The sequence below is a fragment of the Rhinopithecus roxellana genome, chromosome 19 (assembly GCF_007565055.1).
Source record: "Rhinopithecus roxellana isolate Shanxi Qingling chromosome 19, ASM756505v1, whole genome shotgun sequence".
In the NCBI taxonomy this organism is placed as follows: Eukaryota; Metazoa; Chordata; class Mammalia; order Primates; family Cercopithecidae; genus Rhinopithecus; species Rhinopithecus roxellana.
The window spans coordinates 61,068,870-61,190,765 of record NC_044567.1 but is presented as its reverse complement, the minus strand read 5'-3'; the positions used below and the strand labels follow the sequence as shown (position 1 = coordinate 61,190,765).

Genomic DNA, 121,896 nt, shown 5'->3' with positions numbered 1-121,896 from the left:
CTGGAGCAACTCAACCTCAACCAGACTGTTGCAGAAAGTGGTTTTTGGTTTTTTGTTTGTTTGTTTTTGAGATGGAGTCTCACTCTGTTGTCCAGACTGAAGTGCAGTGGCCTGATCTAGGCTCACTGCAACCTCCGTCTCCCGGGTTCAAGCGATTCTCCTGCCTCAGCCTCCCATAGCTGGAATTATAGGTGCATGCCACCATTCCTGGCTAATTTTTGTATCTGTAGTAGAGACAGGGTTTCACCATGTTGACCAGGCTGGTCTCAAACTCCTGACCTCAAGTGGTCCACCCGCCTCGGCCTCACAAAGTGCTGGGATTGCAGGCGTGAGCCACCGCACCCGGCCCGTTTTCTTCCCTTTCTTGTAGTTTGGAAATTCTCTTTCCTGGGTGGAAGCAATGGCTTAGAGGGCACAGGGTGGGATGAGAAGCCCAGATTGTAGCGGGGGTGCCCCAATGTGTTTATCCCACGTGGACAAGCTAGGGCCTTGTGAAAAAGCCTGGGAATCCCGTGGCATCCTCCCCTTTGCCAACACAGTGTGAAGCACCTGTGCCTCCCACATGGGGCTGCAGGACTCAAGCAATTAGGGCTGCCTGTCTCTGTCTTTTCAAAGACAATTGCTGCAAGCCAGCTGGCTCCTAGAGGACACAAGGAGGCTGAAGAGAATGATGAAACTCCAGGAAGACAGAAATAGCCTCTTCAGCCCGGATCAGACTTTTAACAGCTTTGCTTTCCTTCTTGGTGCTTCCCAAGGCCAAGTCCCGAGCGAGAACAGAAGCATTGTCTTGTGTCTGGAGGCAGACAGAGGGGACATTTAAAGACTGGCCCGGTGACGGGAAGACAACTCATTCAAGGACCCAGAGCAAGCTCTTTCTCATAAGCTAGCAGGGTACACAGATGAATAGCGAGGTCAGCAGAGGGCGTCTCAGGAGGTCTCCCCCAGCCTCTTGTGAGACAAGTGCTAGAGGGTGGGATTCCCCAAGCAAGGCCTGAGTAGGGGTGTCTGCATGGGGGGACAGAGCGGGGACGGGAGCAGTGTCACTGCCCTCTGGGAGTTTTGGGGGCAGATCCTCCCCCCATGGGAACCTAGAGTCTCGGAGGCATGCAGAACACCACCGTGCGTCTCAAACACAGGAACACGCAGAATCAGGGACGCTGTGGTCCAGACATCAAAGATTCAGGCGTCTCCCGCATCCCCAGGGAGGCAGTCAGATGGGAACCTTCGCTGACTATGAAAACAAAACTTGTCTTGTGCAGTGAGAATGAGCAAAGCAATTCCTGGAGAGAACCTCCGGTGGCTTAAGGGAAAGTGTGTTTTCCAAGCTGGGAGGGAGGCCAAGGGAGGGATGGGGAGGAGGAGTGTCAGCGTGGGAGACTGGGAAGGAGGCAAGCTGGAAGGTCAGCCCTCTGCATTGAATTCCCTAGTGGAATAAGGAGATGAGAACATTTTCCTCTTCTTCTTGGTCCCTGACACAGCCCCTACTGGGTTCCCGCGACTGGTGGTCCTGCATGGCACCTGGCAGGAGAGGGCTTCCTTCCCTCTTTCTTTGTTGTTGTTTTTGAGACAGTCTTGCTCTGTCACCCAGGCTGGAGTGCAATGGTGTGATCTTGGCTCACTCCAACCTCTGCCTCCCAAGTTCAAGTGATTCTTGTGCCTCAGTCTCCCGAGTAGCTGAGATTACTGGTGAGTGCCATCACACCCGGCTAATTTTTTTTTTTTTTTTTTTGAGATGGAGTCTCACTCTGTCACCCAGGCTGGAGTGCAGTGGCCTGATCTCAGCTCACTGCAACCTCCGCCTCCTGGGTTCAAGCAATTCTCCTGCCTCCACCTGCCACGTAGCTGGGACTATAGGCGTAAGCCACTGCACCTGGCCAGAATTTTTATATTTTTAGTAGAGATGGGGTTTCACCATGTTGGTCAGGCTGGTCTCAAACTCCTGACCTCAAGTGATCCATCTGCCTGGGCCTCTCAAAGCACTGAGATTACAGGCGTGAAAACCGCACCCGGCTTTCCTTCCCTTTCTTATGGACTTGTGCACTTTCTGGAATTCCAGGGTCCTGAGGGACTCACTGTACCCTCAAAAGAGGCAGACCTCCCTAGAAAGCCCCCATTTGTTTTCTCCCAGGGTAACACTAAGCATGGCTGAGCACCCCAAGGAAGGTGAAGGTTGAGGGCAGGACGAGGTGGGAAGAGGTCCCCAGAATTGGAGAGCGATGGGGGTCAGTGTCTACCTGCCCTCACCTCTACCTTGTGGTCTCCTTGACGGAAAGACTGTGGTCTTTTATTTACTCCAGTCCCCAGGGCCTGGCACACAGAAGGGGCCCAAGACTCCTGTCACCTTCTGCGTTAGTGACTGTGATACCAGCGCCTACCAGGCTTCTCTCTGCAGCTCTCTCCCCTGTTCCTTCTCTGCTGACCGTGACAGACAAGCAAAGGATTTGAAACCAAGGATTCGAGAGGAAAACACGTAGGGTCTGAAAGCCGAGAGAAGACGCACTTCTGTGGTTCAAGAGAATGTGGTAAACCTTGACCTTGAACAGAAAGGAGGAACCGCACACGCTCCGGAGGAACTCCCCGACTGTGTGACCTGGATCACATGAGAACGCCAGCTCCAAGGTTGAGGAAGAAATGAAAGAAAGCACTTAAAACACCTGCCACCTAGCAGGTGTGCGATAGCGTTAATTTACATCCCCTATATCCTGAGCAGAAAGCTCTCCTCTTAAAGGGCCCATCTTCCCATCACCTTAGCCCAAGGCTGTTTTTTTTTTCCGTCCATTCAGCTGTAAATCCTTCAGAGGTCTCCAGTCCACTCCAGGATACGAACTGTATCAGGACCTGGGCGGGTAGGAGGGTATGAGGCAGGGTGTTCAGAGGCTGCAGGGTCCTGCGACTTGGGGCGGATCCAGGGCAGCGAGGATTAAGGGGACAGAGAGCACTAGGAGCGCTAGTCCTGACAGCCACCATCCGGCAGAGCTATCCCAGAAGGAAGCCCCCCAAGAGGAATTTTTGGCACTCTTGGTGATTATTACCCTAGAAGTCTCCCCCCGTCACTCTCCACTCTAGTCTTTAGCCTCCGACGTCCTCCTGGCGCCCGCCCCTTACCCTGGGTCCGCTCCTCCTGCTTCTGGGTCTCTGGGAAAGCGCCCAATCCACGGTCCCGGCTCCAGTGCTCCGCAAACGGCGGCGTTTACCGGTTGCTTGGCAACCCGGCCTGGCTCTGGCCGCGCGGGGCAACGCGGAAGGACCCCGGAGCACGTGACTCCCGTTCTGCCACGTTGGAAGCGCAGCACGTCCGTCTTCTTTTTGGAGGTCTCCGGAGTTAGGAGAAGAATTAACCAATAAGTTGGTAACATACCAGTAATGATCATCAACATTTGTAGGGGCGTTGCCAAGGCGCTTATCCAAACCTACGTTTGTATGCATTTGCATCGAGCAAGGTACCCAGAAAATGCAAGTAAGAATAGTCAGTGCTTGGGAAGCCCTGGTCCCTGGGTGGTTATGGCGGGCTCTGCTTACGATCTTGGCCGAGCGTGTTGTCATGCCTTCCTTCAGTTTCCGCATCCATTCAGTGGGAAGTATAACCCCACCCTCCCCTCTGCTACCATCCTTCCTACACTTTATGTAACAAACACACCTTCCTGCACCACCAGAATGGAAACTCCTTGGGAGTAGAAGCTGGGGATTTTTACAGCTTAGCTGGGTGGTTGGCACGAAATGTACTGTGTTCATTGAATGAATGGATAGATGAATGAATGAATGAAACGAGTCATGTTTCTCAGGGAGTTAAGGCAATTGAGATCATGTAAATTAAAACAAGGGAATTTGGGGCTAGAAAAAAATAAATTTGAATCCCAGTTTGGCTACATACTAATCTCATGACCCCGGGCAAATTCCTTTCCTTTTCTAAGACTCAGCTATCCTCATCTGCAAAGTGGCAGGACAGTGGCGGTGCTTATTAGATAATGGAGAGGATTAAGTGAGAGACAACACAGGGGCGTGTCCAGCCCCGTCCAGAGCTACTGGTGCCTGAATGAAGGCAGCTCGGGGAATGAGGTTATCCGGAGTTCAGACGCTGACATTGGAAATTTGGACTGGGACAGAAGAGGAGTGCGCCATCCAATAAGTGGGATTGGGGTTGGAACTGGGCCTTGAAAAATGGTTATGAGTTGCAGGGAAGAGGAGTGGGGAGGGCGTTCCAGATTGGGGGAGGGCATGGCTTGAGCAAGGAAGGAAGGGGCAGCCGTCATGGAAGAAAGGCATTTTGCGAGGATGGTGGGTGGATCAGTCTGGCTGGGGTTGAGAGTCCCTGCAGGGGAAAAATGAGAGAGGAATTTGCAAAGGTCAGCCGGGGCCAGTCTGTGGGGGGTCCCAAGAGAGGCAGGCTGAGGGGCCCAGACAGCTTTCCATGGGAAGCCCTCAGTGGGTTTGGGATCTGTGAAAGAACAGGCAGGAAGCAAACATTTCTCTCCCACTTCCCAACTTCTCCATAAATGTGTTGTCACCACTACCCATCTGCCTTTAGTGGGGCAGGTACAAGGAAATTCCCAACAAGACAGCACCTTTCGAGGCCACACTAACGAAAGACAAGCCCCTAAATGACTGCTGCCACCAACCTCTCCTGATCCATTCTGGCTCCCACCAGTTTCTCGGGACAAAGAACTCTTAGGGGTGGGTGCTGAGGGTCCTGACGGGGGCTGGGTGGAGGAGCTCCTAAAAGCCCCACTGAAATGACTTTGTGTGGTCAGAGGTGAATCGGACCCAAAGTCTCCAAGAGTAGGAAACGATCCACTCCATGATGAAGCAGTGGCTGGCTGGGGTTGCAGTCCTAATGCAACCCTTTCCACTCCACCTCCAGCCCTGGAGAGTCGAGGGCTTTCTGAAGACCCATTATTTTGTGGGTGGGAAAATAGGTTAGAAGGGGAAATAGGAAAAGTTGAACGGAAACTGCAGCCACCTTTACCGTATTATCCAACAATTTAGTATAGGCTCCCCACCCCCACCCTCACCCAGAAGGCTGCAGGCCGCCGACCACAGAGGGCAGCTCTGTTCACTGGCCAAACAGTCACCCCTTGGCAGGCCTGCCTCAGCATGAGGTCATATAATTAGGAGTATTCACAAGGACCTGGTTTGAAAACAACTGCGATGTCTCTCAGATCTTCACCCAATCACAGCATAATTGGCAACAGAAATTCTTTGCTGAGAGCCACCTCTGGCCCTGGACATCCCCAGGCACTGCCACAACCCATTGCACTGCTGTGTCCCCCTTTAGTCCCACCAATCTCTCCTGATCCGTTCTGGCTCCCATCAGTTCCTCGGTGTGTGTGGTGAACTACACATAAAATTTTGTGTGTGTGGTGAACTACACATAAAATTTACCATCTTAACCATTTTTTAGTGTATAGTTCAGTGGTATTAAGTTCATTCACATTGTTTTTGGTCTCGCTCTGTCATCCAGGCTGGGGTACAGTGGTATAATCATGGCTCACTGCAGCCTTGACCTCCAGGACTCAAGAGAGCCTCCCTCCTCAGCCTCCCACGTAGCTGGCAACACAGCTGCACATACCCATGCTCGGCTAACTTTTTTCATTTTTTGTAGCCACAGTTCAGAGGCAGGACTTGATTCTGGAGGCAGGGCTCAGACACGAGACCAGACTGAGGACTAGCTAAAACAAGAAACAGGCAGAAGCAGCTCTCCATAAGACACATACACCAGTGTGCCATGTCAGTTTACCATTGCCATGGCAACACCCGGACGTTATCCATTCCTTCCATGGCAATGACCCAATGACCTGAAAGTTACCACCCTTTTTCTAGAAATGTCTGCATGATCCACCTCTTAATTTGCATGTAATTAAAAATGGGCATAAATATGACTGCAAAACTGCTTCTGAGCTGCTAGTCTCTGCACACTGCCTACGGGTAGCCCTGCTCTCCAGGAGCAGTCATGAGCTGTAGCACTGTCACCTCAGTCAAGCAGTTTTCCTGTACCACCGGCTCACCCTTGAATTCTTTCCTGGGCAAAGCCAAGAACCCTCCTGGGCCAAGCCTCAATTTGGGCCTTGCCTGCCCTGCGTCATTCCTATGTTGCCCAAGCTAATCTCCAACTCCTAGGCTCAAGCGATCCTCCTGCCTTGGCCTCCCAAAGTGCTGGGATTACAGGTGTGAGCCATTGCACCCAGCCTATGTTTTACCTTTCTTTTCTTTTCTTTTCTTTATTTTTTTTTGAGACACGGTCTCCCTCTGTCACCCAGGCTAGAGTGCAGTGGTGCAATCTCACCTCACTGCAACTTCCGCCCCACCCCAGCTCAAGTGATCCTTTCACCTCAGCCCCCCGAATAGCTGGGACCACAGGTGTACATCACCACACCTGGCTATTTTTTTGTACTTTTTGTAGAGACAGGGTCTTGCCATGTTGCTCAGGCTGGTCTCAAACTCCTGAGCTCAAGCGATTTGCCCACCTTGGCCTCCCAAAGTGCTGGTATTACAGGTGTGAGCCAACACACCCAGCCCTATGCTACTTTCTTGAAGGCAGAGTATCTACATAAATTATTTGGAATCCTGCATGAGAGATTCGTTAGTCACTTTTTTAGACTTAACTTTGCTTGGCTTATAATGTGCAATACAATAACATTTGGTAGGAACCATCTGCTCTTCCCACCAATGCTGAAAACAAGCTGCACGTGGTTTGCCGGAGTGAGGTGCAGGCAGCACATTCTGCCGGCTCGCTGCTGTGGCACCCCTTCCCAAAGCGTCTGCCTGCCTCACCAGCTTCCTTCCAGGACTGCGAGTGCTTAGAAAGTGGAGACCTCATTCTATTCATCTTCATAGTCACAGTTCTTGTGGGAGGGCCTTGTTTGTAAAAGCTTCCCAGGATGGAATTCATCACATCAGTGGCAAGCCCACCAAGCCCTCACGTTGCTAGCAGTTAAGTAACACTACTTGCACTTTTGCTAACACAGACCAAATCTCTCTCTGCCATTCTGCCACCCCAGGGCAAGTCTTCCTTGTATTCTTGTTTTTTTGTTTTGTTTTGTTTTGAGATGGAGTTTTGCTCTGTCGCCCAGGCTGGGGAGTGCAGTGGCATGAACTCGGCTCACTGCAACCTCCGCCTCCCTGGTTCAAGTGATTATCCTGCCTCAGCCTCCTGGGTAACTGGGATTACAGGCATGCGCCACCACGCCTGGCTAATTTTTGTACTTTTAGTAGAGATGGGGTTTCACCATGTTGGCCAGGCTGGTATTGAACTCCTGACCTCAGGTGATCCACCCACCTTGGCCTCCCCAAGTGCTGGATTACAGGCGTGATCCAAACTCCCTTGCATTCTTTCTGGAACTGTAGTCCTAGCGTCAGTCCTGCTGAGCCCTCCTCAAGGCCCCTTGCCCTCTGTTTTTCTAAAACTCTGAGCAATATTTGACTAACCAGAGGCAGCTGTACTTGCCAAGGGACATGCTCCACTCATGCAGGTGTGACTTTTCTTGGGAAATAGGGGGCACCAGAATGAAAAAAAGTCATTCATAATCCATGTCCAAAGAAAGCAAAATAGGAGAGTGGAAGACAGAGCAGGAGCCATATCTGAGTGCATTTCTGGGGTCAACTGGAAAAGGAGACTTTGGAAAGATTGAAATTCTTTTTTTTCTGAGACAAGAGTCTCACTCTGTCCCCCAGGTTGGAGTGCAGTGGTGCGACCTTGGCTTCCTACAACCTCCATCTCCAAGGTTCAAGCAATTCTCATGCCTCAGCCTCCTACTGAGCTGGAACTACAGATGCCCGCCACCATGCTCATCTTATTTTTGTATTTTTAGTAAAGATGGGGTTTCACCATGTTGGCCAGGCTGGTCTCGAATTTCTGGCCTCCAGTGATTCACCTGCCTTGGCCTCCCGAAGGGCTGGGATTACAGGTTTGAGCCACGACACCCGACCCCCGCCTTTTTTTTTTTTTTTTTAATATTTTATTTATTTTTTGAGACAGAGTCTCACTCTGTCCCTCAGGCTGGAGTGCAGTGGTACAATCACTGCGGCCTCGACCTCCTAGCTCAATTGATCCTCCCACCTCAGCCTCCCAAGTAGCCAGGACCACAGGTGCATGCCACCCTGCTCAGCTAATTTTTGTATCTTTAGTAGAGACAGGGTTTCACCATCTTTTCTGGTCTGGTCCCGAATTCCCGGGCTCAAGTGATCCTCCTTCTCTGGACCCCCAAAATGCTAGGATTACAGGCATGAGCCACCGCGCCTGGCCAGAAGCTCTTTTAAGGCATTTTGGGAAGACCCCACATCCTTGTAAGCCCTGGGTGACTAGCACCTTCTGCTTCTCTGACAAGGCACCTCTATCCTGCCTGAAAAGCCCCCACTGCACAGCACATCTGCTGGGAACGGTGGAGATGGGAATGCTGGAGAGGGATGGGGCAACTGCCAGGAATCGCAGGGGAGGTGGAATCCGATTGCTCTCCTCCCAGTCTGGCTGAGACCTGGGAGACTGTGGAGTCAGGGTGTGGGGCTCTGGGTCACCACAGGGCATCCAGAGTTTGAGGGAGTCCTGGAAGAGGCTGTGCCAGGCTGTCAACCACAAACTTCAAACATTTCTCCCTGGTCAGCTTTTCTTTCCCTCCTCCACAGGAGAATGAATCTTTCCCTTGAGAGCCAGGCAAAGGCTAAGACCTTTCGCCCAGTCGCTTGTGCTCTCTAGCCCTAGTTCTACCTGGGGTGGTTTGCTGGTGTGGACCACCCCATGCCCCTCTGTGAGGCCTCCCCTCATCACTTCCTCTATGCCAGCTCTCCGGTTTCCCTCCTGCTTCTTTGTTCTTTCTCAGCTCTTTCTTCTGCCTGCTCCTTATTTTTTTTTTTTTTTGAGATGGCGTCTGGCTCTGTCGCCCAGGCTGGAGTGCAGTGGCGTGATCTTGGCTCACTGCAACCTCAACCTCCCAAGTTCAAGTGATTCTCAAGCCTCAGCCTGCTAAGTAGGTGGGACTACAGGCAAGTGCCACCACGCCTGGCTAATTTTTGTATTTTTTTTAGTAGAGATGGGGTTTCGCCATGTTGGCCCAGCTGGTCTCAAATTTCACCACGTTGGCCCGGCTGGCCTCAGTCTCCCAAAGTGCTGGGATTATAGGCTCAGCCACCACACCCGGCCTGCTCCTCAATTGTTGGGGTCCCAAACTGGACTCTGCCCACTCTTTCTGAGCTCCTCCACTCTCTCCTTAGCATTAGTGACGGTATCTATGTGTTGCCTCCCAGATCCAGGCCTCATCAGTCCAGACTTTGAGTTGCCTGCCTGATGTTGCCCTCTGATGTTACAAAAACCCTCTCAAACCTATCAGCAATGAGGTCCGCTTCTCCCCATTAGCTCCTCCCCGGTGTTTGATGGGTTACTAGCACCCATTTGTCTACCTGATCACCTAGGACTTAACAGCTCTTGATGGGTTCCTATGAAACAGGGTGACAGACTCGTGTACAACTACCATGACCATGGGCACTGACTTGCATTCACCTGTTCAAAGACAAACATGAATGCTGCTTCATGCGCATGAGCCTCAGGAAGGCATTTGCATTGTGCTTTCAGAAAGCACCCATCAAATCGACAAATCGTTGGCAGGTGGGAAGAATGTTTTTTCTGTTGTTTTTTTTTTTTTTGAGATGGAGTCTTACTCAGTCGCCCAGGTTGGAGTGCAGTGGCGGACCTTCGTGGTGAGTGTTACAGCTCTTAAAGATGGCACGGACCCAAAGAGTGAGCAGCAGCAAGACTTACTGTGCAGAGAGAAAGAACAAAGCTTCCATGGTGTGGAAGGGGATCTGAGTGAGTTGCCACTGTTGGGTGGGGGGTGGCCAGCTTTTATTCCCTTATTTGTCCCCTCCCACATTCCATTTTTGTCCTATCAGAGTGCCTTTTTTTCAATCCTCCCTGTGATTGGCTTTTAGACTTCTGCTGATTGGTGCATTTTACAATCCTCTTGCTAGCTACAGAGCGCTGATTGGTGCATTTTTACAGAGCACTGATTGGCGCATTTTACAATCCCCTTGCTAGCTACAGAACACTGATTGGTACGTTTTACGATCCTAGCTACAGAGTGCTAACTGGCACATTTTACAATCCACTTGTAAGACAGAAAAGTTCTCCAAGTCCCCACTCGACCCAGGAAGTCCAGCTGGCTTCACCTCTCACTGCAACCATGCCCAGCTAATGTTTGTATTTTCAGTAGAGATGGGGTTTCACCATCTTGGCCAGGGTGGTCTTGAACTCTTGACATTAGGTGATCCACCCGCCTCAGCCTCCCAAAAAGCTGGGGTTACAGGTGTGAGCCACTGCGCCCAGCCAGTGTTTTTTCTCAATGGGATTCTGGTGCTGACATAGTCTGTGCTCTTCTCTGTACTCCTGCATTGGTGGTTGAAAGTGGAACACATTGTTGTTGTTGTTGTTCTGTCAGACCAGCTACTTTTGGGTGATGGGTATGTGGGGTAACCATTGGCTTCCAGGGCATGAGCCCATTGCTTTATTTCTTTTATTTTTATTTTTTGAGATAGGGCCCTTGCTCTGTCACCAGGCTGGAGTGCAGTGGCACGATCACAGCTCACTGTAGACCTGCCAGGGCTCAGGCGATCCTCACACCTCAGCCTCCCACATAGCTGGGACCACACACAGGTGCACACCACTACGTCTGGGTAATTTTTGTATTTTTTTTTTTTGAAGAGACGAGTTCTCACTATGTTGCCCAGGCTGGTCTCGGCTTCCCAAAGTGCTGGGATTATAGATATGAGCCACTGTGCCTGGCCCCAAAAGTGGAGCAAAGTTTTAAAGAATGACAAGAAGATGTCCAAAATAAAGCATGAGGTAGAAAAAGCAATTGCAGAACAATATGTATAGTGTGACTATATTTCTGCACACACAATTAGGACAAAACATGGAGAATGTGAACCAAACTGGTCCTGGTATTTTGCTCTGGGTTGATGGATTATAGGGGATTTTCACTTTCTCACACATTTTTGTCAAGTTTGAAATGTTTGTACCACAAACATTCTTTTGTAATCAGGAAAGACGATGACGGGCTGGGTATGGTGGTTCATGCCTGTATTCTGAGCATTTTGGGAGGCTGAGGCAGACAGATTGCTTGAGTCCAGGAATTCAAGACCCAGCCTAGGCAACATGGTGAAACCGCATCTCTACAAAAAAAAAAAAAAAAAAAAAAAAAACAAAAATTAGCCGGGCGTGGTGGTGTGCCTGTAGTCCTGGCTACTGGGGAGGCTGAGATGGGAGTATGGCTTGAGCCCAGGAAGTGGAGGCTGCAGTGAGCCGAGATCGCACCACTGCACTCCAGTCTGGGCGACAGAGCAAGACCCTGTGAAGAAAGAAAAGAAAAAAGAAAAAAAGGAGAGAAGAGGAGGGAAAGAAAAGGAAGGAAGGAAGGAAGAAAAGCAAGAAAAAAAGAAAGGAAGAAAGAGGATGACAATTAAAACAGACAAGCCGAAACAGGAGGCCCAAGATTCCAGGAGTTTAACCAGATGTCCAGATGAGACCCTGAATTTGCATGTAAAGCAAGTCAGTGTTGATAACGTTCCTTGTCTTCCTTGCTAATTTGTAAATTACATGAAGTCAAGGACCCTGATTGCCTTAGATACCTCTGTAGTCCCGGAATTTAGACAACGTGGTGTTGTGCTTAGCCAGGGGCCAGCAAATTTAAACTACTGGAAAATAGAATAAATATTTTAGGTTGTTTGGGCCAAGAGGTAAAATGAAAGATATCATGTAAGTACTTACTTTTTAAATGTTTATTTTATTTTAAGACGGGGCCCTGCTATGTTGCCCAGGATGGTCTTGAACTCCAGGACTCAAGCAATCCTCCTGCCTCAGCCTCCCAAAGTGTTGGGAATACAGGTGTAAGTCACCATACCTGTCATAGGTACCTATATGACAAGAAAGGAAACCAATTTCCACAGATTGATTTATTTATTTATTTATTTATTTATTTATTTATTTATTTATTTATTTATTTATTTTGAGACGGAGTCTTGCTCTGTTGCCCAGGCTGGAGTGCAGTGGTGTGGTCTCAGCTCACTGCAACCTCTGCCTCCTGGGTTCAAGCGATTGTCCTGCCTCAGTTTCCCGAATAGCTGGGATTACAGGCACCCATTACCATGCCTGGATAAATTTTGAATTTTTAGTAGAGACAGGGTTTCACCATGTTGGCCAGGTTGGTCTTGAACTCCTGACCTCAACTGATCCATCTGCCTCGGTCTCCCAAAGTGCTGAGATTACAGGTGTGAGCCACAGCACCCGGCCGATTTCCACAGTTTTGTAATTGATGAAAGAAAAATGTTATAATAATTAAGTACAATTTTTTGGTAATACAGGTCTATTAATGAGAAGAACGGAATCTTTGGGGAGGGAGATAACATTTTGCCTAATTGAGAGGTTCACAGTTAGTGTTCTCAACCATCAAAATTAGTTGCAGGCTGGGCTCGGTGGCTCATGCCTGCAATCCCAGCACTTTTGGGAGGCCAAGGCAGGTGGATCACTTGAGGGCAGGAGTTTGACACCAGCCTGGACAACATGGTGAAACCCCGTCTCTACTAAAAATACAAAAATTAGCCAGGCGTGGTGGTGCATGCCTGTAATCCCAGCTACTTGGGAGGCTGAGGCATGAGAATTGCTTGAACTCGGGAGACAGAGATTGCAGGGAGCAAAGATTGTGCCACTACATTCCAGCCTGGGCGACAGAGCAAGTCTCTGTCTCAAGACAAGGCCTCAGCCAAAGATCCTGAGTCACTGTCCCAGAAGAAAAAGGTAGAAAGAAGACAGCAAAGCAGACTGTATGCTGGGCACCAGCACCAGGCACAGGGATTTCCTAGCCAAGTGGTGGCCATCTCCATGCCTCTGACCTCTGCTGACCTCTGCCCACCATGGGTGGGAACTAAACTGTTACCTTCCCTCGCTCTACAGAAGACAACAGCCAGCTGCAGGGGTCCCTGTGCTGGCCAAGCCCGTGAGCCTGCGGGGAGGCTGGTCCGAGGAGAAAGTGGACCAGCTCCCATGACCTTGCCCCACTCCCCCAACATGGGACACTTCGTATAGATGTGTAGAGTATATGTACTTTTTTTTTTTTTTTTTTTTTTTTTTTGAGACAGAGTCTCGCTCAGTTGCCCAGGCTGGAGTGCAGTGGCCAGATCTCAGCTCACTGCAAGCTCCGCCTCCTGGGTTGACGCCATTCTCCTGCCTCAGCCTCCCGAGTAGCTGGGACTATAGGCGCCCGCCACCTCGCCCGGCTAGGTTTTTTGTATTTTTTTTAGTAGAGACGGGGTTTCACCGTGTTAGCCAGGATGGTCTTGATCTCCTGACCTCGTGATCCGCCCGTCTCGGCCTCCCAAAGTGCTGGGATTACAGGCTTGAGCCACCGAGCCCGGCGAGTATGTGTACTTTGTAAGTGACCTCATCTCCTTCCGCAGACCCCACATGCCCAAAGGGCCTCAGGACTTCCCACCACCTTGCTCCACAGACCCAACTAGGCCTGACCTGTGCCTTATCCCACATGCCGCTCGGTCTCTAGCTGATCCCGACGCTTTGTCTTCCTCTCGTCAGTTCTTTTGGTTGTATGTGTGTGTGTGTGTGTTTGTTTTAATAACTCAAAAAAAAAAAGAAAAGACTTCGAGGAAGAAAAAAAAAAAACCAAAAAGTAGTTGAGAATGTCTGAGTTTTTTGTTAACCATTTAAAAATATAAAAACTGGCCGGGCACGGTGGCTCAAGCCTGTAATCCCAGCATTTTGGGAGGCCGAGGCGGGCGGATCACGAGGTCAGGAGATCGAGACCATCCTGGCTAACACGGTGAAACCCCGTCTCTACTAAAAAAATACAAAAAACTAGCCGGGCGAGGTGGCGGGCGCCTGTAGTCCCAGCTACTCGGGAGGCTGAGGCAGGAGAATGGCGTAAATCCGGGAGGCGGAGTTTGCAGTGAGCTGAGATCTGGCCACTGCACTCCAGCCTGGGTGACAGAGCGAGACTCCTTCTCAAAAAAAAGAAAAAAAAAAAAATATATATATATATATATAAACTATTTTATACTCACAGGCCTTCCAGGGCAGCTGGCCAAGCTGGGCTCACTGGCTCTAGTTATTGGCTCCTGTGTTAAGCAATCAATCCATTATTTATTTATTTATGTATTTGTTTTTTGAGACAGGGTCTCACTGTCACCCAGACTGGAGTGTGGTGGTGCGATCTTGGCTCACTGCAACCTCCACCTCCTAGGCTCAAGTGATTCTCCTGTCTCAGCCTCCCAAGTAGCTGGGATTACAGGCGTGCGCCACTACCACCCGGATAATTTTTATATTTTTAGTGGAGATGGGGGGTTTCACTATGTTGGCCAGGCTGGTCTCGAACTCCTGACCTCAAATAATCCAACCGTCTCAGCCTCCCAAAGTGCTGGGATTAGAGGCATGAGCCACTGCACCCTGCAGTATTTATTTTTAAAGATGGGGTCTCACTATATTACCCAGGCTGGCCTTGAACTCCTGGGTTTAAGAGATCTTCCCGCCTTTGACCCCCACCTTGGACCCCCAAAGTGCTGAGATTACACGAGCCAGCACGCCTGGTGGCAATCCATTTTTAAATGAATGAAAAGGAGAAGAAAGGAAGGTAAATTTTAGACACACCAGGCTTCCTGACTGATCTGCAATATGCAGTTAAGAGACTGTGGAAACACCCCAGCTGCTCCTAAATTGAAGACTGTACAGCTTTGGAGGGGAGAAAGCTTGCTGGGAGATGAATTAGCTTTGGAGAAGAAATCACTCTGTTGGCTGCTCCCTGTGGGTAAGTTGTGGGCTCCAAATGACAGCCTGGGACACTCGCCTGTTCCTGGCAAAAGCTCCACCCGCTGTTCCCGGCAAAAGGGGTCTGGTGGAGTTTGCTGCTGTCTCTCTTCAGGAGCAGGTTAAGTTCCAGTCCTTCCTCCTAAGCTGGCTGTTCTGGGTCTGCAGTCAGGTTGCTGTTCAGAGGATGTTTAGGAGGGTAAAGGTGGGCCTGCCTGCAGGCTGGCAGGCAAAACGGGGGCTCAGGACCCACTTCCCCACCCCACTCCTTTACCTTGTGGGAGAGACTAATGTAGCTGAGATGGGAAAGGCAGATGACACGCATAGTGATCAGACTCCGGCTTGTGCATTCCCAAGGCTTCCTTTCTAGTTCATGCAGGGCCAGCCTACAAGTCAGGTCCCACTCCAGCTTCGAGACAATGGAGGCCCCCAAAACCAATCTCATTTGGGTACTGAGATGCAGTTACCAGCTGAGTGAGGTGGCTCACGCCTGTAATCCCAGCACTTTGGGAGGCCGAGGCAGGCGGATCAGCTGAGGTCGAGTTCGAGATCAGCCTGGCCAATATGGTGAAACCCCGTCTCTACTAAAAATACAACAATTAGCTGAGTGTGGTGGTGCGTACCTGTAATCCCAGCTCCTCAGGAGGCTGAGGCAGGAAAATTGCTTGAATCCCAAAGGTGGAGGTTGCAGTGAGCCGAGATGGCGCCACTGCACTCCAGCCTGGGTGACAGAGTGAGACTCCGTCTCAAAAAAAAAAAAAAAAAAAAAAAAAAACAACAACAACAACAACAACAAAAAAACAGTGACACAGTGACCCTTAGGGGGAGTTCTGGAGACAGATCAGGGCAGAAATAAATCCTGTCCCTGGTCCTGTAAGAGCAGTTGGAAGCCACGCAAGAGCCCCATGACATTCATTCAAGCCCCTCTTTCAGTCCTGGCATGGAAATTGCAACTGGAATCTGCTTCTAAGCCTCCCACCACATGACCCTGCTGGAGGGGACCGCTCCATCTTTCAATACCCTCGTAATTCCCTGCAGCTGAGGAAGTCAGAGACGGAACGCACGTTTTAGTACAAGTGCTTTATTTCTCTTCCAGGTGAGGCTGCACATATAGAAGCAAAGGTTGGCCCACCTGGTTCCTTCAGGAACTCCCTGAGGAATTTGTTTAGTTTCCATGCATTAAAAACAACCCTCTAGTTGCCAATAATGAAACTTTAAGAAGCAACACTTTGACGTCGCAGAGTTCCTCTCTGCATGTGACGCGGACATACCGAAGTGAGTTTATGGCATACAGTATGCATGGGTTAATGCAGGTGAGACAGGGAGTCCCGGCTGCCCTGCGGCCCCATTCCGTTGTGGAGGCTTCGCTGGGAGCTGAGAACACCCTGCTGTCCGTGTTGTGATGACAGGTGGTTCTTCCAAAACAGAAGCACCAAGTCACCCCACACCCCTGCTTCAGTGTGCGAGGCCGTGGGGCTCTGGTGTTGTGAACTCCAGGTTGGCAGGAGGTTGGAAGCACCAAACACCCCAACTCTGGTCCCTCAACAGGCAGGATTGGGGGACATTATTCCCTCCTGGCCAATAAGCTCCTGTGGCCTGGCAGGCCAGGGGCCCAGGACACTGGGTGGGGACAGGTGGTGGGGGGAGTGGGGCAGGGCAGAGGCCTACCCTCCCATAAAGACACAGTTGTATCACTTTGCTAAAACCTTTTCTGGCAAACTTACTTGGAGACAACAAGGAGGGGACAGCTGCTGTGGGCATTCGGCGAGTCCCCTAGAATAGGGAACTCTGACTTTCCCTCTTGGCTTTTTTCTCCTCTTAAAGATCCTCCCTCCGTGGGTGAGATGAACCCAGATCCCCATCAAACAGCAGCTCGGGCAGGATGTCTCACTGATCCTTATTTAAGAATCAGCTCCTTCCCCTCTCCTCCAGATCTGTAGAACTGGCCAGATTTGTTGCAGATGCCAACAAAATCTGCAAAAGTAGTGACCTAACCAGGGTGAAGAATGAGCTGCAAATCTACGGTAAAAACTGGATGTGCTAGGAGTTTCAATTCTTTGGATAATCAACATGTTTAAAACACTGGAGAAAAGAAAGACTTAAAGTCATTTCAAAATGTCTGTTCATACCTGAGACCGCGCCTATCTGCAGCTAACGTATCTGCAGCATTGATTCTGGAATAGAGGTGAGGCAATGGAGGCTTAGGGAGACAGGCAGAATGTGGCAGGCTTTCACCTCTGTTCCCACCGGGGTCTGCCAGGCTGTGATCCCCCAGCCCTGGAGCCACCAGCCCCCCACTGCAGAGCTCTCCTGACGCCTCCCCTCTGTGGCCCAGGAAGAGCATGTTTGGCCCTGGGAACTCTGATTTGGGTTGTTCTGGTGTCATCAAGGGTGTGACCTTCTTAAAGAGCATCTCCTCATCAGCCCTTCTCACGTTACCTGCAGGGAACGGAGGACAGAGGTGACTCCGAGAGGGGCCGTCTGGGCTCTTGGCCAGGCTGACAAGAGGCAGAGTCATGGTTGTGGGACCAGAGAGAACACACAGCACCTGACCTGGTCCCTTCCTCACTGCCACTCCCCTCCTGGCGAGGGCGAGGCATAGGGGTGAGCACGGCCAGGCAACCAGCTCAGGGATGGTACCTCTGAGGCAGCCAAGCACCTGGGGGCATTTCTGGTGTGGAGAGCAGGGCGGAAGAGAGAGGCTGGCCCACGTGGTGAGTCTTCTGCCCCCCCTGGGGCTTTGGTCGGGAATCCCAGCTGCTCCTCTGCCACAGCAGGAGGCCTCTCAGGCTCCAGATGCCTTTGGTTTCTATTAAAGAAACGCAGCTTGTATTTGCACTAATTAAAAACCAAAATGGAAAAAGGAGGCAGGAACCCCCGAAAGTCTGTTAGGCTGGAAACTGATTCCCGTAGTGCCTCAGGTGCTCATCCGCCACAGACAGGTAGGTTGCTCTCATGCTGGGAGAATACTGCCAAGAGAGAAGAGAGGGGATGGTCAGAGCTGGATCAGCCAGGCACTGCACCAGCAAAGGTACCGGGGACTTCTCAGAGTGGAACTGGGCCGGGTGTCTTAGGGAATGAGGGAAACCCGGCCATGCCGGGCCATCATCTGGCTCTCAGCCTCAAATAAAAAATACACACACAGACCAGCTGTCCTCCAATGTCCACTCCGCCCCAGCACCCAACCTGTCCCCTCACACTGAGGGCAGCATCAGGGTCCACCAACTCATGGAGGAACAGTCAGCAGCCAGCAGGCTGGGGGCAGAGGCCCAGAGACTCAGAGAGGCAGGTTCAAATCCCAGTTGTGCATCTTACCCCCTGACCTTGGCTTAGGTTCTCCAGCCTTTTCTAACCTCAGTTTCCCTACCTGCAAAATGGACATAAGAGCACCCAGCTCTTACATTGAAAGGGTGAAATTATGAGGCCGGGCGCGGTGGCTCATGCCTGTAATCCCAGTACTTTGGAGGCCGAGGCAGGCGGATCACAAGGTCAGGAGATCGAGACCATCCTGGCTAACACGGTGAAACCCCGTCTCCACTAGAAATACAAAAAATTAGCTGGGCATGGTGGCGGGCGCCTATAGTCCCAGCTACTTGGAAGGCTGAGGCAGGAGAATGGCGTGAACCTGGGAGGCGGAGTTTGCAGTGAGCCAAGATTGCGCCACTGCACTCCAGCCTAGGCTATAGAGTGAGACTCTGTCTCAAAAAAAAAGAAAGGGTGAAATGATATGGAGCAGGGAAGAGCCTTAACACAGCTGCTCTCAAACTGGGCTGCTCGCCAGAAACACCTGGGGAGCCTAAAAACATCCCGATGCCCAGGCCACACCCGCTAGTATATAGATATGTATATTTTTGTTGATGCAAAATGCACATAACGGTGGTGACTCATACCTGTAATCCCAGCACTTTAGAAGACAGAGGCAGGAGGATCGTTTGAGCCCAGGAGTTCGAGACCAGCTTGGGCAACATGGCAAAATCCTGTCTCTATCAAAAATACAAAAAATTAGCTGGACATGGTGGCATGCACCTGTAGTCCCAGCCACTCGGGAGGCTGAGGCAGGAGCAGAAGGTACTTGAACTCAGGAGGTGGAGGTTGCAGCAAGCTAAGATCACACCACTGCACTTCATCCCGGGCAATGGAGCGAGATCCTATCTCTTAAAAAAAAAAAAAAAAAAAGCACGTAACATAAAACTAAGCTTTTTTTTTTTTTTTTTTTTTTTTTTTTTTTTTTTTTTTTTTTTGAGGCAGAGTCTCACTCTGTCGCCGGGGCTGGAGTGCAGTGGCCGGATCTCAGCTCACTGCAAGCTCCGCCTCCCGGGTTTACGCCATTCTCCTGCCTCAGCCTCCCGAGTAGCTGGGACTACAGGCGCCCGCCACTTCGCCCGGCTAGTTTTTTTGTATTTTTAGTAGAGACGGGGTTTCACCGTGTTAGCCAGGATGGTCTCGATCTCCTGACCTCGTGATCCGCCCGTCTCGGCCTCCCAAAGTGCTGGGATTACAGGCTTGAGCCACCGCGCCCGGCCAGAACTAAGCATTTTAAAGAGCTATCAGTGTTTTTAGAGCTCTTTAAGCAACTCCAGTGTGCATTCAGGTTGGAGAAGCAGTGACCCAGTACAGAGTAGGTGCTCGACAGACCTTAGTTACTCGTCCTTGGCAGTGGAGAGGGCCTTTCACTCGATACCCTGCACACAGGCTACCTGGGGATCTTGTCCACAGGACCTGAGATTCTGCACTTCTAACAAGCTTCCCGAAGCTGCCACTCTCCTGACCCAGGGAAGTTTCAGGGGTCCAGGCCATTCACATCAGGGAGAATGAAATGCTTCCACTTGGGCTGGGGTCGGGGAGGAGGGAGCATGAGGCTCTTCGACCCAGTGGGTCTCAACCAGGGGTGTTTTTGCCTTCCAGGGCATTAGGCAATGTCTGGAGACATTCTGGTTGTCACAACTGGGGACTGGAGTGCCACTGGCATGTAGCAAGTAGAGGCCAGGGACGCTGCTAGACATCCTACAACGCACAGGAACCATCCACCAAGAATGACCCTGCCCATCAATAGCACTGAGGTTGAAGAAGCCCGCCTCAGAGCAGTGGTTCTCCAAGCGCAATTTCCAGGGCAGCAGCATCAGCTTTACCTAGGAGTATGTCAGACACGCACATCTCCGGCCAGGCGCGGTGGCTCACGCCTATAATCCCAGCACTTTGGGAGGCGGGGGCAGGTGGATCACCTGAGGTCAGGAGTTCGAGACCAGCCATGTCAACATGGTGAAACCCTGTCTCTACTAAAAATACAAAAAATCAGTTGGGCGTGGTGGTGGGGGCCTGTAATCTCAGCTACTCGGGAGGTTGAGGCAGGAGAACCGCTTGATCTTGGGGGGTGGAGGTTGCAGTGAGCTGAGATCATGCCACTGCACTCTAGCCTGGGCAACAAGAGTGAAACTCAGTCTCAAAAAAACAAAAAAGGCACATCTCCAGGCTCCAACTCAGATTTTCTGAATCAGAAACAGGGTGGGTCCCTCAGGCGATTCTGATGCATATGCAAGTATGAGACCCTCCTTCTTTTTTTTTTATTTTCTTTGAGACAGAAACTCACTCTGTCACCCAGGCTGGAGTGCTGTGTTGCACTCTTGGCTCACTACAACCTCTGCCTCCTGGGTTCAAGTGATTCTCCCTGCCTCAGCCTCCCGAATAGGTGGGATTACAGGCACCCGTCACCACGCCCAGCTAATTTTTGTATTTTTAGTAGAGATGGGGTTTCACCATGTTGACCAGGCTGGTCTCGAGCTCCTGGCCTCAAGTGATCCACCTGCCTTGACCTCCCAAAGTGCTGGGATTACAGGCATGAGCCATTGTGCTGGCCAAGACCCTCCTTCTTAAAGCAGTATTTCCCAACTTGAATGATAATAAGTTTGCTAAACTTAGAATCTCCCAGGCTCTTTCCCCAAGATATTCTGTTTCTATAAGTCTGAAGAGAAGTCTCAATATCAGTATTTTTAACTGCCCTGGGTCATTTTTGTTCACTCAATTTTAATTGCCCTGGGTCATTTTTGTTCATCAAGTCCAGGAAACAGGGCCTAAAAGGATAGGAGAGATTATTCCTTGAAGGTAGAGCTGGGCGAAGAAACATTGCCAGCAAGGGACAGGCTGTATATCCCGATCACCAGGCGTGACATCACCCACCCAGTGAGATCCCCGGACTGTCCTAGAGAGGCCGCTCGGCAGAGGGAGGAGTTTATCCACTTCTCGAACTTGCTCAATCCTAAGGAGTGTTTAGAGCAGGCACCCCGGGGAGGGTGGGGCGCAGCCAGCTATGCTGTCTTTACTGGGGCAGACACCCACATCCTCCACGCTGTGGGGTTCCTTGGTCTGCAGCATCATTAGGTGTCTCTCTAGGTCCCTTACCAGGCATGGAGGTGGAAGGGTCTTCCCAGGGCAGGCTGAGCTAGGTGGGACTGGGCAGTCAACTTGGCCAAAGCAGTAAGTGTTTCTGGGCAGGTCTTAAATCTAGGGAGGAAGGGTTTTCTGTCCTTGAGCTTTGCAAATAAGGTCAGTTGCTGATTATCTCTGCTAACAGCAGGACGAGTGGCCTGGATCTTTCAAACAGAAGGTAATCCGAAAATCATTTTTATTTGGCATCACAATGCATAGAGTAATTCTTTTTTCACAGCAGATTCCCCCTAATTACGTTGTGCTTAGATTAATATTAAAGTCAATCTGCATTCCTGGGGCCATAGCAGCTGGTGGTTAGAAAAAGGAACCCGGGAGGCTTCTGATTAGTGAGAGAAGCTAGGCTGGGATTTAAAAGGTGCTGACTTCTAGGCGGGGCATGGTGGCTCATGCCTGTAACCCCAGCACTTTGGAAGGCCGAGGCAGGTGGATCACTTGAGGCCAGGAGTTTGAGACTAGCCTGGTCAGCATGGCGAAATCCCATCTCTACTAAAAATGCAAAGATTAGCCGGGCGTGGTGGCACATGCCTGCAGTCCCAGGTACTTGGGAGGCTGAGGCATGAGAATTGCTTGAACTCAGGAGGTGGAGGATGCAATGAGCTGAGATTGCGCCACTGTACTCCAGCCTGGGTGACAGAGTGATACTCTGTCTTAAAAAAATAAGAATAAATAATAAATGGTGCTGACTTTGAATACAGGTTCAACCAGCCCACTTCCGAGGACTCCAGGAAGAAGAACAACATGAGGCCGGGGCTTGTGTTGGTAAAGCTGCGGGGACAACAGGTGAGGTGCTCCAGGCAAAAGCACCAAGGTGGTGGCGCAGGAGTGAATGACAGGGGCATTGGTTTCAGCAGGCTTGCTAGTGGGTCCAGACCAGGGACGCTGCTAAACATCCCACACGCAGAGGACAGGCCCCATTACCCATGGACATTTGGGGCTGCACCAGGCTTTGTGGTGGGGGCTCCACCCACTAATGTCAATAGCATCCAGCCCCCTTCCCCAGCCTCCAAGTGTGGTAATGAAAATGCCTCCAGACATTGCCACATGTCCCCAGGGGAGAAAACTGCCCCTGAGTGAGGCCCTGCTCTACACTGTGGCTCAAATGCCAACTATTAAATAGAACTTTCTGGAATCCCCTAGGGCGGCAGCAAAGACAGCTCCTTCTTTCTGGTCCCAAAGCACCTTGTAGCACTTTCTACAGGCAGCCTTCTTGAGTGCCCCTTCTATAGACTGGAACTTCCTGAAGACAGGGACTGGGTCCCACTTGCTCTTTGCTTGGGTCTGATGGTATGATTTTCACCAAGCGCCATGACCAGGAAGCTGACTCCCTGGGTGCCTGTGCGTGCACTTTCTGGGTCCTCAGGGCCCAGGTCTATCACGCTGGTCCCAGGTACTCGGGCTCCAGTGCTTCTGCTTTCCTGATGGATGTCCCCTTCCAAACTACCTGGGTGAGGGCAGTGAAATGCCTGGCCCGGCCAAATGAAGGGAGACGCCTGGCTCCAGAACCCTTCCGCCCACCCTGTGGCAGACTTCTGGCCTTTGATTCCCATTGTCCTTTCTTATAAATGCCACAGCTCTGGCCGGGTGCAGTGGCTCATGCCTGTAATCCCAGCACTTTGGGAGGCCAAGGAGGGTGAATCACCTGAGGTTAGGAGTTCGAGACCAGCCTGGTGAAACCCTGTCTCTGCTAAAAATACAAAAATTAGCCAGGTGTGGTGGTGCATGCCGGTATATCCCAGCTAGCATGCTGGAGGCTGAGGGAGGAGAATCGCTTGAACCCAGGAGGTGTTGTAGTGAGCTGAGATCACACCACTGCACTCCAGCCTGGGCAGAAAAGTGAGACTCCGTCTCATAAAAAATAAATAAATAAATAAAATTAAATTAATAAATGCCACAGCTCTGTGGAGGTGGGGTGGAAGGAAATCACAAATAACAGCTCCTTGTGCTACGGCACTCACTGGATGCTTCACACGTATGCGCTGATAACAATCAGTTTCCCCAATGCACACACCACCGAGGAGGAATGTGCTAGTATTCCCACACCCATTCTATAGATGGGGAAACTGAGGCACAGAGCAGCAAAGTGCTTGTCCAAAGTCACAGAGGCCATAAGCAATGAGCTGGGATTTGAACCCAGGCATGTGGCACTGGGGTCTGTGTCCCTGAACCTCGGTGGTCACTTCACTGTCTGTTTGCAGCTCTTTGTCTCAGCCAGTATTTCTGAGTCCTTTGGATACTTCTCTGGGATGAGATAGCACGGTCTTTTGCTTCTCAACCTCCCACCCTGAGCTACTCCCCTGAGGCTGCATCTCAGGTACCCTGGCTGGAGGTGGTGGGGTGGACAAGAGGCACAGACCCCACTTGGGCACAGTCCTAGGGACATGGGGAGCTGAGACGGATTGAGGAAGGCTGTTCGGGTTCAGCCCTCCCAGACCCACCACCACAGCCCACCCACCCTCCAGCCCAAGAAAGACCAAGGATTAAGGTAAACAGAAATCTACAAAGAAAAACACTTCCTTAATTTTCTCTGGTGCACAAAGGGAACGAGACCCCCTCTCTTCTTGCAGTATTCCCTTTAGAAAACGTATCACTATAAATAATTTCTGTCTTTTGAGATGTCTGCAAACCTTCTTAAAGGCTGAATATGGCCCTTGCCAGTGTTACAATCCAGGGATGGTTTCTTACGGCCTGGGAGCCATCTCTTGGAAGTACAAACATCAGGAAGACAGCACCTCATCTCCTTCTCAGTGACAGTTCACTTAGGGGCCTGGCTCCAAGTTGTAACTATCTGATTGTTATGGAAATAGGAGTCTTATTTTTCCTCTGGATAAAGGCAATTAGCTGGCCAGTTGCGGTGGCTCATGCCTGTAATCCCAGCACTTTGGGACGTCGAGGCGGGCGGATCACCTGAGGTCAGAAGTTCAAGACCAGCCTGGCCAACATGGTGAAACCCCATCTCTACTAAAAATACAAAAATTAGCCAGGTGTTGCGGCACGCACCTGTAATCCCACTTACTTGGGAGGCTGAGGCAGGATAATTGCTTGAAACCTGGGTTGCAGCAAGCCGATATTGCACTACTGCACTCCAGCCTGGGCAACAAAGCGAGATTCCGTCTCAAAATAAATAAATAAATAAATTGGGCTGGGTGCGGTGGCTCAAGCCTGTAATCCCAGCACTTTGGGAGGCCGAGATGGGCGGATCACGAGGTCAGGAGATCAAGACCATCCTGGCTAACACGGTGAAACCCCGTCTCTACTAAAAAAAATACAAAAAACTAGCCGGGCGAGGTGGCGGGAGCCTGTAGTCCCAGCTACTCGGGAGGCTGAGGCAGGAGAATGGCGTGAACCCGGGAGGTGGAGCTTGCAGTGAGCTGAGATCCGGCCACTGCACTCCAGCCTGGGCAACAGAGCGAGACTCCGTCTCAAAATAAATAAATAAATAAATAAATAAATAAATAAATAAATAAATAAATAAAGGCAATTACTTAACCAGGACAGCCACCCCAATTAGCAAGTGTTAGATTAAGGTGGACTACTGTGACAGTGTCGTTAAGTCCTTTTGCTGGATGACAGGTATGCAGTGGGCTGTGTCTTGTTCCTGCCTGGTTAGGGGAAGGAGTGAGATTTCTTGTGTCTTTGCAATCTCCTTAGCAGACTGCCTGGGATACCCGTGACGGTCTGGTTTAGTGCGTATTCAATTACAGAACTGTTTCATTTTTTTCTGCCTTTGGGGACAGGATTCACTTGGGTTAGCAGGAGGTTTTGTCTTTACGTATTACCCCAACAAGGAAGGGCCAGAGCCCCAATTACCGTAGGCGGAGGGGAGGCTCTCCCGATGAGTGGCACGTTCTCGTAGCGTGGGTTCCTACCAAAGAGCATGGCTTGGTTCCTGTGGGGATGAGAGGAGAGCTCAGGAGGGGATGGTGTGGGAGTGGGGGTGTGTGCAGATTTCTACAGGAGAGTCCTATGGGTGAGCACATGGGAGGCAGGGGATGGACCTGAACCACAGATAGAGTGGAGGAGGTGTGGTGGGCAGATATGGAGAAGAGCACCTTGGGAAGCCTGGGGACAAGTGGCTGATGGGCAACGAAGGCTGAGAGCAGCATGGCCTGGAGAAATGCAGCTTCTCGGGCCTGGGACCTGTCCCATCAGCTTGTGGCAGAGGCTGCTGACATCGGTGGGTTCTTCCCCCAGCACATGTGGGTGTGAAGGGGTGACCAGATGCTCCCAGGGGGCTTTCCCTCCAGGCACCCTGTGGCTGTAGTGGGGACCACGGGTGGCCCTGGATGCCTTCCTCCCCGCACCTGGCGCTGTAGACCCCACCCAACATGCTGTCCAGGCAGTGCTACCCAGCCTGGGTGTGTGAGCAGGCCATACATGTACTCGGAGACAGGCGCGTTGGAGATGGTCTGAGCAGGGGGCTGCAGGCTGGTCTGACTGCCCAGGCCACTGCTGTAGCTGCAGAAGCTGTGAAGCTGTCCCCTCGGGGGATTGTGGGCCGCCATGCGCCAGGCTTGGGGGTTAAAGGGGTCATCATCATCAATGTCGTCGTAGTCTCTGTTTCTAGAACAACGGGTAGAAGATGGCCAGCTGTGAAGGGTGAAGGAGGCTCCGAGGCAGCCAGGTCCTGTCCTGCTTCCCTGCCTTTCCTGCCAGGACTCTCTGGCCATGTGTGTCTCCTTGAGACTCCTTTAAAACACGGTCCCTGGCCTGCCTCCTGCAGATCACTCTGGCCCATTCCTAGCTTCACGACCAGCTCTTCCAGGCTCCCCACCATGCTGACCGTGCGCATGTGGGTCCTCCCTACCCTGCGTCCTCTTGTCTAATCTGCTCATGAGGTGCCTATACACCTTCTGTCCCTTCCCATCTCCTCAAGAGGACTGCAGGCTCCCTGAAAACAGTGACCCCATGTATCCTTCTTGGTATTCCCAGGGCACCCCTCCCAGCACCGGGAACTCTCCTCATTCCAGATCACAAAGTCCTGGTGAGAAGAGAGGAGAAGGGAGGCGAGGCTGTGGCCTGAGGGCTGTCACCACCCTGGGCCCCAGCTCCGGCTCTGGGCCCCACCGAACTCCTTTGGAGCGTCTGTCTGGACTCTTGGGGAAGCTTCTGTAGAAGCCAGCCAGCCTGTTGGGCTGAATGCCCAGGCCCTCTGCTGCCCTCCTCAGTCCTGGGTTATCAGCTAAATCGTAGAGCAGAGGCCCCTGTCTGCTGCTCTCCCAGGAGACCCCCAGGCCGCGGGAGGCTTCCCTCCTCACTAGGCAGCCCACCTGCTGGTGAAGTGCTTCCAGGCCCTTGGCCCCGCACAGATCATGGTGGAGAAGGCGAGGGCGGCCAGGAGGGAGAAGAGGCCAAGGTACAGCAAGCCCTGGAGGCCGTCGTAGCAGGTGCCAGCAAGGGCATCCAGATAGTCCTGGAGGAAGAGGAGGGACATGCAGCTAGTGAAGGAGCAGGGGCAAAGCCTGGGGGCCAGGCTCTCCTCTGGAAGCCCCTCTCCCCTGAGACTGGACCCGGGGTCTCCCGGCTGCTCCCCATCCTGAGCACCTTGTAGCACTATTAAGGATCCACACTCTGGAGCCTAACACAATGGGGCTTCTTGGGTTCACTCTGCAAACATTTGCTGAGCACCTACTGAGCGCTAGGCACTAAGAAGCTGACTCTGAACAGGGCAGATGAGGTTGCAGGGTGGGGAACCAGAGACGGGGGCACTGAAGCTGAGGCCAGGATGGCAAGAAGCAGCACACTTTGAGAAGAGGGGGCAAAGGGGACAGGCTTGGCCTGTTCAGGAAAGAGAGAGAACACAGGCCAGCAGGAGATGGAACTGGAGGGGCCAGGTCATGCTGGGCCTTGCAGGGCAGGAGAGGAGTACGGACTTTTATAAGGGGTCAGAAAGACATCGGAGCGTGTGGGAATGGAAGGGATGTGATCCAATCTAGTTTGCAAAAGGACTGCTCTGGCAGAATGTGTGAAATGGGTGGTGAGGGGGCAAGAGAAAGTGGGAGGAGGCCACTGTCTGCTGGAGAAGCAGGACCGGGTCATGGTGGAAGCCGTGGAGAGAAAGAGAAATGGATGGATTCAGGGTACAGCTCAGAGGAGAGCTGCCAAGACTTGCTGGGGATTAGTGTAGAAGGGGAAGGAGAGAGGAGACAGGGGTGACTGCCATGTTCTTAGCTCTGACGTCAGACTACCAGGATCAAAACCCAAGCCCCCGATGTGCCAAGTCAGGACTCTTCAGTAGGCCACTTTACACACACACACACCACACACACACACCACACGCACCCCCCACATGCACACACACACCACACACGTGCGCACACACGTGTGCACAACACACATGCACACATACCACACGCACACATCAGACATGCACACACCACACACATGCACACACCACACACCCCCCACATTCATACAGGTACAGGCACACACACATGCACCACACACACGTGCATACCACACATGCGCACACACACGCACATACCACACACACATTCGTGCACACACAACAGCACAGACACACCATACACATGCACACAGACATACACATCACACAAGTGCACACACATGCACGTGCGCACACACAGATATAGCTATATCTATGTGTCTATCCATACATGCGCGTGCACACACACGCATGTGCACACACACACATGCGTGCGCACACATAGGTATATCTATGCGTCTATCCATACACACGCGCACACACACACGCACGTGCGCACACACAGATATATCGATGCGTCTATCCATACACACACACGCACACACACGCACTTGTGCACACACATAGCTATATCTATGCATCTATCCATACACACACACACGTGCACACACACATATCTATGCGTCTATCCATACACACACACGCGTGCAAAAACACACACACGTGCACACACACAGTGCTATATCTATGCGTCTATCCATACACACACACGCATGCCAATTTCCTAGGAAATAACATGTGTCTCACAATATAACTGTGAGAACTGGATGACATACTGGATATAAAATGCACAGAACAGGGCCAAGCATGGAGCTGACAGCTATGATGATGACAAAGACTGTCTGCACTAAATCCACCTGGGATGTGAAAGCTGTCCCCATACACTGGCTCACTGCTTGGGGTGGGGGGCTCTCATGTGCTCGCCATGTGTTCCCTGCATCATTGTGTCTGTCTGATATTCCAAGTTCCTGGAAGGAAGACTCTGGCAATGGGATTGGAACATCCATTTGCAACCCAGGGAGACAGATGTGTTGAGCAAATGGCCAGGAGTCTGGACAATGGGGAATAGCCTCCCTCGTATTGGTCAGGGTCCCCCAGTGACCCACAGCCAACCGGATACAACCCTCCCATCCCTGACCCCTGGTCCCCTGTACTGAGTCTCCCTGTCTCAGCCCTCGGAGAAAGGCCAGGCACACCCTCCCTTCCCACTGTCTGGCTTCAGCTCCATTCCTGGGCCTGAAGGGGGCCCAGGCCACCACTCTCCTCAGCCTCTACCGGCTTTTCTCTGGAAGGTGTGGCCTGCTGGGTGCCCTCACACTCTCCACATGCCCCCAGGGCCCCCATGCACCTTGTGGAGCCCTCGGCAGTCCACCATGGCGGTGAGTTGGTGAAGGCTGGACTCTGAGGAGTTCAGCAGGAGCTGGATTGCAAGCAGGTCTTCCTGAAGCAGGAAGAGAGACAGAGACACCGAGGGGCTGTGGAGGAGAGCTGGCGGAGAAAACCACCACAGCAGCTGTGCTCAGGGGCCTCTAGAGACAAGGGTGGGAGCACAGAGAGCCAGCAGCAAGCTGTGCACAGCCTGGCCCTGGGGCTGGGGTAGGGGAAAGGGCTGTCAGGATTCATCTGGGGCTCCCCTCTTCCTGCACAGCTGCCTTACCTCTGCGGTGGAGAAGAGGGGCACGGCAAACTGCAGCAGCCCCGCGACCTGGATCTGCATGGTGGTGAGCGCGCGCTGGAAGGTGGTCAGGGTCTGGGCCAGGAGAGACACAGCCCCACCGTGAGGCTCCATCTCCCAGGAGCCCCACAGCGGCCGAGGGGCCTATGTTCCTGCCCCTCCCACCTGGCTGCAGCTGCACAGGCCTTCCACTTGCAGGAAGTCTCCCCCTACTCCTCTGGCTTCTTGAAAGCTGCACAGTCTTCTCCCTGCTTGCAGCTCAGATGTGGTCTTTGGACCAGCAGCCCTGGCCTCACCTGGGAGCTTGTGAGACGTGCAGAATCTCGGCCCCACCCCAGAGCTGCTGCACAGCATCTACATGGAACCAGCTCCCCACTGAGCTGCACACGCGTTAACCACCGATCTAGAACCCATGACCAAAAGCAAGCTCCCCCCACTGCCCCCACAGTAGCTGCTAAGGAGAGGACCACGGTGAGGCAAGGAAGGCCCTGCCACCTCCGCCATCCTGGTCAGTGGTGGGGCTTAGGGTCAAGGGGGAATGGCTGTGGGCAGGGTGAGGGCAGGCCTCGGGGGGCCGTACCTGCTGGAAGGGGCTGCTTCCACTCTGGCTGCAATACAGGTAGTAGCGAGTCACCTCTGCAGGGCAACAGCATGGCATTAGGCAGCTCACAAATGACCAGATGAGATCTCTACCATCCTTGGTGACCAAGCCAGACCTCCCTCCCCGTCCCTGAGCTCCCAAAGGAGGCAGTTTCTAGGAAATGGCCTAGAGCAAGAGCTGGACTTGAAGTTCAGGGCTGAGGAGGGGTTGGATGGCTGCAGGGCTGAAAAGAGGTACGCAGGGGCACACAGTCTGGCCACCCATGCATCCACAGCAGTGGCCTGAGAGTGCGTTACCTGTGCTGATCTGGCTCTCCGTGATGTTCAGGATGAAGGTGTCAGGAGCCACACAGAAGTCACTGGTGGCCTGAGTGAGGGAGAGAGGGACGGGGTGGAGGAAAGTCAGATACCAGGACATCAGGCCCTGGGAGGAGCCAGGAGCTCATCACCCCAGCCCCTTGAGCTCCCTCCCAGGTGGCAAAAGACAGAGTCTGGAGCCAGCCTCCTGGGTTCAAACCTGGCTCTGCCCCTTCCTAGCGCTGTTACCTTGGACAAGTTACTTATTCTTCCTGTGCCCCGGTTGCCTCATCTATGACATGGAGATGATAATGCTATTCACCCAATGCATGTAAAGTGCTCAGAAAAGTGACTGGGGTGGAGGGCATGCTGTTACTCTTATTCCCAAATGCCTCTTCTGGGACAGACCCTTGGGGGCCAGCATCCTGGGCCCCAGGGCAGCTGCAGGCTGTGTGTGTAGGAGTTCATTACATCATGGCCTCATCGGCTCATGTCTGTTTTACATTTTGTCTTGCGGTGATCAAGTCCTACAGGGACGGGTGGACAATCTATGAAGGCTCCCCCAAACTTTTTCTAAAGAACGAGGTTGGTGCTGAAGCATCTGTGAGTCTTGGGGGTAGGTCCTCACCTGCCAAGACACGGGGTGGGAAGGGCATGGAGCTGAGAGGCGGCTGCCACGTACGAGCTGGAGGGCCTGGCCCCACAGCACAGCCTGGCTAGGTGATTGCTAAGGCCCATGCAGCAGGGTGGGAGCAGACATAGGCCCCAGGAGAGGCGTCAGCAAGTACATGGCCTCTAAGCCAGGCGCACCCCAGATCTGGCCTGGGGTGCTCTGGGGACTGGAAAAATGGGGGGCCTCTGCCTTCTAGAGTAGCCAGGGAGAGCTCAAGTCCTCTGGCCTGTTCCTAGGGGCGTCCCCCTCCTCTGGTGCATGCTCCCTGGGCAGGGGACCCCTCTGAGTGCCCTGCTCTGCCAGTGGCCCTGTCCTCCTTCAGGAACCACTGCCTCAGGGGTCACAATGGAGCATCACTCACTAACTTGCTAAGTTGATAGACATTTATGGAGTACTTCCTTGGTGCCGTGCAGGGTTCTAGCAACTACAGGTTAGTGCATCACAGCACTTACAGTCTAGGAAATGTGTGTATAGCGAGGGTGGGGAATAACATGCCCCTCTAGATACAGAGCTTCCTGAGAGCCCCATGTGCACACGCACACACACACACGCACGCACGCATGCACTTAAGACCCTGGGAGAAATGCTTTATACACAAACCACTAGCATTCATAATACATCAACCTGGCCTATTATTACCTATCAGAGCTGTGGCGCCAGCAGGCCTGGTGGTATGCCCCCACCCCCTGGCTGGAGTGGCAGAGAGTGCAGCCAGGCCCAAGTGGAGGATGGGGAAGTCTTGGGAAAATAAAGAGCGAGGCCACTATCTCAGTTTGGGTCACCCCCGAGAAGTTTGGGAACCAAGAAAGGAGAGGGACAGAGGCTCCAGTCCAAGGCTCCACAGTGACGTGGTCCTCCTGCCTCCCTCCTCCCCCTCCCAGGCCAGGCCTGCTCTTCACACCCCCTGGCCACCCTGGAGCCTCCATCTCCTGGGATAGGTGCATAGGATGGTTTGGGTTGTGGGACTCAGCGAGGAGTCAACTCTCCTATTAATGAAGACAAACACCTGTGTGCGTGTGCATGTACGTGTGTGATGCATATGCACTTGTGTGTATACGTGTTGATATGGTTTGGCTGTGTCCCCACCCGAATCTCATCTTGAATCCCCATGTGTTATGGAAGGGACCTGGTGGGAGGTAATTGAGTCATGGGGGCAAGTCTTTCTCATGTTGTTCTCGTGATAATGAGTAAGTCTCACAAGACCTGATTTTTTTTTTTTTTTTGAGACAGAGTCGCGCTCTGTTGCCCAAGCTGGAGTGCAGTGGCATGATCTCAGCTCACTGCAACCTCCGCCTCCCGGGTTCAAGCAATCCTCCTGCCTCAGTCTCCTGAATAGCTGAGATTACAGGCATGCACCACTATGTCTGGCTAATTTTGTGTTTTTACTAGAGATGGGGTTCTGGCATGTTGGTCAGGCTGGTTGTGAACTCCCGACCTCAGGTGATCCACCTGCCTCGGCCTCCCAAAGTGCTGGGATTAAAGGTGTGAGCCACCACACCTGGCAGATCTGATGGTTTTAAAAACGGGAGTTTCCCTGCATGAGGCCTCTTTGCCTGCTGCCATCCATGCAGGACGTGACTTGCTCCTCCTTGCCTTCCACCATGATTGTGAGGCTTCCCCAGCCATGTGGAACTGTGAGTCCAATTAAACCTCTTTCTTTTGTAAATTGCCCAGTCTTGGGTATGTCTTTATCAGCAGCATGAAAATGGACTAATACACGTGTGCATTACTCATGCCATGGTGCTGGGGATGGCAGGAGAGGGGACAGGAAGGAGGGCACTGAGCACAGTTGGGGCAGGTGGGAGAGGCTGCCCATTAACCCCCCCAGGCGATGGCTGAGCCTGCAGGCAGCTCCTGAGAATGGAGGTGTGGGTCTGAACGGGCGCCCCGTGACCCTAGCATGATGATGATGAATGCACAGGAAGCCAGCGGTGGCCACTGTTTATTGGACATTTTCTGTGTGCCTCCCAGGATTAACCCACTCATCTTTCCCTAGCAACAGCCCTTTGAGGTAAGTCCTGTTATTCTCCGTGTTCACCTAGGAGGAAACTGAGGCACAGAGAACCTCAGGAACCTTCCTGGGTTTCCACTGCTGGGAAGGGTTGAAGGGGGGATGTGGGCCTAGACAGGGTGGCTGCAGAGGCCACACTCCCACTCTCTGACTCAGGGGCAGGCCTGGCTGCCCCTTGGCTGGAGGAATTCCCCGGAGCGCTCTGTCCCTGGGCTTGGTGGCCAAAGCACTTGTGACAGCCCTTGCCTCCCTCCCTCACAGCTGAACCCATTTCCTCCCCCTTCCTTCTTCCAGGGCTTCCCAGACTCTCTGCCTGCTCTAGTCCCTCACCCTAGACACCTCCTGACTAGCAGTGCTGACCACAAGGGGTGGCCCCAGGGCCTGGAAGCTCAGAGCTCGGCTGCTCAAGTCCTGCCAGCCCTCCTCTCCCGCCTCACCCGGAGCAGATCTCCAGGGCAGCCCTCTGTCCTCATGGAGTCCTTTCTAGGGACAGAGAGGGGTAGGGGTGGGGGGCGGAGAGGGGAGGCTTTGTCAGTCCTCTGGCCCCATGGCTGTCAAAACAGGCCTCAGAGAGCAGGCTGGCATTGGGAGGCCACACAAAAGCTCTCCACAATAACCCCGGGACAGCCGGCCACCCTCCCCGCCCTCCTGGCTCCTCCTCACCCGGCTTCCTATTAAAATGCAGCAGCATCTCCAGCCCGTCAAAAGCCCATTCAGCTCCACCGCCTGCTCCCCCTCACACACACAAGGGCCTGACTAGAGGAATTAGGGAAATGGCCTTTCTCCCTAGCTCCCCGCATTCCAGGGCGCCCAGCTGGGAGATTAAATGGCCTCTGGTTTTCGTGAACACTGAAGCCTGGTGAGAGGGAGGAGCCCCCACTGGGAGGGGTGGCCACCACAGGGCAGCTCACAGCGGCAAGCTGGAAGCCACTGTTGCCTCCAGAAGGCAGAGGCTGCCCAGAAAGCGGGATGGGGCCCTGGAGGAGCTCGCCGTGTGCTCCCTGTGGCTTCCCTGTGCGTGCCCCTGGCCCCAGAGGAGAGGCTGCAGGCCAGGCAGCAGTGTGCGTCACCCTGGCCAGCAGTGGCACTGTTTACAGCCGTCCCAGCTCCTGCATGCTTTCAAACGTGACTTGGGCCTTTTCTCTACCAGTCCTTGGTCCGTGGTCACTGCACTGGGGTGGCGGGGAGCAAAGACAGGACATGCCCTCTCTTCTCGCTTCTGCATAAGCCTCTGCCTGAGGTGCTGTCAGGCAGTGCCAGAGTCCCTGAGGGCACTGTGTCCACACCCAGAGCTAGTGGCCAACCCCCAAGCCATTGGACAAGGTGTGAGTGTGGTTAGGGAGCTTCTGGTACAAGCCACGCCCATCTTATCCTATCAAGCCCCAGGTCACTAGGGCAGAATAGATGCATATCCCAGGGTTAGTCTGCGGCCTTTGAATCAGGGAGGAGTTCCTTGAATTTCCCTGGTAAACTGTGTTCTCTTCTATTACATGCATGTGCCTGAACACACACACACACAAGCACACACACACACAAACACACACACATACACACATACACGCACACACACACACACACCCCCACACACTGCACCTCCACTGTATCACAGTTATCTGCCTACAAGTCTTGCTTCCAAAGGCTGGAACTTTGTCAACAGCAACCATCACGTCCTCTTGGCTTCCACATCCCCAGGCGTCTTGTACCATCGAGTGCCACCCAGCAAACAATGTCAGCTGAGTGAATGAACAGCCTCATGCACACAGCTTAGTGCCAGCGTTAGGTCCATTAAAGATCATGTGGACCTGCACAGGAAACCCCCACTTTTTTGTTTTTTAAACCATTTTGAGGCATCACATCCAGAAACATACAGCACGTGTGCTTCAGACCGCGGGAGTCCTGGGACATTGGGATGGAAGGCAAGTCAGACACCGCAGTCTACAGTCCCAGGGCCCGGAGAGCTGGCAAAGCAGCAGCTTCTGATACGGGAGGGATTCCCTGGTCTGAGGCTCAGACCCCTACACATTCTCAGGAGACCCGGTCAGTTCTTCACACCTAGAGAGAAGCCCCTGGTCACCCAGGCACGCCTAAGCCTAAGCATGCGTAAGCCTAAGCATGCCTGGGCGGCTGGGGGCTTCTCTCTGGGTATGAAGCATGAGTGTCTTATCCTGGCTCTGACCCTGGGCAGGCCCCTTCCTTTCTCTCGGCCTGTTTCCCCATCTGTAACGAGAGGGGCCGGTTCAGATGATGCAAGTCCCTTTGGTTCTGAGATTCTGGGATTCTAGGTTAGGAGCTGGGACCGGAAGCTGGCCCTGCTTGGAGACACACTGGAGTATCCTGGCAGACCACGCACCACCCACCCCTCCCCCAACTCACCACTGCCGCAGCGGCATCAGCGGCCAGGGATGCCCAGCTGAGAAGCAGGGTCAGTGCCCCGCAGCACAGCATCCTAGGAGAGAGGCAGGTGACAAGGTTGGCAGGCAGGGTCCCCTTCCTCTCAGCCATCACTCCGCCCACCGTGCCCCCCAGACCCTTGCAGTGGATCCAAAGGCAGCCTCAGTCCCTGCCCTGACATGGGCCATGCTCACTACTAGGAAAGAATCATGGAGCCCAGGTCTTTGGGGCTAAAAAGACCCAGGCGTCAGAGCACAGGCTAAGGGGGCAGTGTTGGCTAAGATGGCCGGAGGCTTTCATGCGTGGGCCCACGTTTCTTAGCTGCTCAAGAGTCAGGCCCAGAGAAGGAGGAAAGCCTAGCGCTTGCTCGTTTGGTGACCAGATGGTGAGTTGGTGGCTGCTGTCTGTCTCCTCTGCTGAGTGCTGAGGACGGGGCAGAAGGTGGCCTCAGGCAGCCTGGCTGTTTCCCCCACACTCTGGAGCTGGCCAGGCCCTCGTCTCTCTCTGATGATGGCATCCTGCCCAGCTCTTTGTCCCAGGTCCACGGGTAGGGATACTCACGAGGCCAGGAGACACTTGGAGCGCTTGGCCAGTCCCAGGCAGGCCATGAGGCAGATGACCAGGTCCAGGATAAAGAGCAGGAGGTAGGAGAGCCACCTGGGTAGACAGGCAGGGATGGTCAGGAGCAATAGGGTGGACGTCCTGACCTGCTGGCCACCTGGGAGGCCTGCACAGCAGCCCCAGGACCCACTGGACCCTTTACTACAACACACTGCCCAGAGCCAGTGAGCACCCAGCATGTGTGGGCTGAAGGCTCGGGAGCTGCAACCCTACTGCTGCCTGGACAAAGCTGTCACTTCCCACCCCCTGCCTTCACCTCCAGGCTGAGTGTCAAAACCAGCACTGTGCACTAGAACTTTCCCCAGTAGAGGAACTGTTCTAAATCCCTGCTGTGCAGTCTCCTTTGCCACTACCCACAGGTAGCTACTGAGAACTTGAAACATGGCTTGTGCAACTGAAGAAATACATTTTAAACTTTACTTAATTTTAATTAATTAAAATAGCCACACATGGCTGGGGCTACCACCCTGGACAGCACAGCTCTGACGTGTCTTTCTGCAGCCTCCCAGCAGGCGTCTCCTAGGACCCTGCTTCCCTTTGCTTCTAGAACTCTCAGACAGTATCAGACCAGCCAAGGCCTGATGTTTACAGCCACAGATCTCACACAGCCCCTAAGGTGCCTGCCTCTCTGACAAACACTCAGTCTGGCTCCCCAAGGCCTCCCATCTTGCCCCCTTGCTGGATGGGATCCATAACTTAAGACTTTTAGGTTCAGGCCAGGCGCAGTGGCTCACGCCTGTAATCCCAGCACTTTGGGAGGCCAAGACGGGTGGATCACTTGAGGTCAGGAGTTCAAGACCAGCCAGACAACATGGTGAAATCCCATCTCTGGCTCACGCCTGTAATCCCAGCACTTTGGGAGGCCGAGGCGGGCAGATCACGAGGTCAGGAGATCGAGACCATCCTGGCTAACACGGTGAAACCCCGTCTCTACTAAAAATACAAAAAAAGTAGCCGGGCGTGGTCGCGGGCGCCTATAGTCCCAGCTACTCGGGAGGCTGAGGCAGGAGAATGGCGTGAACCCGGGAGGCGGAGCTTACAGTGAGCCGAGATCGCGCCACTGCACTCCAGCCTGGGTGACAGAGCCAGACTCCGTCTCAAAAAAAAAAAAGAAACCCCATCTCTACAAAATATACAAAAATTAGCCAGGTGTGGTGGTGGTGGGCGCCTGTAGTCCCAGCTACTCGGGAGGCTGAAGCAGGAGAATCACTTGAAACCAGGAGGCAGAGGTTGCAGTGAGCCGAGATCACGCCATTGCACTCCAGCCCGGGCAACAGAGTGAGACTCCATCTCAAAAATAACAACAACAAAAGACTTTAGGTTCTTTTTTTTTTTTTTTTTTTTTTGAGATGGAGTTTTGCTCTGTCGCCCAGGCTAGAGTGCAGTGGCTGGATCTCAGCTCACTGCAAGCTCCGCCTCCCGGGTTTACGCCATTCTTCTGCCTCAGCCTCCCGAGTAGCTGGGACTACAGGCGCCCGCCACCTCGCCCGGCTAGTTTTTTGTATTTTTTTTAGTAGAGACGGGGTTTCACCATGTTAGCCAGGATGGTCTTGATCTCCTGACCTCGTGATCCGCCCGTCTCGGCCTCCCAAAGTGCTGGGATTACAGGCTTGAGCCACCGCGCCTGGCCTTTAGGTTCATTTTTAAACAACATTTGTGCCAGGGACTGAGCTTGGCACCAGGGATACCCAGGTGAGTGGGCTCGTTTCTGACCATCAGAGAGCTCAGTGTAGAACTCGGGAGTCCGGGTCAGGGTACCGACAGCCCTGCAGACCTCTAGGCTCCTCCAAGCCCTTCATTCCTCTGGCCTTTTTGCCCCCAGGGCTGGGCTTGTGGGGAAAGGCAGTTACACCCCAGCTGGGAGAGCATGGTAAGCTACTTCACCCTTTGGGACCTTGGTTTCCACATCTGTAAAGGGAGCTGGAACCCCTCATCTCACAGGGCCAGAGTAAGGATTAAGTGCTTGCTAAATATAAAGGTTGACGGGGCAAGGCAGCCCGGGACTTCAAAGGCCCTGCCCTCCTGCTTCTCCAGAGAACAGGCTGAAGAATCAAAGTACCTTAAGCCCAAGGGCACCGAGAAGACCCCAAAGTGCCCTTGTTCCTTTCACTTCCATACAGGTCCCCAAGGTGGTCCTCACAAGGCCAGTGGTCTCCCCTGGCAGCCATGCCCCTTGCCCTGTGCTGGGCACCAGCAGGAGAGTGGACAGTGGAGGGAGGGTGCAGAGACAGGGGCCTCCCAGTCCCCAAAGAGGGCAGTATTTGGATCATTATTTCTCTTGCTGCAAGAGCCAGGTAAAGTCGCTGACCTCTCCTCTCCAGCAATGGTTTTCTGCTTCACTGACATCATAAAGGGGAAGAAGGAGTTTGGAGCATGGGCAGGGAGTCCCCTGGAGCTGGCAGAAAGTGGCAAAGAGGCTCTAAGGGAGAGAGGGGAGGGAGCAAGCTGGAGGCCCCAGCAGCCAAGGGAGGTTCTTTCTGACTCCCCAAATCGAGGCTTACTGCCAAGAGAAGGGGACTAATCAAAGTCCTTGTTTCTGCACAGAGCAGGGGGCAATGCACACTAGGAATCTGGGATTCCCAGGAATGGAGCTGGGGGCTTTGCGGAGTAGGCAGAGCCTGCCGCTACCAAGAAGCCAGTTTCCTTAGACTCAGCTCAGAGCTGGAAGGAACCTCGCAAACCATCTAGTGTTTGGATCACATTCTTATTTTTACACAAACGCGCGCGCACGCACGCGCGCGCACACACACACACGTATGATAAAGACTAGGTCTCTCTGTGTTGTCCAGACTGGTCTCAAACCCTGGACTCAAGAGATCCTCCTGCTTCAGCCTCCCAAAGTGCTGGGATCATAGGTGTGAGCTGGATCCCATTCTACAGATTGGAAAGCCAAGGCCCCATGGTGGGGAGAGCCTGACCCAGGAATTCCACATTGTCTCTATCAAGCTTCCTGCAAGGGACACAGCTAGCCACAGGGCACCTCTCAAAATACCCAGTTCACGTTTCAGACTTAAAGATTTCTTCTCACCTCTTGCCTCCGCTCTGTAGAGCAGCAGGAAATCCAGTTAGGGGTGCTTCTAACCCACTCTCTGTGGCTGTGATTCAGTGTATTTTCCCCACCTCCACGCCTCATGTTGTCAGGGGTTCCTGGAAACATCTCCTCTAGGCGGATGTGTTTTCCCAGAGGAGCCGGGCGAGGACTGGGGGATGTATTCCTAACCCAGAACTCGGCTCTGCCTGCCAGAGCCACTCCCACCCCGGCTCCCTCCTCCCTCACCGTAGCCTCTCAAAGAGAGGAGCCCCTCGGCTTTTTATCTCCTCCAACGCCAGGCCTTGTATAAAAATGCTAGGAAATATTTGCTTCGCTGCATGGTCATGCTCAAGGACTATCCCAAAAGCAAAGATGGGGGCCCTTCAGGGGAGGGCTTGTGTTCCAGAGCAGCTCAGGTAAGAGGAGGAGCCACAGATGGAAGCAAAGACATTATTGATGTTTAGGAGCCACAGGTGCCAACCTTGGACTAGACCTCTGCTTTTTTTTTTTTTTTCTTTTGAGACAGAGTCTCCCTCTATTGCCCTGGCTGGAGGGCAGTGGCACAATCTTGGCTCACTGCAGCCTCCGCTTCCTGGGTTCAAGTGATTCTCCTGCCTCAGCCTCCCAAGTAGCTGGGATTACAGGCATGCGCCACCACATCCAGCTAATTTTTGTATTTTTAGTAGAGATGAGGTTTCTCCATGTTACCCAGGCTGGTCTCGAATTACTGGCCTCAGGTGATCTGCCCGCCTTGGCCTCGCAAAGTGCTGGGATTACAGCATGAGCCACCGCGCCCAGCCAAACCTCTTCTGCCTTAACCTGAACAAGGAGTGGGGAGTGGGGGATGGGCTCACAGGGGGTCCTGTCAATCACCCATGCCGAAATAGCTGATGTGCAGTTGGCACCATCCTTCCACTATTTTAATAAAATCGCCTTAACAATAAGCCCCCTTTGATATGTAAATTGACTTAATTCCATCTGTGTCATTATCAAAATGCCCACAGGAGGCTATTAAACATACACAGTTCTCTGCTAGGTGCGCTCAGAGAAGAGTGAGGTCAAAATGGATACCTTTGTACCCCCTGCCCCTGCCTGACATAAGATTTCGAAGGCTCAGGCAATGAATGGCCCACACATCAGGAGACTCATCAGATACCCTTGTTTTAGGGCCACAGGAGCAGGAGGTCACGGACAGTCCTTAGAGCTGGCAGTTTCCTTCTGTCCTTTGGGAGGGAGGCACTCTGCTGGGGAGCAGGACCAAGGTCCCTTCAATCCAGAGCATCCAGGACATGGCGGAGATGCAGGGGCTGGACGGGCTGGGGAGGCAAGGTGTGGGGAGGACCCCCAGAGCTGGGGACTTCATGAGCTCCCTCTGCTAAGGGACCTGCCATCTCCTATTTTTGGGAAGGGGAGAGGCCCCTGGACTCAGTCCAGCAGTGACCTCCTGGCATGGGGCTTTATGACACAAGGGAACACAAATCCAGAAAACAGGAGTAAGTTGTGCAACCCTGAGCTAAAGGCTCTGAATTTCCTCAATGGCTTGAAGAGGAGCCAACAAATGGAGGGAGCCGGGAGGGATCCAAAGAACTGATACTCACTCCTCATGACTCATTCTTCCACTCCCTGCGTGCCTCCTCCAGGCTAGGCCTGGGGCCCTGGGAGCACAAGCCCAGGCCACCATTCAGCCGGGAGCCCTCCAAAGGCTGGGGCTGCTGCCTCCTTCCTGCGCTCTCTCCAGAGCAACCTTCGCTGGACCCTGCACCTGGAGAGAGGCAGCAGGTCCCTGCTCTGCCGACTGTGTCCAGTACCTCTGCCTGGGCCGGGGTTTGGCGAATGGGAAGGCAGGGGAGATGTAAACAAAGCCCCAGAGGTCAGATGACACGGCCATGAGTTTGTACACCTAAGTGAGGGTGGTGCCCCTCAGCCCCCATCACTCATAAGTGAGGCTGGTCTGGGCACAGTGGCTCATGTCTGTAATCCCAGGACGAGGTGGGAGGATTGCTTGAGACCAGGGTTTTGAGACCAGCCTGGGCAACAAAGCAAGACCCCTATTTCTTTTTTTTTTTTTTTTTTTTTTTTCTGAGGCGGAGTCTCGCTCTGTCGCCCGGACTGGAGTGCAGTGGCCAGATCTCAGCTCACTGCAAGCTCCGCCTCCCGGGTTTACACCATTTTCCTGCCTCAGCCTCCCGAGTAGCTGGGACTACAGGCGCCCGCCACCTCGCCCGGCTAGGTTTGTATTTTTAGTAGAGACGGGGTTTCACCGTGTTAGCCAGGATGGTCTCAATCTCCTGACCTCGTGATCCGCCCGTCTCGGCCTCCCAAAGTGCTGGGATTACAGGCTTGAGCCACCGCGCCCGGCCAAGACCCCTATTTCTAAATTTTTTTTTTTTTTTTCCCTGAGATGGAGTTTCCCTCTTGTTGCTGAGGCTGGAGTGCAATGGCATGATCTTGGCTCACTGCAACCTCAACCTCCTGGGTTCAAGCAATTCTCCTGCCTCAGCCTCCCGAGTAGCTTGGATTACAGGCATGCGCCACCACACCCAGCTAATTTCGTATTTTTTAGTAAAGACAGGGTTTCTCCATGTTGGTCAGGCTGGTCTTGAACTCCCGACCTCAGGTGATCTGCCTGCCTTGGCCTCCCAAAGTGCTGGGATTATAGGTGTGAGCCACCAGGCCCGGCTGCAAAAAACGTTCTGTTTAAACTAGCCAGGCGTGGTTGTGTGCCTGTAGTCCCAGCTACTCAGGAGGCTGAGGTGGGAGGATCACTTGAGCTGGGGAGTTCAAGGCTGCAATGAGGCATGATCACACCACTGCACTCCAGCCTGGGTGACAGAGTGAGATACTGTCTTAAAAAGAAAGAAAGAAAAAAAAAGCGAGTCTGGGGGCACAGCCTCTTTCTTCCCTTGTGCCTCCTCCACGCTAGGCCCAGGCCCTGGGAGCACAATGACCTGTAGGTCAGAGCCTCCCCTGATGGCAGCTTCTTAGCACCCTCAGCTGGGTGCTCATTTCTCTAACCCCCCATAACCCTGTGGCTGAGTCTGTGGGTATAAGAAATCCTATCCCATAAACTCTGGCAGGCGAGGAACCTATAAAGCATGTGGCGTTTCCACCCTGCACCAGCCACAAAGAATGCTGGACCCAGAGAAGCACCCCACTGTGTGCTGGAGGCCGAGGCCAAGTCCAGCCTGTGGCATGGGGAGCGTGAGCACATCCCTGCCCTCTGTAGCTTCTGTTGCCTGTCTATTAAGGAGGCTATCTGCATGCTCACCATGTGGCCCCTGTAAGCTCCCATGTTCTCCTGATTTCGGCCAATGGCTTATCAAGACTTTCTGGTGGCTCATGCCTGTAATCCCAGCACTTTGGGAGGCCGAGGCGGGCGGATCACTCAAGGCCAGGAGCTCGAGAGACCAGCTCCTGGCCAACATGGTGAAACTCTGTCTCTACTAAAAATACAAAAATTAGTCTGGTGTGGTGGCACACACCTGTAGTCCCAGCTACTTGGGAGGGAGGCTGAGGTAAGAGAATCGCTTGAACCCAGGAGGTAGAGGTTGTAGTGAGCTGAGGTTGCGCCACTTCACTCCAGCCTGGGTGACAGAGCAAGACTCTGTCTAAAAAAAAAAAAAAGACTTTCCGGTGGTCCTTCTCCACCTGGAGCTCAACATGCAGGTTTGGATGAATGAAGCGGATGTAGCCCCTGCTGCCCCTCCCTCTGCCTCCCACCGGCTCCTCACCTGTAGTACTCTATGTAGCCAGTCTGGTCGGATAGCTTGGTCAGCTCCATGGTGACTTCCCTCCACATGGGCAGTCCTGAGAGCTGAACAACAACGCTACCCGCCATCTGCTGTATGAACTTCAGGGTCTGCATGTAATCGCCCCGAGCAGCAAAGATCTCACTAAGCCGGGCCAGGTGCTGCTCTAGGTCCACCTTCATCTTCTGGGTAGTTCCGGAAACCTAGGGAGGAGCAGGGAGCAAAAGCCAGGGAGGTAAAGCTTCTGATTCTCATCCCGGAAGAGGTCTTTCCAGGCAGCAGAAGGTGGCCTGGCCAGTTGTGATAATTACGCTCACGCCTGTCATCCCAGCACTTTGGGAGGCTGAGGCAGGCGGATTGCTTGAATCCAGGAGTTTGAGACCAGCCTGGGCAACATAGTGAGACCCTGTTTCTACAAACAAATACATAAAAATTAGCCAGGTGTGGTGGCATGTACCTGTAGTCCTAGCTACTTGGGAGGCTGAGGCAGGACGATCACTCAGACCTGGGAGGCGGAGTCTGCAATGAGCCAAGATTGCACCATTGTATTCCAGCTTGGGCAACAAGAATGAGACTCTGTCTCAAAAAAAAAAAGGTGACCTGGCCTGCTCAGGCATGAATGAACACACCATGCTGCCCCAGCTCTGAAGATCTCGAGCCTGTGCCCCTAGAGGAAGGACTGAAGACAGAGGCTGCCACTACCCACGCAGTCCTTATGTCCCTCAAACCAGGGGGCAGTCCCTGAACTGGCCTTAACCAGGATCTGGGCTCCAAGAGACAGAATACTGGTGCCAGAGGAGCACACCACTGTGTGCTGGAGGCTGCAGCCAGGTCTAGCCTCTGGCGCTGGGAGTGTGGGCACATCCCTGCACTCTGGAGCCTCTGTGGCTGTCTACTAAGTAGGCTATCCTGTATGCTCACCACGTGGCCCCTGCTGTAAAGGGCTGGAATGAACGTATGCATTCATTACTATCCCTTAATATATTCAGAGAGAGACACCCGCATGGAGAAACCAACAAAATAATCTATTATTCTTTGAAGATTCTCTTAAAACTTTCAACACTTAGGCTTACAAATTCTCTTTTAGAGAAACACTCTATGTTGCTACCTTGACCTCATATCCCCACAACAGGATTGCTAACTGTTCTATGAGAGAAAGGCTTTGTTGTGGCGCTAGCAGCAGCACACCGCGTCCTGAACGCTGAGTGAAGGCAAGACAATGGGACTTTGCAAAAACAAAAACAGTTGTGATCCTGTCTCTGACAAGCCTGGACATGAGGCAGGAGGAGGAAACCGGCGCCTTCTCCCTGTATTCACATCCTCCCCTGGACGTGTGTCCCGCTGGGTGGGCAGACAGGCTCCTGTCCCTTGGCTGAGCCCTAAGGGCTTGGGGTTGAGTGGACCCTAAAGGAAACATCTGCCAATGCAATGCAAAGACAGAAATAGAAAGTTGATGGCTGGCCATCCCGTTGAAAACATTATTTATTTATTTTTAAAGGTACTGCTCCTTGCAGAGCAGGGCTACCCTATAGGCAGTGTGCCAGAGTAGCCTGTCCATCCATTTCTTCCTTCCTTCCTTTCTTTGTTTGTTTTTTGAGATGGAGTCTCGCTCTGTCTCACCCAGGCTGGAGTGCAGTGGTGCCATCTCGGCTCACTGCAACCTCTGCCTCCTGGGTTCAAGCGATTCTCCTGCCTCAGGCTCCCTCCCAAGTAGCTAGGACTACAGGCGTGCACCACCATGCGCGGCTAATTTTTGTATTTTTAGTGGAGACAGAGTTTCACCATGTTGGCCAGGCTGCTCTCTTGAGCTCCTGGCCTCAAGTGATCCACCCACCTCAGCCTCCCAAAGTGCTGGGATTACAGGCATGAGCCACCACGCCCAGCCGTGTCCCTCCATTTCTAATGGTCCAAGTCGACCCTTACTGGCTTTTGAAGGGCACAGGCAGGGCTCGTACTGGTTAGCGGGGCTTTCCCACAGCCCAGACCCAGGGTGCCTGCAGAGCCCCGGGGTGCAGCAGAGCCCCGGGGTGCAGCTTGGCAGCCTGAAGCACACCCTTGCTGGCAGCGAGGGGAGAAAGGGCTTTGTTGTTCTGAAACTGTCACGCTAAACCAAGAAGCACAACGGGCCGGGACAGGGGCAGTGTGTACTAATCCATCTTCGGCAGCCTTCAGCTCCCACGGGTCTGGGAGATAAAAACACAGAAGAAGAGGCAGAAACTTCCCACAGTGAGATCAGCAAGGCTGATTAGATTCCACTCTTGGAGGCAAACGGTGTTCTCTGTGTTACTGGGACTTCACATCAGCTGTGTGGCCTTTTACATCTGCGCTACGCTGGGAGTTCCTGGTTCCAGAAAAGAGAATGGCTCTCTTTGTTTCATTTTGTTTTATTTTTTCAGTGTCAGAGGCTTGTTCCGTTTTCTGGCTTATGCTTGGTTCTTACGAGCTGGTTAAGGACTAAGCGATACCAGTGTACAGAGACACTCTACCCTGTACAGATTCAACAGCCCGTAGCACAGGGGAAAAAGACCTCATACCACGTAAAATTACATTCAGTAACTAAATGTCATGCTAGTACACTTGGCTGTTCAATTTAATAAGATAAATGTACAACCACTTTGGAATCACTGATAACAAATGGCACTATTGTCAAAGAATAGTGGCATTCTGAACAAACCCAGTAACAGGTGACATTTCTATATTTCTATATTGTATCAAACAAACTTCAGAGCAAAGGGCTGTTAAAAATTATCTATAAACTTTTTCTGTAAGGCCACTTGTTTTCTCCTTTACAGTTCTACATTTTTAACTTCTCTATTTCTTAAACTCCTCCTTGGGGGGACAGGGGAAGAAGGCAGTATTTGTATTTGTCACGCCTTCTCTTTCTTCCTGATACTTTCCCACAGGAAACAACACTAAAAAAATTGTTTTTTTGAGATGGGGTCTCGCTATGCTGCCCAGGCTGTTCTTGAACTCCTAGGCTCAAAAGATCCTAAAATTTTTAAAAATAAGAATGACAGCAGTGACCTACTTACAACTCCCCACCACTTCTCCATACCATCCCCAATTCCTTAAAGGTTCGGGACATAGCACCCCCCCCAGGCACAGGTGGGATGACCCAGAGATGGAATCAGGCTCTCTCTCATGGGAAGCTCTGGGAACAGGAGGGACAGGCCAGCTTTCCAGACTGGGCAGAGTTAGGGACGAGCTATGGGTGGCGGAGACCATGGTCTAGAGGAAAGAGCAGTTCTCAAGTGTGGTCCCGGGACCAGGGGCATAAGATGCACGCCCTGGGAACTCCCTCACAAAAGCAAAAGCACTCAGCCCTGCCCCAGGCCCACTGAATCAGAACCTCCAGGGGTGGGGCCCTGCAATCAGTGTTTACCAACCCTTCCAGGTGATTCTGATGCAAGCTCAAGTATGAAAACCTCTGGGAGGGAGGACTCTCCCGCACTCAGTGAGCTTATCAGGAAAGGTGGATGGGCCAGGTCAGTGGAGGTAAAGGGGCTAAGACCAGAAGACCTGGGGTCTGGCTTCTGCTCCGAAACATACACATTTTCAATCTCGGGCCAGCAATGCAACCTCCCTGTGCCTCAGTTTCTTCACCTGAGGGCTGCCCATCAGCCTGCTGCGGGCTTACATGAGGGAGCCTGGAGGGGCCATGCTGGCTACCACGTACAGGAAGTTTTGGTATCCTGAAATGACTCCTCTCTACTCCCCCAGACTGGGACGTGCAGCCCTCCCAGGACTGCCTGATCCCTGGACCACCGCCCCTACCCACCAAGGCACAGGTGTCCCTCTAGTTGGACATGCATAGGTGTGGGGCTTCCAGTCTAAGAAAGGAGGACTTGGAGCAGGGCCCACCCCACTCTGTGGGTGCATCCCTAGAGGGCCTCAGTCTAGGAAAGGAGGACTTGGAGCAGGGCCCACCCCACTCTGTGGGTGCATCCCTAGAGGGCCTCAGTCTAGGAAAGGAGGACTTGGAGCAGGGCCCACCCCACTCTGTGGGTGCATCCCTAGAGGGCCTCAGTCTAGGAAAGGAGGACTTGGAGCAGGTCCCACCCCACTCTGTGGGTGCATCCCTAGAGGGCCTCAGTCTAGGAAAGGAGGACTTGGAGCAGGGCCCACCCCACTCTGTGGGTGCATCCCTAGAGGGCCTCAGTCTAGGAAAGGAGGACTTGGAGCAGGGCCCACCCCACTCTGTGGGTGCATCCCTAGAGGGCCTCAGTCTAGGAAAGGAGGACTTGGAGCAGGGCCCACCCCACTCTGTGGGTGCATCCCTAGAGGGCCTCAGTCTAGGAAAGGAGGACTTGGAGCAGGGCCCACCCCACTCTGTGGGTGCATCCCTAGAGGGCCTCAGTCTAGGAAAGGAGGACTTGGAGCAGGGCCCACCCCACTCTGTGGGTGCATCCCTAGAGGGCCTCAGTCTAGGAAAGGAGGACTTGGAGCAGGGCCCACCCCACTCTGTGGGTGCATCCCTAGAGGGCCTCAGTCTAGGAAAGGAGGACTTGGAGCAGGGCCCACCCCACTCTGTGGGTGCATCCCTAGAGGGCCTCAGTCTAGGAAAGGAGGACTTGGAGCAGGGCGCACCCCACTCTGTGGGTGCATCCCTAGAGGGCCTCAGTCTAGGAAAGGAGGACTTGGAGCAGGGCCCACCCCACTCTGTGGGTGCATCCCTAGAGGGCCTCTTGTTGGCCACTCAGCTGCATGATCTGGGCTCTGGCAAGGCCCAGGTTCAGGTCCTGCTTGACTTGCCCACGAGTCCCCCACCTTCTTCTGCCGCCCACAGCGTCCCGGATCCCAGCCTCCCGTTGGCCCCAAGGTGATTACAGTAATTAATAGCATTCATAATCACAGTCATACAGTTGAGCGTATTTTATAGTCTACCAGCACTTTCACTGACATTATTTCACTAATGTCATTTATCTGATATCTGGACCTCCCCCTTGGATCTGGGAAGTCTTTTAGATCTGCTGCCTCCCCTGGAGCCCTGAGGACTAGTGTGCTGAGTGTCTACCCTGAGGACCAAACCAGCCTCACAGGTCCTAGCAAGGACCCAGGTGCCACCTTTCCACCTGGAGGCAGCAGCTACACCTGGGCCCTAGGGGTTCATACCAGAGGGGAAGGTGGCCACCCGCAGGCTGAAGGCAGCTATGGGCTGGCTGGACCAGTGTGAAGCCCCGGGACTTCTGGCCTCACTTCTCGGTAACAATGGAGAGGACGAGGGGCTGATCTCCAGGGATACAGAACCTGTCCCTTTGGGGACATGGGGGATTTCAGAGAGTGGGGCTTGCTGTGAAATGTCCAAACCTGGCCCTGGAGCACCATCAGGCTGTGGGGTGGAAGGCCCCAGCATGGGGGCTCGTTCCCAACTCCCCTCCCTGGCGGCTCTCATCCTGCGGGATAGGGACTTCAAGGACTTGACATTTTCCCATAAGGGAGTTTGGGAGTTTCTCTAAACCCGTGAAGGTCATGGCCCTGGGGCCTTTCTGGGCAGGGCAGGGGATTTTCCGCTGGTGGCTAGGTTCCTCCTTCAGCGATCCTGGTGCTGGTGGGTGAAGAGGAGGCAGGCAGCAGGATGGCAGGGAGGGGCAGAGAGAGCCTAGAGGGCAGTGACCATGGGACACTTCCCCCCCAGGGCCTGGGACAAGGGTGGGTGCCCAGAGGGAGAGTTCTCCCCAGCCAGGCCAGGTGACCCTCTGCCTCCCAGGCCGGAGCTGGCTGTCACTCAGTTCCTCCATCCCAGCCGCCCCAGCTCACCACGCAAGGCTGTTCCAGACTAGCATCTGCACACCGGGAATCAGCGCTCAGCTATGGGTATGGGTTCCAGTGGACATGGGTGGCCGAATGAACTCTGCAAAGGACCAGGGCCCCTGGTCTGGTAGCCACCCTCAGCCCCTTTCTGGAGGCCAGGGCCTCCTCCCACAATTGACTTGGGCACGGAGGAGCAGCACAGCTGTCTCTTTAAGGTGACACCCCTGACCCCCCCTTGTTGACTGAGGGATTAAAGCCTTAGAGGAGCTTAAGGGAGCAGGAGGGGGGCAAATGGGGTCCAATCCTCTTCTGGAGGATGCTGGGGCAGTGGCCAAATTCTCCTGTTGGGGCTGGATTTTGTGGCAGAGGCTGCTCGGATAAGCAGCTGAAAAGGCCTGGTGCTTAGAGTGAGAATGACGTGTGTGGGGGCCAAGGTCAAAATGTGGGAAAACTCCAGTTCCAGGCAGCTGGGGTAGAAAAGGCAGAGGCAGTTTTCAGGGAACCAAGTCCTCAGATGTCTACCCTCATCGTGCTCCTCCCTGGGCCATGTCTCCAGCAAAGGGGTGGCAGCTCCAGCAAAAGGCTCGTGTGTATCAAGCAGCCTCTGCCACAAAATCCAGCCCTGGCTTGGCAGAGTAGCCTTCCCCTTCTCCTAAGAGTCTGACACCTCCTCTGACCAGGCCAGCGCATCCTTCACTGTGAGCCCCCACCTGGAGTCACCGCCTGGAAGCCAGAGCCCCAAAGAGCTGGAGCAGGTCTCCAGCACCCACACCATGGGGCTCTTCAATTGTGTGTGTGTGTGTGTGTGTGTGTGTGTGTGTGTGTTTTAATTTTTGAGATGGAGTCTCATTCTGGTGCCCAGGCTGGAGTGTGATGGTGTGATCTTGGCTCACTGCAACCTCCGCCTCCCAGGTTCAAGTGATCCTCCTGCTTTCAGCCTCCCGGGTAGCTGGAGCCACACCACCACTGGCTAAGTTTTGTATTTTTGGTACAGACAGGGTTTTGCCATGTTGCCCAGGCTGGTCTCAAACTCCTGAGCTCCATATGCCTTGGCCTCCCTCAAAGTGCTGGGATGACAGGAGTGAGCCACCACACTCAGCCCTCAGTTGTTTCTGAAGACACTTTTTTCCTCTTGGCATCTTCTGGACCTGGCCATACTCGATATGCAGCACTTAAAATGAACACAAAAAATGCAGTGGGGCTGGTTTTCCACATTCAAGGTCTCCTCTGACACATCAGAAAGTGCTGAGCTTGCCAGAAAATGGGGTTTGATCCCACAGCTGCCTCCTTTGGTCCTCACCCCCATCCCTGCCACCCCTCCGGGCTTGGGGCACACAGCTGCCCATTTGCCTCAGCAGAGGTAACTGCAGCGCAGGCAGGGGTCAACCCTCGGGCACCACACCCCCTCCGTGTGCAGCTGAGCCAGCTGGGATCTGACGGGGGCCCTTGCTCTGACCACACTGACCTTGTGGGCTGTGCCTGTACCCGGCCAGCTGCCCGGGAGCCTTACCAGAGCATCGATCCCAGAGAAGGTGTGGTTGGCATCTTCCAAGGAGTACATCAGCTGGTATATCCCATCGTTGGTCTCGCTGTTTCCATAGAAACCAACGCCCACTGCAGCACTACAAGCAAGATCCCAAACAGAGGTTAGAGGTGATACACAGAGGAGAATGTTTGTTTATATTAAAAAATAAGCTTAGGGCTGGGTGCAGTGGCTCATGCCTGTAATCCCAGTTACTCAGGAGGTTGAGGCATAGTTGCTTAAACCCAGGAGGTGGAGGTTGCAGTGAGCCAAGATTATGCCACTGCACTCCCTCCTGGGTGACAGAGCTAGACTCTGTCTCCAAAAAAAAAAAAGCTTGTTTTTAGAGCAGTTATAGGTTCACAACAAAATTTAGTGGAAAGTAGAGAGTTTCCATATATCTGCTGCCCCACACATGCACAGCCTCCTACTCTACTCGAAAATCCTACGGCAGAGTGGCACATCCGTTACAAGCGATAAGCCCAGATGGACACACCGTTGTCACCCAGAGCCCACAGCTTCCACTAGGGTTCCTTCTCAGCGTTGCACATTCTATAGTTTTGGACATATGGATAAAGACATGCAATGGCTGGGTGCGGTGACTCGCGCCTGTGATCCCAACACTTTGGGAGGCTGAGGCGGGTGGATCGCTTGAGCTCAGGAGTTGGAGACCAGCCTGCGCAACATAGTGACACCCTATCTCTGCAAAAAATTTTTAAAAAAGAAAAAATGAAAAAGTGATGTGTCCACCATTACCATATCATACAGGGTAGTTTCATTGCTCTAAAATTCCTCTGTGCTCTGCCCATTAAGTCCCCCCTCCCCTGTAACCCCTTTATTTTTATTTTTTTGAGATGGAGTTTTACTCTGTTGCCCAGGCTGGAGTGCAATGGCGTGATCTCAGCTCACTGCAACCTCCGCCTCCTGGGTTTAAGCGATTCTCCTGCCTCAGCCTCCTGAGTAGCTGGGACTACGGGCACGTGCCACCAAGCCCAGCTAATTTTTTGTATTTTTAGTAAAGTCGGGGTTTCACCATGTCGGCCAGGCTGGTCTCGAACTCTTGACTTCAGGTGATCCCCCCGCCCCATCCCGTCAGCCTCCCAAAGTGCTGGGATTACAGGCGTGAGCCACTGCACCTGGCCTTAATCCTTAGTTTTCCCTTTTCCAGAGTGTCATAGAGTTGAAATGATACCGTGTGGAACATTTTCAGATTGGCTTCTTTCACTTAGTAATATGGATTTAAGATTCCTCCGTGACTTCTTCTGGCTTGATAACTCATTTTTTTCAGTGCTGAATAATATTTCATCATCCAGATGGACCACAATTTATCCATTCACCTATTAAAGACATCTTCGTTGCTTCCAAGTTCTGGCAATTCTGAATACAGCTGCTATAAACATCTACGGAGAGCAGGTTTTTGACTATAGCTAAGGAACTCTTTCCTGGGGGCTGTGTTGAGTAGGCAGATGACAACTCACATTCTGGCAGGTGGGGCTGGGGGTGGTGAGGTGAAGGTTCAGGGTCCCTGGCAGGCTGGCTCTACAGGACATTTTATTCGGGCAATAGGAAAATACTGTCCTCCAGTCCTGTGACTCCAAAAGGTAGGAGACTGTAGCCAGCCCTAGGGATGCTGATGCAGTAAGTCTGAGGAGGGCCCAGGTACCTGAGCTTTTACCAGCCCCCAGGAGATTCTGACACAGGTGGGCCTGGGAAGCGCTGAGGTCTACTGAGATCACATACTCAGTGCTGACCTTGGGTCTCTATTGACACCTCCAGGAATTGTGGACTCCCTTGACATCCTCCACCCTTTCCCTCAACATCCCCAGGCCACCCATGTGACAGTCTGTTCTTCCACTGTGAAGTCTCAGCTTATAGAATGTTCCTTCTTCTACTGAGGTGACACCTGCCTTCTTAAGCCACTCATCCCCTGGATCTTCGTTTGTCTTCTAGGACAGCCTGGAAGAAGTTTCCAGTTCTGCATGGTGCCCCATCAGACAGCTGAATCTGGCTTCTTCGTAACCCGCTCACCTCGTGCTGTCCAAGTGGGACAGGTGTCCTTCTTGGGGCTAAGGTCTCCAGACCCTTGCCCATGCCATCACCGTCCTCTAGATGATTGGTTAATGTCACTCTTAAATGTGGCCTGAGTGGGTCACTCAAGTCCAGGTTGTTCATCAGTTCTGAGCGTAGTGGGGCTCATGCCTTAGGTCCTCCACTTCCCGGGGCACTGAGCTGAACTTGTGCCCACCCTGGTTCCCCCCTCCGCTCCCCCTCTGCTGATCTTGTGGTCTACAAACAGCCCCTGAATTTCTTCCCAAGAATTGCTGTTAAGCCCAGTCTCTCCTCCTTCCTATAGTGCTGTATTGATTTTTGTTTTGTTTTAACCAAAAGCAGAACTTGATCCCTGTGAAATCTCATCTAGTTGGTTTTAATCCAACATTCCAGCATGAACAAATCATTTCAAATCTTGACTCTTGTCATCCATCATATTCCATCTGACCCGCACCACTTGAGACCATCTGAAGACTGATTAAGCAGCCTGCTGAGTTTTCATCCAAAATGCTCATTTGTTTTGGGGTGGGGAGACGTGAGTGTACACGTCCACACTTACATTTGTTCTTTTGTTCTTTAAACAAGACAGGATCTAGGACGGAACCCCCTGGAGGACTGTGATAGAAACCTCCTGCCGGGCGCAGTGGCTCACGCCTGTAATCCCAATCCCAGCACTTTGGGAGGCCAAGGCGGGCGGGTCACCTGAGCTCAGGAGTGTGAGACCAGCCTGGCCAACATGGTGAAACCTCGTCTCTACTAAAAATACAAAAATTAGCTGGGCGTGGTGGCACGTGCCTGGAATCGCAGCTACTCAGGAGACTGAGGCAGGAGAATGGCTAGAACCCAGGAGGAGGAGGTTGCAGGGAGCAAAGATTGCACCATTTCACTCCAGCCTGGGCGACAGAGCAAGACTCCATCTCAAAGAAAAACAACAACAACAACAACAACAACACCCAGGAAATAAAGAAACCTCCTTCCAGGGCGCCCTCGACTCCCAATTCAGTGTGTTTCAGGATGTGGTCCTCAGACCACAGGAACAGAATCACTTGGGGAGCCTGTTAAGTGCAGATAAGCAGCCCGGCCCATTCCATCAGTGTGGTCTGGGAATGTGCCTTTTAAAATGAGGTTCCTGCATCATCCAAGATGGGGGGCGGGAGATATTAAAAAAATGAGGTTCCTGCATGAATCACGTGTGTCTCTCTCTCTCACACACACACCCCCTCTACAGTTTAGAAATCCACTGCATTAAGTCACTATTCATTGGATTCAACCAAAGTTGTGTAACTAGCTTTGAACCCAGTCAAATGCACCATCATGGAAAATGCAACCCGTTTTTTCCCACAGTATCCACATAGAGGTGAGGAGCTTCACCGACTGCTCAGCTGAGATATTCATACATTACATGAATTGTCTTTCCATGATCCTCCAATTTGTAACTTTATTTAAAAGAAAATGAACCAATTGTATTGTGCTCTGAGAAGCCCTTTTGTTGACTCCTTGTGTTCATCCTTTTCTAGCTCTCTGAGTCAGGATTTAGTGTTTTCCGGGGATTCAATATGAAGCCAAGAGCTTTCCCAACCTTCTCATTCTCTCGGGCCCTGTGGATTTATCAGTGATGGCCCAGGAGGGGCTGTGAAATTATGCCTCATCTTTGGGGATCAGAAATCACCTTGGGGCTCAAGCCTGTAATCCCAGCACTTTGGGAGGTTGAGGCGGGTGGATCACCTGAGATCAGGAGTTCGAGACCAGCCTGGCCAGCATGGCGAAACCCCGTCTCTACTAAAAATACAAAAATTAGCCCGGCGTGGTGGTGGGCACCTGTAATCCCAGCTACTCGGGAGGCTGAGGCAGGAGAATCTCTTGAACCTGGGAGGCAGAGGTTGCAGTGAGCTGAGATCGCATCACTGCACTCCAGCCTAGACAACAGAATGAGACTCCATCTCAAAAAAAAAAGAAAAAAGAAATCGCCTTGGCTGTTTAATGAGGGTCTCCTGGTCCCTCCTGGGGTCATTGGTCCTGCCTGGGCCATGGGAAAAACTGTTCTGCTTGACAAGAATAAGTGAGTTGGTGGTGTTGCCTTCCCCTGGTGTGTTCACACCACTCTTTCCCCAACATAAAATCACTACCCTCCCCCTAAAATAGAGGAGCACTAAGAGGTGTATCCTCGTATCCCTTTTGCTTTTTCAGGAACCCCTTGTTGGTCTTCTGTGGATCCAATCCCCCACATTCAGGTGGAACCACATCAGCAGAGCTCACGTGTCCTCCCACCTCAGTCCCCCAGCCTTTACCTCCATCCCTTCTCCTGCTGCTGTCCCAACTCTCTTTCCTGCCCCTCCCATAACTCACCCATCTGGCTGTTCCTGTGTCCCAGTGGACGCAGCTCCAATGAAGGTGACCGATGACCCCCCTGCCACTAAACCTGAGGGCTCTTCCCAACCCCTCTCCCACACGCAGTAGTCAGCCTCCAGGTCCTCTTCCTGGAACATGGCGCCCTGTGACTCCTGTGCCCTTGTGGCACTCCCGGCCCTTCCTGGTGCGACACTCTTTCCTGGTCTCCTTCACAGGCACCTTTTGCGTCCCAGCCATGAAACACTGCTTCCTCCAGGCTTGGCCCCAGCCCCCTTCTCACTCTGTGCTTCCTACAGCCGACCACCTGTGTGTGTGACTTCCACACTGGCCACGCTCATGACCCCAGCTTTATAACTCCAACTCCGCTTGGATGTTTCAAAGGCACCTTAAACTCAATCTGTGTATAACCAAACTGTGACTGTCTGCTTCTCTTCCAGATCCCTGCCTATGTCCCGTGCCTTGGAGGATGGCACCGCCACCCCATCCGGGGGCTTAAGCCAGAAACCTGCAGATCAACTTCAGCAGCTCCTCCCCGAACCTCCCTAGCTGACTCTTCCTCCGTGCACTCCCCTCTGGTCACTGCCCACGTGTGGGTGTAAGCCCGCCACTCTCCAACTGGGCCTCCCTGATGGCTTGAGTTTCACTCTTGCCCGTGTCTAAGACCCTCTGCCTGGACCTGTCCCTCCTCTGTCCCCTGCCCTGTTCTCCATCACAGGGTGCTGATCCCTCACAATGAATGTCTCCGGCTCCCCTGCCAGGTGGCTTCTGCTGATGGAGGTGCTGGTAGGAGACTGGAGGTGGTGGTAAGGCAGCCAGGGGGGCCCTGCTCCCCTCGTTCTGCAGCTGCTGATAGGCAGGCTGTGTGGCTCCAACTTCGCTGGTGACATAGCCTCTCCCTGTGTCCCTCTGGCCTGCAGGTGGTGGCTCCTGCTGTTGCTAATCCCAGGGTCGCTCACTGCCCTCATTAGGCCTCTGAGCTCTTCGGTGGCCCGGCGGCCATTTCTTCACATTCAAGTCCCCCTGTTCCGAATACTCCTCCGGACTTGCTTCCATTCAGTCCGAGTTATCCGGTGACCCTACCTCTTTGCAGAGCCCCTGCAGTGGCTCCCCTGACTCTTAGAATAAAGACCCCAACCCCTGACAAAGCCTATGAGTTGCTCCATGGTTTGGATCCCATCTGCCCCGTGTCTTCTGACCCCGTGACACTCTCCCTATCCCACTGCCACTCACTGCTCACCCCGACCCTCAGCAGTGCCCCCAACCCCCTCATCTGCTCCCTCTGCTCCGGCCACATTGGCTTCCTTTAGCCCCATGCTCGCTCCTGCCTCGGGGCTTTGCATGTTTCTCTTCCTTCTGCCTGGAGGTGTCTCCACCTCCCCTGCCCCCACCTTTGCCAAGTTAATGCCTTCTCATCCTATGGGTTTGGGTGCCCTTGTCACCCAGCAACGCCTGGACTCAGGTGGGCCATCCACTTCTATGCCTGCTCCTTTCCTTCAGAGCTCTCTCCTTAGTTTTTTGGATTTTCTTTTCTTTCTTCTTCTTTTTTTTTTTTTTTTTTTTTTTGAGACAGAGTCTGTTGCCCAGGCTAGAATGCAGTGGTACAATCTCAGCTCACTGCAACTTCCACCTCCCAGGTTCAAGCAATTCTCCTGCCTCAGCCTCCCAAGTAGCTGGGGTTACAGGTACCCGTCACCATGCCCGGCTAATTTTGTATTTTTAGTAGAGATGGGGGTTTCACCATGTTGGTCAGGCTGGTCTCGAACTCCTGACCTCAAGTGATCCACCCACCTTGGCCTCCCAAAGTGCTGGGATTATAGGCGTGAGCCACCACGCCCGGCCCTCTCTCCTTAGTCGTAATGATTTAGAGCAAACTGGTGCACAATTCTCAGCTTCTGCTGACAGATCATGAAAGCAGACTTGGTGCCTGTTTTCTTACTGCTGGTGCCCTCTTGCCTAGTACAAGTAACGCCCAGAATGTTGTGGGACGGATTCTGCCATGCACATTCCTTCCACTTGGAGATTCCCCTACACTGCTGATAATCCTTCCTTATTGGAAGAATGGACTCCTCACGCCATTCTTACTGTTCCAAAGTATTCTTCAAAAACAAGTTCGTCGTGTGTGTATCTGTGTGTGTGTGTAAGAGACAGGGTCTCACGTCATCCAGGCTAGAGTGCGGTAGAGCGATCACGGCTCACTGTAGCCTCCGCCTCCTGGGCTCATCATCCTCCTGCCTCAGTCGGGACTACAAGCATGCATTACCAGGCCTGGCTCATTTTTGTAGAGGTGAGGTCTTACCATATTGCCCAAGGTGATCTCGAACTCCTGAGCTCATGTGGTCCACCCGCCTCGGCCTCCCAAAGTGCTGGGATTACAGGCATGAGTCACTGCCCAGCCATGCAGGAGGATTTTTAACACCACGGTCGCTTCCCAAAGCTCTTCCACTCTACTGGGAACCACACTCGTCTGTGACCTCCCGGCCTGTCCAGAACTCTGTCCTCTGAGTCTCTTATTTCAGCCCCGGCCATGTATTGCAGCAGCCTTGATCCCTTTCCTTGTGCTTAGAGCTTTGTCCACCCCACAAGGCTGCTTTAGCGTCTCGCCTGCGTTTTGGCTTAGGTGAGCCTCACACTCCAGGCAGGACAAGATCAAGAACATCTTCCAACAGAGAAGAAAATCGCAGTGGCAAGGTGAGCTGCCTGGGTATGAGAGCCCAGGCATCCTCACCCCCAGGCTGACCAGGACCTGCCTGGCTGCCAGCCTGCTGCTGGGTAGTGGGAGACTCTACTCTTTCGGGTGACGACGCCCAAGAAGCATCTCTGTGTGGACACTAGAGGCTTCTGGAAAGCGTCTATAGATTTAAAAACAAGAAAAATGCAACAACTCCTGAAAACAGCCAGCATGCCTGTGGACGCTGGCTGGGGTGGAGTGGCCAGGCAGTGTGGTAGGCTGGGTACGGACTCCTGCATGGGAGTTATAAATCCTCACTTTAAGGCCCAGCATGGTGGCTCATGCCTGTAATCCCAGTGCTTTGGGAGGCTGAGTGGGGAGCAACGTCTGAAGTCAGAAGTTGAAGACCAGCCTGAGCAACATAGTCTCAGCCCAGGTGTGGTGGCTCACGCCTGTAATCCCAGCACTTTTGGAGGCTGAGGTAGGTGGATCACTTGAGCTCCGGAGTTTGAGATCAGCCTGGGAAACATGATGAAACCCTGTCTCTACCAACAACAAACAAATAAACAAACAAAAAACACAAAAAACCCAGGCATGGTGGTGTGCACCTGTAGTCCCAGCTACTTGGGAGGCTGAGGTGGGAGGATTGTTTGAGCCTAAGAGTTTGAGGCCGCAGTGAGCTGTGATTGCACCACTGCACTCTGGCCTGGGTAACAGGGTGAGACCCCATCTTATAAATAAAGAAATTCTCACTTCCTCATCCAAAGCAAAGAAGAACTGGCTAATGACATTAAAAGCTATTGATCTTACAAGAAGATGGAATTGGTTTGTGCTGGAGTCAGACTATCTTCTGATCTCACAGACCCAGGGCAGCAGCTGGCAGGGGACAGGGACATAGACTGGAGATGCCCAGTGTTGGCACAGAAATGCTACCTGCAAGGCTGCTGGGCACAGACAAACTCACATTGGGGCAGGGTTTGGGGGGCCACTTGGGAGACCTTTCTGGAGACTCCATCACTACCCCGGGCATCTGATTCCTGATGCTTGGTAAGAAAAGGGACAACATTCATTTGGGGACAAGTTTTTCCATCAAGGTAGCCAGAGCTCGGTCAGGAGAACATGGCCAGACAGTCCTTGGCCCCTTGCAGAGTGAGCCGCATACCCCAGACCCAGAGCCTAGGGACACTCACCAGCAGACGAGCCCGGCCACCACGGCTGTCCAGGTGATGCAGCAGGAGTGGCGCTGCTTGGTCTGTACCGCATCATCCTGCCGGCAGCAGCATGCGCAGACCAGGTAAGCCACAAGAAAGATGAGGTTCAGGCCCAGGCAGACCGCGGCCACCAGCCCCAGGAACAGCAGCGACTGGAAGAGAGCGGAGGCCTGTTGTCACTCTTCATCCCTGCAGTGCGGGGCTCTGGAAGTGCCCTGCCCTCGAGCCCCGAGTGCTCCACCGCCTGGGCTGCAGATAGGACCAGAGCTGAGCTGTGTCTCTCATCCACCCTTCCAAGCTCCACCTATGGTTCAAGTCCCTACTCTGTAAACAGAGGGCCCGGCGCTAAGGCACTTGGGTGGGAGTGACGGAGGGCACGAGGCCAAGTGGTGGGCCTGGCGGTCAGTGAGGGAAGGGTGTCAGAGCTGGTCCCCAGTTTCTGGTTCAGTCCCTGGATGAAGAAAAGGACCAGGTCCTGCTGATGAAGAGTCTGAGTTACTCAGGAGACAAGGCAGGAATCCCCGGCGGGCAGGGAGGGCTGTGGGTGGTGAGCTCTATGGCTTAGGGAGACAGGCAAGGAGAGGGATGCCGTCCAGGAACAGAGTACCCAGAGTCCTCGGGCGCTGAGTGCCACTGAGACAGGGCCTGGAAGGACAGGCCTGTGTACCTGTCACCTCTTCCATGCAAGGACCCCGCTGTCCCAGTCTGGGCATCACCCTTTACCCAGAATGTGAAGAGCTTGTTCTAGGTGTTGGGTCCATCCTGAGAATTAAGAAGCCAGCTCTATGCTTGGGGGATGCGTGAGGGGGCGGGACAGTCAGGATAGGCAACTTATGGAGTCCCTTCCACTGCACCCCAACAGCGACAGCTGAACCTCCAGCGCCAGCAGCAGCAGCAAAGCCAGAATTCTGAGGGGGTCGGAGGGGCCTGAGGCCTGCCTAGCACCTCGGGGTCCTGCAATGGGAGCCACTGTCTGTCAGGAGGCCCGGTGCCACTCTCTGCTCACTCATCTCTTGATTTTGCCAGATGGGCACCAGATGGCACTGGGATTGGCGGTTGCCAGCCAGGGCTGGACCTGGCTCTAAATCAGGCTCCTGAGCTGACAGCCGTCCCTGCTTCCCATGCACCCCCGATAGGGGTTCCTGGTCCCGAATCCCTAGTGCCCCAGGGGGGCTGCCTGGGAAAGCCTGTTTCAGGGAGCCCTATGCAGGAGGTGGCAATCGGCAGAAAGTGGGGACTCCGGGACCCTGCGGTCTAAGGGGGAGATGAGACTAGTGCAGGGGCAGGCACACACAGAGACAGCCCTGACAAATCAGGGCTGGGCCCTGCAGTCCGAGGCTTTGGGGCCGTTTTCCAGGGGGACAGACACCTACTGGAGGCCATGCTGCTAGCCCTGTGAGATGCGGGCAGGCCTTCGGGCCTCTGGCACGGGCTGCTCTGCTGGTCACTCTTGGCTGACAGACTTCTCAGCTGAAGTGGGGGGCGGGGGGGCAGCCCAGAAAAAGGCAGGAGAGATGGCTCACTTGGGAGGGGAACAGATGGGTTTGACTTAAAATGTGGCTTTCTGTCAGGTGTGGTGGCTCACGCCTATAATCCCAGCACTTTGAGAGGCCAAGGTGAGAGGATTGCTTGAGCCCAGGAGTTCAGGACCAGTCTGGGCAATATAGGGAGACTCTGTCTCTACAAAAAAATAAAAAATAAAAAATTAGCTGGGCATGGTGGCATGTGCCTGTAATCTTAGCTACTCAGGAGGCTGAGGTGGGAAGATCGCTTGAGACTGGGAGGTTGAGGCTGCAGTGAACCATGATTGCGCCACTACACTCCAGCCTGGGTGACAGAGGGAGATCCTGTCTCAAAAAAAAAAAAAAAAAAAAAGGTGGCAGCTGGGAAGCCAGGGCCCAGCAGATCTGGGCACCTCCCTCTCCCAAAGACTTCACAGTGTGACGGGGGCTGGGGCTGGGGCTCTCCCTGCCTGGACCACTCATTAGCACAGCCTGTCCCTGGGACTGACCCCAGCAAGCCCAGGGGTAGAAAGAGATGGTGGAAAGTCACTGCCCCTCTTCTGGTCCTCAGTCCATGCCCCTTCACCAGAGGGCCCTACAGCCCAGGCCAAGGCAGAGGAGGCCAAGACAGCTGGGAGGTGAGAGCCTCTCTCCTCAAAGTGAAATTTACCACCCCGTGACCTGTGGCCCTGACATCTTCTGGGAACTTGTGAGAGGTGCCGAATCTCAAGCCCCACCCTGGAGCCAGTGAATCAGACCCGCCTCTAGAGATGATCCCAGGCAACATATATTCCATTAAAGTCTGGGCAGCACACAGAAGTTCTCAAACTTTTTCCAGTAGCTTAACGTTTTCTTTGAACTGACTTGCTTAGCAGAGCCCTGAAACACAGAGCTCCATCTGAGTAAGGAGTGGATAGAAATGTCAGGTTTTGTCCTGGCTGCCCCTTGGCAGCCCCTGAGGGCCCTCCGCTAAAGCCCAGGGATCCTCCTAACCATTTGTAAACCAGTGAGGCCTGGTGGCATACACTTGTAATCCCAGCTACTGGGAGGCTGGGATGGGAGGATCACTTGAGCCCAGGAGTTTGAGTCTAGCCTGGGCTAGGCAACAACATACCCTTAAAAAAAAATAACTCAACCCTCCCCCAAAAAACCCCAAACCAAGCCAAAAAACAATTTGCAAACCATTGTGCAACATGCATGCCATGACCCAGCAATTCTGCTTTACAGAAAGGAGGGCTGTGTCCGTCTGAAGATACACAAATGTTCACAGCAGCTTCACACAGCAGTCACAGCCAACACCCAAAAGAACAAAAACGTCCAACAAGAGAAATGATACAGAACATGTGTCATAGTCTCAGAATACTACACAGCCATGAAAAGGAAACTAGCCACACATGACGATATTTCTGGGATGAATATTCCAGAAGTCAGGTTGAGGGAGAAAGCCAGACACGGAACAGCAGAGACCGTATGGATTAATTTATATGAAGTTCAAAGTCAGAGATACTTATCAACAGCCAGAGATATGTGAATCATCGAATCATCGCTACCTTTGGGAGGGTGCTGACTTCAAGGCAGCATGAAGGAGGCTTCTGGGGGATCAGGAATACGATTTGATTGGGATGGTGTTGCTCACACACACACACCATGCACGCAGGTGTTCGAGGGTATAAATTCATTGAGCTGCACACTTAAGATTACACTCGTTCCTGCAAGTTATTCCTTTTTTTTTTTCTTTGAGACAGTGTCTTACTCTGTCACCCAGGCTGGAGTGCAGTGGCGCAATCTTGGCTCACTGCAACCTCCACCTCCCGGGTTTAAGTGATTCCCCTGCCTCAGCCTCCTGAGTAGCTGGGATTACAGGCATGTGCCACCATGGCCAGCTAATATTTTTGTATTTTTTTTTTGAGATGGAGTCTTACTCTGTCGCCAGGCTGGAGTGCAGTGGTGCAATGTTGGCTCACTGTAACCTCCGCCTCCCAGGTTCAAGCGATTCTCCTGCCTCAGCCACCCAAGTAGCCAGGATTACAGGCACGTGCCATCATGTCCAGCTAATTTTTTTGTATTTTTTTTTTTTTTTGAGACGCAGTCTCGCTCTGTCACCAGGCTGGAGTGCAGTGGCATGATCTCGGCTGACTGTAACTTCCGCCTCCTAGGTTCAAGCGATTTTCCTGCCTCAGTCTCCTGAGTAGCTGGGATTACAGATGTGTGCCACCATGCTCAGCTAATTTTTTTGTATTTTTAGCACAAAAGGACCAGGCTGGTCTTGAACTCCCGACCTCAAGTGATCCATCTGTCTTGGCCTCCCAAAGTGCTGAGATTATGGGTGTGAACCACCAGGCCCAACCAAGTTATTCCTAATGACAAAAAAATGTAAGGGAGCCCCAGACAAACCTCCTGTGTGGCCTAGAGCCCAGCTACCGTCCAGCCTGCCCCTAGCTACCCTTTACTTCGAGTTTGCCTCCTGAACAGCCCCACTATCATTTTATCACTAGTGGGAAAAGCTCCTGAATCTACCAATGTCCCCACCCAGCGAGGAAGGCTCATCCGAGAAGGATCAGGCTGTGGGTGATGCAGCCGGCTCCCCCGTTTCACTCTCTCAAGTCTCCTCCAGCCTCTCGATCTCCCCCTTCAGCAGGCGCTGAGCCTCTGTGGTCTGGGGCCTCTCCAAGCTGGGCAGCTGGCCTCAATTAGGTTACTGATAATGCTGTCCAGCTCCAGTGAAAGCGAGGCCTGGGAAATCCAAACTCGGAGGCCTTTTTTTTTTTTTTAATTTCCGTTAAAAAAAATACAGACAGGCTCTCACTATGTTGGCCAGGTTTGTCTCCAACTCCTGGGCTCATGTGATCCTCCTTCCTTGGCCTCCCAAACTGCTGAGATTACAGGCGTGAGCCACCCTGCCCAGCCTTTGGAAGCCTTTTGTTAGGGAGTTACTTCCCAAACCCTCCTGGGAACCCTACGTAGGTGCTGGGAAAAAACGGGTGGTGGGTGGGACAGGGTGAGAGGGTGTAGGGTTAGGGAAGGGAAGAGGAAAGAAGAGGGAAGGTGGGCAAGGGAGGAGGAAGGAGGAGGGAAAAGAGGAGCGGGGAGGCTCCCCACCCCTCCCTCAGCAGAGCCATCTCCCAGGGCCAGCTTGGTGTCACCTGCTACTCTCTAATGGGCAATTATTTTCTTGCTCCTAATTAACGCTGCATGTCCCCGTGTGCATGGAGGTGGAGGGGAGTGGAAGAGGGAGCCAAGAGTTCTGCTTCCAGGTCCCCCTGCTCAGATGGACAGAGCTTTGCCAAGACAATTTCCCACGCCACCCCACGCCTCCCACTGTGCCCTGCAGCCACCTCCTTCTCCCACAGCAACACCAGGCCCCCAGCTCCCACACTGGTGCTCAGACTCTGCTTCTCCCCTCATTAAAGAGACTTCAATTATTTCTGATTTGTCACTGTGTCATGAAAAACCCAGAGCGGAGAGTGCCAAGCTGGGACCCAAGCTGGGGGCCGCAGTGACCACGAAAGCTGGACCCAAGGGGCTTCTGCACTGGGTGGGGGAGGGGGCAACAGCCCCGGTCCCCAGAAGACATGGAGAGAGGTGAGCCGGTCTCAGGGAGAGGCTGGGAGAGAGAAACTAGGAGCACCTAGAGGGAGAGGCTTCCCCCACAGGCCCATTGGGAAAGATTAAGCCCTCTCCCAGGCGCGGCATGACAGTCTGATGACCGTGACTCAATTTCACACTGGATGAACGGGGCTTCCTCATCTTAACCTAAGCTCTTCTCAGATCTCGGCTGGGATGGGCTTGCTGCCTGGTCCTTCTTCCTCAGACCTGCCCCCAGGTCAGAAGCAGGAAGTCCTGTAGTTCTGGTCTAGTTCCCAACTCTGTACCCTCCACTCTGTACTTTGGCGAATCTATGAACCAGACCAACCAAAGAGAAAATGCATGGAAATACATGCCTATATACAAAAAATTAAACATCTCCTCTGCCTCCTAACACATGTCCTGAAAGAGCAGCTGGTCGGCTGATCCCGGGCAAGGGAAGCTGGAACAGGAAGCACACGTGTGGCCACCTGCCTGTTGACAGTAGCAATAACTAACATTTGCACAGCCTGTGGGAACTTACTAAGATGTTTCAAGTACTGAGCTCATCAGTATCTGGTCTCCCCTGAGGGGCTGGCTGGATGGTGATGGTGGCGCTCATGCCCAGGCAAGGACACTGAAGTGCCTCGTTCATTTGCTCAGAGAGACAGTGCTGGATTCAGTACCAGGTGCCCATTCCCTTGTCCCCAACACCGCCCAATGGACACCTGGCCGGCTGCAGTCTTCTCCTTCCCAAGTAGCGATTGTGGCAGTTTCCGGTGTGCCAGACACTGGCCATAGGCTTCATAATCCATGAACTCATCAGTCCTTTTACCAACTCTTTGGAGTAGGAATCGTCTCCAAATCCAATCCCCCTCATCTGTCAAAGGTGAGAAGACTCGGGCTGCAGGTCTAGGCTGATTTCCTTCCAGACACACAGCCACATCTGGCAGCCCAGAACCGGGTGCCCGCCAGGGCCAGGGCACCCTCATCCACAGCCCTGCCTTGGTGCTAACCTCTCATGACTCTGCTGACCGGAGGGTAGCCTCCCCACAAGGCTGGTGACACAGGCCAAGTGGCCTTTGTGAGGACTTGGGCTCAAGTTCACTGCGGGAAAAGGGGTGAGGATCAACTATCAGGAGGACTGGGGGCTTTCACAGCTCCTAAAGACCCCAGAAAGTGAGTGAGAGCCCCTACCTCCTGAGGAAGGTTCTGGAACACTGAATTTGCTCAGGAAATCCCAGCTCACCAGGTGACCTGCTCTTCACCATCTCTGCACTTCCAAGAACCCCCTTGCCTTTGAAATCCCATGCACCACCCACATCCCAAGAGGCCAGCACCTGCCTGTTTCCAACTTTGCTTAGTCTCTGATGCACACGCACCAGCCCCCCACCACACACACACATTGTACCACCAGCCAGCACTGTGCATTTGAACATGTGGGGCATGAGCTGAAGCCCTTGCTGCAGGCGTTTTGTTCAGTCTCCCCCGATCAGAGTCTGTGGAAGAGATCTCCTTCCTCTCCATCCCCCCACAGGGTACTGTCCTGACACACTGCTGAGCCTCACAGCCACTCCATTGAACGATCTGTGTCAACAGCTCCTGTTATGTGGTATGAGCTGTCTGTACTAGGCAAGATATGTGGAATATCTCATCTAATTCTTGCAGATGAAGGGAGCAAGGCTCAGAGAGGTTAAGACACCTACCAGTGGTCACACATGGAAAGAACTGGGAATCCACCCCAGCCAACTGGAGGGCAGAGCCCCCACCTCAAACTGCGTGGTGTCTGCCACAGCTCTGAGCCCAGAGCCCTGCCGCGGAGAATCCCCAGGAATTCCTCCTGAAGACCCGCTGCCTTGGTTACCATGGTCACCCCACGCCTGGCATGGCACTTGCCCCAGTCAAGCTTGCTGAGAACTGGGATGACTGACGGTCCACCTGACTCTGTTAGTGACTGGTGCTCAGGAGGAAAGAAGACATCCAGGAGAGACCTGTGGTCACAACAGGGGAACTTACCAAAATAGGAGCCGCCTTAAATAACACCTAGAGCCAGACTTCCGGCCCTGGCCCACCACGCTCATCTCCTACTCAGTGATCTGGGTGGTGGGGAGGGGTGAGCGGGACCAGGAGCCAGTGGGCAGGGCCGGTGTCAGCTGCCCAGGAGCAGTGGCCGATGGGAAGGGACACCCTCTGGAACCATTTGATGCCCAGCACAAAGTGAGCCGGGGCTGGAATCCTGGGAGGAGGGGCAGAGGCTGGAAGTAGGTTCCTCTGGCTCAACTGCCACCTGTCCATGGGACTGAGGGGACTGTGGGCAGGCCCAGGCTCCACCAGCCACAGCTGCTGGGCAGATAAGTACTGTCTCTGGGGCCAGCAGGTTGAGGGAGTCCCCTTACCATCCTTACCCCCACCTAGGGGTCTTCCTGACGCAATGAGTTTAGATTTCCTCTAGTGGAGAGGAGAAAACTGTGGCTGGAGACCCTGGGTGTGGGATCTGGGGCACAGGGTTTGGGATGGGGACACACGGACACACACACACACACACACACACACACACAGCTGTCTCTGAAATCATTTCCGCCTCTTTTCATGCATTCTCTGGGAGAGGAAGATTCCCTGGAGCTATCCCCAGGCAGTCACATTCTCAGGGAACACGGACTCCCACAGGCTGGGGTCTGGGGGAGGGAGGGCGGGTGTGCCCACTGATTGCCATCTTGCTCGCGAGTGCCCACTGAACCCCAGGAAGGGGTCCTGATGCTCCCCTCCCTCTGGTAGGGCAGGCACCATCTGCCTGGGCCTGATGGCAGCCGGGTCGCCAGGGGTTATTATTAGACTCCCTGTCGCTGGCACTTGGGCACCTCACACTGGATCAGGATTCCCTCCAAGAGGCCCTGCTTTGCCCCGACCTGTCCCGTATCTGGAGAACTTGACACAGGGAGAGGCCGCTGGGGGTCAAAGTCCTGAGATGGGCGCCTGGCTCTGAACAAACGGACCCCATCCTGGGCCACTGGCCCCAGAATCTTTGACCTAACACACGGAACTGACACAGGTGGGCTACTGGGGCCAGAGCAGGCATGACCAGACCTGAGATGGGCTGGGAGATTCTGCAGCTTTGTTTGTCTGGGTAGGGAGGTCTGGGGGAGCCCTGGCCCTGTCTGTGGGGTGCAGAATCCCGCCAAGGGCCAGCAGAGCAGGGAAAGGGCGGGGAAGCCGAGAGTGGCTGCCCTAGGCCAGAAATTCAGGGCTTAGAAGGTGTGGTGGGGTGGGGAGAGGGGTGTGGGGGAACAGGAATGGGCCAGCCTAGGACCAGGGGACGCAAAGAGGCTGTCAATGCAAGGGGGTCCTCAGGACAACAGTGTGAGATGGGCTGACGGAGGCCACCTTCCTTCCCTGGAACAAGCACAAGCAGCTGTGGGTTCTCTGCGCTAGAGGGGAAGTGACCCACGCCGCTTCCCCCAGCCCTGCAGCCTTCCAGCTGGGACTCCCACCCTGCAGGCCGGGACTGGGGAGGAGGGGTGCTGCGGAGACCGACTCGGGAGACTACTCAGTTTCTGCCAAACTTTCCCAGGCCACTTAGCCTCAGAAAGAGAGTCCCCCTTCTTGGAATCTCCAGAAGGTCGAAAACGTCGGGGCACCCCCTCAGCATCCTCGCACCTCGAACGCCAGGATTACCCCGACACGAATGCCCCTATCCCTACCCCGCGCCAACCTGCCCGCTCGGCGTTCAGCCCCTGCCCCTGCAGGCGGTTTCGCGCCCCTTCTTCCCTTCCCCACGCCCGCTTCACTCTGATCTCTTCAGTCTTCTGGGCTCCCAGGTTCCCAGACAGGAGGGGACTCGGGCCACGGGCCTGGGAGGGTGGGGGAGAAGGGGAGAGGGGAGACGGGAAAGGGCTGCGCGGGGAGAGAAGGGGTCTGAGAGGCACGTGGGAAAGTGCAGGCTCTCGAGGGGAGAGGGGGTAGTGCAGGGACTTGGGGCGCGCGTGGCTGGGGTCTGGGGCGGCGCGAACTCACCTCCTGGTAACTCTCGTCGCCAGGGTTGAAGGTGCTGTTGACGGGCTGCAGGCGCAGGCCGAGGTGCGGAACGCTGTGCAGCCACACGACCCACCAGGGAGCGATGTAGTCCACGCGCGCCGCCTGCATGGCTCGGCCCGAGTGCGACCCACACGCTGAGCGGCAGCTGCGCTCAACTCCCGGCCCGGGCCCCGCGCCCGCCCCGCCCCCCCGGCCCCGCCTCTCCCTGGGCCCGCGCGCCCCCCCCCCCCCCCGCCCCGCCCCGCCGCGATTGCAGTCCCAGTTCTGGGCGGGGATCTGTCCTGGCCGGATAGGAGGAGGGACGTGAAAAAAGCTCCCAGAAGTCTCTAAATCGGTTTCAGTCTCAAGGTCCCCGAGCTGCTGCTTATTTATGATCAGATCAAGGGTATAAGGTGTCAGTGGGGGCAGCCAGCAGTCATAGGCCAGAGAGGGGCGACTGCCCGTCCCAAAGGTTTGTCACAGGGTAAGTAACCGACAGACTGGGAACGGAAGGAGGCAATCTTCAGCCACTCGGTCACTCATTCTAAATTCACTCTCAATCATTTTTTGGGCATCTATTGTGCAAGCCCTGTGGACTTAAAAAGAGAAATAAGACGCGGTCCCTGCCCTTGGGAGCTCCCGGCACATCTGCCCCAACGACTCACTGAAGCTGCTTGCCGGGCGCCTGAGTGAGGACAAGGTGTCCTAAGGACTGAGAAAAATTGCTTGATTCTTCCTGGCAAATAGGACAGGGTGAGTTTCCTGGAAGAGGGGGCCTTCGAGCTGTGTAGTGGGGAAGGTAGGAGAGTGATGAGAGCATTCGGGGAGACCGAAGCGCATGCAACGACACATTTATTGAGCACCTACTAAGTGCCAGGCACTGTTACATCGGTGATGTAACAACAGCCGACAAAAACCCTCACCCCGAGTGCAGGCACTGCAGAGGGTGATGATAGTACCCGAGAAGATGCCGAACGCAGGCCAGGAGGGGCTCTGGGGAAAAGCAAAGGCAGGGGAGGTTGCCCATTGGGGAGCCTTGCGTCCCTGGGCCCTCAGTACTCTGCACACATACAGGGGCCCCCACTCATCCTGTAACCACAAACTGCTTGGTGTGACTGGCCAGCGGAGGGAGGAGCCCAGGCTGAAGGACAAGTAGGGGTCAGGGGTAGGTGGGGTGGAGTGATGGGGTCGAGGCAGATTGGGTGTAGAGATCTCACTGCGCAGTCAGCCTGAGGGGTGCACAGTGACCGCGGCAGAGAAGTAGGTGAGATAGGAGCCCCGGGAGGATGGGGGTGGGGCTCCCAGGGTTCTGGCTGAAGGAACCAGGTGGATGTGGGCAGGCTGAAAAGGCTGGTAAACACACGTGGCTGCTGGGGGGTGGGGCTCCAGTCACCCCGTGCTCAAGGGCCCTGTATCCATTAGAGGGAGTCCTGGCCTCGGGGCCTCTCCTGGTGGCTGTGATCCCACAGTTCTGGGGCCCTGCAGGAGCCCAAAGCTGAGGGGAACGTGAAGTTGGAAACAGCCGTTCTCTCATCGGGGCGTCTTTCAACAAATTTTCTTGAGCATGTTCTCTGTTCTAGAAGCTAGAGTAATGGATGAAACACATGTGCCCGCCTGCACGGCGTCTACAGCCTAGTAGGCGAGGTGAGGTGGGCTTGCATCCTGCAAACAGCGATTACAGCCCTTTCGAAATGCCAGAGTCCCTGCTGTAGGGAGGAGATGGAAGGTGGGCATCGGGGTTGTTTCCCAAAGGACAGTGACATGAGCTGAAGGACGATCGGGAGTCAAAGAGGGAGGTGCTGGGGGAGGCCTCTGTGCAGAGGGAACAGGACCCTGTGAGATCAGGGACTAGGACCGGTGGAAGGGGAAGCAAGAAAGTTCCAGAACAGGAGAGGGGAGCCGGAGAACTGCAGAAGCCAGGCGATCAGCTTGGAGACTGCGGCAGGGGAGGGAACTTCTTTGGGTGAAAACCTCATTTTAAAAGGTCTTGGTCTCTTGACTCAGTCCCTGCAGTTGCTGGGGAAAGTGGACTCTTCGCGTAGGGCTCTGGTAATGGCCTTTATAGCCCCTGCCCTCAGAGGGCCCCCAAGTGGGAAGGGCCTGGCTCCTAGGCAGTGGGTGGTCACAGAGGACTGACTTTGAACCCAGTGCAGGGGAGCCCCAGGAGGCTGGAGGCCTGGTGAAGGCGCTCCCTCAGGGCTATTCTCACAGCCACCGGAATGCAGCCTGGAATATCCAACCTGCTCAGCCCACCTGCCCCCAGACAGACAGCGACCATTCTAGCTGCCTCCCCGGAGGCCTGCTGACCCAGAGAGGTGTCAAAAAGCTGAGGCAGAACAGTGACAGACCTCCCAGAGACTCAGCAGGGAGTTGGAGAAGTCAGCAAACCAGCAGCTGTAGTCCATCCCCGTCCCCCCTCATTCACCTGCTATGCAGCACTTAGGGGCTTGCTGAAGCCCCAGCAAGACAGTGGTCCACCTGAGAGCTCAGAAACACACCTATGCCCCAGACCACTGCAATCACCACCTCCAGTCAGCCCTGGCCACCCTAGTGAACTGGCTAAGGGCCCCAGATGACTCTGAGTCACAAGCCAGGGCTGGGAGGCACTGTATGAAAGGCGGCCTTCTCTACACAAGGCTGGACACACCCCTTTCATGGCCTGTCTCCTAGGAGCTGGGATGAATCTCTGGACGATGTGCTGGGAACAAAGAAAACCCACGTGGTAAAAGCTCACTCTTCCTTGGGAATCTGAAATGTTTACAGAACGGGGAAGGCTGAAAATTGCCCACAGTGCCACACCTGGGCCTGAGGGCCGACGTACCCACCCTCTCCCTCTCCCGGAGGAAACAAGACCCCAACCAGACTCAAAACCACTTCACCCCCTCACAATCCTTACAGATACTCAAAGACTGGCACTTACACCTCACAACCTGAGTGCGTTTAAATGCCTAACACAATACCAAGTGCACTGTACACCACACTTGAAAAGGTAGACACAGTTCCAGTGGGGCTGTCCGCTGTGGCACAGCACCACCTGGTGGCCACCCCGACCTGCACACCTCCCTCCACCACGTCCCCCCACATCCCAGTACCCTTACAGCAAGCCAATAAAAGAGGTGTTAATATGGCTGTTTTCCAACTGAGGAAACGGGCAGAAGTGTAGTCATTTCTTCCAGTCAGTCAAGTTAGCGAGTGGCAGATGTGCTACACCTTGTTGCACCCATTTTGGGACCTGTTTGAACGGCATGCCCCACTGTCGCTCGCACATCTGCCAGTATGTTTAACCCCACGTTCTGTTTCCATCACGGCCTCCCCACATCTTATTTTCAAACTTGGGCTGAAAACAGATGGCCTCATTTGCCCACTGAGATCATGTTCAAGATTAGGGATGCGCTGGGCACGGAGGCTCATGCCTGTAATCCCAGCACTCTGGGAGGCTGAGGCGGGCAGTGCAACACTGTCTCTACTAAAAACACAAAAATCAGCCGGGTGTGGTGATGCATGCCTATAATCCCAGCTACTCGGGAGGCTGAGGCAGGAGAATCGCTTGAACCCAGGAGGCGGAGGTGGTAGTGAGCTGAGATCGCACCACTGTGCTCCAGCCTGGGCAGCAGAGCAAGACTCCATCTCAAAAAATCAGGATGCAGGGAGGCAGCAACATGGACCTGTGTCCTGTTCCCACCAGAAGCCACTACCAGGTAGCATATTTTCCTTTCCCATCCTCAAAGACGAAAGACACTTAGGATTTTTAGTATTTTAATACAGTTCAAATCAGTGTGTCTGGTTCATTTCAGTTCCTTCACTGCCAAACCTAGAGGAAAAGAGACAAAAGTAAGCCATCCAGAAGACACATCTGAGTTGCTGCTGCTTGTCTAGATTTTGTACTTAAGCTAAAGCGAGCACACAAGGTTCAGAAATTAGATCCACCAGGGAAGTTTTGGTTAAAATATTTAGTGTCTGATAAAAAGACTTGGTCTATGATATTCAATCCGTTCCCTGTAAAAACTAGGGATTATCAGTACCAGCACCAACCTCGAAGGACATGAACAGCATTAAATGAGCTCTAACCTCTCTTCTGGCTAAGGAAATGATTTCTGCTACTGTCTATAATCTGAGAATCACAACTATTCCTCACACTCCCAAGAGCAAGAGCAGATTCTTAAGACCATAACATGGGCTCTGAAATCGGGGAAGGATTCAAAACAAGATACAAGGCGGCCACCCACAGCAACCTCCACCCCACCTGCCCTGGAAGTGACTGCAGGCTCACTTACCAGGGGGCAGGGACTGCTTCAGTTTCTCTGCCTTCTCTTTGTCAGTGATGACCAGGGTGTAAAGGTATCTGCTGCATCGAACTTTAAACTTCACATTGTCCTTATTTTTCTTGATCTTGACAGCTACCGGAGATCAGAATCAGGAATTAAATTGTATCACAAAAAACAAATGTGACACAATCCACATGCAAATACACTCAAGCAGTAAGCAGCATGCAAGTGATAGTCAGCACCCACCTCCAGCACTGTCCCTCTGCACAAACAGAAAACACTACTACCCATTCCCGCAACTTCGAACTTTTATTGGGTACACTGAACATAACATTGTAGAACATCCTCTAGCAACCTCATTATCTTTCTTATTTCTACTTTTTTTTTTTTTTGAGACAGAGTCTCGATCTGTTGCCAGGCTGGAGTGCAATGGTGCAATCTCGGCTCCCTGCAACTTCCGCCTCCCAGGTTCAAGCAATTCTCCTCCCTCAGCCACCTGGAGTAGCTGGGACTACAGGAGTGCGCCACCACACCCAGCTAATTTTCTGCATTTTTAGTAGAGATGGGGCTTCACCATGTTGGCCAGGATGGTCTTGATCTCTTGACCCCAGCCTTGGCCTCCCAAAATGCTGGGATTACAGGCGTGAACCACCGCGCCCAGCCTATTATCTTTTTTAAAAAGGATGGAAGCAGCGATAAAGTAAGGAGATGGGCTGTCTGCTGGGACTGAGTGCTTTTCAGCACTCCACTCCTGGGAATCACGTCTCCACATGTGAGATGACCTTCTGGGCCAGCAAGACAGAGCTTGTTCTTCAGGATGCCTCCAGCCACTGCACACAACGCGCACCCAGGCCTTTCCTTGAATTTATGTGGAATCCATTTTCTGGGTTCTTTCCTGCTGCCAAGTTCTATCTCAGGATCACAGCTCAGACCGGAAACAGCTCTAACATGTCCCTCAAGTTCAGCTGCGTGGGGTTTCCATTGTGCACCACTCCGGTTATGTACTAGCAGTGTCAATGCATTGCCATCTGGCTGCTGGGAGACAACCCCTTCCCAGGAGCAGTTACCACTCCATGTACTCGCCAAATGCCTTGTTCTAACCACTTTAAAAACTGCTCAGACACTCCCAGGAATTGTTGAAACAGCAGTGATGTGCCAATCAAGAAAAAGGTGGCTGAGGGCCGAACACAGGCTCTAACGCACCAACGCAAGGACCTGGACAGACGCAGCACAAGACAATCTTGTCCTCGCAATTCTGCAACTCCATTTCTTTCTTTCTTTTTCTTTTTTTTTGAGACGGAGTCTTGCTGTCTCCCAGGCTGGAGTGCAGTGGCATGATCTTGGCTCACTGCAAGCTCCGCCTCCCGGGTTCACGCCATTCTCCTGCCTCAGCCTCCCGAGAAGCTGGGACTACAGGCGCCCGCCACCATGCCCGGCTAATTTTTTTGTATTTTCAGTAGAGACGGGGTTTCACCGTGTTCACCAGGATGGTCTGGATCTCCTGACCTCGTGATCTGCCCGCCTTGGCCTCCCAAAGTGCTGGGATTACAGGCGTGAGACACTGCGCCTGGCTGCAACTCCATTTCTGCCAGTAACTGCTATAGGAATGGGCACATCAGAGGAAGCAGCACTGTGACTCAGGGCCTGCCAAAGGCATGAGGTGCCTGGGCTCTTGTTCTTAATACATCCACGCACCTGGATATCTATCCAAACTAACCCATTTCAGTGTAACACTGACCCTAGCAACTGAACTAAGCTGAACACCACTTGCAAAACATATGGAGCTCTTCAAAATGGTTACTCAGTTGGGCGCAGTGGCTCACGCCTGTAATCCCAGCACTTTGGGAGGCCGGCGCAGGCAGATCACCTGAGGTCGGGAGTTTGAGACCAGCCTGACCAACACTGTGAAACGCCGTCTTCTCCTAAAAAATACAAAAATTAGCCGGGTGCCTGTAATTCCGACTACTGGGGAGGCTGAGGCAGGAGAATCACCTGAACATGGGAGGCAGAGGTTGCAGCGAGCCATGATCCCGCCATTGCACTCCAGCCTGGGCAATAAGAGCGAAACTCCATCTCAAAAAAAAAAAAAAAAAAGCCTATAATCCCAGTACTTTGGGAGGCCGAGACGGGTGGATCATGAGGTCAGGAGATCAAGACCATCCTGGCTAACTCAGTGAAACCCCGTCTCTACTTAATAAAAAAAAAAAAATTGGCGGGGCATGGTAGTGGGCGCCTGTAGTCCCAGCTACTCAGGAGGCTGAGGCAGGAGAATGGCGTGAACCCGGGAGGCGGAGCTTGAGGCGAGCCAAGATTGTACCACCGCACTCCAGCCTGGGCGACAGAGTGAGACTCCATCTCAAAAAAAAGAAAGAAAGAAAGAAAGAAAAGAAAAAAAAAGGCAATGCTGACACATGCTTGAGAACTTTGAAGAGAAAGAAGCCAGCCACAAAAGGTCAAATATGCAATAGCAGACTCCACTTGTATGGGGTATCCAGAGCAGTCATATTCAGGGACAAATTGGAAGGTGGTTGCCAGGGACTGGGGAAGAATGGGGAGCTGATGTTTAACAGAGGGAGCTTCAGTTTGGGAAGATCAAGTTCTGGAGATGGGTGGCGATGGTGGCAGCTGCCCAACAATGTGAATTTACTGAATGCCACTGAACTGTACAATTATGCTTTGTTGTCCAGCCAGGAGTGCAGTAGCATAATCACGGCCCACTGCAGCCTCAATCTCCTGGGTTCAAGCAATCGCTACCTCAGCCTCCTGAGTAGCTAAGACCACAGGCACACGCCTGGCTAACTTTTTTCTTTTGTAAAGACAGGGTCTCACTATGATGCCCAGGCTAGTCTCATCCATCTGCCTTAGCCTCCCAAAGTGCTGGGATTACAGATGGGAACCACCATACCCAGTGTAAATGGTGAATTTTATGCTACGCCTATTACACATTAAAAATTAATATAACAATTTCAAAAGTTTTTTCAACAGCTACTGACACTTCACTATCTCCAGGGGACTGTGACCCCTACCTTTAAAGCTGCATCATCTAAAATCCAGGTTCCCAATTTTTTTTGTGAGACAGTCTCGCTCTGTCACCCAGGCTGGAGTGCAGTGGGACGATCTCAGCTCACTGCAACCTCCACCTCCCAGGTTCAACTGATTCTGCTGCCTCAGCCTCCTGAGTAGCTGGGACTGCAGGCGTGTGCCACCATGACCGGTTAATTTTTAAATTTTTGGTAGAAATGGGGTTTTGCCATGTCGCCCAGGTTGGTCTTGAACTCTTGGTTCAAGCGATCTGCCCACTTTGGCCTCCCAAAGTGCTAGAATTATAGGCATGAGCCATCACGCCCGGACCACCACCCTTTTTAAACACAAGCAAAGAGTAGTATCATGTTTAACTTGCTGAGAAGGGTAAGTTACCTACTGGTAGAGTTGGGCTTTGAACTAGGCAGTGACCCCATATGGCCTGAAATAGAACTAACCTGATAACCTCATCTCTTTATACAAAACACTGGCAAACAGACATCATTCCCACCAGATGCTATTTGTTCCCACAGGTGGTCACCACCTCAAAGGTGACAGCCTGTTTTGGGTAATGGGGACACAAATATGACCCCCATCTCTGCCTACCCCCAACTCATTGAAAGACTCTCCCGGTACACCAACCACTGTCTGGCACCATCACTGGCATGGAGCATTAGAGACGGCTGGTGTCTTAGCCCACCTTAACAGGCCTGTCCCATGCAACCCCACTTCCACATGTGACCTGATTCTCTTTCATGAAGCTGAAAAAATATGACTCTGGGTTAAAGTAACAACGTAACTCAAGACCTATCAAACACAAGCCCCCAAATCTTCAAGTATCACAAAGGGATAACACAACTACCTCTCTCACACTTGGTGTAAAACTTTAAGTAAGTGGGTAGCAGAGATTGGCACCTATCCATCGAAAATCTGCTGTTTAAGGATTTTCATTAATCACCTTCTTTCCCTTGGATGTACAAGCTGGGAGACAGACTTACCACAGTCCAACTTAACCTTTGTGACTTTACAATGGTGGGAGTGCGATGTGCATTCAGTAGAAGCCCTGCTTCAAATTTTGATCTTGGCTGGGCGCAGTGGCTCACGCCTGTAAACCCAGCACTCTGGGAGGCGGAGGCAGGTGGATCACCTGAGGTTAGGAGTTAGAGACCAGCCTGGCCAACATGGTTAAACACCGTCACTACTAAAAACACAAAAATTAGCCAGGCGCGGTGGCGCGTGCCTGTAATCCCAGCTACTCTGAGGCAGGGGAATCGCTTGAACCTGGGAGGCGGCAACTGCAGTGAGCCGGCAACTGCAGTGAGCCAAGATCGCATCACTGCAATCCAGCCTGGGCCACAGAGCCATACTGTCTCAAGAAAAAAATAAAATAAAAACTTTTAAAAATCTTTTTCTGGGCTAGATAGGTATGACACCTTCTGACACTGGCCATCGACCACAGGATCACGAGATAAACGACTATATTGCACAGTGTGCCGTACTCAATACATTACATGCAAATATCCAGCACTTCATTACAAAATGGGTTTTGTGTTAAGATTTTGCACAACTGCAGAGAACCTAAACTCAGTGTTTATGGGACGTGTGTTTTGAGGCTTTCGCGTAGTGGAGACTCCGTTCCGAAAATTTACTGTATTATACAAAAGAAAACTGAACTCCGGGCAGCCTCTGAGATGCTCGCGATTAGCTAAGATGGTCCTAGAATTCCAGGGCCTCAACGTGCCCCACACAGGTCTTTCTCATGGGAAATACGGTGAAACCACTGGTCCCAGAGGGCCAGGCACACGCCCAGACAGCCTAACCCGTCTCCTGCCAGACATTCCGGGGAAGACGCTACCGGAGTGGTGCCAGGGTAGGAACCGCTCATCTTGAACCTTCGGAGCAACCACTTACATTTGGCATCCTTTCGTCGGGCTGTGAGCAGAAAGTCCTTGATTTCCTCAATTTTCCGAGGCTGCAACATAAAGGAAGCGGGTAAACAGACAGCAAAGAGACACGTCTTCCGGTGACGGTCCAGTCCACCAGCTCCTCCCGGCCTCCGGAGGCCCTTGGGAGGCTCTCTCGCCCTCGCCCCGGGTCCCACGAACCCACCCCGGGAAGGCGCCAGGCAGGGACCGTACTCACCATGGCGACGAGGCGCGCAGGGAGCTGGCGCGGACCGAGACCTGCGGGAAACAGTCCTTGGCGTTAACAGGGCGCGGGGTCTGGCAGTCAACCCCGCTTTCCCGCCCTCCCCCGAAATATCGCCCCCATCACACTCCCTTTCTCCTCCCCGACACCATCCACGCGGACCTGGGGTCCCCAGATTTCACCTGGCCGTGGATTGCCCCAGATTACCCTTCTCACTCGCGTACCACTCTAGAGAGACACTCACAGCTAGCAGCGTCCGAGTAAAAGGACGAAAAAGGACGAGACTTCCGTTTCCGGGCAGTTAAACCCGCCCAACGGAGGAAACTGGATACGGTGCCTGCCGAGGGTCAAGACTCATGTAGGCGTTGGCACTTCCAATTTCAGCAGCCCTGCCCCCTCGTGGTCGAGGTCAACAGTGCAGCTCCAAGAATGGGATGGACCATCCTGGCTGCCGCCCTCCTTCCGACTCCCTCCTCCTCTTCCCCATCCCTTCCTTCTATGACCCCCGCCTCTTCCCCATCCACCACTTCCTGTCTTCCCCCGCAACCTCTCAAACCCCAGCCTGGCTTTGCTAGGTTTTAGTTCAGATTCAGTTCGAAGAGCTAACGCTTATTCTCCACGGCTTTCACTGGACCTGTGCACGGGACATCTGCACAGAGAATTCTTCATTTAATAGCAGAGACCCTCGTGTACACCTTGTAGAACCTCTTGTTCTGGCGCCTCACGTTTTCTTCTTCCGGTCTCCTTTTTGAGAACCGGAACCTGTCATGACCAGGGCCCTGGGATCTTCTTTCCATAAGAGGGAGCATTCCTGCCTGCTGCTTCCAGTTCCTTTAGGAATTGGTGTACAATGAAAGCAAGTTAAGGCCGGGCGCGGTGGCTCACGCCTGTAACCCCAGCATTGGGGGAGGCCGAGGCGGGTGGATCACTTGAGGCCAGGAGTTCGAGACCAGCCTGGGCAACCTAGTAAGACCCCCCCCCCCACCCATCTCTAGCAAAAATAATAATAATAATAATACTTCCAACAGCTAGGGCTGATGGTGCAGCAGTGGGAGTTCTCCTGCTGTTGCCGGCTTTCACCACCGCCCCAGAGGGGAGAGGTGGACTCAGGACTTGAACCCCTGCTGGGCAGATTCCCCAGTCCAGGCACTGGCCACTTCTTGGGGAGGCTTGGGCAGTTTGGGGAGGGCAGCCTTCCTTTCCCCCCCATAACATCCTTCAGGTTAGGCTCTTAGCAACCTGTGGTTATCGATTTTATTTTTATCCTCCACTTTTATTTTATTTCCAACCTCTCTACAAATGTCTACATTTTATTATATTTGTTTCCCTCAAATTTAATAACCACATGGCAGAATGTAATTGCTTCGTGCTTATTATTACAGAGCAGCCCTCCTGAAGAGAAAGAGCACTTTGCCGCGAGCTTTACTTAGAACTTATTTAACTTACCTTCCTTTCTTCCTCCCTCCTGCCCTTCCATTAACAAGCTCAGGCTGAGCACCTTCCTGGGGGTGCTGGAGATATAGGAACCAATAGACCTTGCTGCAGAGAGATCACAAAATACTGTAATAGCACTGAAGAGTCTTTTAAAGAAGCTGAGCGATGTCTCTGCAACTGTAAATGTGTCAGGATTCCAGCAGTGGGAAAAGTTAATTGGCAAAAGCCTAATTTTAGATGCCTAAAGGTCGGATCCCATCTGAGAATCATGAGTGCTTCAGCTCTGACCTGAGATGGACTTTCCTATACCGTAGAGCCTGGCTTTGCCAGCCCTTCCCATCTTAGGCGATGCCTTTCTGGTCTTTTCTACCCCACTGCTCCTCCACAAGCAACCACCCATTCAGCCAAGCCGAGGGGCCTCTTCATGTGCGGGGCACTTTCCGCCCTCCGGGTATTCGCTCTGCTGTCCACTCTGATGTCAAATGCCACTGGTCCTTCCGAGCTCAGCTCCCGCCTCCCCTTTTTCAGGCAGGACCCTTCACCCCGACTTACGTCGCTTGCCACTCATACAGTGGTTCCTCGCAATCACTTCTCCATAGGCTGCATGGAGGTGTTTAACTTTTCATACATGCGTACCACTCTTTTTATTTTTAATTTTTTAAAACTTTTTTTATGGACACGGTCTCCCTAGGTTCCCCAGGCTGGTCTTGAACTCTTGGGCTCAAGGGATCCTCCTGCCTCAGCCTCCCAAAGTGCTAGGATGACAGGCGTGAGCCACTATGCCCCACCTTACCACTTTTCCTTGAGGGCAAGGACAGGGCTCAGTATTCTGTCGATAACTCTCTAAGTGCAGTACCCATCTGTACAGTAAGAGCTCAACGCTAACACTGCAGGATGATCCGGCTGGATGCGGCATCTGAGATCACTTACTATATGGAGGGGTGGATGGAGGGAGGAATTCAGGGAGAGCTAGAAGGAGGCATTGATGTGCCCGAAGCAGTGCCTGGCATGTAGTAGGTCCAAAAACTATTTGTTGAATGAATGACTGGTGCTTCTTACCTCACTGCAGGCCCAACAGGACAAGGACAGGTATAGAAGGAGGAGCTGCACCTCCCTTTTGGCAGTGATCCCAGGGAGACAGATGTTCGCCCTCTTGAGTTGTATAATTTAAGGGACCATAGATGTGTAGTAGCAAAACACAATGGCACATTTGTTCAAGTACCAAAGACCTCCAGCTCCCCAAGGGGGACAAATAGCAAAATAAGCCACAGCCACTAAAAGTGAGGCAAGGCGCCGAGAGGGCACACTTCCCTGCTCCATGGGAGGATGAGCCCCAAATGTCCGGGAGGGGTCGGGGACTGTCAGAGACCAAGGCTGGCAGAGCCCTGGCCCTGAGCGCCACAGCCTGAGACCCTGAGAGGATGCTGCCCTGGACATGAGCCTCCCTGGTGAATGCCATACACACACGAAATGAAACTCTCCAAGGCCCGGGGGGACCCTGCAGGAGAGGAAAGCCCCGGACTCGAGGACAGGATGGCCCAGGCTGCCTGTTATGGTCATTCTGGCCATTGGTGGGCTGGAATATCCAACGCTGGCGGCTGCAGGACGGTGAGGGCTATTCTCATTGTCAAGAAGTGGAAGGGAGGGTTTCAAGCAGGGTGTTGCAGCGTGATTGGAAGCTGGAGAGGCACAAAGGGCATGTCTGGAGCTGCAGGGCACAGTCTAACACTTTCCCCTCCTTCCCTTCTCTCACTCTGCTGGCTCTGAGTAGAGAGGGCCTCAGAAGGCACATGGCCTCCCCTCCTCCCTCCAGCAGCCCCGCCCTGGCCACTCCTGAAGGCCGAATGGTTTAGAGTTTTCTCTTCAGTTTTCAGGGACACATTGGAAAGAGGACCAGGATCGGTCAAAAAAACCCCAATGCCCCAGCTTGCAGGTGGGCAGAGGGCTGGCATGGCACATGGCTGAGAAAACCTCCCAGCCTCCAGGATTTTCTGCCATTCAGTCCATTCTGCACACGTGGTGAACATCGATTGAGCTCCTACTCTAAGGCAGCCACTGGGCTGGGCCTGGGAATAAGCAGAATGCGGTTCCAGCTCCAAACACTCATGACTGCTGGGATCCCATAACAAGCTGTGGAGGATGCCCAGAGGCTAGGGGTCTAATTCCTCCTGAGGGAGTCCTGGAAGGCTTCGTGGAGGAGGGGACACAGTGTGCTGCCTCCGGGAGGGGTGCGCAGCAGCTTTTCAGGAGAAGGACTTCCAGACAGAAGGAGGGAGGGAGCTGACGTCAGCCCAGGGTCGGGAGAATGCGGGGTGTTTATGAGAATTGGTGGGACGTTCAGTGTGGCAGAGGTAAGGAGGGTCTGGGGCCAGAGGTCGGGAAGAAGAGGCTGGAGGGGGAGTTGGGCTGGGGTCCAGGGACTTCAGGAGTTCCCCTTACAGCCTCACGGATGCCCGTTGTGGTCATCGTCACCGAAGGGCCCATTCCTGGGGTCCATAGCATCTCCTTCAATGCCTAGCGGTGATCTTCCGAGCCTTGGTTTCCTGGTTTCTAATGCTCTGTGTGTGTGCGTGCACGTGTGTGCATGTGTTGGCGGTGGGGGGTGTGCTGTCGCCTCTCTCCCGCCTCTCAGGGTTGCAGCGAAGCTTCCACGGGGTAATTCGCAAAGCTCCAACCCACACCTCTCAGGCAAGGCCCGCCCTGGGGGCTGTGCCCACTGGCGGCCGCACGGGGGCGCTGAGGCCGCGGCTGGAAACGGAATAGTCCCTTCCGGGCGACTCCTGGGAGCTCAGGCGGAGAAAAATGTACATAAATTACCGGGAATATTTATATGCGATTTCATACCTGGTGGAGGGCTTTCATATCCACCATCTCATTTAATCTCCAGGAGGCCCCCCAAGAGGCCCCTGCCTTTGGCTGCCAGCAGGGCTGGCCTTTAAACCATCTCGGAAGGGAATTGTTTATTAAACCTTAAAGGTTGTCAGCAGGCGGGGACTCTGGTCCCTGGCACTGAATTCATTTCCCTGGGAAAGGATGGGGAGGAGGGTGGGGGGGTGAGTTGGTGCTTTATTTATTTATTTATTTATTTATTTTTGAGACAGAGTCTTGCTCTCTTGCCCAGGCTGGAGTGCAGAGGTGCAATCGCTGCTCACGGCAGCCTCGACCTCTCAGGCTTCAAGTGGTTCTCCCGTCTCAGCCTCCCAAGTAGCTGGGACCACAGGCATGTGGTTATATTCTTTTTTTCTTTTCTTTTTTTCTTTTATTTTCTTTTCTTTCTTTCTTTCTTTTTTTTTTTTTTTTTTTGTAGAAATGGGGTCTCCCTATGTTGCCCAGGCTAGTCTCAAACTCCTGGCCTCAAACGATCCTCCTGCCTTGGCCTCCAAAGTACTGGGATTACAGGCGTGTGCTACTGTACCCGGCCTACTGCTGTTTTTTGGAAACTGAAGATGGTGAGTTTAAAGGGATGCTGGTTACCTACTGTCCCCCTGGACCCCAAAGAGTCCGTGAGCCCCTGAGAGGTAGACAGGTTTAACATTCTCCCCGCTGCTGAGCTAGAAGCCACGAAGCAAGGCCAGGCAGACTGGAACAGGGGTTCTCACGCCCCACGTGGTTGACCTTTGTGGATGGAGTTACTTTCACTTTCTGTTTAGGGGCTGGGACTGTTCTGAGCTTTGTAAGCATCCCAGGCTGGTACTTGGTTAGTGCTAGAACCTCACAACTGTGAGAAACGAAAGTGTCGCTAGAGATTGCCAAATGTCCCCGGGGGAAAGCAGGGCAATGCCCCTTGTGGTTGAGAGCCACTTGACTAGAAGGCCAAAACCACGAGGACATTCTTCGTCATAATGGGTATCTCTCTTCTGTGCCTATGGCCGGGTAACTCATGGGCTCAGGCTACTGTCTTATTTGCACCTAGCCTAGGGTTTCAAAGCTTTTCTGTGGATGCTGTAAGGAGGACCGCCCTGGGTGCTGCCTCTGCCTGGGCTCTACGGGTGGCAAGGTGGGGTGCAGTCGCCTCTAGTTACCAGGAGCATTGTGGCAGCCCCATTGGCCAGGACCCTCGTCCCCACTCTGGGAGGCACAGCACTGATGTCAGCCCAGAGCGGGTGGGAACACCTTTTCCAGTGGGAAGCCTCGGGATGGGGTGGGGAGCTGGGGTGGGAGAAGGAAGGAGAGGCATGGGGCCTGTCTTTAAGGTACCTCTAGGTTCCTAAGTGGTAAAGATGCAGAAATAGCCCGGGTGCGGTGGCTCAAGCCTGTAATCCCAGCACTTTGGGAGGCCGAGACGGGCGGATCACGAGGTCAGGAGATCGAGACCATCCTGGCTAACATGGTGAAACCCCGTCTCTACTAAAAAATACAAAAAACTAGCCGGGCGAGGTGGCGGGCGCCTGTAGTCCCAGCTACACGGGAGGCTGAGGCAGGAGAATGGCGGGAACCCGGGAGGCAGAGCTTGCAGTGAGCTGAGATCCGGCCACTGCACTCCAGCCTGGGCGACAGAGCGAGACTCCGTCTCAAAAAAAAAAAAAAAGATGCAGAAATAAGATCCTGTCCCTGTTCCCACCTCAAGGGACACACAGACTAGTAAGAGAGCCAGTGACGAGGTTGCGCCTTAGGTGTGGGAAGTGTTTGGAATGGTGGGACCAGATGGAGGCATGGGGGTCTGATACAGGCTGGGGAAGGGGTGGGTCAGGAAAGTCCCCCAGGAGTAACATTGATGGTGATTCACAAAGAGGAGTAGAATATTGCTTTGTCCTGAAAACCCACGCAACACAACCAGAGGAGCCTGCTAGAACGTGCAAACCCTCGTAGCAAATAAGTTCCAGGATGACAAGAATGAAAGAACCATCAGATTGAGTGGCATCAAATCAGGTGGTCTTCCTGGAGGAGGCAGTGTGATAGGGTAGGAGGAAAACTGTTCCGGGAGGCAGGCAGTCTTAGGTTCAAAATCAGTGTCTGGCTGGGAGAATGTCAGTGAGTCTCCTCAGAGCTCTGAGCCTCAGTTTCTGTTGAGTATTAATTCCTGCTAGGATTCAGGCCACTGTGGCCAGTTGTGTGCAGCTTGCACAACTGTCTGCGGCTGCCCTGCTTATAAGAAACCAGAAGGCACCAAGAACAGAAAAATGCTTAGGCCAGCACCCGGCTCTGTGGCTGCTAATTGAATGTAAGTCCCAGGCAACAGTTGCCAATGGATTTGGAGGAAAACACCTGCAACCTGCAACCTAGAGGAGGCGTGGGCTGGAGCGGCGAGCAGCTCCGCTTGCCCAGACCTGTGAGGCAGGGGAGGACCACTCTGAAAGCCCCGCACCATCTCCTGCATGGGGCGCAGAGTCAGTTTTGACAGATGACACCTCCGCCCCACTTTTCTCCACTGGCCCCTTTCACTCCAAGAGCTGCTTCCTGGGTGTCCAGTCTGCTAGCGCAGAAAGGACAGATGAGGCCGTATTCACCAACAGTGAGGAAAATAACACTGAGGCAGAGGAGAATGCATTTTCAGCGTGAGGGACAAGCACCCCTCCCATAGATCAACATGTGCCAGGGTGAGGGGACATCAGAGTGAGAAAAAAGGGCACAGACCCTTCAAAGAGGGCCGGCCTATCGGCTCGTATGTATCTTGCATTATGCGGAGGGAGAGAGGAAATCAATAGAGCTGTCAGCTGCTTCATGCATTCAGCCTCGCAGACGTCTCTTCCTCGGGATGCTCCAGACGGATGCTTCAAATTAAAAACCGGGGGGGGGGGGGGGGGCGGTGCTGGGAGACAAACACCCTGACAGGCCAGAGGAAAAGGAGGGAAGCCACTGAAGATCTGGGGAAATTAAAGTCCATAAATCACAAGCGTCTCGGGCGTGAATGACATGAGCGTCTTAGCAGTAGTGCTGGACAGGTTGTAGGTCCTTCTGCCAGGCAGAGTCCCCCATGGGGAAGCTGGTGACCCAGTGGGTGGGCTTCTCTCCCCCAGGCTTGGACTCCCTGCAGGAGGGAGGGGAGGGCGGGGCAGACCTCTGGCTTTGCTGGTGTTAGTGCCAGGATGGAGGGCGTGGGTGTGGGCTGGACTGGGGCATGGCATGGCGGCATAGGGTGAAATGGAGGTGATCTCATAACTGGGTTGTGTGGGGGGGAGTGTCCTTTGGGTGGGCGTACGTCTGACCCTTTCCCTGGGCCGCAGGAGTCGACCCCATGGAGAGCACCGCAGCCTGCACTCCGTCAGCCCTGCCCGCCTCTCCTCTGCACCCCCACTGCTTCCTGTCTGTCTGCTCCTTCCGCTCTCCCTGTCTGTGAGCCCATTCTGCCCGCTGGGCACCTGCTCTTCCCTCTGCCACCGAGGTTCCTGCCCTCTGTCCCTCTCATTTTGCAGTGGAGCCCCCAGGTGCTGCTTTGTTCCCTTATTTCTCTTTTCTTTTCTTTCTTTCTTTCTTTTTTTTTTTTTTTTTTTGAGCCGAAGTTTCAGTCTCATTGCCCAGGCTGGAGTGCAATGGCGTGATCTCGGCTCACTGCAACTGCTGCCTCCGAGGTTCAAGCGATTCTCCTGCCACAGCCTCCTAATTACCTGGGATTAGAGGCACACACCACCACACCCAGATAATTTTGTATTTTTAATAGAGATGGGGTTTTGCCATGTTGGCCAGGCTGGTCTGAAACTCCTGACCTCAGGTGATCTGTCCACCTCAGCCTCTCAAAGTGCTGGGATTACAGGCATGAGCCAAAGCGCCTGACCTCCTACTTTGCTCCTTCTTTCCAGCCGTGGGCCAGCAGCCCTTGTGAGGAGGCCTGAGTGGTCGTGGGTCCCCTCTGTGTCCTGCCCAGGGATGGCCAGCCTGGCTTGGGGTGTGGGAAAGCTGGTGCAGAGGCTCGGGAGGGAAATGTTCGAGGGGTAGAAGGACTGAATAACTGTCCCTGTCCCCCCGAGATAACTTTGTGTCACCCTCACCCTGGGCTCATCTGTCCATGGGGGCCCAACAGAGAAGAAAACCAGGGAAGAAACAACCGGGAGAGGAGGGGCTGCCTTCCCCAAATGCTGTTTGCCCCCCACCTGAGGGATCCTTTGAGGTCTTAACAGGAAGCAGAGGCACAGTCAGACTGTGTGCTTTGAGGGTAATTTTCATAAAAGGTCTGTTTGCAGGCATGGGCAGGTGCAGGACACCAGAGAGGAGAGTGTGGAGCTCCAGCAAGTGTCAACGGGGACTGTTACTACCATGAGGGAGGGGAGGGGGTCACCAGACCCAAGACAGCTCTGCTGCGAGGAGGGATCTGCCTGATGGGGCTGGGGCTTTCAGCCGAGCAATGCCCTCAGCCCGTGGCCGCCTCTCAGGGGAATGAATGCGTCGAGCTCACAATCTTCCCTTCCTTCTCTCAGTGTCCTGCCTGGGCACCCCATTGGCTGACCCCAACAGGTTCAAGGCGGTCTTCCTTGGGCACAGAGCAAGATATCCAACCCACCCCCTCCACAGCACAGTGCAAGGAGCCCATCAAAGGTGGCATTGGGATGGCTTTGTGAGAGATCTTCTCTCCCCTTTCTGGTCACAAGGCAGAGAAGTCCCCCAGGTCTTGGGCTGGCACTCTTCCATCCATCCTGTCACACTGGTTCTCAGGAGCCCTTCACTCCCTTATCCCCTAAATCCCGGCCATGCCCTTAGCTGAGATTGGAGACACACTCTAGCTAGCCTGCACAACACACAGATGAGCCCAGACACTCCTCTCCAATGCACAGCTGAGTCCAGACACACCTCTCCATTGCACAGCTGAGCCCAGACACCTCTCCATTGCACAGCTGAGCCCAGACACACCTCTCCAGTGCACAGCTGAGCCCAGACACACCTCTCCAGTGCACAGCTGAGCCCAGACACACCTCTCCATTGCACAGCTGAGCCCAGACACACCTCTCCAATGCACAGCTGAACCCAGACACACTTCTCCAATGCACAGCTGAGCCCAGACACACCTCTCCAGTGCACAGCTGAGTCCAGACACACCTCTCCAGTGCACAGGTGAGCCCAGACACACCTCTCCAATGCACAGCTGAGCCCAGACACACCTCTCCAGTGCACAGCTGGGTCCAGACACACCTCTCCAGTGCACAGCTGAGCCCAGACTTACCTCTCCAGTGCACAACTGAGCCCAGACATACCTCTCCAGTGCACAGCTGAGCCCAGACGCACCTCTCCAGTGCACAGGTGAGCACAGATATACTTTCCAATGCACAGATGAGCTCGCATGCACACACAGTTACATGCCCGCCAAGGCATCTGGAAAAACAGATAGGCCTGAGGTTGCTTGGTGATGTTACACTGCCTAGGACAAGTTCTACCAATTAAACTGGTGACCATGTTTCCAAAAGCAATTACCAGAGTGCTGCAATGCCTCCCAAGGTGAGGAGATTAAAGACACGGCTCCTGGCTAGAAGCAGGGACTCGAGGGGTCTGTGTGCTGCATACATCAGAGACAAGCCTGCAGGTACCTGCCTGTGAGCACACACGTGCTTAGAGCAGCCAGACCCAGGAGGGATTTGGGGGAAGGAGACACATCAGGAAGGCACCAGCAGAGGCCTGCAGCCCCTCAGCACAGGTGGGGACTGGGTCACTGTGTTCCTTCTTTCTTCTGTTTTCTTCTCTGGTGTGTGCAAGCAACAATAACAAAACAATTTGTTCGAATCTAGACTCGATGCTGGGGGATGAGGAGGAGATGTACCTGTTTGTTAAAAAGGGAGGAAGTGGCTGCCATTGGCCTAAGTGGTAAGAAGCCACCTCTTCCTCAAAGCTCACCAGCAGTTGCGTGTTCCCACATCACAGGAATCGCAAAATCTTTGGAAAAAGAGGGATGGAGGTAGAAGTGACCCTAACCCCTAACCAGTCTCCTGCCTGGCTGAGTCTTGGGGAGGAAGGGTTTCTGGAGAGGGCGTGGCTGCTCTCCACAGTCTGGGCCTCCAAGCCATGGCTCTATCGCTAACCCCCACCTGCTGTCAGGAGCACTTTGGAGGGGGGCCCGGGCTGTTCCCGTCACTCAGTCATCTTTCCCCTTCCCTGTAGCCTGTGGCTTCTGGAAAGTCAGCCTCAGGGTTGGAGGGAGGAGAAGGGGTGGAGGTGGAAGGGCAGGCCGGATGCCACTGCATCATGCACCTGGTCCTATCGACTTCTTTCTTTTTTTTTCTGAGACGGAGTCTCGGTCTGTCACCCAGGCTGGAGTGCAGTGGCACAATCTCAGCTCACTGCAACCTCCACCTCCCGGGTTCAAGCAATCCTTCTGCCTCAGCCTCCTGAGTAGCTGGGATGACAGGCACCGGCCACCATGCCTGGCTAATTTTTGTATTTTTAGTAGGGACGTGGTTTCACCATGTAGACCAGGCTGGTCTCTAACTCCTGACCTCAAGTGATCTGCCTGCCTTGACCTCCCAAAGTGTTGAGATTACAGGCATGAGCCACCGCGCCCGACCCACTTCCTTCTTACCTTTCTGTTCACAACCTTCCTGTCAGCCCTTGCCTGACAGGCTGATCTGCTATTAATGGAGCAAGACAGCTGCAGTTGGCTTGTTAATTACAGCAGATGAAGTCTTCAGCCTAGGCTGCTTTGGAGGGCAGAGGAGGCGTGGTTGCAGTTGGTTGTCAACATGGCCTTCCCCTGGTATTTAATGCCCTGAGAACAGAGGTCTGGCTGGGTTGGCAGAGGGTCAGTGTGTGTGGCTGGCTGGAGTGACATCAGATCTGGGGAGGAAGCCTGCTGGTGGAGCAGAGAGGAACCCTGTCCTGTGGTTTCAGCATAGAACAGGGAACAATAGCTTCTGCTGTGTCGATTGTCTACTATGCGCCAGGAGCCACACCAGTTGCTCCATGAAGATCATCCATAATCCTCACCATGGCTCTAAGTTAGGCAAAATTGCAACCCTTACTTTATAGATGAGGGCTCTGAGGCACAGAGAGGTTAAGTGACTCACCCAAGGTCACACAGCTAGTAACTGGAGGGCAAGGAAGCCTCATGAATCAAGTGTGCAGCGTTACCTTATTGAATGCCTCAAAGCCTTTGCTTCCTTCTCTAGGGACGAGCTGGGTCACGTGTTGCTCGGAGTAGGACCCAAACTGTGAGGTGACTCATTTATTCGACAAATATTTACTAAACACCTTCTCTTAACTAGGAGATGATCTTCTCTTAGAGATGAAGAAACATGTTCCCTGTCCTGATGGAGTTTGCCCTCCAGCCTGGGAGATGGGCCGTTTTCCCAGCTCCACGCCCTGCCTGATGGCCTCCAATGATTTGACTATCCTGGGACAATCCTGGGGTTGGGACTGAGACTCAGAGACTCTCTGGTTTGTGGTTGATTGGCCTGAGATTTCATGTGAACCAGGGGCAAAGGGCGCTTATTTGGGGGAAGCCACAAGGGGTGTTGTAGGCAGAATCCAGAGAATAGGTGACCCTAGAAAAAGAGCAGCTGTGGCCAGGTGCAGTGGCTTATGCCTGTAATCCCAGCACTTTGGGAGGCCGAGGTGGGCGGATCACCGGAGGCCAGGAGTTCAAGACCAGCCTGGCCAATGTGGCGAAACCCTGTCTCTACTAAAAATACAAAAATTAGCCGGGCGTGATGGCGTGTGCCTGTAATCCCAGCTACTTGGGAAGCTGAGGCAGGAGAATCGCTTGAACTCAGCCTGAGCAACAGAGTGAGACTCTGTCTCAATAATAATAATAATAATAATAATAGTAATAGTAATAATAATAGCAGCTGCTTGAGTGCAGGGTCTGTGCCATTCTCTCCATTCTTCTGTGTCCCTGTGAGACCAGGTGTACTTTCTGCCACTGGGTATTGTGAACTTTCCTGCCCCCTACCTTCCCTTTCCACATATTTCTGCTTTTTCCTTTAGCTCCCTTCCCAGGCATGGTGGCGCTCACCTGTGGTCCCCAAAATTGAAAGCGAATGAGAAGTCCTGGTTAAGGTGGAAGAGAAGACAAGAAGTCCTGCCTAGGGCATAGGACCCCTTTCACTGTGGGAACACTGAACGGGGAGCTGGACGCCTCCCTGGGGCCTGAACAAATGACTGGGCTTTCATCAGGCAGGGAAGAGGAACTGGGAAGGCATTCCAGGAAGAAGGAGTGGAACCTGGCAGAGGCAACAGCGTTAAAGGTTGAGGGGGCTGTGCAAGGGCATGACATGCTCAGAGGCCTGCAGACAGGGGTGTGCTGGCACATGTTTAAAATCCAGATTTCTTTCTTTCTTTTTCTTTTTTTGTGACGGAGTCTCGCTCTTGTAGCCCAGGCTGGAGTGCAGTGGTGCGATCTCGGCTCACAGCAGCTTCCGCCTCCTGGGTTCAAGCAATTCTCCTGCCTCAGTCTCCTGAGTAGCTGGGATTACAGGTACCTGCCACCATGCCTGGCTAAGTTTTTGTACTTTTAGTAGAGACAGGGTTTCTCCATGTTGGCCAGGCTGGTCTGGAACTCCTGACCTCAAGTGATCCACCCGCCTAGGCCTCCCAAAGTGCAGGTGTGAGCCACTGTACGTGGCCTAAAATCCAGATTTCTGATCGCCCCCTCTCCCCCCAAAAAAGCCAGAAAACTTTAACTGGTGGCATTTGCTGATTCCTGTGGTGTAAATACTCTCACCACGGCAGATTTCAAGCTGCCAATTGCCTTGCAAAACTTTTGAGTATGTAAAAAGCAGCTCTCACAAACTGGGTGGTGGTATGAGCCAGTTCTGGCATGCCACAGCATCAGGTCATCCGTCATTGCCAAAATGCAGAGACAGGTGGGGAGGATAGGAGAAGAGACTGGAGAGGTGGACTGAGAGAGGATTGGGAAGGGCTTGAACGTCACATTTGGGAGTTTGAGCTTTAATATGAAGCAACAGATGCCTAAACCCTGATTGGGTGGCTCTGGGTATATGTGTGAACCAACAGCTGTCCTGCTGTTTGTTTTTCTGTTGTGCCCTGGCTGTCCTTTAAGCTGGTCCTCTGAATAACCCCAAGGGGCCTGTGTGGGCTTGGTAGTAGACCTGGAGAGGGATGCACAGAATGTGAGGCGCATTGTTTTCTAATAGGGAGGTAGAAGGAGAGTTCTTGCTCACCCCAGCCAGCTGCATTGTGAGGCCATCCCTCATCTTAATGGGCTCATCCAAAGCTCGTTTGCTAATGAGGAATTTAATGGTCACAGACTGACAAGCGAGGAGAAACGGGAAGGTCGTTATGAAAATGAAGTGTGTAGCTAAATACCACCTCACTTCCGTCCCACCAGCCCACCCCTGTGTGCCAGCCTAGATTGGGTAGGTTGGTGGGAGAAACAGGGACTGGCTTGATCTCATCTTGAAACTGGGCTCCAGGCTGGGCCTGTGGGTCAGCACCACGGACAGGGCCAGCACTGTTCTTCAAAGTCCTGTGGGTTGGAATGCCTTTTCCTCTCTGCTCCCAGCCAGTTTGTTTGACCAGGACTCAGATGGGGTGTCACCTCCCCCTGCAAACCTTGCACACAGCCCCAGGTGGGTGAGGGCCATAGTGTTTGCATGACTTCTGCACATTCTCATAGTGCCTATGCCATAGTGCTAAAATGATACATTTCCTTGGCTGCTTTCCCTGCTAGCTTCTGAGTAACTTGAGTGCAGGGTCTATGTCATTCTCTCCATATCTGGAATGCTGGTCAGATACTGTGAAAGACAGAGGAAGAGAATTTCTGAGACTAAATGAATGAACTAGTGAACAAATGAGTAGGCAGAGTAGTGAAGGAAAGAATGCATGAATAATGGGTTTAATGAAACAATTAATAGCAATGGAACCATAGGCCAGGCTATCGAAAGGGAGGGTAAGGATCTGGATTCAAAAGAAACATCCCATCCCTTAGATTGCATACACAAGCCAGGCAGAGGGAAGTTAGAACAGAGATTTCCAGAAATTTCCACATCCACTCCTCCATCCTCCCATCGTACAGGGCTGTTCATAATAAAACTATATATCCCAGCACTCTTTGCAGTCATTTGTGATCATGTGACTAACTTATGACCAATGGGGTGTAAGGAGATGTGTAAAGGGAGCTAGCATCTGTTCTCTGTTGCTATAATGGAAGATCTGAAACTGGGTAATTTGTAAAGAAAACAAATTTATTTCTTACAGTTCTGGAGGCTGAAAGGTCCAAGGCCAAGGGGTTGCATCTGGTGAGGGCCTTCTTGCTCATTTGGATTCTAGGTAGAGTCCCGAGGCAGCACAGGGCATCACAGGGTGAGAGAACAAGGACACACCAAACTAACTTTTGTAACAGGCCTCTTGTGATAACTAACCCATTCCCAGGATAATGCAATAACCCGTGAATGTATCCCTTGTGATAACTAACCCATTCCCAGGATAATGCAATAACCCGTGAATGTATCCCTTGTGATAACTAACCCATTCCCAGGATAATGCAATAACCCGTGAATGTATCCCTTGTGATAACTAACCCATTCCCAGGATAATGCAATAACCCGTGAATGTATCCCTTGTGATAACTAACCCATTCCCAGGATAATGCAATAACCCGTGAATGTATTCCTTGTGATAACTAACCCATTCCCAGGATAATGCAATAACCCGTGAATGTATCCCTTGTGATAACTAACCCATTCCCAGGATAATGCAATAACCCGTGAATGTATCCCTTGTGATAACTAACCCATTCCCAGGATAATGCAATAACCCGTGAATGTATCCCTTGTGATAACTAACCCATTCCCAGGATAATGCAATAACCCGTGAATGTATCCCTTGTGACTCAATCACCTCTTAAAGGCCCCACCTCTTAATACTGTTCCACGGGGGATTAAGTTTTTTTTTTTTTGAGACGGAGTCTCGCTCTGTCGCCCAGGCTGGAGTGCAGTGGCCGGATCTCAGCTCACTGCAAGCTCCGCCTCCCGGGTTCACGCCATTCTCCTGCCTCAGCCTCCCGGATTAAGTTTTAACATGAATTTCGGCATGAGTTTCAGAAGGGACAAACATTCAAACCATAGCACACGTCCTTCTCCGTCTCTTCCTCCTTCCTGTTGACTGGACGGTGGGAGTGATGGCTGGAGCTGAAGCAGCTGTCTTAGACTTGGAAGCCAGGCAACAACATGATAAAAGTGTGGGTCCTTTGAGGACAGTGGGCTCCTCCCCTCATCCACCCTGGAAGAGCTCAGTTACATCTCACCTTGTGCTCAGTATCCTGAGAAGAAGGAAGGCAACAGGTCAAGGCTGCTGGGTCAGGGCAGCCAGGAATCCTGGCTGGTGTTTGGGACACAGAGGAGCCAATAGACCAGTGGGAGCAAACCTGGTCTGCAGGGAAGAGCCCTGGACGGAAAGTCAGAGGATTATGTCATATTCTTGGTTGTTTTCTTCATTTCTTCTCCCATTTGGGAAGACTCTCAATCAACGCTGGCTGCTGGATTGTTTATTGGGGTCAATTCAGCAAGCTGGGACTGGGAGGCCTGTGGGGGTGAGGATGGCTCAGGAAGGGATGTCTTTTCAAGGCCTGGCTCTGGGAATCTGGGAAGAAGAAGCTGGAGAGAGAGAGCTCTGATGGAGGGTGAGTTAGGCAGAATTGTAAGATGAGCCCCAAGGACTTACACACCATTGTATGATTCCCTCCCCTTGTGTGTGGGTGAGACATGTAACTTGCTTCTAGTTAATACAATATGGCAAAGATGACTGGGCACAGTGGCTCACACCTGTAATCCCAGCACTTTGAGAGGCTAAGGCAGGAGGATTGCTTGAGTTCAGGAGTTTGAGACAAGCCTGGGCAACATAGTGAAACCTTGTCTACTGAAAACAAAAGAAAATTAGCCAGGCATGATGTCACACATTTGTGGTCCCAGCTACTCAGGAGGCTGAGGTGGCAGGATTGCTTGAGCCTGGGAGGTCGAAGTGGAGGCTGCATGACAGAATAAGATTTCATCTCTTAAAAGAATATGGCAAAGTTGAAGAGGTTTTGCAGATGTCATTAAGGTCTCTGAACAGTTAACTTTAAGTTGATCAAAAGGGAGATTATCTTGGATGGGCCTGGACTAATCAGGTGAGCATTTTATTTTATTTTATTATTTGAGACAGAGTCTCTCTCTGTTGCCCAAGCTGGAGTGCAGTGGTGTGATCTCAGCTCACTACAACTTCCACCTCCCAGGTTCAAGCGATTCTTATACCTCAGCCTCCCAAGTAGCTGGGATCACAGACGTGCACCACCATGCCTGGCTAATTTTGTACTTTTACTAGAGATGCAGTTTTGCCATGTTGGCCAGGCTGGTCTGGAACTCCTGACCTCAAGTGATCTGCCCTCCTTGGCCTCCCAAAGTGCTGGGACTACAGGCGTGCACCACTGCCCCCGGCCCCTGAGCCACTGCACCCAGCTCAGTAAGCACTTTAAAAGAAGACGTGGACATCAGAGCCTCTTTCCTGCTGGTTTTGAAGAAGCAAGCTGCCATGAGTCTACAGCTGTAAGGAAATGAATTCTGCCAGCGACCCCATGTGCTTGAAAGAGGACCCCGAACCTCAGATGAGACCCAGTCCCAGGAGACACATTGAGTGCTGCCTTTCAGGACCCTGAACAGAGGACCCAGTTGAACCATCACCAGGCTCCTGACCCACAGAAACTGTGAGACAATAAACGTGTATTGTCTTAAGCTCCTAAGTGTGTGGTCATTTGTTACACCGCAATAAAAGGTTTAAAAAAGGTCAGATATGCCCTGACTGCCGCGCTTTGGTTCAGCCCTACCGCCTGCCTCTCTGAAGCTGGGAGGTGGGTCTGGGATCACAGCTCAGGGTGATGTGACAATGAGAAAGAAAATTAAAATCCAAGCTGGAGCGATTCAAAACTGTAATCTCAGCAAACAGTGGCACTTAGATTTCCCATTATTGATCCCCTCCGCGGATATTCTCCAATCTCGTAATTACAGGAGGACTTTTTCAATTTAGGCTGAAATGCTTCCCCTCCCCCCATGCCCCTCCTTTATTTCTTTAAACTTGCAATAACACGCAGTAGATTGTACGCAGCTGTGGAGCCTAAATAAACAGAGCTAATCATTTTAATTGAAATCCGATCTCAGCAACAGGAAGGCCCTTCTGCTGTGATATTCTCCCCCTTATCTCCCTAGAGCAGGGAGCAAGGCCTGCTCCTGGCTTGGGCCACTCAGGGACACACACACACACACACACACACACACGCATGCACACACTTTTCTCCACCTCTGCCTTCGCATCTGTTCATCCTCCAGGACTTGGTTCAGACATCGCCTCCCTGTCTCTCCTCTTTGCTCCCAGGCCTAGGGCTGACCACCTGCAACCTCCTAGGTCCCCACTGGTTGCTGGGAGATGCTGCCCAGTGCTGGAGCTGGGGGTCAGGCAGGCCCTCCCAAGCACAACCTCTTCATCCCCCTGCCTCCAGGCACAGGGTAGGCCAGTCTCTGCCAGGATCCTCCTGACAGCTCACATACGTCCTTTATTCACCAAGTTTTTGGCCACTGGTAGTTCTCTTTAGCTAATCTGGGGTTCTCAGACAGAGAAGGGCAATTTGTCCCCCTCCTCAGGAACACTGGGAGACATTTTTAGTTGTGACAACTTGGGAGGAGAATTTCCACTAGCATCTAGTGGGTAGAGGCCAGGGGTGCTGCCAAATATCCTACAGTGCACAGGAAAGCCCCATAACAAAGAACGATCTGGCCTGAAATGTCAATAGTGTGGAGACTGAGAAACCTCAAGCTAACCTACATTCTTCTTCTTCTTTCTCTCCTCCTCCTCCTCCTCCTTCTTTTTTGAGATGGAGTTTCGCTCTTGTCCCCCAGGCTAGAGTGCGATGGCACAATCTCGGCTCACTGCAACCTCCACCTCCAGGGCTCGAGCAATTCTCCTGCCTCGGCCTCCCGAGTAGCTTGGATTACAGGTGCTGGTCACCAGCTAATTTTTGTAGTTTTTAGTAGAGACTGGGTTTCACCATGTTGGTCAGGATGGTCTCAACCTCCTGACCTCAGGTTTTCCGCCCTCCTCGGCCTCCCAAAGTGCTGGGATTACAGGTGGGAGCCACAGCGCCTGGCCCCTAAGTTCTTCTTGAACTCATTTAATTTCGTAGAATGGAAAGATTAATAGCCACAGGTGGAAGGAACCAATAAACTAAGATGATGACACGCACGGCACACACATGCACACATGCGCACACATATGCACACACACGTGCACACATGCACACACATGCGCACACATACACACACGCGCACACGCGTACGCACACATACGCACATACACACGCACACACACCCCTTTCTCCACCTCTGCCTTCACGTCTGTTCATCCTCCAGGACTTGGTTCAGACATCACCTCCTCCTGGAGTCTTCTCCAAGCTGTGGGTTGTGTGACATGTCCGTCCTCTGTGCCCCCTGAATCCCCCATGCATGTGATTCCCTCAGCATTGACCATCCCCAGTGATATTACCGAGTTTTCATGCAAAACTGACATGATGACAAAGGTCAGGGCAATGGTCACCTTGGGGGTGGGGAGTGGCTGGGAAGGACTTTTGGGCTTCTTGGGGGCTATTCTGTTCTATTTCTTGCTCTAGGAACTGGTTTGCTGTAAGGTTCACTTTGTGAAAATTTGCCTTGCTAAATAAATACTATCTGTGCATTTTAGGTACGTGTTTTATAATTCAATAAAAACTTTAAAATTTTTTTCTTGTAACCTCATCCAGGTAGAGACCCAATAAAGACCCAATAATTAAACCTGAAGCACTGACACACGACAGACATTCCTGTCTTGGCTGCCCTGAACCCAGGCCCCCCCGGGCCGCTGTCCTCCTGGTTTGGGCAGGGTGTGGGCTCACCTGTGTCTCTTCCTTATTCCTCCCTCGGCTTCCTCCAAGAGATGCCCTTGGCCACAGCTTCCAGAGCTGGTCTCTCTGTTCAGAGCCCTTCCCTACCTCCTGGCCAGGAGCACGCTAAAGAGAGATCGTCCCATTGAAGTAATTACCGCCGCAGGCACCAGGGAGACATTTACCACTCACTAAAAAACATTTTCCCTAGCACGCCCATTAAACCCTGGCATTTACCCAGGAACTACAACTCTCAGCCCAAGGGAGACGCTGCCACTTCGTAACCCAGGAACCAGGGGAGACACCAGCCTTACACAGCTTTTGCTTCTCATCACTTTTATTTTTTTTGAAATGGAGTCTCGCTCTGTCACCCAGGCTGGATTGTGGTGGCGGAATCTTGGCTCACCGCAACCTCTGCCTCCCAGGTTCAAGCAATTCTCGTTCCTCGGCCTCCCAAGTAGCTGGGATTATAGACGTGCGCCTCTGCGCCTGGTTACTTTTTGTATTTTTAGTAGAGACGGGGTTTCGCCATGTTGGCCAGGCTGGTCTTGAACTCCTGACCTCAGGTGATCCACCCGCCTTGGCCTCCCAAAGTGCTGGGATTACAGGCGTGAGCCTCCGCACCTGGCCTTTCTCATCACTTTTTTTTTTTTTTTCGAGTTTTTAGCAGGAAAAGATGACTCCTTGGCTGACTGCCTCTGGCCAGTGACAAGGCCAAGATTCTTTGGTTTCTAGGAAATCCTATTGCCGGTTGTTACAGGGACATTGAGGCTTGCATTCATTCATTCATTCATTCATTCAGCCAACACTCATGGAGTACTCACTAGGCTGGGTCCTGGGGTACCAAGATGAAAAACTCAGTTCTAGTATGTGGAGTCCTGAGAAGTAAGCAACAAGGAAGAAGGGGTCTGGGGTGGTGGGGCGGGGATGTGGGGATGGTCTGGAGGGGTGGGGGGAACAATTGTTCTAATCACAGACAACTGGCTGACACAACTACCTCACTCCGCACGTACCCCCAGAAACATGACCCTATGAAACTGCCCTGCAGCCCCTGCCCCTTTGCAGACAGCCCCTTCTCTGCTGTGCTGCCCATTGGACCCTTGCAATGTTTCTTAATGTATCTTTGCACCTTCTCTAATAAATCTGCCTTTCTTTACCTACGACTGTCTTGTTACATTCTTTTACTGCCTGCAAGGCCAGCCCTAGCCAGTCATACCCACAACATAGCAGACAGCCTGCAAGACTCCAAGGTACCTGATCCACCTGTGTCCCCACGTGAAGTGAGGGGCCACGGGGACCCCGCTTCTTTTGTTTTGTACTCTCCACGACTCGGAAAACTTGGCCATGACTGTTGGAACCCAGGATCAACGTCCAAGCCTAAGGCAACTGTGGAGAAGGCCATCTTGGGATGTAGGGATGATGAGATTGCTCAGTGGGGGTGGTCCACCTGGTGCTAGAGAAAGTGGCCATGGTATTGGTGTCCAAGGAGCATGACCAGACCTCTGCAGGACTGCAGAGGACCACTTGGGTCCTGAGGGAGGGGACCTGCTGCTCTGGCCCTCCCCAGCGCTGGTTACTTCCTTGTTTCTTCCCATCCCTGTGTTTTTCCCATAGGTCCCTCCCTGGGACTGAAGTTTCTAGACAGAGTGATTGCAAGTCCTTGTTTGCCCAGGACAGCTCTGGTTTATGCCTGGTGTCCTGGCATAATCATTAACAGCTCCCTCTTTCACTCTAAAAAATGTCCTGGCTTGGACTTTAAATTACACAGTCACTCTGTGACATGGTCGCCCTGTGTCTTGGATGCTTCTCTTCTAGGAAGAGCCTCTGCCCTAAAGGAGGCTCTAACAGTGGAGGAGAGAGACGCCAATCAGATCGTTACCAAGCAAGCAGGGGAGTAAATGGTTGAGTTTTGTAACTGGGAGGCCTTTAGGAGGCACCTAATCCAGATCCAGGGTCTTAAGAGGGCTTCCTGGAGGCGGTGATTCGGCTGTCAACTGGAAATAAATAAGAGGGATTAGGCTGGGTGTGGTGGCTCATGCTTGTAATCCCAGCACTTTGGGAGGCCGAGGTGGGTAGATCGCCTGAGCTCAGGATTTCAAGACCTCTCTGGGCAACACGGTGAAACCCTGTCTCTACTAAAATACAAAAAATTAGCTGGACGTGGTGGCGCGCACCTGTAGTCCCAGCTACTCTGGAGGCTGAGGCATGAGAATCACTTGAGACCCGGAGGCAGAGGTTGCAGTGAGCCGAGATTGTGCCACTGCACTGCAGCTTGGGCGACAGAGTGACACTTCACCTCAAAAAAAAAAGAGGGATTGATCAGTCCAAGGTGGGGCAGGAAGGGAGTCCTGGGGACAGAATGGGCACACAGTGTGGCTGGTGTGAAATGAGGCTGGAGAGGCCGGTGTTGGGTGGGGCTTGCACCCCACACCAAGGGGCTGCCCTTTATGCTGGAGGCAGTGGAGAGGATGCAGATGGTCCAGGCTGCTCAAAGCATGGCCCAAGGGCTGGTGCCAGTCTAAGACCTGTGTGTTACCCATCATTGACCAAGCAAGTTTGGAAACTGAGAGGAAATAGAAACGGTCATAGCAATTTGACAAGGTAATTTTACGCCCATTGATTTAATAATAAAAATTAGCCTTGCGTATTGTATGTTATTTCAAATTTTATTTTTTCTAATAATTAATATTCATCTTATTTTTGCAAGCACAGTGGTGGTAACACCACTTTGACAGTTCCTTAAACAGTTAAACCTGGAATTCTACTCCCAGGTATATACTCAAGAGAATTGAAAACGTATGATCACACCAAAACTTGCACGTAAATATTTGTTATAACATCACTAACAATTGCCAAAAAGTAGAAACAGCTCAAATGTACATCAACTGATGAATGGATAAACAAAATGTGGTATATCTTGGCTGGGCACCGTGGCTCACACTTGGAATCCCAGCACTTTGGGAGGCCGTGGCAGGTGAATCATTTGAGGCCAGGAGTTCAAGACCAGCCTGGCCAACATGGTGAAACCCCGTCTATAATAAAAATACAAAAATTGGCCAGGTGTGGTGGCGCACGCCTGTGATCCCAGCTACTCAGGAGGCTGAGGCAGGAGAAACACTTGAAACTGGGAGGTGGAGGTTGCAGTGAGCTGAGATTATACCACTGCACTCCAGCCTGGGTGACAGAGTGAAACTCCATCTCAAAACAACAACAACAACAGCAACAACAACAACACAAACCATCCCTCCCGCCCCCCAGAAAAATCCCAACGTGGTATATCTATAGGACAGATTTGTTTGTTTGTTTGTTTGTCTTTTTGAGACAGAGTTTCACTCTTGTTGCCCAGGTTAGAGTACAGCGTGCGATCTCGGCTCACTGCAACCTCTGCCTCTGGAGTTCAAGCAATTATCCCGCCTCAGCCTCCTGAGTAGCTGGGATTACAGGCATGCACCACCACATCCAGGTAATTTTTTGTATTTTTAGTAGAGATGGGGTTTCATCAGGCTGGTCTCCAACTCCTGACCTCAGGAGTTCCTCCACATGCCTTGGACTCCCAAAGTGCTGGGATTATAGGTGTGAGCCACTATGCCCGGCCTACAGGATGGAATATTATTCAGCTACAAAACAGAATGAAGTTCGGATCCATGCTATGACATGGATGAACCTTGAAAACATTATGCCAAGTGAAAGAAGCCACATATTGCATGCTTCCATTTATATGAAATGTACAGAATAGGCAAATCCACAGAAACAGAAAATAGATTAGTGATTGCCAGGGGCCAGGGGAAGGAGGAAATGAGGAGTAAGTACTAAGGGGTATGGATTTCTTTCTGGGCTGATGAAAATGTTGCGGAATTAGGCGGTGGTGATGGCTGTGCAATGTTCTGAAATACATTGAAAACCACGAAACTGCACATCTTAAAAGAGTGAACTTTATAGTATGTGAATTATATCTTAATAAAAATATTTTAAGGTATTGATCTGTCACAGACTGGTGATTAAAAAAAACCCCACAGGTCCCACACCTCGGGTAGCTGGAGAAGGACTGAATTAGCTCATCTGTTCTGTGCGAAGCTGTGTGCCAGCCAAGGGGAGGAGTGACCAGGCTCCCTGGGTGAGAGAGTCAGGCGGCCCAGGGCTCAGGTCCTGACTCCCACCCAACATAACCAGCACTAGGGAAATCAGCCAAGTGTCTGTTATGTTCTGAGATGGAGCGGTTCTAGGCAGAGGTCAGCTCATGAGAAACAGGCATTGGGGGAATATTGTGATGATTCTAGAAGTCTGTACCTCAAAATAAAGCTTTTGTTGTTGTTGTTATTGAGGTGGCGTTTCGCTCTGTTGCCCAGGCTGCAGCGCAGTGGTGCGATCTTGGCTCACTGCAACCTCTGCCTCCCAGGTTCAAGCGATTTTCCTGCCTCAGCCTCTTGAGTAGCTGGAACTACAGGCATGTACCACCATGCCTGGATAATTTTTGTATTTTTAATAGAGACGGGGTTTCACCATGATGGCCAGGCTGGTCTCCAACTCCTGGCCTCAGGTGATCCACCCGCCTCGGCCTCCCAAAGTGATGGGATTACAGGCGTAAGTCACCACACCGGGTTATCAAAATAAAACTTCTTCAAGGCTTTTTCTCGGAGGAAGTGGGAGTAGACTGGCCTTCCTAACCTTGTCTCCCCATCCACTTCAGCTGGGAGTTGGCCAGTCTGCTGGGATCCAGGGGTCCAGGAGCTTGCCTGTGTCTGCCAGAAGGAGCGGAGACCAGGGGTTTGTTTTCTTACCCTGTGGAAGATCCATTATTTTCCTGACAAAATCCAAAGAAGTCTTCAGCCAGGAGAAGGTGTGGGGAGCGCCTGTAGCCAGCTGCCTGCCTCACATCTGCAGAGGGGCAGCCAATGTACTGGAGAGGGAGTTGGCAGGGGTCGGGGGGAAGGGACCAGGTCCCGGGGATCTGCTGGGAGCAAAATGAAAACAGTCTGGAGCTGGGCTACGTAATGACAAACCATGACAGTGGTCATCCCTAGATTTAATAGGTGCCTGCTCTGTGCTTGGCTCTGTGCTAAGAGCTTCACAAACACTGCTGTTACTAAATAGCCCAGGCCTCTCGGGGATACGTCATTATTGCCTCTCAGTTACTGCTGGAAACGGAGTCTGAGACAAGCCGAGTGGCAGCGCCCTCACGGTGGAGACGTAATGCAGGTCTGCTTGCCTCCGCAGCACACACGCCGTGCTCTCGTGGGTGCCGCACACAGCGTGGAGAGCTGGCAAGCAGGGAGGAGGGAGGGCGGCCTGAACATAGCAGGGTCCCCACACCTAGGCAGAGTCACTCGCATTTTCCCCATCACTGCCGGCCATGGGACGAGGGGAGGGAAGCTGGTGCTGGTGCTGAACAACTGACCCAGGGCCCTGGAGCTCTTTGCTCAAGCTGGGAGGGAAGCAGGGAGATGGATCAGGTGACCTGCAGGGAACCTTCTGGGAGATCGGAGGCTTCAGGCACTCTCATTTCCAAGCTTGGAGTTTGGCCAAGCATGTTGGGTGGGACCTGGGGGTCGTGATCCAAATGTGTGGAACCGGGAAGGCCTTCCAGCCCTTTTTGGGGATTGCAGGGAAACAGGAGGGCCTGCTGAGGCCCTATACAAGAGGCCTCCCAATGTAGGAGGTCCCCCGAATGAGCAGACTGAGGCCTTTGAGGCCATGCAGAACAGTTGCATGGAGGAAACTTCTGGAAGGCAGAGCTTTCGGGCAGGGTCTGGAAGAGAAGGGAGGGAAGCCTGCAGGAGGAGGGAGGCAGAGGCTGGGGGCCAGAGGGCATTTCGGGACATCTCCATCATTATTTAACTTTCATTTCGCAACTCCACCGTCACTCACTCCGAATGCAGATCATAAAAATTACAATTGATGTTTCAATTAGTTATAATTTACAGAGCGATTACATTTAATTTCTCTTTTATTGTATTTTAATGGCTTCAAATTTCTTGTTGATGGGATTCAGCCCCATGCTCTGAAGCTACAGGCCCAGGATGGAGAGGGGGCTGGGGTTTTTAAGGGGGCAGGTAGGCCAGTGGAGCTCTGGGGCCACTTGCTGCCTCAGTCTCCCCCAGCCAACCCAGCAGCCTCTCACCAGTCTTCCCTGCCTGGGGTTGGGAGTGGGAAGCAGGTAGAAGGAAAAGCTGCAGGGCCTGGGGAGGAGGAGGCTTCGGGCCCTGCCCCACAGCCATCTGTTTAAATGGTGCTGCTAATGGAGAAGGAACATTTGCCTCTTCTTAACTAAGGATCCAGGGGAATGAGGCGGAGACAAGGGGAGGGGCCGGTGAGGAGCCCAGGAGAGAATCAATGATCTGTGCTCCTTTGCCAGGCTGGAGGAGACGGAGACAGCCTGGGCAGGGAGCTCAGCAGCTCAGAGCCTAGAGTGCAGAGGAGAGAAGCTGGGGAGAACAGAAGTTGAGCCTCTGCGCAACTTCCGTTTTCTTCTCGTGCCTAGCTCAGTGTGAGACAGCACAGGGGCTAGGATGTGCTGGTGCTTAGTAAATATCAGACCAGTTGTTCATGTTTGTTCACGGGAACTCTTCCGGTGCTGTTCTTTGGAAGTGCGGTGTCCTTTGAAAGAAGTTCCTTGCAGACTCCCCTCCCTTCTGCTCCTGGCTGACGGTGGGCCCTTGCTGCTGGCTGCAGACGAAGGGCCCACCAGGAGCACCAACAGGGTGACGGTGGGCTTGGTAATTAGGGGTGGTCCAGGCTGCGGGGTCTTTCTGCAGCTTGGCAGCTGCTCACAACACAGTTGGCTTTGAAGAGGCTTCCAAGTGTCTCCCAGGAAGGTCCCCAAATCACCTGAAACATAGCTTGGAGTCTGTCAACTCCAGGAGTGGGAGAGAGGCGACAGCTTTGCTGGGCTTTCCAGGTGGGAGGCAGGAGTCAGTACATCAAAGTCTCAGAAGCTGGGGACCTGAGGGGAGACCAGAGGTCCTGAATCAGGCTGTGGAACCACCTGCTGCCTGGAGAAGCTGCCTGGGCTGGGCTCTGGATTTCTATGTGGAGGGGCCAGGGAGGGTTGCAATCTTACTGGAATGGGAGGAGTCAAGAGCTGGGCTCTCCATGTTCTGTGTCTACTCCTGGGCCTGGGGGCTGATAGAGAAGCTGCAGGAGAGGCCTGATCTCAGCACGTCTCTCCCAGCCCCGTGCCTCCGGGCAGCAGCCACCATCCTGCCCCAGCCCAGGTCTCCTGGCAGGGGCAGAACCGCAGGCAGCCCGGCAGTGAGGGTGCAGTGAGCAGTGGTGAGTGTGTGCACAGATGGCTTGCCAGCGAGGTGGAGGCCCTGCAAACTGTATTAAGGAAAGGAGAATGTTTCAAGGAATGAAATCTCAGCCTGGAAAAGAAGAAACTAGAAAGCTACTGCACTTTCTGACTTCCAAACAATTAAATTAGTCAAGGAGTGTGAAGGCTCAGTGAGGGGTTGAACGTCCTCTTGACCCTGTCAAAATCTTAGGCCAAAAAAATGCCCCCTTCATCTCCAGCACTTTGCCCGTTGCTCAGAAGCATTTAGCTTCCTGACGATTCCAGTGTTCTCAGCAGTGACTATCAAACACTCCAGCTTTTACTAATTAATCTGATTTTTTAACAGAGAAGAAAGAGGTCATGTATCAATTTTACTGAAGAATTCTTCCCTTTATTCAGAAATTCTTCTAACTATCTGAAGGGGACAGGCTGTTGAGCTTCTCTGGGCCTCGGTTTACTCATAAGTGGTTGATGGTGGTGGGAAGGTCGTAAAATCTCTGGACCCTTTAGCATCTGCCATATCACACATGTGTGCAGGCTCTAGACAGACAGTTTAGGGAGGAGTGGTCCTGAGCCGAGACTCCTCAGCAGAGTGGCAGTTGGTGGACATGGCTCTGGGAAGTGAGCTGGCACCTCCACCAGGTGCTTTCCAGTCCCCCAAAACATCCGCCACCCCAGAAAATGGCACAGTGGACGTCTTTTGGTCTGGGCCTCCTGGGTTCTTTTTTTAGAGCTGCCATCACAAATGATCACACACTTGTTGGCCTAAAACAACAGAAATTGGTACTCTCCCAGTTCTTCAGGACAGAAGTCTGAAACCTGGGTGTCGGAAGGGCTGTGCTCCCTCTGAGGCTCTAGGGGAGGTTCCTTTTTGCCTATCCCAGCTGCTGGCGGGGCTTCTGGTATCCCTTGGCTTGTGGCCACATCACTCAAGTCTCTGCCTCCATCCTCATGTGACCCCCTTCCTGTGTCTGTGTGTTTCCTTTTCTGTCTCTTAAAAAGGACATGCTCACTGGATTCAGGACCCACCCTAATCCAGGATAATCTGTTCTTCTTCTTCTTCTTTTTTTTTTTTTTTTTGAGACAGAGTCTCACTCTGTTGCTCAGGCTGGAGTACAGTGGTGCAGTCTCAGCTCACTGCAACCTCTGCCTTCCAGGTTCAAGCAATTCTCCTGCTTCAGCCTCCCAAGTAGCTGGTATTACAGCCACCACGTGTGCCACCACGCCTGGCTAAGTTTTGTATTTGTTGTAGAGATGGGGTTTGGCCATGTTGGCCAGGCTGGTCTTGAACTCCTGACCTCAGATGATCTCCCCACCTCAGCCTCTCAAAGTGCTGGGATTACAGGCGTCAGCCACCATGGCTGGACCTCCAAAACACCCTTCGAAGAGATTATCAGGAGGATAATCTCTTCTTGATCCTTACCCTAACTACATCTGCAAAGACCCTATTTCCAAATTAGGTCACATCCTGAGGATCAGATGGAAGTGAATTTTTGGGGGGACACTGTTGAAATACTATACTTTCTCAGCATGTCTCCTTCCCTCTTCCTGGTAAGATACCCTCCCTCATTTGGGAGATTCTTCTGTCCTACTCCCCATTGTAGGTGATTCTGATGGGCAGGCAATGACCATGTCCTGTCCCCTCCCCTTGACCACAGGGGCAGACATGTGCCCCCTGGGACACTGTACCTGTCTCTCAGGCCTTAAGAATGGACAGGAGGTTGGACAGTGGGGACTCAGGGATCAGAGCTGGTTCAGACAGTCATTCCTGAGATTTAGATATTCCTCAAGATATGGCTGGGCGCAGTGGCTCACACCTATAATCCCAGCACTTTGGGAGGCCAAGGCGGGTGAATCTTCTGAGGTCGGGAGTTCAAGACCAGCCTGACCAACATGGCGAAACCCCGTCTCCACTAAAAAAGTATAAAATTAGCTGGGCGTGGTGGCACGTGCCTGTAATCCCAGCTACCTGGGTACTTGGGAGGTTGAGGCAGGAGAATCGCTTGAACCCAGGAGGTGGAGGATACAGTGAGCTGAGATTGCACCATTGCACTCTAGCCTGGGCAACAGGAGCAAAACTCTGTCTCAAAAAAAAAAAACAAAACAAAACAAAACCCAAAACCAGATATGTTCAACAGGTGAGGGAGAGGGAGCCTCTGGGATCCTGCGCTAGGATCGTGCAAGCCTGGAGGAGCCTGTGGCCATCTCCCTCCCTCGGGCTGCAAGAAGGCAGCTGTTATGCAGAAGGACAGGCCGGGGCCAGCAACAAACAGAGGCAGAACCTGGAGATGGGGATGTGGGCGTGGCAGGGGGCTAAGGAAAACAGAATAAAAGGATGGGAAAACCAGATGTGGTCATCCAGGCCTGCCAGCATCTGACTCCATTCTCTTTCTTACCCTCAATCCGTGCCTGCCAGCACCCGACTCTGCCCTCTCTCCCTGTGCAGCTCCCTTCTCTGCTCCAGTGAATCTGAGTGGCTGTTCTGTCCCTTGCCACAGAACCCTGATGGACACAACAGCGTATGGAATAACCGATGGCCCTTGAGGGGGCTGGGAGAGCAGCCATCGGTGACGTTATCAGAAGGGATTCCCGCTTTGGCAGGCGCTGGACTGGATTAATGACTTCAATAAGCACATATGAGGCCACTCCTGTGTGCTGGCTACTGGGGATGCAGAGATGCAAGCCAATGGTAAAACTGTCTTTAACATATGCAGAGTAGGTTAACTGGAGGGTAGGAGTGCAGGGTAGACTACTTTCAGGTAGCTGTCAGGTGCTAGGGTTGGGGGGAGCCCTTGGTGGCTTGGGAGCAGCTCTGTCTGGTGCACAGCAGGTGTTGGGAAGTATTTGTTGAATAAATGAATTTAGATTATTTTATGGTTCACTTGCTTACGTCTGCCAGTGACTCATGCTGTGTGCCTCTTCTTTCCTCTGCACACATCTCTCCCTGTGCTCGCCCATGCATGTGCACATGCAGGCACACACACTGTCAACAGCCTGATATGACGCTGGGCACCTGGGAGTGCTGACTAAGCGTCTGGGGGGGTCACATGATGGAGCGGCTGGCCGATGGATGATTGGCAGCCGCCGTGGTAGGAAGCCGTCCTACTCGTCTGCCCCTCCCTGCATTGGGCATGGAGGGTGGGGCCCCGCGTGGCTCCTGGAATTTGGGCTTGTGCTCAGCTCCTAATGACTCACTTTGTGGATTGGCCATGGGATGTTTCATCCACAGGTTCTCTCCCCTCCTCATCTCCAGGGAGGTGTCTGGGTGGTCTTCAGCAAGGACTGGGCAATATGGCCATTTCAACACTGGTTCTTTACTCCCATGTTGTTTGGGGGTCTTGGGGGGGTTCTTCGGAGGGAGAGGGAGGGATGCTGCAGAGGGCACCATGGAATACGGGGCTCCCTGTTTCTTTTTTTTTTCTTTTTTATTTTTATTATACTTCAAGTTCTAGGGTACATGTGCATAACGTGCAGGCTTGTTACATATGTATACTTGTGCCATGTTGGTGTGCTGCACCCATCAACTCGTCAGCACCCATCAATTCATCATTTATATCATGTATAACTCCCCAATGCAATCCCTCCCCCCTCCCCCCTCCCTCCTCCCCATGATAGGCCCCAGTGTGTGATGTTCCCCTTCCCGAGTCCAAGTGATCTCATTGTTCAGTTCCCACCTATGAGTGAGAACATGCGGTGTTTGGTTTTCTCTTCTTGTGATAGTTTGCTAAGAATGATGGTTTCCAGCTGCATCCATGTCCCTACAAAGGACGCAAACTCATCCTTTTTTATGGCTGCATAGTATTCCATGGTGTATATGTGCCACATTTTCTTAATCCAGTCTGTCACAGATGGACATTTGGGTTGATTCCAAGTCTTTGCTATTGTGAATAGTGCCGCAATAAACATACGTGTACATGTGTCTTTGTAGTAGACTAATTTATAATCCTTTGGGTATATACCCAGTAGTGGGATGGCTGGGTCATATGGTACATTTAGTTCTAGATCCTTGAGGAATTGCCATACTGTTTTCCATAATGGTTGAACTAGTTTACAATCCCACCAACAGTGTAAAAGTGTTCCTATTTCTCCACATCCTCTCCAACACCTGTTGTTTCCTGACTTTTTAATGATTGCCGTTCTAACTGGTGTGAGATGGTATCTCATTGTGGTTTTGATTTGCATTTCTCTGATGGCGAGTGATGATGAGCATTTTTTCATGTGTCTGTTGGCTGTATGAATGTCTTCTTTTGAGAAATGTCTGTTCATATCCTTTGCCCACTTTTTGATGGGGTTGTTTTTTTTTTCTTGTATATTTGTTTGAGTTCTTTGTAGATTCTGGATGTTAGCCCTTTGTCAGATGAGTAGATTGCAAAAATTTTCTCCCATTCTGTAGGTTGCCTGTTCACTCTGATGGTAGTTTCTTTTGCTGTGCAGAAGCTCTTTAGTTTAATTAGATCTCATTTGTCAGTTTTGGCTTTTGCTGCCGTCGCTTTTGGTGTTTTAGACACGAAGTCCTTGCCCATGCCTATGTCCTGAATGGTACTACCTAGATTTTCTTCCAGGGTTTTTATGGCTATCAGAGGCTTCTGCATCTGTGGGCCCTGTCCTTGGAAGCCGGGTCTGCACTGCAGGTCCCCCATGCAACCACTAGATGTCAGTGTTTCTTAATGGATAGAAGGGGGAGCCTGGGAAGGGCTGACAGAGAGGGATGGTCTAGATGGTCCTAGAGGGTAGCAGGACCTAGGCTATGCCCGTCTTATAGATGGGAATAGTGAGTCCTGGGAACTTAGCTAAGGCACAGGTAAGCTTCTCTGGACACTGCAGTGAATCTGATGAAAGCCCCAGGGTTCCAGCTTCCACTTCCTCATTCAGCGTCTTTATTCGGGATGTGTCTCACCTGTGCTGTCCAAGAAGGGTGTTGCAGACCGGTAAGTGGGGAGGGGCCAGAGGGGATGAGGGTGATTCTGGAGAATCCAGCTTGGGAGGAGTGGGGCCTGACAATGAGAGAGGGGATGAGAGGGAGGACTTGGGGGATCAGCAGCTGGAAAAGCTCTGTTCGTCCCTTTCCAGCATTCCTCCTTCCTTCCTGCCTCCCATCCTCCTTTCTGTTTCAGTTTGTTAACTCAGAAGGCAGCGAGAGAGAGAGAGAGACACGTACATAGAAAGAGAAGAGGAGAATCAACCAGGTGAGGAGGTTCCATTATTATTATTATTATTATTATTATTATTATTATTATTATTATTATTTTAGATAGAGTATTGCTCTTATTACCCAGGCTAGAGTGCCATGGTGCTATCTTGGTTCACTGCAACCTCTGCCTCCGGGTTCAAGTGATTCTCCTGCCTCAGCCTCCCGAGTAGCTGGGATTACAGGTGCCCACCACCATATCCAGCTAACATTTTTTTTTTTTTTTTAAATTTTTAGTAGAGACAGGGTTTCACCACGTTGGCAAGGCTGGTCTCGAACTCCTGACCTCAGGTGATGCACCAACCTCAGTCTCCCAAAATGCTGGGATTGCAGGCATGAGCCATTGTGCCCGGCCTGAGGCTCCACTATTCAAGGGAGAATCCATCGCGCGCTGAACTGAAGGGCAGGTGTGGGACTTCTGTGCTGTTTCCCATCCTTGCCCCCTGCTCCCTGGCCCTTATTCCTGGCGCGGGGCCAGGTGTGCAGGAGGCCCTCGGTAAGTGTGTCTGGGTGGAGGTGGGGGCAGAGCGTGGCCAAGGACAGGAGATGGAGATCCCCCAGTACAGCTCCTTCTGGCTTCCCATGGGGAAGACCTGGGGATTCCAAAACATGGGGCAAAGTTTGACTCCTGAGCCCCCAGTGCAGTCCCAGCAATGTTAACACTGCTTAGGGAAGTCACAGTTAAACACCGGGGGCCACGGCCTCTGCTCACCCCCATTGGAGGGGAGGAGTAGGGGTCGGGATGGAGGGCAGATCAAGAGAGATGCTAATGTGGCTTAAGCAGAGATAAGAAAGGCTGTCTGCTGTCTGCAATGCTTCCCTGTGAGCCTAGGATTCTATCGTTAGAGACTGATTTATTTAGGTCAAGCCATGACTCCCCCTAGGAGTTTTACATAGTTTCTTGCATGTAATAGACTATTCAGTAAATATTTGTCAACCCAGTCTCCTTAAAATGAAAATACCCCGAGGAGGGATAAACCATTTTCATTTGCTAACACTTCACCGTGAATTAGTTTATCACACTAACTAGTGCCCTAACAAGGTTTCTGAGGGGAAACTCAGTACAGATGTGTTCTGAGGAGGCGCCTGCCTGGGAAGAGGGGGAGATTTGGAGTTTGGGCAAGTGCTGGAGATGATGTGACTTGGCTGAGAGCAAGGGCCAGCATGGTCAAGGTGGGCACAAGGACATTGGGTGTCTGCTGCCGGCCATACAGTCATGCCTTTTCCCTGCTGAAACTCTCGAAGATCTTCACAGTCCCTGGGAAAATGTCCCAACTCTTCACTAAGGTTGCAGAGGTCCTTTCTGATCTGATTACCTCTCTCCTCCCCAGCCTCCCATCTTGACACTGCACCGGCAATGCTCCAGCCGGACTCTTCTTTGAACTTAATGAGGCCTTACTATCTCCTTCCCTTTGCACTTGTTATTTATTCCCCATGCCTGGCTCACTATCCCACACTCTTTGCCTAGTTCATTTCGATGAGTTTCTCAAATTTTGTTTAGATGTCACTTCCTCCAGGAAGTCTTCCATGACCAACCTGGTGTAGAGGAGGCTCTTGTTCTTCTTCTTCTTTTTTTTTTTTTTTTGAGACGGAGTCTCGCTCTGTTGCTCAGGCAGAGCGCAGTGGCACAATGTCAGCCCACTGCAAGCTCCGCCTCCCGGGTTCACGCCATTCTCCTGCCTCAGCCTCCTGAGTAGCTGAGACTACAAGCGCCCGCCACCACGCCCGGCTGATTTTTTTTTTTTTGTATATTTTTTTAGTAGAGATGCGGTTTCACTGTGTTAGCAGGGATGGTCTCGATCTCCTGACCTCGTGATCTGCCCACCTCGGCCTCCCAAAGTGCTGGGATTACAGGTGTGAGCCACCGTGCCAGGCTGAGGAGGTTCTTCTAAATGGCCTGGCACTACTCTGTAACTGCACTCTCCTTGCAGTTACATTGAAAAATTGGAAAAGAGTAACAAAAAGTAGTATATGTGCAGAATTTAAACGAATTGCAATTGTGTAGCAGGCCTATAATAAACAGTTACAGTTGCCTGCTTGTATCAGTCAGAGTTCAGTCAGGAAAATAGAAACCACACCAGTTACCTTAACAGAGAGAATTTAATATAGATAATTGGCTAAACAGGTATTGGAAAAAGCCCAAAGAGAATGTTGAAGTGGCATGGTTAAAGGAACTACAGAAAGAAGCCATCATCCCTAGGATGGGCAGAACAAATGGGAGATGTCGTGGTTATCTGACTCTACAAGCTTGAAGAAGTGGCCCCATGGAGCTGGGTTTAGAGCTCAGACGCTGCAGCCTGGCTGACTGGTGCTGCTATCTCTGAAGGAGCATGATGAGATTGTGCAGTAAAAAACTGGCTATTGGAAGGCACTGCTGCTGCTTGGGGGAGATCTGTTGCTGGAGAGACAGGGACAAGAAGAATAAACTAGCAGAAAGAGCATGCATCTTTTCTCTCCTCCAGCCTTTGGTTTCTCTCTAGTCCTCCCACAGGCAGAACCCAACAAGGAGCCAGTTGACAAAGGAGAGATGCTATGTGCAGAGCCCTAATGTTAGCACCAAAAAGTAGAGTTTAGAAGGGTGAGCTCGGGCTGGGCGTGGTGGCTCACACCTGTAATCCCAGCATTTTGGGAGGCTGAGGCAGGCAGATCACCTGACGTCAGGAGTTTGAAACCAGCCTGGTCAACATGGCAACACCCCACCTCTACTAAAAATACAAAAATTAGCCAGGTGTGGTGGCGGGCACCTGTGGTCCCAGGTACTCTGGAGGCTGAGGCAGGAGAATCACTTGAACCCGGGAGGCAGAGGTTGCAGTGTCTGAGATTGTGCCACTTCACTCCAGCCTGGGTGACAGAGCGAGACTCCATCTCGATACAGAAAAATAAATAAAAATAACTGAATGAATAAATAAATAAATAGAAGGGTGAGCTTAGAGTTGAGAGATGATAGCTTGATAACAGTCCTCCACCCCTTTGGCTACTCAGCATCCATTTACATGTATTGAACACCACCTAATGATGACAACAAACATACACCTTTACCTTGTAACCTGCAATTATTTTTTGTACAAAGACACTCACATTGTTCTCAAAGAGAGGAGACATAAAATCCCAAGAGCTATTATATCCTCCTCTGAGTGACAGACATGGTATTCTTTTCTGGATGACGTTGATCACCCCTAAAAGCTAGTCATGGTCCCGTCTGAATATTTCGTAACTTACAGATGAAATTGTGAAGTTAACCACTGCTAATAATCTTTACATAAAATAAAAACGGCAAAGGAGAGAGAAGATACATTAGTTAATATGTGCCAGTGCAAACATGTACACATACACAACAGCCAAGGAAGAACATATTCCTGCTTTCTATGTTCTTGTTTTTATGAGGTCATGTTGGTATTAACTTCCTTCTCCCATTGCCCGTTCCACATCCATTATTCTTCCCTAAGATAAGGAAGTACTACACGGGTCACCAGAGAACTTCCTGGGTTCCTTGTCTCCTTTATATAGTAGCTATCTAGTTTCTCTTTGGTAACCAGGAAAGTCATTCTCTTCTCTGCCTGTTTATTCAGCAGCATAAAGTGCCTATAAAATGTCCAGGTGTCAGCCTTGATGTCCAGTTTAGTGGAACCATCACTGGGTCTCTGGTGGAAACATTCCTCCCTTGATTCCTAAAACCTCCAAACCAGTAGAGTTCAAAGTTAAAGACGGGAAACAAACATTCTGTGGGAGTTGTTAGGTGTGACAGTGAGAGGTGGCCAGGTGTGGTGGCTCAGGCCTGTAATCCCAGCACTTTGAGAGGCTGACACGGGAGGATCACTTGAGGCCAGGAGTTTGAGACCAGCCTGGGCAGCATAGTGAGATTCCTTCTCTACGAGAAGTATTTTTAAAAAAATAGTAAGAGGAGTCACTTCCACTTCTACTCCTTGTTTCCCTGGCCTGTGTATTCTGGTCTGGGAAAAACATGGCTATAGATTGGACATTAATTCACAGCACATGCTGCATCCTGTAAAACAGACCAATCTTTTGGAATGTTATTGTCCAGCTGGCAAACTGAGTTTTCAGTAGGCCGTTTGCTTGTTCTGTCAGACCAGCTGCTTTTAGGTGATGGGGTGCGTGGGAGGACCATTGATTTCCAGGGGCATGAGCCCATTGCTTTACTTTTTTTTAAATTCTTTTGAGATAGGGCCCTTGCTCTGCTGCCCAGGCTGGGATGCAGTGGCATGATCATGGCTCACTGCAACCTTGACCTCTCTGGGCTCAAGCAACCCTCCTAATTCAGCCTCCTGAGTAGCTGGGATTACAGGTGCATATGCCACCAAACCTGGCTAATTTTTGTTTGTATTTTTTTTTGTAGAGGTGGGGTCTCACTATGTTGCCCAGGCTGGTCTCAAACCCCTGGGCTCAAGAGATCTTCCCGCCTTGGTCTCCCAAAGTGCTGGGATTGCAGGCATGAGCCACCTCCCCCAGCCCCACTTTACTTCTACGAAGTGAGTTTCTTGATCAGAAACATTGTCATGTGGGTGTATTAGTCCATTTTCATGCTGCTGATAAAGACATACCTGAGACTTGGAAGAAAAAAAGCCTTAATGGACTTACAGTTCCATGTGTTGGGGCTGCCTCACAATCATGATGGAAGGTGAAAGGCATGTCTTACATGGCAGCAGACAAGAGAAGAGAGCTCATGCGGGGAAACTCCCCTTTTTACAACCATCAGATCTCGTAAGACTTATTCACTATCATGAGAACAGCATGGGAAAGACCTGCCCCCATGATCCAATTACCTCCCACCAGGTCTCTCCCACAACACACGGGAATTCAAGATGAGATTCGGGCAGGGACACAGCCAAACCATATCCGTGGAATACCATGATGGTGGATATCCTTATCCTCACAGGATAAAGCATCCTATGAGGTCATGGATGGTAGTACTGGCAGAAACTTGGTCAGCAGGGAAGGTACATCTATATCCTGAATACATATTATTCTAGGGAGGGCGAATTGCTGCCCCTTTCCGTATAATCAACCTGTTACCACATGTCTGGCTAATCCCCCTGCAGAATGATACTAGAGACCAGCTCAGCGTTTGTCTCTGCTGTTGTCAGTTTGGGCATTCAGCAGAGGTGGCAGCCAGGTGGATTTTGTGAGAAGAGTTCTTATTACTAAGCCCACACATAGACTTTGCTATTGCCACTGTGACTGTTCTGTATACTTTCCTATTGTACAACCATCAAGGGGCCTGGGGAAAAATGCAAATAGATAGCCACAAAATGTGTCATCTTGCTGAAAACCTCCTCTACTGTGGCTAGACTTTGGTGAGTATTCAGATGGCACACAAACGTATTTGTCCTCTGTGCCTACTCCAAGAAGTCCATCCATATTCCTCCTTCCCAGAGCTCCTTGTCTTCGTCTTCCAATCTTGTTATTTCCAAGTCCCTGAGTATCTAGTCCAGCCATTAACCACAGCCCATGAGTTAGTATAGATCCATACTTTTGGTCATCTTTCCGTTCAGCCCAAGTAGACAACCAAAGATAATGCTTGAACTTCTGTCTAGTGGGAGGATTTCCCTTAACCACTGCCTTTAAGAAATGCTCTCGATTGCAGTGGTAATGTGTTAATAGCAGTCTTCTTCTGGTTGATGCCAATACACCATGCAGAACCATCTGTAAATTAGATCTGATTTATTTCCTTTTCAGTCAGCTGATCATAAAGAACTCCCCACGATTCCATAGGTGTAGTTCTGTCCTTCAGAGGCAACCACTGTCGTGTGTGTGTGTGCGCGCGCACATGCGTGTGTGCATGTGTGTGGGGTCTTTGGTGGCCTCTAATATTGTTAAACTTCCATTTCTTGATTTGTTAACTTTAGGCCCATATTGGTTCCCTACTGTGAGATATGAAGACTTTGCTTACTTCCCCCATCTATGTCCTATTTTGGTAATTATTTCTTCTACTGGTTACCTTATCAATTTTAATTAATATATTTAAAATATCCAATTCTGTTGGTGGCTCACATCTGTAATCCCAGCAATTTGAGAGCATGAGGTGGGAGGATCATTTGGGCCCAGGAGTTGAGACCAGCCTGGTCCACACAGCAAGACCCCATCTCTACAAAAAGCAAAAAGTTAGGTGTGTGGTGGCGTGTGCCTGTAGTCCCAGCTGCTCAGGAGGTTGAGGCAGGAGGATCAGTTATGCTCAGGAGGTCAAGGTTGCAGTGAACCATGATCACACCACTGTACTCCAGCTTGGGCAACAGAGTGAAACCTGGTCTCAAAAAAAAAGTCCAATTCTTTTTCTTTTTTTTCCCGAGATGGAATCTCCATCTGTCACCTAGGATGGAGGGCAGTGATACGATCTCAGCTCACTGCAACCTCCACCTCTTAGGTTCAAGCAATTCTCCTGTCTCAGCCTCCTGAGTAGCTGGGATTATAGGCACCTGCCACCACGCCTGGCTAATTTTTGTATTTTTAGTGGAGATGGGAGTTTCACCAAATTGGTCAGGCTGGTCTCGAACTCCTGACCTCAGGTGATCCACCCGCCTCAGCCTCCCAAAATGCTGGGATTACAGACGTGAGCGACCATGTCCGGCCTAAAAAGTCCAATTCTTACTCCCTTAATGTGAGCCAGTAATTCTGTGTGCCCACTCTGTAACACGAGGACATGATTACATCTCCTGTTCTCCTTTCTCCTCTTCTCCCCACCCCTGGTAACTTTCCAGCTTCTGCATCCTTATCTTTCACATTGTCAAAATTGGCGACATTGAAAGTCTGTTTTTTAACCACATTTATGTCATTCATGTTTTATCTATACAATGATTTTAAAAGTTGAAATCCAGTCAACAGCCTTTACATTTTGTGATGATATAAGTATTGTTTTCTGCAATGAACCAGTAGTATGGTATAAAGAGATTATGTTTTTTTCCTCTCTCAATCTCATATCATAACCCTTATGCAAAATCAAATATTTTTGTATTCTCCATCACTTGTTCGAAATCATGCCACATTTTAATTTGCTTCATGATTCAGATCATGATTGTTTGGTACAAATTTTTCATGGCATTTTAAAGTGTATATATATATATGTTTTAATTATTTTTATTGTATATATTTATTTATGATTATTATTTTTGAGACAGAGTCTCACTCTGTTGCCTAGGCTGGAGTGCAGTGGCACGCTCTTGGCTCACTGCAACTTCTGCCTCCCAGGTTTAAGCGATTCTCCTGTCTCAGCCTCCCGACTAGCTGGGATTATAGGCACGTGCCACCATGCTGAGTAATTTTTTGTATTTTTAGTAGAGACGGGGTTTCACCATGTTGGCCAGGCTGGTCTGGAACTCCTGACCTCAGGTGATCTGCCTGCCTCGGCCTCCCAAAGTGCTGGAATTACAGGCATGAGTCACTGTGCCTGGCTTTAAGTGTATATTTTTATTCTTTTTGGAGGAAGCAAAATTATCTTACTCATCATTTCACAAATATCTTCCAATTTCTTATTAAGTCTACCTATCATTCAGAATTTATTTATTTATTTATTTATTTATTTAATTTTTTGTTTCTTTATTTTGAGACAGAGTATCTGGAGTGCAGTGGTGCGATCTCAGCTATCTTGCAACCTCCATCTCCTAGGTTCAAACGATTCTCTTGCCTCATCTTCCCACGTAGGTGGGATTACAGGCATGTGCCACCATGCCTGGCTAATTTTTGTATTTTTAGTAGAGATGGGGTTTCACCATGTTGGCTAGGCTGGTCTCGAACCCCTGGCCTCGAGTGATCTCCCCACGTCGGCCTCTCCAAGTGCTGGGAGTACAGGCATGAGCCACTGCGCCTGGCCTCATTTGAAATTTATTGTGCTCTTCTTGAAGAATTTGTCTTTAGAGTACACTGACATTTGGTTCCAACCAGCCATTATCCTGGGATTTCCTTTTTAGTGAGAGTTCTGCCTTTTCTTGAATCCAACCTTTTCTCTTTCTTGGTATCTTGTTCATATTGTTAGAGTACGTTTTCTGGTAATTTCTTTGGAAATGATGCAGAGGAGGTAGTTTTTCTGCGTTTTTGGATGTCTGAGACTTTATTTTTCCTTCATTGTTAGTTTGGGTAGGCATAGATTTCTAGTTTCAAAACAAATTTTCCCTGGGAATGTTGAAGGCCTCATTTTGCTTTTGGATCCAGTACTGCTGATGAGCAACCGCAGGTGGCGTCTAATTCCTTTGTAGGTAACTTCTTCCCCTCCCTGGAGACTTTCAGGGTCTTTCTGTTTGATGAACTAATGTTTCCCAATATTATATTCCGAAAGCTTCTTTCTTCCTTAAATAATGGAAAACCTTCTTCTGCTTTTATTTTGTAGTTTATTTATGTCCGGTTTTTTCTCTGCTCTCTTTCTATAGGGTCTATTAGTCAGATGTTGGACCTCCTGGATTGATGTGCTATGTCTCTTATCTTTTCTTTCTTTCTGCCTATGTAGGTTTTCTCTTTCTTATAACATTTTGGAAATTCTCAACTTTACCTTCTAACCTTTCTAATGTATTTATATTTCAACAACTATATTGTTTCTTGTTTTAAAGCCGCTTTATTGGGGTATGATTGACATACAAAAGCTGTACATATTTAATGTAGACAACTTGATTGGTTTGGGGATTAGTATATACCAGTGAAACTATTCCCACTATCAAGGTCATAGATATATCCATCACGTCTCCAAATTTCCTCTTACTGACTTTATTTATTTGTTTTTTTTGTGTGTGTGTGCGTGTGTGTGTGTTGGGGGTACGAACACTTAACATAATATTTACCCCCTTTGTTGTTCTGAACAAATTTTTAGGATTGTTTTTTCTATTTCTTTGAAAAATGACATTGAAGCTTTGACGGGGATTGCATTGAATCTGAAATACCTTTGGGTATTACAGACATTTTAACAATATTAATTCAACTCACGAACATGGGATATCTTTCCATTTATTTGTGTTATCTTCAATTTCTTTCACTAATGTTTTATTGTTTTCAGCATGGTTCAATTAACTCCCGTGTTTTTTTGATGCTATTAAAAATGGGGTTGTTCCAAATGTCCATCAGTGACAGACTGGATTAAGAAAATGTGGCACATATACACCATGGAATGCTATGCAGCCATAAAAAAGGATGAGTTTGCATCCTTTGTAGGGACATGGATGTAGCTGGAAACCATCATTCTTAGCAAACTATCACAAGAACAGAAAACCAAACACCGCATGTTCTCACTCATAGGTGGGAACTGAACAATGAGATCACTTGGACTCGGGAAGGGGAACATCACACACCAGGGCCTATCATGGGGAGGGGAGAAGGGGGAGGGATTGCATTGGGGAGTTATACATGATATAAATAATGAATTGATGGGTGCTGACGAGTTGATGGGTGCAGCACACCAACATGGCACAAGTATACATATGTAACAAACCTGCACGTTATGCACATGTACCCTAGAACTTGAAGTATAAAAAAAAAATGGGGTTGTTTTCTTAATTTCTTTTGCAGATAGTTTGCTAGCAGTGTATAGAAATGCTATTGATTTTTGTAAGTTGATTTTGTATCCTGCAACTTTACTGACTTCCTTTATCAGTTCTAACAGTTTTTTGATGGAGTCTTTAGGATTTTCTATTTATAAGACTATGCTATCAGCAAACAAGAGACAATTTTACTTCTTTCTTTCTATTTGGATGTATTTTATTTCGTTTTATTGCCTAATTGCTCGGGTTAGGGCTCCTAGTACTCTGTTGAATAGAAGTGGTGACACTGGGCATCCTTGTCTTATTCCAGATCTTAGAGGAAAGAGCTTTCGGCTTTCTGCAATTGAGTATGATGTTAGCTGTGGGCTTGCCGTATGTGGCCTTTATGGTAACAACCATATGATTTAAATTCTAAGAACTTTTTCTTGTTCTCTGATAATTCCTTTTTTCATTGCAATCTGTTCTGTTTTTTGGACATAATCGGCTTCCACATTTCTTTGATGATACATTTGGATTGCTGTTCATTTTCTTTTTTAATCTTAGAGTTTCTCTTTCATTTGTCACATGTCTAGTGAATCTCATTTGTCTGTTTCTATTTAAGAATGAAGGATGGGGGTAATTATTCTAGGAGGTTGGCGTGGGTTTCCTGTTTTTTTGTTTTTTTGTTTTTTTGTTTTTTTTTTTTGAGACGGAGTCTCACTCTGTCGCCCAGGCTGGAGTACAGTGGCGCGATCTCGGCTCACTGCAAGCTCCGCCTCCCAGGTTCATGCCATTCTCCTGCCTCAGCCTCCTGAGTAGCTGGGACTACAGGTGCCCGCCACCACGCCCGGCTAAGTTTTTTGTATTTTTGGTACAGACGAGGTTTCACCATGGTCTCGATCTCCTGGCCTCGTGATCCACCCGCCTCCGCCTCCCAAAGTGCTGGGATTACAGGCGTGAGCCACCGCGCCTGGCTCCTGATTTTTATATGTGGTTTTATTTTCCCATTGAGTACCTTCCCTACGTGGAGATGCTGCCTCGGACCTCTGGGCTCATGTGCAAGGCTTACTTTACTCTCTGGCTTTGCTTTATGAGGACTGGCTAGGGTGGTGGCTGTGAAGCTAGGTTGCGGGGAGGCAAAAATGGCAGAACGAGATGAATTTTACTATAGAACACCAGCAGCCATAACAGCTGCTCTATTCTCTCTCTCTCTTATTTTGAGACAGGGTTTTGCTCTGCCACCTGAGTTGGAGTGCAGTGGAAAAATCACAGCTCACTGCAGGCTTGAACTCCTGGGCTCCAGTCATCCTCCAGCCTCAGCCTCCTGAGGGGGTCTCCCTTTGTTACTGAGGCTGGTCTTAGACTACTGAGCTCAAGTGATCCTCCCGTCTTGGCCTCTCAAAGGGCTGGGATTACAGGCGTGAGCCACTGCGCTGGCCTCCCATTCTCTACTAGCAGTTTCGTTGATTTAGCCAGGAGTCCTTTCTGATTTTTGCTGTGTTTCCTATTGCTCTGTTAGGTGGGAGTGGGGTTGGAGGGTGGTGAATGACAAATTTGTTCCACAGAGTTTCAATTAACCCCTGTGTTTTTAGCACCACCTCCCCGTTTTCCCTCCCACCACAGGTTGTATTTGACAACTGCAAGCCCCAATCTCTCTAGCGTTCTTTATGCAAATTCAGTGGCTGACTCAACCCAGCCTCCCCGGAGCATATTCCGAAGGCAGCTTCCTCCGTCCTCCATCCACACACTTCCATCACTTTTCCCTTTCCAGATATTTGTTGCATTTCTTCATCCACAAGTGACCCTTTTTTTTTTTTTTTAATAATGTTTGGTTTATTACCCTTTTTGCCCCTTTACTATTTATAATTTTCTTCTATTTTGTTAAGTGCTAACTATGTGACAGGCACTGTTTTGGGCACAGGGGACGGAAGAATAAATGAGGTCCTTACTCTCATGGAGATTCTATTTTGGTGAATGATAGACCATAAAGAAATAAATACGTTAGAAAAGGACAGATGCATAAACCAATAAATACATTTGAAAAATACTGATTTCTTTCTTTCTTTTCTTTTCTTTTTTTGAGAAGATGTCTCATTTTGTTGCCCAGGCTAGAGTGCAGTGGCCTGATCTCAGCTCACTGCAACTTCCGCCTCCTGGGTTCAAATGATTCTCCTGCCACAGTCTCTCGAGTAGCTGGGACTACAGGCACCCACCACCACGCCTGGCTAATTTTTGTATTTTTAGGAGAGACAGAGTTTCACCACGTTAGCCAGGATGGTCTCGATCTCCTGACCTAGTGATCTGCCTGCCTCGGCCTCCCAAAGTGTTGGGATTACAGGCGTGAGCCTGGCTGAAAAGTCTGATTTCTATGCAGAGAAATCAATAGGTGATGAATACAGATCCACTAAGCAGCTACCTTTTCTTTTCTTTTTGTTGAGACAGGGTCTTGCTCTGTCACCCAGGCTGGAGTACAGTGGTGCAATTCTGGCTCACCGCAACCTCACCCTCTAGGACTCAAGCAATCCTCTCACTTCTCCCAAGTTGCTGGAAGTATGCAGGCGTTTGCCACCACACCCAGATTATTAAGAAAACCTTTTTTTTTTTTTTTTTAGTGATGGGGTCTCATCATGTTGCCCAGCTGGTTTTAAACTCCCGGGCTCAAGCAATCCTCCTGCCTTGGCCTTCCAAAGTGTTGGGATTATAGGCATGGGCCGCAATGCCCAGCCCTGAGTGGTTTCTTTAGATAGACCAGTCGGGGAAGGCCCACTGGAGGGAACGACTTTTCAGTTAAGAGCTGGAAGATTAGAGGAGCTGGTCACATGAAGATGGGACTTTAGGGTTTGGTGAAAGGTGTGGAGGGGGAGAAGCTGTCTAGGCAGAGTGGGTGGGTGCAAAGGCGGGAATAAACTTGGAGTGTTAGAGAAACAGAAGCTGTCCAGCAAGCCTGAAGCAGAATGTGGGAGGGGGATGGTGTGCAGAGCACCTGGGAGGGCGGGGGGCAGCGGCAGATCCTAAGGAGTCAGCGTGCTGTTCTGAGTGTTAAAGAAAGGCATTTAAGCGAGGACATGACATAATCGGGCTTACACATTTGAAATCATTGCTTTGGTGTTTGAACAGAGAATGGATTGTGGGGGACAGCAGAGAAAGTGAGGAAACCAGTTAGGAGACTACTGGGGTAGTGCAGGCAAGAGGTGGTGGCCGCTTGATAGCAGTGGAGATGGCTGGAGAGAAGTGGAAGAATTTAGCCTGTGACAGATGAGCAGAGTCTGCAGGACTTGCTGATGGATTGGGGGTAGGGGGTTAGGGAAAGAGAGGAAGCTAGGACAACTCCTATGCCACTGAATGCTATTTCCATGGCACGGGAAAGGCAGGGTGGAGGGGGCTCAACTCACTCTGCTGAGTTTACAACACCCATGTGAAGACAGCATGAGATGCAGGCAGTTGGATAGAGGTGTTTGGAGATTTGGGGAGAAGTGAGGGCTGGAATGGAGACGTGAAGGTCATTGGCCATAGATGACAAAGTCATGGAAGTGGATGAGACTCTTGGAGAGTTACCGGCTAGAGAAGCACGGGGCCAAGGGCTGAGCCTTGAGGCATGCCAGCACAGAGAAACAGGCCAGTGGAGGTGGAGGAAAACTGGGAGGAGGATCCCAACGACCAAGAGAAGGACGCACTTCAGGAAGGACAGAGTGGGCAATCATGCTGAATGCTGTTGAGAAATAACACAGGAGAAGAACAGACTTTGGTGATCAGTAGGAGGATGGGAACTTGGGAACTTGGATGAGTGTAACCACAGAGATGTGGTTTTAGTCCACGTGGAGCAGTAAGCAGGGAACGAGAGATAAAGAAGTGAAGACTGTGGCCCTGGGCAGCTCTAAGGAAGTTTTGCTGGAGGAGGAGATAAATAGCACTGCAGGGGTCAGCTTACAGTCACGGGAACCATTTATTGCAGCTGTTGCTGTGGGCATTTCACCAACATGATCCCATTTCAAGGACTACGTTTTTGTGGTGTTCCCTATTTGTCAACTGCCAAGCCACAGCCTCCCTTGCTTTTCTGGGAAGGATGTCTCTTCTTCACCCAACACCCACACCCACACCCATACCCACACACACTCACACACACTCACACACTCTCACACTCACTGTCTCTCTCTCTCTCACACACATATACATACACGTTCCAGGGTGGGGTTCTGACAGTCGGGTTGGCACATCACAACCTCACCC

The 121,896-nt window shown here is 51.9% G+C and overlaps 2 protein-coding genes and 1 long non-coding RNA gene across 7 annotated transcripts; 1 reads left to right on the top strand and 2 right to left on the bottom strand.

Annotated features, from left to right (window-relative positions):
• Nucleotides 1-16,844: 16,844 nt before the first annotated feature.
• On the bottom strand, nt 16,845-67,320 carry TTYH2 (tweety family member 2). The gene is made up of 14 exons (XM_010387687.2): nt 67,134-67,320; nt 58,036-58,208; nt 49,768-49,879; nt 42,489-42,709; nt 35,667-35,762; nt 35,088-35,160; nt 30,031-30,100; nt 29,714-29,769; nt 29,116-29,208; nt 28,807-28,899; nt 26,503-26,645; nt 25,610-25,795; nt 25,043-25,121; nt 16,845-17,760 (listed from the first exon to the last, which is right to left on the bottom strand). The coding sequence occupies exons 1-14, from the start codon at nt 67,260-67,262 to the stop codon at nt 17,680-17,682; spliced, it is 1,605 nt and encodes a 534-aa protein (XP_010385989.2). The 5' UTR covers nt 67,263-67,320; the 3' UTR covers nt 16,845-17,679.
• Nucleotides 67,321-67,510: 190 nt separating this feature from the next.
• On the top strand, nt 67,511-70,127 carry LOC104681353. The gene is made up of 2 exons (XR_750576.2): nt 67,511-68,298; nt 69,138-70,127. It is a non-coding gene; the product is annotated as an uncharacterized LOC104681353 (long non-coding RNA).
• A 745-nt stretch (nt 70,128-70,872) lies between these two features.
• On the bottom strand, nt 70,873-76,892 carry RPL38 (ribosomal protein L38). Of its 5 annotated transcripts, none has more exons than XM_010387688.2 (5): nt 76,812-76,892; nt 76,562-76,602; nt 76,331-76,391; nt 71,408-71,530; nt 70,873-70,944 (listed from the first exon to the last, which is right to left on the bottom strand). In XM_010387688.2, exons 2-5 carry the CDS (start codon nt 76,562-76,564, stop codon nt 70,919-70,921), a joined length of 213 nt encoding a protein of 70 aa, XP_010385990.1. In that variant the 5' UTR covers nt 76,565-76,602; nt 76,812-76,892; the 3' UTR covers nt 70,873-70,918. The 5 variants fall into 5 exon arrangements, with proteins under 5 accessions (XP_010385990.1, XP_010385991.1, XP_010385992.1 ...); XM_010387689.1 differs by having other exon boundaries at nt 76,775-76,875; XM_010387690.2 differs by having other exon boundaries at nt 76,792-76,857.
• Nucleotides 76,893-121,896: the final 45,004 nt, after the last annotated feature.

Excerpts from the sequence above, each read along its gene's own strand:
- TTYH2 (XM_010387687.2), bottom strand. The coding sequence starts at position 67,262 with ATGCAGGCGGCGCGCGTGGACTACATCGCTCCCTGGTGGGTCGTGTGG. Across the intron at positions 28,900-29,115 it reads CCCTCTTCTCCACCGCAGAG|GAAGACCTGCTTGCAATCCA; the intron begins GTAAGGCAGCTG and ends TTCCTGCTTCAG. Across the intron at positions 26,646-28,806 it reads ACTGCCGAGGGCTCCACAAG|GACTATCTGGATGCCCTTGC; the intron begins GTGCATGGGGGC and ends CTCTTCCTCCAG.
- RPL38 (XM_010387688.2), bottom strand. Across the intron at positions 71,531-76,330 it reads CCGACGAAAGGATGCCAAAT|CTGTCAAGATCAAGAAAAAT; the intron begins GTAAGTGGTTGC and ends GATCTCCGGTAG. Across the intron at positions 70,945-71,407 it reads GAAGCAGTCCCTGCCCCCTG|GTTTGGCAGTGAAGGAACTG; the intron begins GTAAGTGAGCCT and ends CTTTTCCTCTAG.